A 137402-nucleotide genomic window follows, 5' to 3' on the forward strand; every position below is an offset into this window, starting at 1 on the left:
TTGACAGGCGATGTGGATGGCAGATTTTCTCATCTATGCTGTCCAATAACTGGAGCCTTTTTACTTCTGGGGAACCAGTTGGTTCTCCTTGTTTCTGTAGACTATCCCAGTCTTTCTTCCAGCGATGAAAACTTCTTTTACAACCAGAAAATTTAGGCAATTAGTCGGCCTTAATTTAATGGTTGGCGTCGTTTGCACATTCACCAAACTTGCTGCAGCAGCTACTGCTTGAGATGCACGGTTCTCTTCTGCAGCGATTTGTGCTGTGATGAACTCAGACTTTCTTGCTTCAAGACCATTGATCATAGTTTTTAACCTTTTTACTCTGGCTTCAAAATCCCCTTTTTCTGCTATTGGTATCCACAGCTCCCAAGATTTTAAACTCTGAATTGAACCTTGGACAAGTTTCTGCACAATTGTAAACTGTGCTTTATGTCCAGCTTTGTTCACAGAAGTAACAGGGATGGCAGCAACATCATCACATGCTTTTTCAGCTTCTTGAACAGCAACACTCATTTCCTCAAAATCATATCTTGACCAGAGGTTCAGTTGAACTACACTTTTCACACTGTCAAACCTTGAATCACATTCATTTATTGTTTTTTCTAAATCAGAGTTTACCAGAACTACTAATGATCCAATCTTTTCTTTAGATGTCTTCATGAAAAACATCAGGTACCACATTTCGGGCATCTCCTGTCATTTTTCATCTGGTCTCTTTTTTTTCCTCCTGATCTGATTGGCTGATCCAAGCAGGGCACTGATTGGGTGACAGTGAAAGGCTGCTGTCTAATTTCCATTTCTTTCTGACAGCCATGCAGCGCGCAAAGAGCACACACTTATCACTTGAACAGTGCTAGCGGGTCTTTCCTACGACAGCACCATAGCGTGTTGAGAGTAACTGACATTATCCTAACAAACTCTCCACGACACACGACTGTGGGACGCTCCATTTTCATCACGTCCCTTAAGGCGGACGGATGAGACTCAAGGGACCTGCAAGACCCACCTGAGCTTCCTTTAAGATGCAGCCGCTCCAGGTCTACAACCCTACACCCCCCGGACAATCCAAGGACAGCACCCCCCGTACGTGTGCACGGGACTTAACAGCTGAAATCAAAAGAAAGATGAGCAAATCCAGGCGTTTTGTTTCTGCACCGTGGCATGCTGACGGCTCCAGAGAGCTTAGACCGAGTCCTTCTGAACATTTACAGTTAAAGTCCCATCAACTGTCACACAGTGGCGGTTCTAGTGACATTTGTTTTCTGCTTTTGACCCCTCCCCTGGGGCACCGGAGAGCTGCAGACACAGCCGTGCTCGGGAACCGTTTGGTGGTTTAACCCCCCAATCCAAAACCCTTAATGCTGAGTGTCCAGCAAGGAGTCTTGGGTATGGATTTGAACTCCTTCCAGTCACAGGGCGGACACTCTACCACAAGGCCTGAGCTTGTCACTAGTGCTCCGTGTTCTCACATCATGGTCAAGGTGTCCTGCAGATGAAAGTCTACAGCCTGACACACGTTTATGGCTGACATAAAGCGGCGTCATCTCACTTCTGTTGGGTCAGCAGACGTTCAGGTGTTTCCTCTCAGACTGTGAGGCAGCAAAGAGAACCCGGCTGAACTGGATCATGGGCACGTTCACGCTCCATGTGCCTTTGATAGGTTGATTGGAGATCTATACCAGACTCACCAATCAGCATGTGGGCCCCGGTGCCCCACCCTGAGGGACAGCGGTGGGTCAGAACACCAGAGGTGCAGGGAGAGACGGCAGGTTTTCAGTCTGCAAACACAACACAGACAGTAAACGTGTCCCAGGTCTGCGTGAGCGTCTGTCCATCAGGACAGCGGCCGGACTGTGAGGACGGTTACACCGCACTATGACCTTTGGAGCATGTCTGACTCCACATGACCAGGACTTTGAAACACTAAGACCATTAATAGACTGATAGTGTTATCTCCCAGGTAACTCGAACACACCAGATTAAAGGCTGTGAGCTAAGCAGTCAAATATCTAGATAGTTTATTTTATGCGTTTATTGAACATGAAGCGTTTCCATTCTCAGAGCTTTAGTGTCCCACGTCAGCTGCCTGCTATGCCAGTATTCCTGACAGACAACCACGTTTTCTGACGCTCTGAACGCCTCACGGCGTGTGCTACACAACCCAAATACCTGTATACATACATTTAGACTCCTTTCAAATGTCATGTACAGGTGTTACAGGTGTTACATGATGCCCAATTGTGGATTGGTAAACAACATTGGTGCATATTAAAAAAAGAAAGAGCAGAATGACACCAAGCTTTTAGAGGAACAGTCTGTTTCAAAACCATTTACAGCAGGAAAGATCACATCTGGACAGTGTCTTCAGGTTCACAAAACAGCTGCAAGCACACACACACACACACACACACACACCAACAGACACAAAAAAAGACACAAACTTGAGTGACACTCTTGAACCTCTGGAATGATTCTGCCTAAACTGATCCACTCCTTTCTCCTGTCAGATTACAGAAGTCATCCTAATCAATTTAAACAGTTTCTAGTGGCGGCTGTGGTGCAGTGGTAGGGCGGTCAACCTCTGATTGAATGATTGCAGGTTTGATTACCGTTTTTCACGCCTATGTGTTTCTTCTTTACCTGAGTTCTTAAATGATTTTTTCTCAGACGCGGTTTGTTTTGTGTTTCGGTGGAATACCTTCCGCCTTCATCAGGTGGTGGTGATGGGATGTCTTTAAAAACAGATGATTGACTGAGGCGGACCTGTCAGACTTTGACAAGTGACTCCGCCCCTTGATGTCCGTTTTTGCTGGAGGATGTTGCTGCAGGACCTGTTTGAAGTGACGGTGGAACCATTCTGACAGCGTCTCGCGGTGAAGCAGATCAAACTATGAGGATGAAACATTCTGATGACGGTTTTCACCTGTTATTGTGATGGGGGGGGGGGGGGGGGGTTACTGATCTGCTCCTCCACAGTCATACAGACATCACAGCAGTGACCGACTGGTTCCACATGACCCAAGTCCACTAACCGGACACTTTGGTGAACTTCAGACTGATTTATGATCTGGATGAAAGGAAACTTTGTGTTGTGCCACAGAGAGGAGAGAAAAACCAAAACACAACATCTTTAACAGTGACACACACACTATTGTTTCTTACCAACACTCTGAACTTGTAATGCGCGTCACAAAAGTCCGTCCAACCCAGTCCACACATGTCAACAACACATAGACCTGTTTCTCATAGAGCGTGCACCTGTGTTCTCCATGGATGGACCTTTGACCCCTCCTCAGACACACCTCTGCATGTCTATTTGAGCTGCAGCTGCTTCACGCTGCAGCCAGCGCTCCATCGGCGGGGGCTCAGGTAAGTCAGTTCACCTGGATGCAGGTTTCTGCGGCCGCCGTCTGGAGGCTGTTCTGTAACCCTGGTCTATCCTAGGCACTTTAACATTGGGAGGTGGGTCATCTAGACCCACTAGACAGAGCTCTGAACCTTTTTTCTTCAATGATTTGTGATCTTCACTGGTGTCCATGGATGACATGAAATCTTTCCACCTTTATCCACCTTTGTCATGGTAGGGAGAACACGTCAATGCAAGGGGGGGGGGGGGGGGTGTCACTGGGTTAGAACATCACATGTTCCAGAAGAAAAGTGTCCCTTTCTGTCATCATGGACCGGAACGGTCTGAAGTCCCAGACCGGTTCGGACCGGCTCTACACCAGAACGAACCTGCTCTCCGAGTCACGCGCGCGTCACCGCGCTGGATCGTGGGTCCCTCAGAGAATTTTTTATTTGATTATAATTTATTTTTACATTTTTTCAAATGAAATGTTTTCGGTTCATTTATTTGTTCTGTTTGTCCCGCCGCAGCCCCCCCATGCGCGCGCATCGCGTGAAGGCTGCCGGCGGGACGGAAGCAGCCCCGCCTTTCCTGTTCCGTATCTCTCACGAACAGCCGTGCGTGTTCACGAGGTGCGGGGAGTCGCGTTCCCGCGCACAAATACCGGCTTGAGCCGGAAAAGAGCTGCCAAAGCCGGCAGCAGACGCAGAGCGGACAAAAGATGCTCCCGGTCCCCCCCCGCCTCAGACCGGTACCGAGCGGCTGCTGACGGACCCCCCCGGAGCCGCAGCATCCCTCCCCCCCAACACATTTGCCGCCGTTTCCAGGACAGGGAAATGACGGCGAGATAAAAGAGGAAGCCACGTTGCTGCGAGGCCGGTGAGTGCAGACCGGAGACCGAGCCTCACCGGCTCCCGCCGCCGGGATGCAGGTCCCCATCCCGTCTCCTCTGCGGGACCGTCCGCGTGCGCGTATCGTAGTGCTGAAAAACCGTTCAGAGTTGTAAAGTCCGGTGTCGGTTTCCGCAGTTATCATCTTTTATTCAGGTGAACCCCGCAGCCTCTGACGTCACCACTCAGAGAAAATGCGGGGGAAACCGCTGAAACTAAACCGGTGAGTTTCGCCGCACGAGGCGCCGCTGCTGCCTCTGCAACGCTCATAAGCGGCTCACCGTCGGTTTCTATTGAAGCTAACGCACTGCAGCGCGCGTGCGCACATGATGCTTCAGACAGTTTCTATCCCTGTCTGTTGCTATAGACATGTATGTTATTCTGCAGACGTAAATGACCTGCAGAATAACAGCTGGAGTTTCCAGACTGTGCGTGTGTGGGGGTTGCGCACGCGCGCAGACTCAGTTCTGCATTCTTATTGTTCGACCGAACATAAAATTCAGCGAAGCTGCTTTCTAACATGAGCGCAGCAACACTGCCCTCTGGTGGTCACCGTGAGAACTGCAGAGACGTCCACAGATGGAGGATCTTGGATCAGACGTGCAGCTCTGCCGTCATGCTGCAGCTCACCAACATAACGGCCTTCTCCTCCAACCTCTCTTCCAGGTTGCAGCCATGAAGGTGCTGAAGATGAGAGGCTGCCTGGGCCCCAACGTTTACCCGGCGGTGCCCGATGGGGGCTGGGGCTGGGTGGTGGCGGCGGCCTTTTTCCTGGTGGAGGCCAGTACCTACGGGGTCGTGAAGACGCTGGGCATCTTCCTCCAGGACCTCATGGAGGAGTTCGGAGAGAGCAACAGCCGTGTCTCCTGGGTCATCTCCATCTGTGCCTTCATCATGACCTTCACCGGTTAGTCCCTCTCGCCGCGTGACAGACTCCGCCCCCCACCCACATGGACCACAGCTGTGTGTGATGGCGTGTAGGGATCCTGTCGGTAGAGGCCACGCCCCTGACCTGTCCTCCGTTTCTCCTACAGCTCCTTTGGCCACAATGCTGAGCAACCGCTTTGGCTTCCGCCCCGTGGTCATGATGGGGGGCTTCCTCACCTGCTTGGGGACCATCTCATCCGCATTCACCAGCTCCATCAAGGACATGTACATCACCATAGGCGTGATCTCAGGTAGAGACGCTTCCGTTCCTCCACGCTGACAAACCGGGCTTGGTTCTTACCGGGTGAAACAGCCGTTCAGTGAACTGAAGGGACTTCTAGCAGTGTTGAGCAAAAGCCACTTCTAAAAACACGGAGAGGCGCCGCCTGGCGGACATCCTGACCGACAGACGGCGTTGAAACGCTCATTCCTGTCAGAAGGGGAATGGCTGAGGTTGAAAGCCAACGCTCACTGCTAGCTCTCCCGCCGTAACAGCATGTCTGCCCGTGAATCAGAGCGGCGCTAACCCCCCCCCCCCCTCCTCTCTCCCCGTCTCTTTTGTCTTTACATGCCTTTTGTCTCCCAGCAGCCGCTGTAGCAAAGCCGTGTCCCCCGGATCAGCCCGCCGCCGCCTTTGGCAAAGGAGTGACCTGACTCTTTGACCCCTAGCCATGCAGTGTTCCTACCATGCGGGCCAGTGGCTGTCACGTCCTCCTGTCTTTGTCGTTTTCAGGGTTTGGGTACTGCCTCTCCTTCCTCCCCACCGTCACCATCCTGGCGCAGTACTTCTGCAGACGCCGCTCCCTCGTCACCGCTGTGGCGTCGTCGGGAGAGTCGTTTGCCGTTTTTGCATTCGCTCCAGGTACGTGTGGGCGTGGTGGGGGTTGGGGGGGGGGGGGTCGAGGCCGTCTCTGCTGTACGCGCCCCAAACACCAGTTCTGGAAGGTTCGCATGCCCTTTCTGTCCAACGAGCAGATTGGTCTTTAAATCGTCTCACGATAAGCGCGCAGGACGGAGTGGGAGGGGCTTCCTGGCGTGCAGATCTGTCACTGACCGTGCTGCTGCGTCTCTGCAGTCTTCTCCAGGCTGAAGGAGGACATAGGCTGGCGCTACTGCCTGGTCATCATGGGCGTCATCCAGGCATCCATCATCAGCTGCGGGCTCCTCCTTCGTCCCATCGTCATAGAAACCGTGAAGGATGCAGCGTCCGAGGCAGACGCTGTCGCCCAGAGCGACTACGAGCTGGAAAACGAGCAAACGTGCACCTCTGTGGACTCCGCCCTGTCTAGGGGCTCCGAGGACTCCGGGGTCCCTTCCTCTGCCTCTGATGAAGACTGGGGGTCGGAGGAAGCGAAAACCAAGGCCCTGATGGCACAGCAAGAGCAGGAAAGGCCCCGTTCCCCCCCTCCAAGCCCCTCCTCAGAAAAAGAGGGGAGTTTCCTCCCAGACTCAGAGGCCGGTCCTCTAAAGCCCCGCAGCCCCAAACTCCTGGACTTCTCCGTGCTCAGAGACGGCGCCTTCATCTGGTACTCGCTGTTCGGCCTGTTCGCCACCCTGGGCTTCTTTGCCCCCCAGCTCTACATCACCGAGCTGAGCAAGAGCCGAGGCGTGCCTGTGACGGCGTCCTCCTGCATGCTGTCCGTCATGGCGGTGGCTGAGATCGTGGGCCGCCTGTCCATCGGGGTGGTGCTGGACAGAGCGCGCTGCAGGAAGACCCTGGTGGTCCTGGGCTGTGTGGTCCTGCTGTGCCTGGTGCTGGTGGCCTTCGCCGTGGTCTGGGAGTTCTGGGGCCTGGCGGTCTGCTGCGCCCTCTACGGCTTCTTCCTGGGCACGGTGGCCTCCACCCACATCCCCTTGCTGGCCGAGGAGGACGTGGTGGGCATCCAGAAGATGCCGTCCTGCGTGGGGGTCTACGTGTTCATCCAGAGCTTTGCTGGGCTGGCCGGCCCCCCCCTGGGAGGTACGTCCACTTTGTGGCTGCCCTGACTGACGCCCCCTGGCACTGCTCACTCCCATTCCTCCATTCTGTTTTGCAGGTGTCCTGGTGGATGTGACCAAAAACTACGGCGCCGCTTTTTACTCCTGTGCGGCCGGCATGGGACTCAGCGCCGTCTGCCTGGCTCTGGTGGGCGTGGCCAAGTCCAGAATGTGCCAGAGGCGGCTCCGACGGGAGCAGAAAGATGAAGAGCAGGAGGAGAAACTGTCTCGGTGCAGCGACGATTCAGACTTTCTGGAGTTGGACTTTGGCCCGCGGGGTGGTCCGGCACCGGGTCTGCGAGACCCGTCTGTGATCTGAGCCCAGAATACCAAAACAGAATGGCTGCTGCTCTGAAGCAAAGAGACCAAAATCCTTTCCAGCCCTGAAGACGGCAGGTTGTGGAGGCCAGTGTCCCACCAGAAGTTTACCTCTGTGTTAGTTCAACCATGACGGACAGCTGCCCCCCCCCCCTCCCCCATCACATTTTCCTCTGGTTCCTTCAAATACCAGCAGATTCGGTTTGTTGGCTTTGGGCTCTGCTTTCACCCGCAGTGACCCCCAGAGGACCGTCAGTCCTGCTGCAGGGGAACACGCACTGCTGCTAAACGTGCACGCTGCACCGTGCACGTGTCCTGGTGTGTAACCCTGTCATACTGCAGCAGATCGGCCCGCTTGGACCACCTGATCCCACCACAGACGCCCGTCTGGCTTCAGCATGTCGCTCCTGAGTCTTTATGCAACAAGGTGGAAAAAGCCCCCCCCCCATGCCGCTCCTGCAACCTCTGCAGCACAACCAGACCTGAGATCAGTCCACAAACCGCTTTATGGTGGAAGGCAGGCGCCTGTGTTTGGCAGCGGAGCCGCCATCAGTGTGTGAATGTGTGAGTGAATGGGTCTGTGACTGTAAAGCGCTTTGTCCTTGTAGGAAGAAAGGCGCTATACAAGTATACGCCATTTACCATTTATATCTTGTCTCCTGATGATTTTTTTAAATAGCAGGTTCTTCCATGTCTGTTTCACTGTCATCACTTCATTTTGAAATAAATGCTTTCAAATGTCAACAGCCTTCGTTTATTTATTAAGTTATTCCACCATTGTTAGGAAAATAGTTAAAAAGAGTAAAAAAAAAACAATCTGAAGCTCATCAAACCCGTTTCACTTCATTTCTTTCTAGCACGTTTCAAATTATTCTGCATAGTTTGAAACTGCTGACATCACATTATCTACAACTGCATCAGTGAGATGATCCTACATGAAGCCAGACTTGGTGGCTCCTACCGGGTTGCTGTCCGTGAGAAACGGCTCTGTGTGAAGGTTGCAGACCTGATGATCGGATCAGATGAGGAACCACAGCAGCTTCAGCCACTCGGCAGCTTCAGCCACTCGGCAGCTTCAGCCACTCGGCAGCTTCAGCCACTCGGCAGCTTCAGCCACTCGGCTGCTTCAGCCACTCGGCTGCTTCAGCCACTCGGCTGCTTCAGCCACTCGGCTGCTGGTAGGAGTTGGCCAAAGCAAACAGGTGGGATTCCAGGTTGGATGCAGCTGTACAGACAGCAGGGAGAAACCTCCAGAAGAAGCGGACTCTAAAAGTGACCGTCTCCTGTCAGAACACGTCACCGCTGTCTTCCAGCTCTCGTCCAGAACTCCAGAGTTCTTCTCTGTCACTCAGACCTCCTCATACAAAAGCTGGTAAGACGTCTGAGTGACAGATGGAAGCACAGTTCCGTTAGGAAGGGTAGAAATGAGAGACGAGAGCAGACTGCTCCAAGTGTTGGACAGGTGCTTCTTTGGGGTCTGAACCCCCCAGTTCAGACGGAGGGGGCTTCGACACACAAGACTCAAAGAGAGTTCAGGAAACCAGAGACCCAGCTAACAGCCTCAACGCTTCCCCAGGTCTTTTCCCTGTGAGGGGGGTGGAGCCAAGACGGCGGCGGCACACCTGGATCAGAAGTCCGTATGCAGAGTGAGACATGAAGGCGTTAAAAAAGGTTTATTTACATCAGGTTTATTGGAGTAGATGGTCAGACAGCATAAGTTAACGTGAATACTGAAGCTCCTTCAACTGAACACTGAAACGTTGTGAAGAAAGTGTTTTGTTCGTTTCAAATCATTTTACAAACAGGAGGCGCCGTCATCAGGAACATTTGGCAGATCCTTTGGTGGAGACCGTTGGAATACCGTGGCGTTACCGTGGCGTTCACAGAGTCCTCCGTGGAAGGACACTTTTGGAAAACAAAGTTAAAAAAGAAATCTATAGAAAAGAGGCAAACTGGAATACGGACGCACGCCGTGGCGCCACGTCTGCACGTCCTTCAGAGTGAAAACGCTCTGAGCTCCTGGTCTGGAAGGACCCGGGAACAGAAAAGTCCGGCCCGTCTCCTCCCCCAGTCCCCCCCCAGCACCGTTTTCTGCAGACTGCAGCTTGTTCAGCATCAGCTGAGACATCTGACATCATGGTGGGGGGGTCACGTGGGGTTAAGGCAGCCCTTCAGGTCTGAGGACACACAACACTAGAGTGAGCCTGATGCAGAGCTGAGGAGACTCTGCCCCCCAGCTCAGCTGCACCCTACGGTATGGGGGCTGGCAGCTCCGCCCTCACAGTAAACGTGGACATATTCATGCACGAGCGGTGAAATCTGTGCGCTTTTAAAGTGCGGGAACATGGAGCAGCGTGCGCTGCAGCTGCGGGCGTACGTGCACGGCTGCGTACGTGCACGGCTTCAGCTTCCATAACAGAGCAAGGAACACGCGTGTGTGAAAGTACAGGATGGAAGCATGAAGGGTGCACGAAGCCCTGACTGACAGCTGACACCCTAAAGGGGGGGCAGAGCCTTTCTGTTTGCCATGGGGGCAGCAGAGCAGGACCCTCTGTCCCCCCCTGGACCGCCGTCTGTCCCTCCAAACCCCAACATGTGAGCAGCCGGAGCCACGGGGGCAGCGGGGGTCTGCATCCTGAAGGCACCAAGAACAGCAGACTGTCATCATCCGTCAGGTCAAACACTTATTCTGTTACGGGATCATGGAATGGATGGAACAGATGCAGATCTGCTGCTGCAGGCGGGGGTTTGTCCGCTACAGAGTCACTGAGCTGCTGAAGGGCGGAGTGGCCCCACCCAGGAAGGACCAGCACGCATCTCCAGCCGCCCCCCAACAGCTTTTATGGGCTGTCATAAACCGCTATAAAATATAAGTTAAGGGAAATGATTAGAAAGGTGAGAGAAGAATTCCTATGGTGTCCATCCCCCCCCCCCCCCCCCTCTACGTCACCAGAGGCACTGAAGCAGAGTTAAAGCAGAAAAAGTTCCTCCATGAGATACTGGACCCAGCACTGAAGGTGGGGGGGGCCCCTGTGGCTACAGTCACGTGGTAACAGGAAGTCTGAGCTCTTGCCCACTGAGGGGCAAAGTCAGCCTGAAAGAAGGCGAGGGGGGGGCACTGCGGCGGTAGTGGCTTTAATACAGAGTTTCAGCTCAGAGGCCCTCTGGGGGGGGGCACCTCACTGGAGCATCAGCTGCTTCAGGTTGTCGTGCAGGATGGTGTCCTTGACGTCCCGGAACACCAGCCGGATGTTCTCCGTGTTGATGGCCGTGGTGAAGTGGTGGTAGAGCGGCTTCTGCTGCTGCTCGCGGCGCTTTTTATGAAAACACTCCACCAGGAAGTGCTGGACGTCCAGCAGGCTGGAGGGCTCGCCCAGGAAGTCGGGGAAGTAGTCCTTGATGGAGACCTGCTTGACCTTCTCCTCCAGCAGGTCTGTCTTGTTGAGGAAGAGGATGATGGAGACGTTGTTGAAGACGCGGTTGTTCACGATGGTCTCAAAGATGTTGAGGGACTCGCTTAGCCGGTTGGTCTGCCGGTCCTCCATTAGCACCTGGGGGGAGGGCAGTGGGTTAACTCCCGGTGGAAACCATCGGCCTCATTTCTAGCCTCTGTCCTGCAGGTCCAGATCTCCGTCTGGATCCACAGCCTCTGAACTTTGGCTGCTTTCCTGCTCACCTTCGGCTACACCTGATTACCACAGCAGTGTGTCTGGAGGTCAGGAACCTCCGTCTGATGTTTGATGGCCTCAAGTGTTTTCCTCACCTGGTCATATTCAGAGGATGAGACGAGGAAGAGGATGGAAGTGACAGAGTCAAAGCACTCGAACCAGCGCCGCCTCTCTGAGCGCTGGCCGCCGACGTCCACCATCTTGAAGGGCACGTTCTTGATCTCAAAGTCGTACTCGTGGATCCCCTTGGTGGGCTTCCTGGCCAGGAGGATGTCCTGCTGGCTGGGAAGGTAGTCCTGCACAGCCAATAGATTAGCTTAGATAGCTTCAATAGATACACATCTAAAACCGTCTGCAAACCAAAAGAGGATGAAGACAGAGGGAGAGACATGTGGAATTCATTTAAGAGTCCAGGTTAGACCTGAGTGTGGATTCTGTGTGTGAATAGAAAATGGACCATTCTAGACAGACCGTACCACTCAGTGGAAAGGAGGCTATTCTCAACGACATATGAACTCGCTACGTTTATAAAAGAACTGAAACACAATCGGTAGGAGGTAAATAAAAGAGTCGAGAGTGGACGCCTCATCAGACGCTCCTCGCCACACATCACTGCCTTCTGGACCAAATGTCCTCCGTTTGGTTTATCCTGATTCTTTTGACCTTCATGAAGGTCATTTACCTAACACTTTTTTTGGGGTCTAGATGACCCAACTCCCAATGTTAACGTTTCTTCAAGGCACTTTACCATTGGGAGTGGGGTCATCTAGACCCACTAGACAGTGCTCTGAACCTTTTTTCTTCAGTGATTTGTGATCTTCACTGGTGTCCATGGATTACATGAAATCTTTCCACCTTTATCCACCTTTGTCATGGTAGGGAGAACACCTCAATGGAAGGGGGGGTCATCTGGACCCCATAGGATAGCATATGGTGTAAGCGATGGACGTCAGGATGCACAGATTTCCCCCAAAGAGACGCTGCTGTCCTCGTCCTCTCACCTCCTCACACTCAGCCTTTTCTGAAGTGCATTGGTTTAAAAGAGATGAACCGTCACGTTTTCACTTTGAACAACTTCAAGCTGACTTTCAGTAAAAAAGAACCGCGCCCAGAGCTGCAGCTCAGGCGTGTAGACGGCTGTCACAGGAAGCCGATTGGCGTCTGCTGCGGTTCACCAGCAACATGGAAGTATTCACGACACGCTTCTGTTTCACATCATCACGCTTCCTCATTAGGGAACATGCTAAAAAAAGACAGCAGAGCAGATGTGAGGGTTCAGGAGTCCTGCCAGGACGGAGGCAGGGAGAAGGTTTCCGTCCCAGCGGTGGGTCAGACGACCGAAGACGAGGAGCAGAGCATCAGAAAGCTTTCCTGCTTTGGGCTGTCCGCCCTCCGTTTCCTACTCTGCGTTAGAAGACATCAGTTTTACAGCTTCTTTCAAAGAGCTTTTTAACTTCTGTAACTATTCTGTAAATCAGGATATGCATGTATGTCAATGGAAAGGGTGTCCTTGTGATGCAGAGATCCCGTCTTCTCTGCTCCTTCGTGGTGCTGGGATTCATCTGTGGGTTCATGCTGCTCTTTTCTGCTCCAAGCTGCTAAGAAGTCATCCGTCCTGATCTCTAAGGGAGCTCTTTAGCGGAGCTTTGCCACACACCACTCTGCAGTTATTGCTGCTTTAAGCTTTCTGCTCGGAGTCGGCATAAACTGTTTTCTGAAAACACACAGACTAGTGCAAACATGGGGGGGGTAAGGCCTCCCCGCTCGTCCGCGGCCGTCCGTCAACTCCAAAAAAGTTATGAGGAAAGACAGGAAGACCGCAATTTCACTTCTCCATTAAAGACTGCAGCGTTATCACGCCAGGCCTTCAGCTGGGGGCGGGACTTACCGACTGTCCGAGCCTGTCCAGATTATCCAGGAAATACTTCACCGACTCCCCCTGAGAAAAAACAAGAAGTTCTGTGAACCAATCACAACTCAAGTCCTTCTGAAGCACATGCCAGTCTCATGGGGAGGAGCTGGTCAATGACCTGAAAAGAGCTGCGTTTCCATGGTTACGGTGGATAATCCACCAAGACGACATGGTTTGAAATCATGTGTGGCACAGAGGGTTCCCCTGCTTCAACCAGCACATGACCAGGCCCGTCCAAAGTCTGGCAAAGACCATTTGGACGATGATCCAGAGGATCATGGGAGAAAGTCATGTGGTCGGATGAGACCACAGTAGAACTTTCTGGTCTGGATTCCCCTTAATGTGTTTGGAGGAAGAAGATTGATGAGTACAAACCCAAGAACAGCATCCCTACTGTGATGCAAGGGGGTGGGAGCATCATGCTATGGGGTGTATTTCTGCACACGGGACAGGACAGCTGCACTCTAGTAAGGAGAGGGAGACCGGCTCCGTGCATGGGGAGCTTTTGGGGACCGACCTCTTTACCTAAGTCCGACCATTGAAGGTGTGTCTAACACAACAATGACCTGAAGCCCACAGCCAGGAGAACCAGGTCCTGGAGTGGTCGAGCCAGTCTCCAGACCATGAGCCAATAGAAAACCTGTAGAGCCCAAACTCTGAGTTTCTCAGCGACAACCTGACTGATCTAGAGGAGATCTGTGAGGAGTAGTGGGCCAAAATCCTTCCTGCAGTGTTAGCAAACCTGGTGAGAAACTACCGTGGAAGGGAGAACACAGACGTCTGTACCAAACAGTAACACTGATTTCCTCAGGTGTTCAAACACCTATTTGCAGCAGTAGCATATAAATAAATCATTAAAAAAAAATCGTACAACGTGATTTTTTCCAGATGATTTAAGATGTCATTCACAGTAGACCTGTGTCTAAGATGAAAATGTCAGACCCCTCCATGATTTCTGAGTGGGAGAACTAGCAAAAATCACAGGGGGGGGGGGGGTCACATACATATATGCCTCACTTATTCCATTTCTGCGTGTTTATTCAAATCATGGTGAATCAGAAGCTTATTAAAAGTGCCGTTTGGAAAAGCTCTCAGTGGTGATGTAGAAACTGCCATGGGCGGGGCCAAAATCTCCTTGCTCCGCCCCTTTCTGATCCTCCACCTGCAGACCAACAGATCCATGAACGTCTTTGTTTTCCTGGTCTGAGCTGGGATCTGGATCAGAACTGGACGGATGGAGGATTCTGACATTTTTGTTGAACTGCTAATGTTAGCTTGGGGTTTGTGAAGGGCGGTAAGCTAGCAGGAGAGTGCAAACAAAGAGATGATGGGAAATAATAAAACTGATGGTACTTTTTTATCCACTGAGGAAGCAACCCAAGAGCTGGAGTCTGAGAAACCATGACTCAGCACTTCACATCACGCAGGAACGCACAGGCCAACAGGGCTTACCAGCTGGAACTCCCGGCGTCGGTCGTAGGCGTTCTGGATGCCCTCGTCTGCCCACAGAGCGGCGATGGATGGAAGGTAGTGCTGAAAGATTTTGGACTCCACCGTGCCGTGAGCCCTGGCTGAGCGGGTGTCAAAGGCCATCATGGTTTCTCCGTGATGGTGGTTGGATGGGTTACCCCACGGGATGTGAAGCTTTTCTCTAGCATCCACCAACACTCTGATACCTGGACGGGAGGAAAGCAGCAGAGATTAGGAGGTTTGGTCCACACAAAAACATGTGACAGTGAGTCCAGAAGCCTGGGAAGTTTGGCCTCTTTTTTCTTTCTAACAGACAACCTGGAAACAGATTTTGGTGCTCCATTTTGATTTGTTCCATTCATTTTAGTTATTTCATCACCAGACTTCCCAGAGTCTTCACTCCAGTCTGGACACGTTTTGAGTGAGTCTGAGCAAATCACTGCACAGCGGTTTGTCCTTTGGGTCAATAGAAAGGTCAGTTCTGGGGGGGGGGGGGTCATTTTGACTGGCCTACAAAATAGATTAGGGCCCACCATTGATTTCAAATATGTGTTTATTTTTGCATGCGTTGGGATTTCAGCTCATAAAACCTACAAAAACAGGGTTTCAAAAAGTTCACAAGATCTGGAGAAACCTGACATCATTTTTCAGGACATGAATGATTTATTCACAAAGGAATCATCTACTGAACTCAAAGCACTGCTTCCCCACACGTCACTAAACCCGTTCAGTTCGGTTCAACATGGACACGTCTTCAGACCTAACGGATTGCCAGCAGACCGTCATCTGGGCGGGGCCTCAAATATATCCAGCACCTGCGCCTCCGGGGGTGGGGCCCCGGGGCTGGGTGGGCCTGGCCCCCTTGCTGGGGGGGGGGGGGGGGGACAGCTGTTTGACCACCGGGGGACAGTCTATCATCTGTCCCCAACTTACCCCCTTCCTTATATAACCTCATAATAGGGTGAGGGGGTGGGGGGCTTAGCCTGCGATGAGCCTTGGGGGGGGGGTTTACTAGGCAGCGGCCCCCCTCCTGTGGTTGCCGTATGGAGTGGGCCCCCCCTCTTTCGGTTTTATTTGCACCTTAGACATGTAGGGCCCTTGGTAGGGGGGGTGCTTGGACATCACTGCCAGCAAGCAGCGGATGTCCTCCTAGCACCCTACCCGCCAATTTTAACCGCACCTTAGACATTTAGGGCCCCTTGGTGGGGAGGGTGAGGGGACGTCACTGTGAGTAATCAGGAGATGTCCCCTTAGTGCCCTACCCGCCAATTTTAACCGCACCCCCCTTAGTACACACACCCCTCCCCCCTCAATATATACATCCCAACATAAACACACACACATGCACACACACACCCTTTCAAACACACATACACGCACACACATTTTGCAAGGAAGGTGGGACCTGGGTCCGTCTGTCCCCTGCCTCTTCCCTGGTGGGGGGTGCGGGCCCCCCTTTGCAGCGGCGGCCGTGTCCCCGGGGTGCCGGCTTCCTGGGCCCGGCGGTGCTCTCTCCGCGCGGTGGGGGGGTTCACATTACATCTGAGCCGGGGGTGTTCGTGTCCCTGGGGGGTGGGTTCTGGTCCTTGCTCCTGAGTGCTGGGCCCCGCCAAATTTCCAACTGTGGCCGAGCCTGGTCGGGCCATATTTACAACACCCCTTGTGGGCCCTCTTTTTTCCCCGGGGTTCCCCCCTCCTGGGCGGGGGCGGCGGGCCCCTGCCTCGCTCCTCCCTGGACCAACCGTGGGCCGGGCGGGTGGCTGCCTGGAGTACGGAGCGGGTCTCCCTTGGGGGGTCCTGGCTCGTACCTGGGGTTGGGGCGGGGGGATGCCCGGAACTCCTGGGTGGTGGTGGGGTGCTCGTTTGGGGCTGTGGGCGTCCTTCTCCGGTGGGGCCCTGCGTTGGGTTCTCCCGGCGCGGCGGGGGGGCTGCTCTCCTGGTTGGGCTGGGGCGGCGCTCTCTTTCCCTCCGTGCGTCCCTGGCCTCTGGCTCTGGGGGCCTTGCGGCGGCCCTGCTGGCCCTGGCCTGGGTGGCGGGCTTGGTCACCCGGGCGGCGGTTGTTCCCTGCCGGTTCCCGTGTGGCGTTGGGGGGATTCCGGCTGCCGCTGCTGCTGCGGTGGGGGTCTTGGGGTGGGGATGGCTGGGCACTCTCCCTCCTTCTTTTCACGTTCCACCATCCATTTTAGAAGAACATAAACACTCACCTGAGCACAGGTGTTAGCTCACCTTTGCACTAACAGTTCGCATGACTGAATGACTGGAATATTTCACACTAGTTGGTTTTAAGGCATAAGTATGCGTGTGAACACTATCTGTTTTGTGTACATGTCGACAGGTGGACATTTTTGCAGCTAGCAGGTGTGTTTATAACATTTGAGTGTGTGTGTGGACAGGCCCCGCCCCCTTTTTTTTCTTTTTTTTTTCTACATTTGAACCTTACAATAATGATTAACACCAGTAAACTTGTTGCTTTATGCTGCTTCATGGTCTTATCCCCCTTCCCCTCCTATTATCACCCTCCTACCCCCCCCTCTCTCTAACATCCCTCTCTCTTCTTCCCCTCTTTCCTTTTCCGTCCGGTCCAACACAAAAGATTTCCAAACATGATTGAAATTAATAAAGTTTGGCCTCAATTACAAAAGGGGTTTATTCAGACATACCTTTGGTTTGTCTGAAGATTAATAACCCCTCTTGTTAAAGTAAAATATGTCCAACACAAGAGGCCCTCAGCTCTCATCTGTCTGCCCAGCTGTTTGACAGGACAAGTTAAAAAAAAAAAATATATATATCCAGCACCTGGCCAAACTTCGCCACCTGTGAGTCGGGTCGTCGCCGCCGACTTTATGACGACAAACGAAGGTTTAATTTAGAACCTGGCAGCAAAGGATTATTAGATAACCTTTGATGCGACGGCCAATCAAAAGAACAAATGTCACAGAAGTAAAATAATGACATGATGCACTAATAAAGGATCCCACTCATATCATTGTTCAGCCAGACTAAAGCGGTTTTTGCAGAGACGGGGGGGGGGGGGGGGGTTGGAGCTCGGTGATGCTGCTCTCACATGACCACACTTGATGACTCAGTCGGTCTTTTCCACCCAGTTCGTCTGTAGTCGACACGCACAGGAAGTTCTTCACACTCAAACTGAAGTGGCTGTAAGCTGGTGGACTGACACCCTCAGTGTGGGCTGGACAGAGGAGCCATGTGCGTCTGGGCCGTCGGAGGACAACACTGTCTGCAGATCACACGGGGAATGACTGTGATGACCGGAAACGCCGTTTGTAGGAGCTGTGCAACGTTTACTCTGCTTCTCATTCCAGGCTCTCAGATTCACATAACCTGCTCAACACTGCAGAAGACTTTAGTCATCAGACACAACCAATGAAAGCAGACCATGACAGCCTGAATGTCCTGTGAACCTGGATGAATCTGATCCCATTCCACTGTTTATCCCCACATCAAAGGAGGCGTGTCCGTCAGTGCTAACCTCCTCAAAGCTGCAGACCCCCCCACAGCGACATGGCTGCTGCTCTTTAGGACCCTCATTCCCCCAGAGGTGGGGCAGATGCCACGGCTCTCTGTTTAAAAGCCAACCATAAGACTCTTCTGGGGGGGGGGGTTCTAAAAACCACACGTGTTTCTTCATGTGTCTGTGTCGGCAGCCTGATGAACTCTGACCTTCACCCCGAGCCAACAGGCGCTCTGGTGTTGTGACCTTAAATAAAACAGAAGTTTAAAGATCCACTGTCCTCATGCAAAGCAGCCGTTCAGGGGCATTCAGGGGTTTGTTGTTGAATCAAACGAGGAAGAAGAAAAAAACGCCAAAAGGACTAAGATGTCTGCATCCATCGTTTGACTCGTGCGCCGCAGGAAGCCCTTCCAACAGCAGCAGCACGGCTGCAGAAAGCAGGACAGCTCAGAATCTGGGAGGATAGTTTTTAGACATTTAGAGCAGGCGAGCAGAAACCCACCCAGGAGGAGGGAGTCTATATCCTTAAGAGTTCACAGCCATCCTTTGTGGTTGAAGACTGATCCACGTCACACAGCGCCGCGCATATTTCACCAACACACCGTGTCTTCCAGTGTAATAATGTGTTACAAAGCCTGACTGGAACACTTTTGTCAAAAGAACTACAACAGCAGTGACTACATGGAAGCTGGAACAGCCTGATAGGATCATTCCACTATTGTTAACACGGTTCACGATGGGGCCGGGCACCAAACAGGTGCAGCCGGTGCGGCAGAAAGACAAAACCCTCACGGAAAGACGGCCCAGCTACAGATGTTCAAGAAGATAATATGTTGCTAATGTTTGGCATACAGGTGACGGGGAAAGGTTGCTTGAAGATCTGGTCGAGATTGAATGTGTTACTAGTAGAAACGGGCTCAGATGTCCAATCCATGGGCAGAGAAAGTCAGGTTAGACGGAGAAGATGTTGATTTTCTATTTGACACAGGGGTCAGATGTTAGGTTACAGAGAGGATATGCAAACCTAACAGAGATGGTGCTGTAGAAACCACAAAACACACCACTTAAGGTGAAAGTCTGCTTTAAAACAGAGATGGAAGCAAAAAGATGCAGCGACTCGTACAACCAGCAGGCAGCATGTGAGGCTTTAAGCTTAGTGGATGTGGATTCAAAGGCAGGTACTGAAACTGATTTGAGACAAATGTATTCCGTGTTTTGGTCAACTAAAGGAACCTTATCACATCCTGCTAGAATAAAGAGTCACACCTCTGTCAGTTCCTAGATGCCTCCCCCTCCCCTCGAGATGCAATAGGAACCATTGACTGTATAAGAGAACTGGACGGAGCTCCTCAGCCAGCAAGGTTGAGTCGTGTTCCTTCCATTGCCTGGCATCGGTCTAGTGGGTACGACGGAAACACACTGGTCCCAGATTAGGCGTGTAGCAATTCATCCATTTTTATTCCTACAATCCAACCAGATCAATCTGTCTAATGTCAATCAAATCGACCAATACAATTATGAAATGTCAAAATGAACCGATATCGACTCTCAGATCAGCGACCACAAATCGTGATATGAATCAAATCGTTGTTAAACCCCAGTTAGAGATGGGATTAATGGCTCTTGGAGGGAGCCGGATATCTTCGTTTGAAAGAGCCGTTCAAAAGAAAAACTCATTAGCGCGGCTCTGTAATGTTACACAGAGGTTGCTAATAAAGTGGCTACATAAAGGATTCTACGGTGGCCCAGGAGGGTCACAACACAACACAATAACTCACAACACTTAACTCAAAACCAAAGTATATTTGCAACTGAAGTTGCTGTGCTTTTATTCTGAAATTTCCACTGGGCCTAAACATGGGTTATCCCGTCTCCATTCAGGGTTCATAAGACCCTTCAAAGATTCTCCCGCAGCTTCTCTCCCGCTCTGTCTGAGGTTTGTCTGGGTGTCCGCCGCTTCCTTACGCGGGTCTCTGTGACCCACTTTGAAGGCTCACTGTCCTTCTGCCTGCGCCCGACAATAACTGGGACAGACTCACTCCAGCAACCCTGCAGCCCCAGCGAGTTAAGAAAGGAGGGAGGTTCAGCACCAAAATCCTCACATCCAGCAGCCATACTGGATTTATTTTTCTACCCTTTGATCGAGTCACAGAAAACGTCCCGTGCCCAAAGCTAAGTCCCTGATCACGCCACAGGACCTCAGGTCGCATCAGTACATCAACTCAACATTGAAACTCGATGCCTCTGACGCGTGAATGCGTTTGGTGTGAATGCAACATTAAAGTCGGGTCTGTCTGACATTGGTCCATGGTTGCAGACTGGCGGCACAGGGAACAGCTCATTAGCATAGCATCAGGACACAGCTATCTCCAAATCACGACTTTTTGTTGAACGTTCTGGTTGCTCGTCCAGCAGGTTTATCCAGCAGGGTGGCTTCGTATCGCGTCGCACATGGACAGTAGAGGAGAAGCACTGAAGAAAAAGACATTCACTAAAAGGAGAGCGGATGAACATGACTACTTAAACCCTAAATTAAACTTTTGTTCGTCATTAAAATGTAGCCGACGGCGTCTGCTTCACTTACAGGTGGCGAACGTTTTCCGGCTACTTTGTGGCCCCTGACCATATTCCTCTGAGTTTACAATGACCTCTACCCTTTGTAGTACAGAAGTGACACAGCTGTGTTGCTCGGACCTCCAGGTTTCTGCTGCAGGGACACCTTGGGCCCAAACTCTACAGCAGACCGTAGGGGTGTAACGATTAATCGATCCAACCAGATCAATCAGTCTGAGGAAAGTAGTTAATCCAATCAAATCAAATTGACCAAAAACCTTTTTAAAATATTTTAAAATGAGATAAATTGATAATCAATTTTGGGAAGTAGCATCTGGATTGAGCTACAGTAGGTTTATGTGACTAGGAGGTAAAAACAACCAATCACAGCGGACAAAACTCATGATGACATCAGCAAACACGGATCCTCCATCAGTCCAGTAAATGTGTGGACAGACAGAACATGGAAGTTTGGGATAAAGATGTCCTGCATTCATTTTAGGACAGCGAATCGGATCATCGTTATTGATCCTTAAGTGCATTCGTTCCAGAAAGTAGGAATTCTGTGAACTTGTTTTATGCATTTGTGCTGATTTTCTGGCGATGACATCACCATGTTTTCATAAAACAGATGTCCGTGTGATTTAATAAAGATCCCTGGCTGCTGACTTATTAAGAAAATAGTTGTTTTTTAAGGAAGTTTTATTTTTATTCTAAAAAATCCTATTAAACAGCAGCAGTGACCCAAGTCTGGGCTTGATCCGGAACAGGGATGTGGACCAGTTGCATCCCCAGAAACAGAAGCCATGGCGGCTTTAATGCAAAAGAGTCCAGTTTCTGCATGGCGGGGGTGGGAACAGCCGGACTGTTCACACTGACCCTGCAGGAATCGAACCCTGAACTGAAAGCGCTGCACGCCGTTGGTTGGCCCGGCTTCCAGCTGACGCATCACCTGCAGCTCAGCCCGTTAGTCTGCGTTGTGCGCATGCGGGACTCCGGTGATGATCGCAGTGTTTACGTTTCAAGCGGCTGGCTGCCGCCGCCGCCGCCGCCGCGATGGGGCTCCGTCACCCCCGACCCCCCAGTCCGGAGCTCCGAATGAGCCCGAACCGGTGAACCCCCGCCAGCGCCCCGCGGTCACCGCATGGGCGTCTCTGCGGCAGCGACCCAGACGGGCTGTCGAGACTGAGAGCAGCATGGCTCCCAACTTCCCATATTGTCCCCCAGGCCTCAGAAAGGGGGTGTCCGGCCTTCAGACTGGCCAGTTTGAAGCAAACCAAAGCCGCAGCCTCACCTTTGATGACGTTACTGAATATGGTGGCCCTGAACTCCTCCTTGGCTCTCTGGTCGAAGTCCTGCCCGTGGATAATGCGCATCTGCTTGAGGAAGGTGGACTTGCCGCTCTCGCCCGCTCCGAGCAGCAGGATCTTCACCAGCCGCTTGACGTACGTCTTGTCCTTGCTCAGACATTTGTCTATCTCCTTGGACTTCCGCAGCTGCTCCACTTCTCCGCTCGTGAGGAGACAGTTTGGGAAACAGAGCGATAAAATAGAGCGGGACGGCAGGAAATCCGCCATCTTTGAAACTACTAGATAGCGACAGTCAGAGGAGGGCGGAGCTCAGCGCGCGCCCTGATAGCTTCACGGCGCGTAGGAAACTAGAAGCAGCTGTGAAGCGATACCCCCCAAAACAACCGCGGAGGAGCTGAGGTCGCCTTCAGAAATGCTCGGTTGGCTTTTTCTTTCTGTCTGTTTGTGTTTTACTTAAACGTTGACTCTTCCACTGAATTCTACCTGTTGATGAAGAAAATTTAAACATGACATGTCAGTCATTTCAAATACATCTGTGCAAATAGAGCTAACTTTTAAAAACAACACATTTATGTCACACGTATATATTTACAAATAAAAAATGAATAACTCTATTAACGTTTAATTATCTCTTGTCGGCCAATCGTGTGTCCTGCAACAAGACCTGAGTCAGTGAACGCAGCACAGCGGATTGTGGGGTGAGGCACGGAAGCGCGCACCACTGTCTGTTTGGGTGGCTCGCGCGCGTACACCACGCGGCCGTGACACCGTTGGCAGTTCCACAGTGATAAATGAAATAGGCATTGTCTGGTAATATTATATTGAGTTTTTTATTTTTTATATTTTTAATTAATTTAAATATATTTTTTTTACCTGTACCTATTCCTACATGAATCAATGTCTATTTGAACCGTTCTTTGTCAGGAGTCTGGATGGATGGATGGATGGATGATGGATGATGGATGGATGATACAGTAAAGGCAAAAAGCGTGCAGCATTTGCACACAGTCAGTAAAGTCAATAATTGGGTATAAACTACATAAAATACACCTGAACTGTGTAATCAACCAAAAGTTTTGAACAGCTCAAATCAGAATTCACGTGAAGACCCGTCGGCTGAAACCCTTGATGGACATCTGAGCACATCGAAGAACACAAGAAACATGTATAAATAACATAAATCACGCATGTATCATGAAAAATGGACATTTGTGGCCAATGTTCAAAATGTGTGACGCGGCCTTATGGAGCCAGCACCTGCATGGGTCAACCCCTGCACGAGTTCATGTGACCAAGGCATAAGATCTGAGCTGGACCTCTGATTGGAGGATAAGTCCGGCCCTCCCCTCTGTGCAAACGGTCCTCTCTCAGGATGAGGGCATTGGCATCACTGGTGGACACTGTTGTCTCAGTTCCTCCGTAGAACTTAAATTAAAAAGAACAAAAACGTGTAGTTTTTTTTAATCTGATTTGGTTTTTCTTAGTGTGCAAAAATGACCATCAGAACAGTCCGTCCAGACCGGGGACAGCACTTCCATCCACGGATGCACTGCCTCAAAAAGGTGGGTGCTGCTGTGAACAGCTGTTTCATTCCTACAATTAAACATAGTATCATTACTAATATGGTTATTTTAGTACACAACTTGGTTATTTCTTTCTGTTGAAAGTTGAAAACAATGAAATTATTTGTAAGAGTATTTTTTACAAGGTGTTTCATGAGGATTTATACTTTGGGCGTACACTGTGGCCCATATGCTCCTCTTTTTTGTTCATCATTTTTTATAGAAGAATTAGTTTTATTTCTTACTTTTGATTCATTTGTTTTGGAAAGCCTATGAAAAAACCAAAGTTATCCAGGAAACATAGAAACATTTCCACACTGAGCTACTCTTCAGTTTAAAAATACGTCTCTTTGTGCAGTTTCGTCCGTCCACACAGCCTTAGCAGAGACTTGTCAGAGATAATCTCTAATTCCACCTTAAAGCCAATTAGTTTAGCTGCTCTGCGGTCAGACTACAGTGTTGTGCAGGTGAGCCGGCCTCAGCCGTGATGAGCTGTGATGCAGACATGGACGTCCTCAGAAGAAGGACTGTCTCTGTAGCCTATAAATGATCTGACAGCTCTGTCTTTGTTCTTTTACACTTGAAAGCCTTTTCAATCAATCCAAATCACTTTTCACAGATGAAGTCTATTTGCATATTTATAGTAGACATAACCTTACGGATCAGTTAAAATGAAAATTAAAGCAGTATTTATGGTTCGATTGGTGGGATAGTCTTTAGCAGGTGTGACTTCTCACCTGAACCTGTATGTGGACCACTGACTATATTTGTGATGGTGAGGACCAAACGCCACTCTAGGTGAGGAAATGTGTCTCAGCTCCTGTGCAAATGTTGAAGCTCACTTCAGTGACCAACCGAAGACAGAGAGAGACCCAGAGAAGGTGAACAGTGTCAGCTCTAGGCTGGGATGACCACATTGTTGGTAAATTTACTAACAACTATTTTCAAAAATCAGTACAAGAACTGAATTTCCCAAAGTCCAGCCTCCGCAGACCCCACCCGGCCTGTGGTGATTCTGCTTTTAGATTAGTCCATAACAGTCCGACCTGTATCTGTATGCATGGTTATTGATCGGCATGGTTGTTTATGTGAAGGCTTGTGAATAGAAATAAGCTAAAATATGTTCTGTTGTAATCTCTCTCCTCTCTGCTGCTGTTAATCTGTCGGTTTATTAAAACTGTTCATCCCTTTTTGTGAATTCCAATCGTTTTTAATTGTTTTGTTCTTACTTTCCCAAGAACTGCAGGTGCTAATTTTCACATTTCACAAGATCAATGTGATTTTGTGCCTTGTCCCTTGTTTTAAATAAACTCCTAAACTGATTCACACTTGTAGGTTTTTTTCCAGGAAAGCATTAATACTCCTGTATACATTTTATCAACCGAATTTGAGTAAAGATTCGTCAGTGAATTCAAAGACAGATGTGCATGAAATAAGTCCCTAGTCTTTGGCGGTCAGGCTCTGAGCCGGCGGCGTCTTGGACGCTGGCGGGATGAGCTGAGACCATAGAGACGCTGACGGTGGTCAGAGCCAGGCGAGGCGATGCCCACTTCCTGGTGGAGGAGGGCTGGCGGACCGCCCAGCATGCAGAGACAAATGTCCATGAATTGGAAAGCAAACATTTGGTTGTGATTGGATGAGAAGAAAAGGAAGGCTATTGAGAGTCAAAGCCTGATTGATGAGCCATGCAACAGCATACCCAGAAGAGAAGTAGAGCTTCCTGAGTGAAAGTGCGCCAAAGCGTCACGTCGACCTTTATCTGATATATTTGTTGGTTCTAGTTGTCGTTGTACGTTGTTGTATAAAGACGACAAAGGTGATGAAGACACATGTGACAGCTGAGTGGTGTTGGGAAACCAAGGCAAGCGCTGCATTTTCTGCTTTGGAGCCCAAATCAGCAGCAGCAGCTGTTTCTTTTCTGTTAGTTCCCACTTTAGCAAAGCTAATGCTGCCACAGTCAGTCCTGTGGCCGCCACCAACAGCAGGGGCTTGGAAGGAGTAACAGGAAGTTCTAAAGTTACGTCACGGTGTATTTATGTTATTCCCTAAAAAAGGACCCGGCTGCAGACATCAATGGTCAGAACTGGAAGTCCTCGACTGGGACAGGATGTGTCATGATCACAGGACAACAGAGCATGTGGTGGTGACAATACAGTCTAGCTTACTGAAGCTTGAGGTGCCAGCTGGGAGATGATGTTCCAGGGTGCAGGGTTGGAGCAGACAGGTGGTTTTCAGGTGGTTGTTTCAGGGTTTGGGTCAGACTGTAGAGCAGAAAAAACGAGGAATCAGAATCAGGCTTGACAAAGCTCAGAGGTCAGCTCAATACCGCTAGAGATCAGCTGACAGCCCAGCAGGGAGTCTGTGTCGGAGCTGGTTGCAGGTGTGTGATGCACTGCCATCCCACCTTTGAAGACAAAACCGGTAAACAGCAGCAGTGGCCAGGAGGGGGAGACAAAGGGACAGGAAACCACCAAACCATGACAGGTAGTCCCCCCTTATTGCTAAAAAACAAACGTATTTTAACTGGCAACCCTAAAAGTTACGTGTTTTTCTCATTTAAAGCTTCAATCATTTCTTTTTTCTTTTTTTTTACAATTCTGAACACTTTGGGGTTAGTTGTTTTATTTCTGCTACCAGTCGATGATGTCTGGTCTGCAGCCAGGACCCTCAGGATTTTCTGGAAACTGTTTTTTAATTAGTAATTATCTGATTACTCCTCTGGCCACCTTCCCTCTGAAGGAGACCGGCTCCAGAAACCCCCATGACCAGGACAAAGCAGGAACAGAGGCTGGATTGATGGATGGATGGTTGGGTTAGGAAGATAAGATAAGATGAGACGAGATGAGATGAGATGAGATATGCCTTTATTGTCGCTGTCCGCTTGGACAATGACACTCCCAGTTAGTCAACGTTTGTGCCCCCTCAGCTGGGGCAGATGAACAGTTGGAGTGAAACGACTGCAGTTTTCCTTCAGTTCCAATGAGACGACTCCACATCAAGACTTTCCTCTCTAACACTTTGCCTTCTTAGCGTTGTTGTCGAGCACATTTGTGTTCTTGTTGAGCCCTTATTGGATGTTCAGAAGGAAGAGACTTTTTGTCCAAGCAAACTCTGCTACAGTCACTGCAGTGGAAGAGCTGAGCTATAAAGCAGATGAAGCCAGATGACAGCGACTGAAGAGAGTCTGTAAATGAACCAAAGCCTTAACTTTGTTTCATCTGTCACACATGCAAAGAACAAACTTCCTGATATCTCATTTCTGCACCTCATATCCCAAGTGCATCCCTCAGAAGCCCACCTGCTAGCAGCTGGAGGCTGCACTGTGGTCCGGCAGGACTAGACAGGAAAAGGTGGTGTAGGTGGTGGAATCCTGGTGTCGTCAGAGGCCGGCATGAATGTCGGAGATGTGAACTCAAGCTGCTCAGAGGCCGCTCACTGCAGCCTGTCCAGGTACGGCTTTCCTGCCCTAGGCTTCACAGAGGAGTACCTTTCTTTGAAAAACCTCTTTTACCCCCACATGTGGCACTGTGAGGAGTTTATTTGCACTTCATAGACTTTTTCAGGGACCTGGGTTATTTTTATTCTATGCTTTGCCTTTTTGCTTGAGAAGCTGTGTTGCTGTGTCGTATCCCAGCTTTTAATTTCTAAAAGCAGAGGTGGAGGCAGACGCAGGATGAGTACTTCAGCAGCTGGACTTGCTGCATTGACGAGCATTTGTAGTATTTTCACTGCAGTTAGAAAGTTTCCGGCAGAGAACACGTGAATGTTGACGGATGTTTCTGTCAGAATGAACAGCGCTTGTCTGTAAATAAATCAGACGAAGACGTTTCGTAAAGCAGAACGTCGGGTGTTTTGGACCGACCATCTCTGTTTTTTCAAGCTACAAAGGTAAAAATACCTGGGGGAGGGCGTGGACCCCCTGACTGGTTGATAAAGAGAGGCCTTGAAGCACAAGGCTGCACTGTGTCACATGATCAGAAAATCAGAAGAGGTCAAAACTTTCTGCTTTGATATCTAGTGTTTGTCTCTGGATTGGCTGAACCAATCCGGTCTAGACTGGATCGGTTCAGCATGGATGCTCTTGTCGTCCTGAAGGCTACAGCCATGCAGGATTGGAGCAGTCAGGGTAAACGGCCCAGTATTCTGTTCAGGATGTTCCCTGCATGTCTGTCCAGCCCTGACCCTGAGGAGGATGAAGAGTGCTGAAGATGAAGGGAGCAGTTACATCTCAATAGGAGCACAGCGACACAGTTGTGCCCCCCAAAGGTGCTCTTGCACCCTGAAAACATGGGCTGCATCTCGTTTTGAATCCTGACTTGGTAGATTTGTACTAAGGTTGGAGCCCCCCCCCCCACACACACACACACAAAGACAGGTGTTGGTTCAGAACAGCTTCAGAGCAGCAGTTGGATGCCGTTTTTCTTGAATTCGGAGGCAGGGACCCCGTTTTTCTGTGTCACATAGAAGCTATTTTCTCAAGCTTTCCCTCCACTTCCAGCTGGAGGCCACAGTGGTGGAGATGCAGGACCCAAAAACTGGAGTTAAAGGCTCAGAGCAGAAGCTCAACGTGACGACCATCCCACATGTCATTGCAGGTGAGGCCCACACACACCCTAAGGAACATCAGGGGTTAGGGGTCCTGACATACAGGACAGGACCTGAAGAGGTTAACAGGTCAATTTCACAAGTTCAAGTCCAGCCTTTTCTGTTTGCAATGAAAACAAATCATAAAAGCCTGAAATGACATGTTTCATTTTTTTACAAATGGACAGAAAAAGCTTCTGGATTTAGTTTTTTGTCCGTCCGTGTTAGTGCCTTGAAAGGATTTACTGCTGTTCAGTGCACGCATTATTTAACACAGTCATTAAAAACAAACCGAAATGAAATCAGAAAATGTTCTGATTGAATTTCCGACTCCCCTTTGTGCAGAAAAGAAGAATAAACTAAGACTAACAGCAGGCGGTTCTTGAGAAGGGAGTGTTTCTGTGCGTTGACTGTCAGAGCTGACAGCCGGCCGGTGGCTTAAGCTGCTAACAGCAGCTAAAAAAGGCATTTCACCAATTGGATGAGATTTGAAGATTACTGTAGGAGCCAAAGTGGTTTCTTAATCAGGACTAAGGAGATCACACGAAAAGCCAGGCTCTCTGCTGCCACTTTCCTCATCAAGACTCTACGAAGGAAAGCCCTGACAACGATGCAAAATTCAAAGTAAAGGCCGTTTTCCACAGCCACAGACCTGTTTATGAATATTGCACTGATAAAAACTGGTCATATGTGAATATATGAGGAAAAACTGGGAAATGTTGTGGTTGTGAAATTTTCACAGATTCATCACGAATGAACAGCGTTAAAACCACAGAAGAAGTACGGATAAAACGCGCAAAGAACACCTAAATCTACGTAGAACATGAACCCTGTGATTATTTTGCTGTTTATATGCAATTCAGTAATGATTCTTGCGTCATTTACACATTTGGGCGGCAGTGGCTCAGGCGGTTGAGCCTACACGGGGAGAACACGCTAACTCCACACAGAAAGGTCCCCCATTGGTGTTCTGGTTCAGGTCCCCCAGCCGGGACTTGGACCAGGGGCCTTCTTGCTGCGAGGCAAGAGCGCTAACCACTGCGCCACCAAAATATGCATAAAGTTTGTCATTTTCAATCGACCAAAAATGTAGAACAGGTCAAAACCGAATTCATGTAAAGACCCGTCGGCCAAAACCCTGCATGGACGTCTGAGCACATCGAGGAACGTTAGACACACTTAAGAATGAGGTTTATCACGCGTGGCTCATGAAAGACGGACATTTCATGCGTGGAAAATGCACAAAATGCAGTTGCTGTTTCACATGACCATAAGACAGAGAAGCCTTCCTGTACACCTGGAGTCAGACATTTTAATGAAATGTGTCTAAAGGTTCCACTTCTTCTTCCTTCATTATAGGTAACGACATCATTGCATGGATTACCAACAAGATGAAGGTCACTCAGGAAGGTAACATGGAAGTTTGACTTTAAAATCTGTGGTGAATCCTGACAAAAGCAGGATTCACCACAGAAATTCATTCTATTGAAATCTAAGACTAGAAAAAGTCCAAATGTAGACGGAGAACATGCGCCAGTAAAAAACAAAGAAGAAGAAGCCCCTCCCTGCTTGTCCAGTGTGAACACCATGGGCTAAACTTGCATTTGTGCGTTCACATCTAATGCCCGCTGTGTCAAGAGTCATTAAGAGAAAATGACTCTTTTCTTTATAACAATATCTAAGAACGTGGAAGAAATGCCATGCTTTCACCAGATATGATTCACAAAGTTCAAAGTTGCTAATAAGAAAACTCTGATGACCCAGCATTCTAGCAGTATTTAAATGCATCATCTACACACAAATCTGGAGACATGGAAAGAGTCTCACATCCCCTCTCTCACTTGTAACTGTGATGTGTGCATCAATGTTGTTTTGTGTTTATCGGGTGTTTGGTGTGTACTATTTAAAGGAGCGGCTCTGAGTTCATAGTTTTCAGCTGCTGTCATTTCAAGTTGTGCATAACCGGTGGAGGCCTTGGGCCCCCAATCACAGGAAAGACGAGGGATTAGTTGTGGTGAGCACAGCATGAGTTTGGCGATTAACGCAGAGAAAGACACGAGGAACAGTCAAACAGCAGACTTGTCATCGAGTCAGTGGGTCTTTAACCCTTGTGCTGTCCTATGACCCCCCCCTGCATTGACGTGTTCTCCCTACCATGACAAAGGTGGATAAAGGTGGAAAGATTTCATGTCATCCATGGACACCAGTGAAGATCACAAATCATTGAAGAAAAAAGGTTCAGAGCACTGTCTAGTGGGTCTAGATGACCCACCTCCCAACGTTAAAGTGCCTAGGATAGACCAAGGGTTTCGGGTCTGTTTTTTGGTATACTTTGGGTATTTAGGTTTACGTTCATAGACAGCAGGGACAGACACGCCCACCTCCACTTGTCCCATGGATCATTGTATCCATCCACAAAGGGATTGTCTGGACAGGGAGGGGCCACGTTCCCTTTCCTTAGTGAGGAAAAAAAATAGTCATAGACCAGCTTATCAAATCTATTTTCAGAGTGAGAAAGGTGCAGGAGAACGAAAAACCTGGGCTGGGAGGGGAAGACAGAGCACAGGCCTTTTGGAGAGGAAAAGTGTGTCTGATTGAAGCCAGGGACCAAAACCTTGGAGGGGGTTGAACCTTCTACAGGATGACCATAGATGTACCTCCGTGAAGTTGTTTGATGATGACTAACTTTATGGATACACCATAAACAAATGTTTGCGTCATCTCTGTCGTGTGCTTCGTGTGTCCACAGAGGCTGGAGTGTTTGGTACCATGTTGGTGGCTTATGGCTACGTGTATCCACTGCAGAACCACAAGAAGCTGGTGATGTGCAACGACGGCAGTCTCTACCGCTTTCAGGTACGTCGGTGCTGTTCTGCATTGCCTGTAGAAGGCACGAGGGTTGTTCTGTGGTTCAACACACACACTGCTCTTAGTGTGAGACCCGGCTGCTCTTTGACTGAATTCAACTCAACTTGGTTTAAGAAAGATACAATGTTAGTGTTTACTGTGATAGACTTTGGTTGTACAGTTAAAATGTGTTATTGTGGTATTATACACACATCACAAAGCTTTAATGCTTGGATTCCTGCCTTTGTCAGGCTGGATTCATGCTGCCAGAAACAGTCAAAAGATTTAGAACCATGTCATGTTTTTTCCAAGTGCTTCTTGTGTATTTCACAATTGACAGAATTCAACAGTTTATGGACCCTTTTTATTTTTCCCCCACAGCATTACTTTATTATATAAAAAAAAGAAAAAAAAAAAGAAAAATACAAAAAAAAAATACAAAAAGAGTAAAACAATGATTAATCACCTTTGAAAATTGTTAAATTGATTGACTTTTGATGATAGTACTTCACTAGCTCCTAAAATTGATAAATTGATTCAAAAATCTTTCCTAATGTAACATAATTTTGCACACGTTTTTAACTTTTGATACTTGATGAAATTTTGCTATGAAAATTCCTGAAACAGTGTTTGTCTATTTTACTGATATAGTATTATGTTTTAACATAATTTGCATATATTTCAGATGCTGCATTTGCCATGTGGATATCTAAAATAGTTATTTTTGACGTAGTACTTAAGTAATTCATCTTTGGCATGTGCTTTATTGATACCTTATGATTATTAATTCTGTCTGATAAAACCTAGGTACCGGATATTGATAAATCATGTAATAAAATGGTTATAGTATAACGGGGTGGGATTATATAAGTTCGCTTCCTTCCACTCCCTTTCAAGCAATATTTATTAATTATGTCTAATTATCCTAAGTTTGATTAGTTACTGTATGAATGTATAACTGATGATTATATTGTTTTTGTGTATTATTTCTATTTGATTGCTTGAAATAAACCATTTCAAATCAAATCAAATCAAACAATACAAACTTAATCCGTGCTCCTGCCCCTTCCTACCCAGATAAACATTTGAGTAGGATCCCACCCAGCCGAGCGTCAGGTTCTGCTGACCATCACAGACGTACTGCTAGACACAAAGCAGATCTGAAGCTTCAGACTGAAGATGTTCTGTTACTGTTGTGCAGTCATGATGCTTTCACCCCCCCATCCATCAACTTTAGAGGCTCCGGAGCCAAAGCCAGGGCAGACTGAGCCTTTTCCCTCAGTTAGTTTGGATTCTTAGAAGGAAAACTCTGTGGAAGAATGTTTGTGTTGTTCTTTAGTTGGACGTATCTGCAGAGATCACTGTAGTTATAAAAAAATGTTGAAATGACTCGTTTTTTCAGACTCCATACTTCTGGCCAAAACAGAACTGGTTCGCTGAAGACTCTGACTATGGTGGGTATGAAATGTGTGAGTTTTCCAAACCCTATCCTGAATGTTTCCTGGGTTTTCTGAGCTCAGGGAGACTCCTCAAAGTCTGAAGAGCTCTGATCTCAGGCTTTTTTCAGAACTCACCTCCTGTCTTTGACTCTTCCAACTTGTGGAGTCACTGTTTCATTTAGTTCATTTTCTACATTCTCTGATTTTGAACTTACTGACTGTGACTTTAGTTCCTTTTTTTGTCTAATAATATATCTAAGCACCTTGGTCTGCACTTGTCTATGTCTTTGTCACAGGTTGACCTTTTAATCATTATTATTCTCAATCAATTCATCTCTGAATCAATATTTCGCGACATTAAGAGTCCTCTCTTTTCAGAGACATGCACATGCAATGTGTGCGCACGCATGAATTCGGAACAGTACAAGCACAATTGGATAAGCAGATTTTTTTTTTTACCACTGGGGCTCTATCTGCATGTTTCTCTGTTGTTTTCCGTCCATCCATTTTCCAAACCCACTTACTCCCTTTGGGGGTCACAGGTTGCTGGAGCCTGACTCTCTACTGTTGGGTGAAGGCAGGTTGCAGTCTATGATTCTGAACTGTGAAGCTTAGCAGGCAGGAAAAACTCATGCATGCATGAGGACAACATGCAAACTCCATACAGAAGGGAACTGCTCAGGATTTGAACCAGGACCTTCCAGCGTGCTAACCACTGCACCAACATGCAGGCCTCCATTTAAAGTGATTCTTAAAAATGGTTGTCTCCCATAAGTTTAATTTGATAAAAGCTGCAGGTTTATGGCATGAAAACACGTCAGAGTTTATGCTCCAAAGCCCTCAGACACAGTGGTGGATAAAATAGTTGGTACCCCTCAGTTAAAGAAAGAAAGTCCACAATGCTCACTGAAATGACTTGACACGTTTAAAAGTAACAATAAAAGAAAATTAATTGAAAATTAAATAATCAAAGTCAGCCATTACTTTAGAGTTGTTGATTAACAGAATTATTTAAAAACAAACTATTGAAATAGGGCTGGACAAAAATGATGGTTCTTCCATAAAAGACTGAGAGCTAATTGTCCAGGGGGTCATGATGAACTCAGGTTTGTCCTTTAATTGACATCACAGCTGTTTTCAAACCCAGAATCAGTCAGTTTGTCTATTTAAAGGGAGACAAATAGTGACGTTGCTGTTTGGTGAAAAGGTGTGAACCACACTGAACATGGACAACAGAAAGCCAAGGAGAGAATTGTCCCAGGACATCAGAAACACAGTTATAGACAAACATGGTAAAGGTAAAGGCTATAAAACCATCTCTAAGCAGCTTGGAGTTCCTGTGACCACAGTGGCACATATTATTCAGAAGTTTAAGACCCACGGGACAGTAGCCAACCTCCCTGGACGATGGAAGAGGAACATTGATGACAAATGGAGGAGACGGATAGTTGGAACTGTATCCAAGGAGCCCAGAACAACCTCCAAAGACATTAAAGGTGAACTCCTAGATCAAGGTACATCAGTGTCACCATTCATGGTTGTTTGAGCCAGAGTGGACTTCATGGGAGACGACTAAAGAGGACACCACTGTTGAAAAATCATAAAAAAGCCAGACTGGAATAGGCAAAAATGCATGTTGACAAGCCACAAAGCTTCTGGGAAAATGATGAGACCAAACTGGAGCTTTTTGGTGAGGCACATCAGCTCTATGTTGGTAGACTCAAAAATGAAGCACCCAACCAAAAGAACACTGTCCCTACTGTGAAACATGGAGGAGGCTCAGTTCTGGTTTGGGGCTGCTTTGCTGCATCTGCCACAGGAGGTCTGGAAGTTGTGAAGGTAAAATGAAATCTCCAGATTATCAAGGCATTCTGGGTAGAAATGTGCTGCCTAGTGTCAGAAAGCTTGGTCTCAGTCTCAGGTCATGGGTCTTCCAACAGGACAACCATCCAAAACACACAGCCAGAAACCCCAAGAGTGGCTGAGAGAAAAGCGTTGGACTATTCTGAAGTGGATTCTATGAGCCCAGATCTGAATCCCATTGAACATCTGTGGAAGGAGCTGAAACATTTGGAGAAGACACCCGTCACACCTGAGACAACTGGAGCAGTTTGCTCATGAGGAGGGGGCCAGAATACCTGTGGACAGGTGCAGAAGGCTCATTGACAGAAACCGTTTCATTGCAGTGATTGGCTCAAAATGTTGAGCAACAAAATATGAAGTTATGGGTGCCATCATTTTTGTCCAGCCCTATTTTATTAGTTTGTTTTTTTAAATAATTCTGTTTATCAACAACTCAAAAGTAATGGCTGATTTTGATTACTTAATTTTCAAGAAATTTTAATGAATTGTTACTTTTGAACATTTCAAGTCATTTCAGTGAACATTGTGGACTTTCTTTCTTTAACTGAGGGGTACCAACTATTTTGTCCACCACTGTATGTCTATTTGCTTTTTGTTTACCTGCTCCACATGGAAATTCAAACTCAGCTCCACCAATGAAGTGCTGTGTTTGACAAACCTGACCACCCTTCGTCTGCAGAAACTCAAGTCTCCTGGCTTAGATGTTTAGTTCAGACTTTGGTATTGGATGATGGTGAGACACCACATGCAGGATGGAGTCCTCTAGACATAGTTTAGAAAGTCTACCGTTTTCTTGAAACTCTGATTTTTAAATCTTAGCAGTGACATCCGTCTTTGATGATCTCTCATAAAATAATTTCTAATTCTTTTGGTTTTTCATTTTTAGCCATTTACCTGACAAAGAGAAACATTCGCAAGAAAGGAATGTTGGAAGCCTATGAGCAGGTATGTACACCCCAGCAGACGCAACTGTTTCCAGGAGGTTCTAGTGAGTCTCCAAAGACTGTTTATGGAGCTCCTGAACACACAGCCATCACCACATGGTGGAAGGAAAAACTGAACACAAACCCAAAATGTCACATTTACTGCTGTCATTGTGGTTCCAAAGCAGAGGAGCCGGTTGGTTCGTCCTCCTTTTTGGTTGATCGTTGTCTGGTCAGCTAGGTCTGTTTTTAAAACGGACGAGTCGTTCTTGGCTTAATGATGCTGTTTCTGTTTTGAACAGGCCCACTACAACCACTTAAATGAATGGCTGAACCACCAGTGGGACTTTATTGTTATGCAAGCAACTGAACAGTACAAGTAAGTGCTAAAACCTCCAGGTATTCATGATCTGCAGACACCTTTTGAGGAAGTGACTCACAGGTTTCTTACATTTGGAGGCGTCCCAACTTTGAGCTTTTTACCAAGAGTACTCACCATCACGACCATTGAGTTGATTAAAGGGGTTCAGATTGGATCATTGACCCGCTGATGATGGTGAAGAGTTCCCATTGACCTGGCATCATTGTTTTGAGTCAAATGAGGCAGGACTTACCCCCCTTTTAGAGCAGTCCTGCTGGAGAAACATCTTTTCCTCTCTGGAGCGTCCCCTGATGAAGAACACTCTGTCATATCATGACGTTATAAGGAATTTAACATGGCGACACATTAAAGTTACCTTTTTGTCACCACTGTTGTTGCATTGCCGTGTTTTTGTGTGTCTGTTTCCCTTGTCTCGGGTTTGTGTGCCTGGTCAGGGCGGGTAAGGACAGACAGAAACCCGATCGCGTGGTGTTGGACTGCCAGGAGCGGGCGTACTGGATCGTGAACAGACCTCCGGTGAGTCTGCTCTCTCCTGCTTTGACAGACAGCGTCTACTTTTCACTGTGAAACTTACTGTTTGTCTTTTCAGCGGCGAACTCACAGTGCGTTGGACAGCAGTCCAGAGAGACTCATTAACCCCAAAGCAGAACAGGTAACAGGTGAGTCCCAACAGTTGCCCTCTTGTGCTCTTGTGCTGAAACTGGAAAAGTTGTGTTGCAGTGAACTTGAATGTTGGCTGTCTTGCAGATTTGGTGAAGATTGTGTTTTTTGTGTTTCTGCTTTCAGACAGACCTCTGCTCTGGTCAGACAGAATAACCTGTGGGCTCACAAAGCGCGCTGCAGAGACACCATTGACCTTCTCATGTTAAATAAGGATTGTAGAATCAGATTAACATAAAGCTGAATCAAATGAAGCACAGGTTAGCAGGCTCACCTTATTGTGGGCGTGGCTTCAGCTACTAACCACCATTCCAGCAACAATAGGACAGCCTTGGTTGTGGGGTCGTACTAAACACAGACCCACAAATTCCTTATTTCAGTTATTCATGGACGACCCTTCTTTTGTGGCCTCTATGACCCGGCGGACCTTTGCAGCTGCTCTGCTGTTGTACACTTATGTGATATTATATATTATATATTTGTGATATACTTTCTTATATTTCCATTCTGAAATATTTAAAATCCTTTTGTTTCACAGAAAATCACATTTGACCAGTACAGACGCATGGTAAGTCATTTTTGTGTATCTTTGCACTTTAGTCTGATTGTATTGTTCATTGTGATCAGCCTGGAGAGCAACAGTGAAATATAAACTCCTACACTACAATGCCTTTGAGAAACGCATACTAAGCAGTAAAGTAAAACCACGGGGCAAAATTACATATTTATTGAAAAGTTTACTGCGACTGATATGTAATGTTGATATTACAAAGACATGAGAAATTCTATTTGAAATAAAAGACACATCAGTGGTATTCTTTTCTTATTTAAATAACGTATTTCTCTCTCCGTATCCTTTCAAGTTCCTCTGTAACCCTTGTTCTATCCTCGGCACTTTAACATTGGGAGTGGGGTCATCTAGACCCACTAGACAGTGCTCTGAACCTTTTTTCTTCAATGATTTGTGATCTTCACTGGTGTCCATGGATTACATGAAATCTTTCCACCTTTATCCACCTTTGTCATGGTAGGGGGAACACGTCGAAGGAGGGGGGGGGTCATAGGATAGCACAAGGGTTAAAGCTCCTGTTGTCCATCTTCCCTTTGGCCATTTTTGTGGCGGCTGAAGTTCATTTATCCCATGTGACTGGAGCATGGCTGTCACTGACTGCAAACAGGAAAAAGGAGCCAACTGTGCGCCAACGTACTAGCAAAGTATTGTGGGAGTTGTAGTATTAGCAGTACCGTATACACCGCGGGCCAGCTCTAATGCACATTTGATATGATTTGGATTATAATTACACTGCAGGCCAAATTTGGCCCCCGGGCCTGAGTTTGACACCTGTGTATTAGGGTTTTCAGAGGGAAATCACTTGTTTTCTTTGTTTGGTTCCAGAACATTTTCTATCAACAAGCTATCATGAGGTCCAAAGTCAAGTCCAGCGTGTCTCTCGGAGCGTAAGTTTTTTCTTCAGCTTCTTGATCTCAATAAGATCCAAGGAATAAAGTAAAAAAATTTTGACACTCGTCGATAAAACAACGCTACAGTCGAGTCTCTTTGACGCCCCTTTCTTTGGTAGATCAGTGCAGGAAGACTTTGTCCAGTCTTTACGGAGCTCTGCCTTTAGTTTGTGGGGGAATAAACTTTTGAAATGATTTGGCCAGAATCCTCACAGCAGGACTGGAGATCAGGTGAAAGTCCTCCATGTCATTCTGTTCTCCTCTGGTGCTCAGGTCCAACAACCGCTAACTCTGTTCTATCGGATTTTAGAAATGAAATCCAACGTCATTCAATATGGTTTAAAACATGCATGACATCTCATAATCAGAGAGAAATCTCCTGGTTTAATAAATAAATATAATGTAACAACCTGGCTGGTGCGTCACCGTAGCGGGGAAACGAGAGCCGAGCTGCTAATTAACTGGCTACTGATTTCATTGGAGAGCTGTCCGTGCCCCATGCGCTGCACGACCCCGGACAGTCTCAGACAGGTAGAAGTAGGCAGAGAAGCAAAGACTCCTTTCTGGCATCAACACCCATTTACTTGAACACCATCAGACAAACAGCATGGAGGTCACTTCTGCTCACAGCCCCCTCACTCATGGTGAGGAACTTTACACCCAAGATTCCCCACTTCCCATGAGCCTTAGAAGCTGAAGGCAGGGCTAACCCCCAGGTCGCCACAATATCTTAATATATCACTGTCCGGGTGAATTCTCCATTCTGATTGGCTGCTGGGTGTGCGTTAAAAAGTGATAATGCACGCCTAAAAAATAGTTCCAGTCACATAGCTTAAATGTTCTGTATCACTGTGCCGGCTTCTTTAAAACAAACTTTATCTTCATCATCTGGACAAAAACAAGCGGTTAGAGGTGAACTTTCTCTCTGATCTGATGCTTTAACACATCGTGATCATTAGCATGGATATATATCGCTTTCCTTTGCTGCTGCAGTTGCAATCGGATGGCGCAGACTTCCACGGCGTGCGTTAATTTCTGACAATGCACACTTTGTTGGCCATTAACAGTTACGTGTAATCTGGATGGATGGACAAACGGATGGATGGTTGGATGGATGTTCTGGTCCAGGTTTGCCCTCCGGCTGTGTCCGTTTTAAACAAGCTGTCGTGTCTATAGGTTGGTCAAGTTCATCACAACGTATAAAAACCACGACCCGTTCCTGGCTCCTTGTCTACCAAGCAACCCGTGGCAAACGGACCACGATGCGTACTGGACTCTGAACATGCGAAGGTGAGCAACATTATGTTTGCTGTTTTTGGTTTTTACTACGACCCACAAAGTTTTACTTTTATGTTCAGTAGTTCTATTCATTTCATTCTTTATTCTTCTTAACCGCTGCTTACCTTGTTCTGACCTAATTCCTTCTAAATGACGGCTAACCCACTTCACCAAGTCCAACCCTGTTTTCCCAGGCACAAACTGTAGCGTGTGAACACATGAAGAGAGCAGCACAGACATGTTTCAGTGCCTCACATTCAGCTGACAAATCTGAAATCAATTTCTACATTTTCCTCAATGAAGTCTAAGCTAGTATGAAAGCAAACATGACATCCTGAGTCCACTGGATCTTTGGGGTCTCCATACACGCCTGTCCATCTGCTGTTAGGGGGTCAGGTCTGAGCCAACACAGCAGCTGACAGCAACCACAACCATCCATAGGGCTGTCGTTTCTCAGATTTTCTCTGGGGGAAACGTGTTCCTCCTTCAGTGTTCTGCATCATCAAACTGCAGCTGCCAGGTTGTCTGCTGAGCTCAGCGATGGTCAACGGGACAAACGTTCAGAGCGACGTTCAGCGTTAACTGGAGTAAAGGAGTCTGGGTTGTTCCATCATCGCTCCTTTCCTCTGATAGGTTAAGAGACGTGTCCATCAGTTCCTGTTGTCTGTGGCAGGACCATGCAGAGAAACAGTCACATTCACACCTAGGGGGACTTTAGAATCAACAGGAGCGTGTTTCTGGACTGTGAGGAAGGTAGCTCATGCAAACAGCACACAGGAAGGTTCCAGCTGGGACTTGAACCAGGACATCCGCACTGTGAGGGTAGAGTGCTGACCACTTTTCCACCTTGCAGCCTTACATTCATCCCAAAACTGCTTATGGTATTGTATGTCTGCACAGAAAATAGTGGAGATGAGGCCACGAAACCAGAGAGCTGGATGTCAGAAAGAGGTTTCTGGATCAGAGTTACAGGACGTCTGCAGGAGGACAGACTGAGGGTTTGAGACCACAGTCTGAGCTGATTCCTCTCTTTGATCCATTTTCATCGTGTTTTGTAAAAGTCCAGAGTTTCAAACAACGTGATATCAGAAGTTTGTGTACTTTCTAGTTTAGGTGAGCTGAGGTTTTAGTGGGGGGGGGGGGGGGGGAGCTCTGCTGAAGTCAAATCTAAAACCGGACCAGAAGGCGCCTTGTTTTTTCCAGATAAGATTTAGCAGGAGGGTCCAGGGGGTCTTAGTGATGAAGTGACAGGAGTCACTTTCAGCCTCTTTTCCACTGTGCTGAACGTCTTGTATTTTGTTGAAATGGCACTTTGCACGTTTTCCACAGGACTTTGACCAGGTTCAAACTTGGCTAACAGCCTTTTCCTGGTGACTCTCCATCCTCCACCTGCGGGTTTTCCCCTGCTGAATTAGTCATAGCAGCTGTTCTCTGTGAACTACGGCACACAGAAGGATTCAGAACAGGTTGATCGTTGACACAGAATCTGGGATTTTCCCTCAAACGGACTGTTGGCACAGTCATAAACATTACATGCAGCTTCTGGATGGTCAGAGACCCTATGGACTGAGAGGGTCAGACAGGGCTTTGTGGATGTGTGTGTGGGGGGGCCCTTACACCTCCCTACCCTCTGGGACACTGCTGGATGTTTGTCTGTTCTGGACTCCCCCAGCTTCACCCATCTGCTGTTTGTGTCTGCAGAGTGGAGGTTCCCACAAAGATGCGCGTGGAGCGTTGGTCCTTCAGCCTGTTCGAGCTCCTCACAGACCTGCGGGGTCGAGATGACTTCAAAATCTTCCTGAAGAAGGAATTCAGCGGTAGGATGCTCCTTCTGTCTGCCAGTCAAACTTCCACTGCAGAACTCACTTCCCTCCGTTTTGTTTCCGGCTCTCAGGAAGACTTTTATGGAGCGCAGCTGACAAATCTCAAACGAGCAACAAAGTTGAACGTTTAGCGTTCAAAATGCATGAAGAAACGTGTTTTCAGCCATGACTGATCCAACGGATCTCCACAGATGAAGTCATGAGGAAAATGTTCACTTCCAGTTAGTGCTGAGCTTCAGAGCCGCTGCCGGACGCTCTGTCTCTGTGCGTCAGTCTATGAAGAGAAGTAACATGACCTGAGCTTCTTCTATGTGAGCTGGTTCCATTTCGTTTGCTCAAAGGGGCGGAGCCTTAACACGCACCCTCTCAACATCTTTGGCTCTCTGGCACGACAAGCGGTCGTCATCTGGAGGCCTTAAACCAGCGCCACCGACGCTTTGCTGTTTCTGGAGTGGTGTACGTTTCCACAGTTCAGACAGTGGCGTGTTTGTGTCACCAGGTGAGAACTTGGCCTTCTGGGAAGCAGCTGAGGAGCTGAAGTGGGGGGCGTCTTCTTCAATGTCTGCAAAAGCAGAAACCATCTTCAAGTGAGTCTGAGAAAACAGAAAAAGTGTCTTCTGGTGTGAATGTTGTGTCCCTCTGCCGTCAGACCCAACCATCGCCTTCCTGACTGACTTTGGTCTCATCAGCTGCTCAGAGCTTCTGTGATTTCTGTACCCAGGACCTTCCTGGCCCCCGGCGCCCCCCGCTGGATCAACATTGACGGCAGAACGATGGGTCTGACGGTGAAGGGCCTGGATCATCCTCACCGCTACGTCCTGGAAGCCGCTCAGACTCACGTCTTTATGCTGATGAAGAAGGTTTGTGACTGCACCTCATCCTCAGGAATACGTTTAGTGATGCAGCTGACGGCGCTCTGCAGAGGGGGGCGTGCTGAAGGGCTTTCTGCTCTCTCATTGGGTCAGGACACATTCTTTCGTTACCTCAAGTCCCCCACCTACAAAGACATCCAGAAGAAGGCGCTGAACCCCGAAGCCCATAACTTCAGGTGAGAACCGAGACGGTAGAGAAGATCTGAGCGGCAGACTTCTCAGAAAAATCAGGCGGAATCGTCCAACCCCAGCAACAGGATGAAACAGGAAGCTGCTGGAAGACAAACGCAGCCTCCTTCTGGGCTATTGGCTGAAGAATAAGTCCAAAAGTTGGTCATGCATTAAGTGATGAAAACATTTAAAAAATCTACAATTGATTTAGATCTGAACCTTGCATGATTTCATAGACGGCGTGAATTATTTCTACTGGACTGGTGGCTAAAGCATCAGGTGAGACGATATGATGCTTCACCAAAGAGGATTTCTCTAAACCACTGCTGAGTTTGAACAAAAGAGTTTTCCTAAAGCTGCAGTGCGTCACCTGATCAAATATCCAAATCTGGAAACATGGAGCTCCACTCAAGCATTCAAAAAGGGAAAAAGAGGCTAAAATGCTAACAGTGAAAAAGAATCCCTTAAAATTCAAATGTTATACGGCCCAATAGGAAGTATTTTTTTCTAGTTTTAAGCAAATGTTTTGTGTTTTTATGAACCTAATTGACGTTCATTTTAATCACAGTGACAATAAAGAAGTGTAATAAGTGGAAAAGACTCATTTTAGAACAAAATGGAAAAACAAAATGAGAATCTTTGTACAAGTTGGTCCATGTTAATAAATCCTCATTAAATCTAAAACTAGCATTGATTCTTGAATTTTTGCTTATAAAATAGTGACATGAATGACTAAATTTATGAACATTTATTGAAGCTAAAAATACAAAAAAACCCAAAGATTACAGAGAAATGTTATTTTGTTGAAGTCTTAAATTAACGTTTTCAGTTGTCTAGAGTTTAGATTAAAAGGATTTAGATTCATTTTAATAATATTCTCCTTCTGTCTCTGAATGAGACAAACATGTTCCACTGGTTTACAGAAAAGCTTATGAATGTGTAGAACTAAGAAGTTCAAACAACTTCAGACCTGGAAAAATGTCTTAAATGTCTAAAATACGGTTTGAGATCTTTGCAAGGATCAAATGGTTTGCCGGGAAGTTCAGGGAGGCCGACCTGTTTGCTGATCCTAGAAACGGGGCACTCAGATGCGTGATCTTGCTTTTGTCTCCTCTCCAGTCCAGCACAGCTGGAGCAGAACGCCCAGAACCGGAACCCGGGCATTGATCCCATCATCCTGTGGCAGCAGGACGAAGAGGAGAAGGCCAAGGCTGCTGCTGCCTCTGCCCCAGTGGACGTGAAGGCCATGATGAGCAAAATAGACAGGAAGAAGTAGAGCGTCTGAGGAGAAAATAGTAGAAGAAGAGGAGCTGAGGAAGAATCTAAATAGATGATGAAGAAGAGAAGATGTTGTGTCCTTTCGCTAGACAGGAAAAACCAAGTGGATCTGTCAGACTGGACAGCAATACTGTCGTGGTTTTCTAGTCTTAGGATGAAAGGCAGATGCTGCTGCGTCAATAGTTTGATCAATAAAAAACGTTTTCTTTATTCTACTGTGTGAAAACTTTCTAAGGAACCTTCAGCTGCTTGTTCTGCACATCTGTGCGGAACAGGAAGTCCTCTGGGAGTTTCATCAGTCACATGAACGAACCCCGTCACAAATGCAATCAACCAAAACCAGTGATGGTGTTTGTCCTCCACGGCTGCCTGCAGTCTTTGCACATATGATGATTTCCTGCTCTACCTGCTGCAGCAGAGACGGAGGTTGTGAGGTCACTGACCCTTAGCCTTAAAGTCAGGATGGTGGAAACCGTTCCAGAGGTTCTTACAGTTGGGGTGAAATGATGCCATCTCATGTACAGCTTAGGGGGACAGCGGGCAGCCCTGTCCGGTTCTCAGACGTCCTCTCACCCCCCGAGATCCTCTCTGATGGTCCACCTCTCCTAAACTCTTCCTCACATCTGCAGGTATGTTATCAGAACCCACTGTCTTTCTGTTCTTCATCTTCTTCATTGTCATCCTCTCTGACGTTGCTACTTCCTGCTTCATCCTCTTTCCAACTCCTCCTCCTCGCCGAGCTCACATCCTACCAGCCAAACCACCGATCACATTCTGCTTACTATTGACCTTTGTTTTGTTTATTCTCATTCTTCTGGAATCGTTCTCTTGCCTGTTCAGCAGACTCCTCCTTCAGGACTTTTACCTCCTCCGTTCTTCTTTATGTCCACATCAGGATCAAACCTCCTGAAGCTCTGCTCTCGTTTCCATCTGGGGTTTTGATCACAGCAGATCCTCCTTTCTTCTCTCCATCGTGTTCTCCAGCTCTCTGGTTTTCCTGTCAGAGTTCCTCCTCTAAGTCCTTCACTCTCATCTGTCCATTACATGGAAGCGGAACCAGGACACAGACACTAGATTACGCCCCCTTGTGGTCGCATTTTGTTGCAGTCATCCAGTTTCCATAAAGGTTTCTAAATTTGAAAGCTGGAATCAGTAACTTCCTGTTGTGAAAAAAATCTGGATGCCACACTTTGGACCATCCCCTAAACTTCTTCTATTTAAATCTTACTTGACTTTAAATGGTGAATGGCGTCTGCTGGGCCCACAGCGGCGTACAGTCACAGCCCCATCCACACACTGACGCCGGCTCCACTGAACACTGGCGCCAACCCCCCCACCAGAGGCAGCGTAAACGTCTGTCTTCCACATACGGGAAGCCAAGGCAGGAATCGACCCTGCAATGTTCTGATCGGAGGTCGACCGCCCTACCACAGCACCACAGGAGCAATAAAGTGACTTTCCTGAAGTATGATCTGTATTTTAAACAGATGTTTGCTATAATAACCATCAGCAGAAACTGTGCGGAACAAACCATTTCTAGGTTCTGTGGGGGTCGGTTCATCAGCAGCTCAGAACCATTGACAGGACAGATGGGGGGGTGAATGAACAGTTCCAGACGATGAAAACAAAGGAAGCAGACAGATTTCTCTGATAGAAGAATTTACTGTACAACATTTTTACAAAGGGTGTCAAACGTGAACCCGGCGGGGTGACGGCTCATTTGGGGCGGGGTGACGGCTCATTTGGGGCGGGGTGACGGCTCATTTGGCCATTCCAGACAGCCAGCCCAGTCTGAACAGGGAGGAAGAGGAGGAGTCCTCGTCCTTCTCGGCGAGCTGCCTGAAGAGGTTGCCGGGCCGGAAAGCGTCGTCCATGGTGGCCGAAGAGGACTGGCGAGCCTGAGGAGACGAGAAGGAAGGCGGTCAACCGGGGTGAGGCGCTGCAGCGTCCACCGTCCTGCAAACACGCACTGGACAAGGATCGACTGATTACCGCCGTTATTCACCTTCAGGGGTCGCCACAGCGACTCAGACTTTCTTCCTGACACAACCCAGCCTTTTATCTGGGCTGGGGGGCACAAGGGGACCCAGACCCGGGCCTCCTGGAGGCTACATAGTCAGGCTGACGTTTGTTCTCACCGTAAATAGGGATTCGCCTTTTTCAATGATTAACTCCAGCCCCTCCCTCCTCTGCTCAGCGCCATCATGAACGGCGAGTTCTCTGCAGTTTAGGAGCCTAAGAGAAGCTGTTTGGTTGGAGACCAACGTTGCTTTTTGCAGCTGAACAATGAAACAGCTCAACCAAACAGTAGAGCAAAGGTAGAAAATTCTGTTTTACTGCCCAGAGGCAGAAAAACGTCATTTATTGACATTTTTATGTGACCTTATGAGACACGGAACAGCGCCGAGGAAACTGCACTTTTAGTTTTTGTTTGAACTTTTCAAAGATCGTCGTTTTATTTCTGTTGAAGTTTGAGTTTTTATCCTATGGAAACGTTAAAGAAATGAAGTAAATGAAAGATGCTGCTGAAGCTGTTCCTCTGCACGTCTGTGACAGATTAGCTTTGGTCACTTCCTCGTTTTTAAATGAAACAGAAGTCATTGTTGGAGTTTGATTCTAATATTTTCCCCTCTAAACGTAAATGAATGTCTGTTTTCAGCCGTATAGATTAATTATCAGGATCGGCCCTGGAAAGAAAAAAACAAACCCTATTGGTGGATCTCACAATCGCTTGCTCGCACACACACACACACACACACACACACACACCCACCCACACACACACACACACACACACACACACACACACACACACACACACACACACACACACACACACACACACACACACACACACACACACACACACACACACACACACACACGCACACACACACACACACACACACACACACACACACACACACACACACACACACACACACACACACACACACACACACACACACACACACACACACACACACACACACACAACTTGGGGTTTAGAGTCCAGACCCTACAACCCTGTGATCAGAGGTTGGCCGCTCCACCTCAGCACCGGGTCCCCCCAACATTTAGGCAGCTGGGTCACTCACCGCCTTCTGTGGAGCAGCGGACGCCGCTTTGGGTTTGCGCTCGTTCGACATGCTGAGAGGCAACAACCCGAACCTGCGGAGGACAGAACAGCAGCACCTTAGTGCCCCTGAGCCAAGACCAGAGCACTGCTTCCTGAGCCAGGCACGGCGTTGACCTCTGACCTCAGCTGACTGCTGGCTAGCGGCAGGATGTTGTACGGCTCCGAGGAATTCACAGGACTGCTCCGTGCAGAAAACTGCTTCTCTGGGCCCATCAGCAGCCCCAACAGCACCTGAAACGACCCCACATCAGCCCCTGCACAGGAAACGGGAGCCCCGCCCCCATCAACACCCCCATCAACAGCTAGCGGAACAGACATCATGTCAGGAGCGTGTGGCAGATTACCGAAGTCCTCTGAGTGAGGCGTGTCAGGTTGGCGTTGAGGGAGGGTGTGAAGACGTCCAGGTCGAACGGGTCGATGAAGCTCTCCAACCAATCACAGATCTGGATCAACCTGGAAGACAGTCACACCAGCTTCATCCCACCTGAGGCCTGTCGGACTCTTCCAGCCCCAGACACGGTCAGGCAGGAGGAGCCCGCTCAGGTCAGAAGGTTTAGCTCCTCCTCTTTCCTCCCTCCTCCAGCGTGGAGGAGGGAGGAGCTCCTGGAGCTGATCATCACATTTCCCCTAAACTTCCAATCCCACTCATCTGTATTTATAAAGCATTTGAACCATTAAAGGGTCTGTATCATAAAAAGACAACCTTTTGAGCTTTTAAGTGTTTTATAAAGTTCATTCCTCACTAAAAACAACCCCAAAGCTGGAATTTGATCCTCTAAAAAGCTAATCTCTGAGCACAAACCCCTCCCAACCCACAATAACGAGCAGTTCCTCCCATTGTGATGTCACAAAGTGAGGAACCGCCCCTTCCAGGAAGAGTCTGCACTGCCAGCTCCGCCCCCAGGCTAGCATAAAACACGCCCACTTTCTCTGCTGGGCTAGCGGTGATAGGCTAAACGTTTTCCTTTTCTATGAACAATGTGAACATCCATCTTTGGACACGCTGCTGAGGCTATAGGATGATGTCATTAAATGGGCGGCACCCACAAGGAGAGAAAGGCGGAGCCTCAGAGATCGAGTTGTCTTACTTTTGGCTAGAAAAATGAGCTGAAAATATTTCATTTAAAATGTTTCTTTAGTGGGTCAAAGGTAAAATATTAACATATATATATGGATACAGTTTACTCTGAAAGGGTTAAGAAAAGAAGGATATAGAAACTTTAAAAGTGGAATATGGAAGTTTAAAACACAACGGAAAATGTAAAGTTAAGTCAATGCTAAGAGGAAGAAAAGTGGGAAAAACCTGCAGACAATTCAAAAAATAGACGTCAGGTCATTTTGTGTGAGAAAGTTCCAGAGTGGCTCACATTTGGGCTGAGGAGCCGCTGCTGACGTTAACGGAGGGATTTGAAGGAAGAGATGAAGAAGAGATGAAGAAGATGAAGAAGAGAAGAAGAGCAGATGAAGAACAGACAAAGAAGAGATGAAGAACAGATGAAGCCACTAGAGCATTTCCATCAGGGAAGAGCCTGGAATGAGGCTCCGATGAGCCGTAGTACTCGGGGTCCTGAGTGGACTCGTACCTGCGGTCCTGGGGTGGGCGGGAGCTCCTGCCCTCCTCCAGCCTGCTGCTCAGCGTGCTGTGCAGGAAGCGCAGGTCAAAGAGCATCTGCAGGGCCCGGTTCTGGGTCATGGGGAACACGTCCTGTTCATAGAAACACAGAGGAACGTTCTGTACTTAACAGTCTTTGTCTGCCCCCCCCCAACAAAGACCAGCTGATCAGCGTGCGTCAGTCACCCCGTGGCGCTGGCGCTCCGTCAGCTCGTTGTACTGCTCCAGGGCCCGACCCAGACAGGCCTGCAGCAGCTCCTGCAGGGTGGGCTGCAGAAGGGCGTGCCCCCCCACTTTGTTGACCTCCACACACAGCTGGAACAGCAGAGACTGCAGGAACCAGGACGGCTGCAGAGACGACAACCCCGGTCAGGCTGCAGAACAGCAGCAGGCGGCCTGGAGGGGGGGTCAGGGCTCCCGCTCTCACCTGGACTGGAAGCCGGATTTTGGACGTGACGCTGGTCCCAGACTCCGACTCTTCCTGGATCTCCACATCCTCCCAGTTCGTTGCCGTGGCGAGGACAGAGCCCGCCGATTCAGCATGAAGGACTCTGGCAAACTCCTTCATCAGCACCTGTGATGATGAGGAGGAGGAGGAGGAGGAGGAGGAGGAGGAGGAGGAGGAGGAGGTCAGGCTCTGCCAAATGCGGGGGTCAACTGTTTAGTGTTTCATTCAAAGTTTTCATTTACCTGAGCCAGGGCGGAGCTCCAGATGCGATAGGCCTCCATGCTGCATCCCAGTAGCTCCTCCTTCAGCCCCGCCCACTCAGCCTGAGCGGGGCTGACCTCCACGGCGGTCTTGAGTTTGCCCAGCTTCTTAGCCTGCCGGGGGATCCCCCTGGCACTGAGCTCGGACTCGCCGTGTTTGCCCAAAATGCAGAGCTTCAGGTTGGGGCAGAGTTCGCAGACCGACTGGCACAGCCGGGCCATGAACAGAACCGAGCTGAGGCGAGCGCCAGCGGAGTCCGGCGAGACCGCCGCCAGCTCAGAGCGGATGGAGGCCAGCAGCCGCTGCACGCAGGCTGCGCAGCCGTCCCGTAGAGCCGCTTCTACGGCCGGTGTGTCCGTGAGGCGGCTAAACGAGGAGGACTCGGGGACGCCAGGGGGGAGCGTGGACCCAGGGGGGAGCGTGGACCCAGAGGGGGGCGTGGACCCAGAGGGGGGCGTGGACCCAGGGGGGAGCGTGGACCCTGCAGAACACAGCAGAGGATCAACGGTACCGCACAGAACTGAGCCAGAACGTTGCAGATCTTCCAGGGACGCCTGTCTGCTGCAGAAAACTACTGAGAGCCGTGAAGCCCACTTCCATGTGGCGGTGACGTTTACACATTCAGAGCTGGCCGTTCCTCGCCGCTGGAAACACTGAAGCCGCCAAAGAAGCAGCTGAGGGAACGCCAGCAGTCACGCCATCAGACGTAAACCTTCCTCCACAGCAGGAACAGCAGATCTCAGGACTGGACGGACGGATCCGGTAAAGGTTTGGTTCATGGGGTTTATGGGAAAACATTCACTACAGTGCGTTTCCTTTAGGGTACACCATGTTTGCTTTGATCCACAGGGACGTTTTGGGACTGTGTGACCTGTAACTCTGACCCTCTGAGCCTCAGCTGCTGCCCCGCCCCACAGGCCTGTGGGCAGAAACCTGGGGATCATGGGAGTCTGCTGGGCGGGACGGAGACGTCTGCATTGAAGCTGCAGAGCTTTTTATCCTGGAGCTCCACAAACAGAGGCAGAAATCCAGTCAGAAGACGAGAGGCGAGCACAGCAGAGACGCCGCCGTCCCGCCGCCTTTAGGCCGTCACAGGGTTCCATCTTTGAACGTTTGATTCAGTTCACTAAAGAGAAAAAGAGCCATCAAGATGTGGCTTTCTGATGAAGAGCAATGTCCTCCAGGATCTCGACATGCTCCGTGGTGGATTCACTCTTGGTCACTTCATATATGTTGACTCCTGCCCCCCTTTTACCGTCCATCCAACCAGTTTCTCCCCAGAAACCACCATCAGACAATCACTAAAGGACAAAGAGTTGGAGTTCCTCAAATGTCCACAGGGGTCCGGTGTCAGAGGAAAGAAAGTCCAACTTTTAAACGTTTCCCTTCACAGTTTAAACTAACAGTGGGTCACAGTTTGAGTCAGCCACAAATCCTGCTAGTTGTTCCACTGTCTGTCATCTTAAGAGAAACACGTCAGCAGTGAGAGACAGAAATTTAAAAAAGAATCCAGACATTCACATCACTTGATTCTTAAAGAATGTATTTATAGAATGGAGCAGATAATCAGTGTTCTGTCCCTCACAGACTGTTCATTCATATCTGCCACAGCACAGCTGCCTTGTGGGGTTCCTCAGGGCTCAATTTTAGCACCTCTTCTTTTTTCAGATCTGTAATAATGAATGAGGCCATGTAGGAGGAGATTTGGAACCAAAACCCTCTCCATCAATGACAGCATTGAAGAAGAAACACATCTGGATCCTCCAGGACGACAAAGATCCCAAACGCAGAGGAGTGGCTACAGAAAAAGACTATCAAGGTTCTGGAGGGTTCCAGCCAGTCTCTAAATCCAGTAGAGTCTGAGGAGGGAGTTAAAGTCCGCCCCAAAATATCGAAGCTCTAGAGGAGATCTGCATGGAGGGATGGACCAAAACATCACTGCTCTAGAGGAGATCTGCATGGAGGAATGGACCAAAACATCCCTGCTTTAGAGGAGATCTGCATGGAGGAATGGACCAAAACATCCCTGCTTTAGAGGAGATCTGCATTGAGGGATGGACCAAAAAAAGCAGCTGCAGAGTTCAAACCTAGTCAACCTTTGACCTCATTAACACTCAGGGTTACATAACAATAATTGAGATAAACGTTTGTTTTTGACCAAATGCTTCTTTTCTGCTCCATAATACAAATAAACAGTTTAAATCAAACGATATGTCTTCCTGAGTCTGCTGACCTCCAGCTGTCTGAGTGGCCCTACCTGAGTCCTGGGGGGGCAGGTAGCACTGAAGGTCATCCAGCCTGGTCTTCAGCTTGGCCTCCAGTGAGGAGCAGAAGTTCTGAACGCATGGCGTGAGGGCCTGCGTCTTCATGGCCAGGCCGCTCCTCTGGTGCTGCGGGCCTCTCTGGGCCACCGTGACCCAGCCCCCGTCGCTCAGCAGGTCTCCAGCAGACTCTGACCACAGGAAGGACGCCACATCCACTTCAAATTGCGCCTGGCGCTCGGCGCTGGGACTGGGGTGCGAGGAGGACTGGGTGGTCTGGCTCTGCAGGTCTTGCAGGGCTGAGGAGAGCAGCTGGACGGAGCTGGCTGCAATAGCTTCTGTTTCCTCTTTGGTGATGGCCTGCAGGAGTGTTTCCTGTTAGACCACCAGCACGCTGTCGACCCCCCTGAAGACTGAGGCCGGCGGACCACTGACCTGCAGGCGCTGAAGGAAGAGCTGCTGCAGGAAGTCCTCCCACACAGCCAGGGGGCGCTCCAGCAGCCTCTGACACACAGCGCTCCAGTGCTGACTGATGGAGTCTGTGCTCAGAAGGTCCCACACGGCGTCTCTGATGGCCGCCAGCCCCTTCAGGCTCTTGACGTAGACCAACAGGCTGCTGACGCCTCGGCAGATGTCCTCCTTGACCCTGAGGACAGTTGGAAGAGGCTGTTAGCAGCTGCAGCCGTCCGTTCCACACGTGTGACAGGGATGCAGACCTCTGAAACGCACGTTTGGTCTGATGAGTCGGAGCTTCTAGAGGATTCAGACCACAGAAGGGCTGAATCCAAACCCAGAACCTCATTTAAGGAGGATCTGCTCCAACTCAGCAGCTAAAGGTCACGCCGAGACGACGTCTTTAAAGCTATTTCCAGTCGTGATTCTCAATCAGCTGATGGATTGCATTGAGGCGTATGTGGGACGCTGGTTACTGAGCGTGCTCAGACCGCAGACAGGAGCGGAGCTTTCTCCAGGAAAACAAAAAAAACTCCCAATAAATACAGCAGAAGACTCCGATCCTGCAACACGGGCCCAAGCAAAGCCCTCTGTGACGGTTCCGAACCCCTCCCTCTGTCAGGGTTCACATCCAGAATCCTTACGTGTCGATCCACTGCTGTAGCGTGTCCTGCAGCTGCTCTCTTTGGATGGGCTGGGCCAGGGTGCGAAGGGTGGGCTGGAACTCTGTGACGGACGGGGGCAGAAACCGGAACCAGGTGCCCGTACTTCCCTCCTCCTGCAGCACCTTGCTGCCTTTGGCTGCAGAGACACAAACGCGTCATCGGTCAGAGCTTCCAGGAAAACCAGTCTGCTGCATCTGCATCATCTGCATCTGCTGCTGCATCCACTGCTGCAGCATCATCTGCATCCACTGCTGCATCTGCTGCAGCATCATCTGCATCTGCTGCTGCATCTGCTGCAGCATCATCTGCATCTGCTGCTGCATCATCTGCAGCATCATCTGCATCTGCTGCTGCATCATCTGCATCTGCTGCTGCATCTGCTGCAGCATCATCTGCATCTGCTGCTGCATCATCTGCATCCGCTGCTGCATCTGCTGCTGCATCTGCATCATCTGCATCTGCTGCTGCATCATCTGCATCCGCTGCTGCATCTGCTGCTGCATCTGCTGCTGCATCTGCTGCAGCATCTGCTGCAGCATCATCTGCATCCACTGCTGCATCTGCTGCAGCATCATCTGCATCCGCTGCTGCATCTGCTGCAGCATCATCTGCATCTGCTGCTGCATCTGCTGCTGCATCTGCTGCAGCATCATCTGCATCCACTGCTGCAGCATCATCTGCATCTGCTGCTGCATCTGCTGCTGCATCTGCTGCAGCATCATCTGCATCCACTGCTGCAGCATCATCTGCATCCACTGCTGCATCTGCTGCAGCATCATCTGCATCTGCTGCTGCATCTGCTGCAGCATCATCTGCATCCACTGCTGCATCTGCTGCTGCATCTGCATCATCTGCATCTGCATCCACTGCTGCATCTGCTGCAGCATCATTTGCATCTGCTGCTGCATCTGCTGCAGCATCATCTGCATCCACTGCTGCATCTGCTGCTGCATCTGCTGCAGCATCATCTGCATCTGCTGCAGCATCATCTGCATCCACTGCTGCATCTGCTGCAGCATCATCTGCATCCACTGCTGCAGCATCATCTGCATCTGCTGCTGCATCTGCTGCTGCATCTGCTGCAGCATCATCTGCATCCACTGCTGCATCTGCTGCAGCATCATCTGCATCCACTGCTGCATCTGCTGCAGCATCATCTGCATCCACTGCTGCAGCATCATCTGCATCCACTGCTGCATCTGCTGCTGCATCTGCTGCAGCATCATCTGCATCCACTGCTGCATCTGCTGCAGCATCATCTGCATCTGCTGCTGCATCTGCTGCAGCATCATCTGCATCATCTGCATCCACTGCTGCATCTGCTGCTGCATCATCTGCATCTGCTGCAGCATCATCTGCATCCACTGCTGCATCTGCTGCAGCATCATCTGCATCTGCTGCTGCATCTGCTGCAGCATCATCTGCATCATCTGCATCCACTGCTGCATCTGCTGCTGCATCATCTGCATCTGCTGCAGCATCATCTGCATCCACTGCAGCATCCACTGCTGCATCTGCTGCTGCATCATCTGCATCTGCATCTGCTGCAGCATCATCTGCATCCACTGCTGCATCTGCTGGAGCATCATCTGCATCCACTGCTGCAGCATCATCTGCATCTGCTGCTGCATCTGCTGCAGCATCATCTGCATCCACTGCTGCATCTGCTGCTGCATCTGCTGCAGCATCATCTGCATCCACTGCTGCATCTGCTGCAGCATCATCTGCATCTGCTGCTGCATCTGCTGCAGCATCATCTGCATCCACTGCTGCATCTGCTGCTGCATCATCTGCATCTGCTGCAGCATCATCTGCATCCACTGCTGCATCTGCTGCAGCATCATCTGCATCTGCTGCTGCATCTGCTGCAGCATCATCTGCATCCACTGCTGCATCTGCTGCTGCATCATCTGCATCTGCTGCAGCATCATCTGCATCCACTGCAGCATCCACTGCTGCATCTGCTGCTGCATCATCTGCATCTGCTGCAGCATCATCTGCATCCACTGCAGCATCCACTGCTGCATCTGCTGCTGCATCATCTGCATCTGCTGCAGCATCATCTGCATCCACTGCAGCATCCACTGCTGCATCTGCTGCAGCATCATCTGCATCCGCTGCTGCATCTGCATCTGCTGGACAGCTGGACACTCTCCCTCCTTCCTCTACATCCCATCATCCACCTCAGAAGAACAGAGTGAACAGGTGTGTCTCACCTTTACACAAACAGCTTGCGTGACTGAATGAAAGGTCACGTGTGATGGTCTGAAGGCATAAGTATGCGTGTGTGAATGTTAGTTGTTTTGTGTACATGTTGACATGTTTGTATGGGAACATTTTTGGAGCCACATGGCGTGTTTGTAACATGTGGGTGTGTGTGTGTAGACAGGCCCCGCCCCTTTTAGATTTGTTTTACATCCGAGTAGGAGTAGGCAGACGTCTGGGAAACGTGTCAGGTATGTTTAATCCACACTGTGACTGATCCCAGAAGACGTCAGTATCCACAGACGATGAACTTCACTGCATGAACTAATGAGGAAGCTCCAGCCTCCTCCACACGTCTCTGTCTCCATGAACGCCATCAACACGGCGCCTGGCGTCAGACATGCTGATGACCCGGATCAATCTCCACCCCTCTAAGGCGGACAGTTCCTCAGGACTCACCGGCGGAGCTGCAGGAGGTGACCCTCTCCAGGATGGTGAAGAGCATGCCACAGCCCAGGGCCCCTTCCCCTGGCCGGGGGGCTCCCTCTGGGGGCAGGTAGAAGACGGCGTAGGCCTGGAACAGCGTGGTCACGAACAGCTCCACCAGGCTGCACACCTGGGCCTTGATCCCTGCACCTGCACAACAACCCCTCGTGAGTTTTGGGGGTTCAGCCGGGGCGGGGCGACCGTCAGGGGGGCAGAGTACCGTGCTGCGGCTGGTTCAGCAGCTGGTGGATGGAGGACTTCCGGGCCAACAGGAAGTCGGCCAGGGCCCGGCGAGGAGAGCTGTCCTCCAGTAGCATGGTGGACACCAGGGCCTCAGCGATGGCCTGGTCCGACACGGCTCGGCCCCGCAGCAGGGACTTGCTGTCCATCAGGATGGTGGACCTGTGACAGACGCAGCCATTTACCCCCGGTCTGCCCTTCTGCCCCATCTACCCCTCTGCCTCCAGCCGGCCTCCGCACCTGAAGTGTCCCGTCGTGGAAACCTGCCGCACCAGGATGGGGAAGCGGGCCAGAACCGGGCTGAAGTGGCCCGCGGAGGCGGAGTCGAGCCGCAGCAGGCCGTGCAGGTGGCAGCACAGCAGGTAGAGGCGCGTGGCCTGCAGGTACTGCGCAGCCTCCATGGCGCTCCAGATGCGCTCCGGGATGTCCAGCAGGAGCGCGACCTGCGCCGCCATGCAGTAGAACCCGTCCTGGACCTGCCTCTGGTTCTACAACAACACACAGTGGGTACGTGACGTCAGGGTTCGGACGGGTCGCAATCGGACTGAAGTGAGTTCGGAGGCGGTAGCTCACCTGTTCGGCAGCGGCCGCCCCCGCGCCGGGTCTGCTCTGTTTCAGCAGCTGGCAGAACCGCTGCATGTCCTGGACGGACCGGACCACCCGCTCCGAGCACTGCCTCATCTCCCCGATGGTGTCGGCGGCGTCGATCAGGTCCCGGTACCGCTCCCCCACCATCTGCCGCAGCTCCTCCTTCTTCTGCTCGATGTCCCCGCGGACCCGCCGCTCGATCCGGCGGATCTCCTCGGTGTTGTAGCGCTCGAACAGAACCAGCGGGTCCTTCATCTCCGAGAGCCGGAGAACCGGCGCGGGGTCCTGGGCCATGTCCCAAACGTCTAACCCGGAAGTGTCCTTCCTCCACGTCAGCAGACGTCTGACGACACCGCGGAGCTGTGCGCTCATTGGTCAGCCGGTCTGTTTAGGAAACACTTCCGGTTCATCTTTGTCCCAAACATCTGTTGTCTCACCAAATTGAATTATTCTTGGTTACCTTAATGACAAAGTAGACAAAGACTTTATCTTTATTACACAAATGTTCTTATTATTAGCCAAATTCCATATTCATTAAGGCAAATGGTCGAACTCCAAACCTAAATTCCAGCATTTTTAAATGAAATTAATCAGAACTGTAATATTATCAAACTACTGCAAAACCAAAAAGAAATTCCAATTAATTAGATTTTTTAAAAATATAAAATGCATTAAACCACAAACGTTATTGGATTGATATTTCCTCTCCTCATATTGTAAATGTTTGTGTATATATATCTATATATGATTATGTTTTATCTTTGTTTTTGTGCAATCTGTAGACATTTCAGTTCCCCCTGAAACCTTTACTAAGTTGTTGTATTATGTTGTCTGTTGTTACTCGAGGATTTTGTTGGTTCAGTCATGTTCTGGAAGGTCAGGACAGTAGAACAGAATAGAATAGAATAGAATGCCTTTATTGTCACTACACACATGTAGAATTTGCATCACATGCGCATACAGTGAAATGAGATAAATTAATGATAATTATTAAGTAATTAATTAATTAATTTATATTAATTTATTTATTAATATTAATTTAAGAAAGCAATAAAAATGGGAAAAACTAAAACAAAAAAGACACACACACACAAACACACAAATATCCACAAATGTTTCTAACATATCCAGACTGTATTACTAGTTCGTACCACAGTGATCCATCTGGGTTAGCTCTTTTTATTGCTAAGGTCCACTTTTTCCTGAAGTCTGAATCCATTGGAAACCTGCAAGAAAAGTTCAGTCACTGAGTCAGAAATGTATAAATCTATATTATCATAATAGCTTAGTCTTAGTATACTGTATACAGGTTTAACACAATAAAGTTTACATTTATGTCGACAGAGAATTATACATACATCATGCAGTCCTGCAGCATCATGAATGTCAACATGTGTTCTATTAATGAAGCCCCTGCAGCATTAAAAGAAAAAAAAAATTACAGTACTTACCTGTGAAATGTTATGGCTTCCTCCGTCATGGACTCATTTCTCCAATTTTGTCAGTTGAAACCCAAACAATGAACAGGTATTATGCAAAAATGTGTTCACATGCACTGCAGCAGTGACTGGACCTCACCAAGATGGCGGCGCTCTCCTCCCATGAGGAACCACGTGATGTCTCCTCTAGCCATAGAACTCATTGGGCAAGACACTCCACCCTCCTTGCCTCCAGTGTGGCTCCACTGGTGGATGAATGTGCATGAGTGTCCCGTGATGGTCAGAGGGGCCGTAGGCGTGAACTGGCAGACTCGCCTCTACCATCACCAAGTCTGAATGAATAACAGACACATTGGAAGAACTTTGAGTGTCTGGAAAAGCAGATAAATCTAATCCAAGGATGCTCATGAACCACTGCAGTCTCCTTAAGCCACATTCCCAGGATTCCTCTGTTCTGTTCTACCCTTTCTTTCCTTTACGCTTGAGCTTGAGACCCCCCAGCCCTGGCTCGTGCCGTCCCCCCTCGACAGGACAGCAGTGCAGCTGAGCTGTGGACGGCGTCTCTAACATGTGGCAGTGAGTGAAGTTTAAACTGTTGCTAACCTCCAATACCTCTCTAAAACTGCTGTCAGGGTTTCCAGCTGCTCAGAGATCATTTAGTTAACAAATAAGAATGCAAATAAAAAAGTATTCAAATGAAGCGGCCAAACGTCCAGCTTCAAATACTCCTGCTGACATCTCACAGCTGTCGGTTTGGGTGAGAGCAGCTGTCTGGCTAGCAGCTAAAGGTCAGAGGTCAGCGTACACTGGAGCAGAACAAGCATTCTGGAACAGAAGAAGTGAATGTTCTGCTCCCAGCTGCTGAGGCCCGTGTGGGAGGTGTGGTTGGAGCATGAAGCCATGAGCCAAAGGCTGCTGCAGGGCGGAGTCGGCCTGTCAGCTGTTCTCTCCTCCGTGTGGAGCCGACAGGCTGGATGCTCACATGGATTTGCTCCCTGCATGTGTGTGTTGTAGCTGCATGATCACAGCTCCAGTTAATGTGGTGAAGAGCTTCATACAGAGCCGTCACATGAAAGCCTTTATTTGATTTAAAATGATTGTATTGTCTGCTTTATAATTGTTTCACTTTTGTTTAATATCAGCCCATTTTCTCTGAATGCTGTTGATTATTAAAACGTGATGATGATAACAAAAAAGAGTTAATAAAGGACATTTCTAATTGAGTGTAGCAAATGTTTAAGAGGCTGTTGATCCTCTTAGGCTTAGAAGAAAAATGCTGACTGGAGGATCTTATTTAACACAGGGTGTATTTTATTTTGAAAGGAACTTTATAAGGTCCACCTTGCTGGTACCGGTTTGGACCCCCTTTTCCCTCCAGAACCGCCTTAATCCTTGGTGTCATGGATTCAACACGGTTCTGGAGCCATTCCTTAGAGGTCCATGTTGACATGACAGCATCAGTGGCTGCAGGTTTGTCTGCTGAACATCCATCATGCTGGTCTCCCGTTCCACCACATCCCAAAGGTTCTCTACTGGGTTCTGGTGACTGTGGAGTCCGTTTGAGTCCAGAGAACTCATTGTCATGTTCTAGGAATCAGCCTGAGATGATTCCAGCTTGATGACATGGAGCCTTATCCTGCTGGAAGATGGTCCGCTCACAGAGGATCCGATAAGTTTATGTGCTGCTGTTAAAAGTAAACTGAGTCAAAGTTAGCTATGAAAAACAATTTAATGCAAATATCGTAAATATTTTAAAGCAACATCTTATAAATAAATATCTTGATGGTCACAAAAACTTAAATAAAGTGTGTTTTTCTAAACAGTGAGGTTGGACTTTAGCTCAGTGAGAATCTGGAGCTCTTTCAGGGTTGAAGGTTCAGATTCCTGGTTTGGGTTCCCTCAGAGGTTCTGCTAACGCTGTGGTGGGAGGGACGTTTGTGTGGCTGTTTTTATTTTTATGGAACCCTTCAAACCATATACACATAAACAGCTGGAATACAACACAGATTATTCTTAAAGACAAATAAAACTATTTAAAATAATAAGAATTTCATGGAACTGATTGTTCTTGACAGTAGCGGTTTTAGGCACGGGCCATACGGGCGATCGCCCGGGGCGGAAAAATGACGGAGGGGCGGCGCCAGCGGCTCAGCTCTTGTAAAATACTTTATGCATCACTATTGGTTTACTTATATCACAGAGTTTGTAACAGCCTGAAACCTGGCGGCGCCCCCGCCCCGCAGCTGCGCTCCCTGCTGTCTTTGAGAAGTAGACGCAAATGTGTGTGAGAAGGAGAAGGAAGGGGGCGCGGGGTGAAGAAGGAGAAGGGAGGGGGCGCGGGGTGAAGGATGCAGGCTGAGAGGTGAGCACGGAGCACAAAACGCATGCGCAAACCTGGCTGGATCTTCTTCCAGGGGGGCAACGGTCGCGGGCCGCGGCTCAGTGCTTGATGAAAAAATAAAAATAAAAATTGCGCCGCCATGTAGCGAATTGGCGCCCCTGGGTGCAGCTGCACGCGCTCCTTCTGGCAATGTATGACGAACGGGGGGGGGGGGGGGGGGGGGGGGGGCTGCGGGTATAAAAAAGGTATAAAAAAATCATGTTTTTTTGGTTATTTTTGTGTGAAATGCCCAAATAAAAAATGGGAAAACAAAAAAAATTCTTCACTTAGATGACAGTTGGTTTAGTCGACAGACTTGATACCTATGTCAGGACATTTATGCTAAATGCAAAAAACATCTGAAATATGGAGAAAAAAGGTCAAAGCTGGTGCCCAATTTAGAAAGAAAAGAGAAGAAGAGGAGAAAAGAGACAAAGAAAAGGGTATTATCGCATAGCTAGATGCACGTTTTCTAAATTCGAATGCTACCTGCCCTACAACAACAACAACGTTGCAGAGGAAAAATCTCTTGTTTGGTCTATCATGACCAAAACTGAAGTAGGCCCAAATATTGCAAATAACGTCATTTTTAAGATATTTATTCTTAAATGTTTGCTCTGCCTTAACTTGTTACATTAGTTATGATTCGTGTGTCTGTCTGCTCTGCTGTAACAAAAAGTTTTTGTTGTGTTTTATTGTTGTATATTAGTTCATAATGTTAAATAAGCTGTGATGGTAGCATGCTGCTGCTGCTGCTGCTGCTGCTGCTGCTGCTGCTGCTGCTGCTGCTGCTGCTGCTGCTGCTGCTGCTGCTGCTGCTGCTGCTGCTGCTGCTGCTGCTGCTGCTGCTGCTGCTGCTGCTGTTAGCTTTTCAAAACTCCAGTTGATCAAGTCATACCTGAGATCACCAATGTCTCAGGAGCAACTCACTAACCTGCTGTTGTTAGTATCAATCATTCAGGGGGGGGAGCAGATTTCATATGATGACGTTATTGACAAGCTTGCATCAGGAAGGCCACAAAGGTTAGGTTTTAGTTAGTGTTTTCTGTTCTTAGTGCTGCAGTTACATTTATTCTAGTGTATTATTTGTGTGATTTGTAGTTTATAATATTTATTTCAGATTATTTGTGTTTATTAAATATTTCCTAACTGTATTTTCAGTTACAATAAATGGACAAAGTGACTCTATGGGGGGGGGGGGGGGTGCTAGAGGAGGGCCTCGCCCGGGGAGTAATTCAGGGTAGAACCGCCACTGGTTCTTGACGAAGACGTTTTCTTACTTTTTTGTAAAAAAAGAAAACAAAAAACTGACCGATAGAAAATTCGCATAAGAAAAGGGGCGTGTGCCCCCCCCCCCCGTTTCTGTCCGTCAGGTGAAGTGACGTCATCGTCAACAGGTGCGTCAAGGGAAATTTCGCTCCCGGAAAGTCTCCATCAAATCAAGGGACAGAACGAAGCTCCAGCTCCAGGTATGTTCGCCTTCATGTGTGGTTCTCTTGAGGCGGCTCGGAGATCCAGCCAGGCCCAGTTCCGAAGGGCCGAACGAACCCAGAACCGCAGACCAATCCGAACCAGAAGCGGCGGCTTTAGGACCTGGGACTGGAGGGGAAGCTGCCTGCGGCTCCTGTCTGATCCAGACCTTTAGGGACCTTTAAGGACCTTTGAGGACCTTTAGGTCTCAAAAACCTTCTTTGGTCAAAAGTAATCGTTCAGAATGACGGATATTGGTCACGTTTCTTTTTAAAAACAGAGTTAGAAAGCGAAACGCGACTTTTGTGGTTTTAAATCAAAGCTTTTAAGCGCGCGCGTCAGATTCTGCGCTTCCGGTGTGACAGTCAGCAGAAGAAACCCGGATCGCGTTGAAATGGGTCTTGAGTTGTTCTGTTATGGAGTCCTGCGGACCGGGACAGGCAGGACAGGAGGTCCGGAAAAGCTGGAAGTGTCGTTTGTTTTTAGGGAGGGATCTCCCGCTGCTGAATGTTGCGGGCGACTTCTAATCTATGGAGTTCTGTTGGTGCCATTATTCACGCGATGCTTCGAGCGTAAAACATTAAACACTTGTGTGCTCAAAAAATTATTTTACACTTGAAATCAAAAAAAATGGACGACCCATGTGAAGCAGAGCGGTTCGACACAATGTTTCGGTGTGTGTGTTAACTAACGCAGATCACGTGGTTGTTGACGTGTGAACTAACGCCACATGCATCGTTTGGTGGAACCAGGCTTCAGACGCCACTCGTGTTGGAACAGTTATTCTCTAGAAACACGTGAATTTCCCCACCTGTTCTGTCACTTTACCGTGGCTCCTCTGCCATCATCTCTACTTAGCTTCTCCTAATAAGGAAATACAGTATTAACGCTATATATAAAGAAGATGGTTTTATAAATCTATGAAGGTGGAGAATTATTGTCACATTAAAGATAGCTCAGTAAGAAGTTAGTAGCATTTTCATCCAGAGGTCATGAGTTTGAGAACAGCATTTTACAATTTTGCCTTGCGTTTATTTTCGTCATGTGATGCATGTTTGGAAGTATCAAGAAAGCACTTCTCACAGAAATCGTCACACATTGTGTTGTTTTACGTTTTCATCATTATTTCCATATTGAAGTTTCACAAGGAGCTTGGTTGAGGCAGATGATATACGTCCAGTCTGCCACCAGATGCCGCTGTTCTGCCTGGTTGCAAAGCCCCAGGTGGTTGGTTCATTTTTCCGGCACACTTGCATGAACCCGTGAAAGCTTCATGGGGCTTCTACTCCCATCCTTATACTAAAATATGTTCCATTAAAACAATCTTCCCTCCAGAGAAATTCTCTCTTCTGCACGTAAAACACAGCAAGGAAACGTGTTTACAGTGGAACTCCTCATTTCTTCTTCTATGGTAGTACTGTAATTTATCCAGACCAATCACTATCTGACATGTCATTGAACCAACGTACAGCCAATCAAATACTGTGATGTCATCATTAGTCACAGGCTCCCCAACACTTATTGCAGGCCGAACAGTTTTGGTTCCTGCACCGGCTCCTCTGGATGTGTCCACTCTTTTCTCCAGTTAGCCAGCAGGGTGGGGTGGGGTGGGGGGGTCCCGGCCACAGAAATGATGTAATCCTAATCCTCTGCCTCTTGATAGCAGCCTGGGAAATGGACCCCAGGAACACCCAGCAGGACGTCCAGGACCAGCTCAACGATGTGGTCAGCAGGCTCCAGTCCAAGAATTTCTTCCAGTCTGATCTGGACATAGCGTTTTTCGCGGTCTTCTTCATCTTCATCGGTGAGTGAAAGTCATTGTACTTGCTGCACAGAACTGCAGCCGGTTTCCAGCAGGTGTGCAGGCAGAGAGAAGCATGCATGGATTTGTGGTTAACGTTCAGGTGTTTCCACCTGTGTCCTGATAGACGGGTGGAGCTGGAGCAGCTTTGACCTGAACGTGTTGAGCGCTGCCTCTTTGCTGGTTGCAGGGTTGGTTATCATGGGGAGCATTAGAAAAGCCGTTTTAAGGTGCAGATGTAAGCCGTTCTCCTCTGTTCTGGTCGTGCAGGCATGATCCTCCTGCTGTTCATCCTGGTTCTGATTCGCTGCTGCTGTTGCTGCTGCTGCCAGGACGACGACCAGGTAACGCCAGCCGGACATGCAGACCCTTCACTCACGTCTCAGACACACGAGCATTCTGCAGATTTGGGTTTGAGGAAAAAGCAGATCCCGGACCTGACCTCTGACCTGCCAACAAACCTGTTTGTTTGTGTCCTCTACAGCCTCGCAGACAGAAGAGGGGGGTGGTGAACATGGCTCTGGAGCCCTGATGTTGACTGGACCACCTGCTGGAACTGAACACAGAACCCCCCCACTCCCATCATCTGATAGATTTTATTTCTCGGCACATTTGCAGACATTTCTGCTATTGTCTTTATCATTTGATCGTATTTTTTTAAGGCCAAAAAATGTTGAGATGAGTCAAATCAGCCCATGGTGACCTTTTCTTTTCTTCAGATTTAAGACTTTCTATTCCTGCAGGACATTTCTGTCCTTAGACTGTGTGAAGAGAAAATTGCTCTGTTGTTGTGTTGCTGTGAAATGTTGCTGTCCGTTGCTGAATTGTTGACTGTAGAAGATAAAGATGCTCAATAAAATTCCTGAAAGATGTCAAGTTGTAAATATTATTCCCCTGAGAATATACTCAGGGGAAAATAGCTATTTTTAGCAGTAAGGGGATTTAAAAGTGACCCTCCGACACCAGATTTTAACCGCATTTTGCAATTAAGCCAAATGTTGAATTTATCCAAAGAAATCTGGACATTTAAAGAATACCAGTTGGGTTGTAATAGAGGGGGGGCTGGCGACAGTGTTCAGCCGCAGAGCCACCATCAGTGTGTGAATGAGTTTATGGGTGAAGGGGGCTGTGACTGGAAAGCACTCTGGACCTTCAAGGCAGTCTGTAGAAGTACATACCATTGACCCTTCACTAAAGGGTTCTCTGCTGCTCCCTCCATAGGGTTTCTGTGGGATTTGGGTAAGGTGATGGACTAGACCATTCAGGAAACTTCATTTTCTTTCTTTGAAGTGACTGTTGTTTCCTCAGCGTTGTCTTTCGGACCACCGCCTTGACGTGCACATGACCGCCACTACAATCTGACGCAGCTTTCAAGTTAAAAGCAGTGTGAAAAAAAATCCACCGTCTCCAACGGCTTTGGAAAAGCTGCTCTACTAGGTGACTGAGAAAACAGCGCAAGCTCAGGAGAGAATTTACCTCTGACTGACACTGACGACAACGAAGGAGAGACTGAGAGAGAGTGTGGCCAAGAATATCTGACGCTATTCCAATCCCACACTGAGGAGGAAGACTTCCATGGTTTCAGTGCACAGGAGGAAGAGGAAGATGAAGAAAGCTCTGTGACTTTTACGCCCCTAATTCCACAGTTAGAAACCTTGGGGTTTTATTTGACCAGGATTTATCATTTAAGGCTCACATTTCTCAGGCGTGTAGAACTGCCTTTTTTCACCTGCGGAATATTGCTAAGATCAGAAATATACTTTCTAAGAGTGATGCTGAAAAACTCATCCATGCATTTGTTACGTGGAGGCTGGATTACTGTAACTCCTTGTTAGCAGCGTGTCCTAAGAGTTCCTTAAGAAGTCTCCAGCTTGTTCAGAACGCAGCTGCTAGATTGTTAGCTGGAACTACCAGAAGAGATCACATCACTCCTGTGTTAGTTTCGCTCCATTGGCTCCCAGTTGATTCCAGAATCAAGTTCAAGATCCTCCTGTTAACCTATAAGGCCTTACATGGACTGGCCCCGTCCTATATTAAGGACCTCATAGTCCCTTACCATCCAATCAGAACACTTCACTCACTAAATGCAGGACTGCTTGTGGTTCCTAGAATTAGTAAAAGTACGGTTGGAGGTAGAGCGTTTAGCCACCAAGCCCCTGTTTTATGGAATAAACTCCCAGCTCATGGAAGAGAGGCCGACTCAGTTTCTACATTCAAAGTTAGACTGAAAACATTCCTCTTTGGACAGGATTATTGTCAGACTAGCTAGTATTTAGAGATTATTTAACTTAATGTTAACGTGTTTAAATTAAACTTAATAACTATTTCTTTTAAAAGGCTGCTAGAAGTTGAAGCTGGGGTAACTATGGTGCTCTGGGGTTCTGTCCTCTTTTCTCATCTACTTCTACCCTTCCTCTCCTCTATTCTTGATCATAATTTATCATTTAGTTCTCCATGCCTCTGTTTGGTGCAGTGATTCATGTATTGTCCCTCTTTCCCCTCCTGGGGAGTGGGAGTGCTTCCAGACTCCAGTTGTTTCATCCGTGCTCCAGTTCCTGACCGTCTACCTTGCCTTTGCTCCTGCTCCCACACCTGGCTGTGGTTCCTGTCTCAGGCTCGACTCGCGCCCCCGACTGTCCCCCCAACCACGGATGGATGAAGCTCGTCTGCTGGACTTTTATATATGTAGTTGTAGATTTAGATAAGTTAATTCTTCTCTAAGAGTTATGGTAAATCGCCTGTCCGTCCTGGGGGAGGATCCCTCCTTCATGTGGACACCCCTGAGGTTTCTTCGTTTTTCCGGAATCCGGTTTTTTGGGAGTTTTTCCTTACAGCGAAGGGGGGTCTAAGGGCAGGGATGCCAGTATAGCTTAGTCAGTTTGTTAGTTCATTTTAGTATTTTCCTATTGAACTATTTGTATTCGTGATCCTTTTAAGTTCATGTTTTACTTCGAAGCCCATCAAGACGACTGTTGTTGTGATTTTGGGCTACAAATAAATTTGAATTGAATTGAATTCATGTTTTATTAACCAGCCCTGTTAGTGCTGTGTTACGGTGTGTCACTGTTGTGGAATGAAACTTCTGGCGCATGCGCTGCGCAGAGGCAGGCGCTTTTAAGTCACTGCTGCTCTCTTTTACGTTTATGTTTTTTAACCAGCCCTGTTACTGCCATATTGCTGCCGTGTCACAGGCAGAAGGACGGGCGAGCTGCTCTCACGCTCTCCCCTCCTTCCGCTCCTCCTTCTCAAACATGCACGCGGTTTCAGCACATATACCTCAATCTACAACACAGTGTAGCGAACTGGGGGTTAGCCCCGCCTTAAACCCCTAAGACTCATGGGAAGTGGGGACTCGTGGGTGTAAAGTTCCTCACCATGACTGAGGGAGTTGTGAGCAGAAGTGACGTCCATGCTGTTTGGCAGATGTGGGTGTGTTCAAAAAAATAGTCTAAAATACTGTGAACCCCTCCCTCTCTGAGACTGATCGTGGCTGCATAGTGTTCAGGTCGGTGTAATCAGTGATGCACTAATAGAAATGTTATGACATGCAGCTTGTATACAGGTGCGGTTTGTATATGTTAAACGTGACTTATCCTCCTTAAACTGGGTGGCTGCGGCTTGTAATCAGGTGTGTTTAATAACCTGGAAATTACAGTAACTACATTCAGTGTTGCTTTCCTTCAGCGTGCCGTGGTCAGTGTTGTGCGTCAGTCACGCAAACTGTACGTGTAAAGGTGAGACACACCTGTGCACTCTGTTCTTCTGAGGTGGATGATGGGATGTAGATGAAGGAAGGAGGGAGGGAGGGAGGGTCCTCCGGTGTTTTAGAGTCGGTGGTTGGAGCTCGGTAGGACCAAAGGTCAGTCTTCCTCCACCGATGCTGGTTACTTTAACGAGGCTTTTCTACAAATGATTCACTTCCTTTACCGGAGCCTCGCCGCTCACAGACTCGGGTTCCTGGACTTCGTGTAAATGTTTAAACAAGCGGAGGATTTTACTGGATCGTCTTGGTTAAAGTTTAGCAGAAAAACCAATTACAGACTCAGCTCTTCTCTCCTCCATGCCATCTTCCTGGATGAATCTCTGACTGATGTAACACGTGAACACGCCGTCTTCCACAGCACGTCATACGTGTGCAGAGAGGAGGCAGAGCACTGGAGTGGGGAGCGACACCTGCGTCAGCAGCTTTATTGCACATTTAATCATTTCCACTTTTGACATCACTAACAGTTTTTGGAAACAACACTCACTGGATGGAATAAATACGAGCACAGACATATGCAGCTTATCATGGCTTCCTCCTCTCCATTCCAGCCACGGCAGCACACGTCTGAGGAAGGTCAGGCAGGAGAGGAAGAGGAGCAGAGAGGGCGCTGCTCTTCCTCCATCATTTTATTCTTGACAACCCACGAACACGTGAGGATGGAGAACGCAGCAGGAAGCCTCTCCTCACACAAAGCTTAGTGTCAAGTTGGATGAAGATGAGGAAGAGGTCTTCATCTTGGCAGGTGGAATGATTAGGCCGTACCCCCCCCAAAATGTGTGCAGGTCTGAGCAGAGAACAGGTCTGAGGACGAACGTCCGGGTCTCCTAGGAGGACAAACTGTCTGAACTGGTCCAGCACACGTCCACCTCAGCGGGAGACGAGCATCAAACCGACGCTCTGAATCTTAGCAACTTGAGTCAGCATGGGGGGGGGGGGGGGGGGGGGGGGGGTCGGTCAGTGTCCTCGTCCTGGGGGGGGGGTCGGTCAGTGTCCACGTCCTGACCCGTAGGGGGGCAGAGACGGTGACAGACGTTTCTGAGCATCTGCTGGGCAAACAGCAGAATGAAAGTAACGGTTTCTGGATGCTGGAATGTCATGAGGAGCTGTCAGCGGAGCAGAGACGAACACACATGAAGTGGTCCTACCGAGACGCCACATGTGACGCTGGGGGGGGGTCACACCCCCTGACAGACACTGACAGACTCCTTTTTCATGGCGGCATCTTTTTGAAGTCTGGAGTTTGGATCCTGATCAACACTTCGGGTTAAAGACTGAAGGATTCAGGCGTCAGTGGAAGTGTTGCTCTGGAACCTCAGTGTTGGGGGGCCCAGAGGTTCTGTAGGTCACTTCCTGACCCCACACTGTGGAGGATGATGATCAGAGCCGTGACGGGGCTGAGGTGATGAACACGCACACACACACACAGTGCTGGCATGACCCCCCCCCCCCCTCTGATCAGACGGAGTCGGGGTTAGAAAGGTCTGTAGTTCCAGAAACTGGAGAAGACGGATATCTGCGGGGAAGAGAGGAGACGATTCATTAGAACCACCCGAGCTTGCAGAGGTCAGAGGTGAAGACTCGGATGTGTCCGTGTGACGTTTGGCAGGATCTCGCCATGCTGGTTATCAGGTTAGCCGGGGGGGTGTGGGATGGGGGGGGAGACCTGCGGCTCTGGAGTGTCTCTTTCATCCCTGCGCTGGCTCTCTAACTATTCAGCTCTAAGATTGTCGCGGCGTCTTCAACACCGACGGGATGTGCGAGCGGGCAGGAGGAGGAGAGCGGCGTGAACAGCGGCGTGAACAGCGGCGTGAACAGCGGCGGGTTCGTGTCTGTTATGGGACTGCCCCCCATATTTCCCCCCGTAGTTTTCTAGACTAGAACGGCCCATTCCTGCGTGACATTAATGACATTTGTGGTACTGCCCTGCTGCAATGATGACCGGATGCAACGCTCTCAGGGGGGGGGGGGGGGGGGGGGGGGGGGGGGACTCGCAGCTGCAGAAGACGTGAACAGGTAGAGAGGGAGGGGGCGGGGCTTAGACTCTCCACTTATTGTAGACCGCAACAAACTACCAGCTGCTTCCTAATAATAAATAGTTGTCATCCATAAAATTTTTATACTTTATGGGCTTTACTGGATTTTATGAAAGTTAAAGAGAAAAAACTGGACAAAAGATCAAAGGAAACATCGGCATCCAGTTTAGAAAAAAGAAAAACCCTCCAAGGATGAAGGAATGCAGGCGGGGGCCAGAATTCACACGTGTGCTGATGGTTGATGAAGGTTCGCTTCACCTAATTAGACTAGGTCATGCATGAAGCCGATGGAAAAGACCGGAAGAATTCAGATCAAAATAAACAGAATAATGTGGAGATTTTTACCTTCAGAGAGAAAACAGACAGATGTGTGTTCAGTGTGAACCAACTACACACTATGTCTTATTGTGATTCAATTATACACGTATGTTTTACTTGTGTTTAATAATAAAGTCAAATAAATGATATTTTGGGGGCGTCAAACAGGACCGCCTCTGAAGATGATGAATGAGAAGTGAAGGACTGTAGAAACGGTGACAGGATGGCGTTCACTGGAACTCCGCCTCCCCTCTTTGAGGGCTAAAGGACGCGGACCGCTGGGTCAGCGGCGTGCGAGCCTCACGCCTCAGCCTGATGCAGGACTTTGCTGTCTTTAAATTCCGTCTAAAGCTGTTAAATGCCTGCCCCCCGCCCCCGTCAGAACCCACCTTGTCCTTGAGCTGCTGGCAGAGCTGCAGGGAGATGGTGAAGAACACCAGCGTGTCGTTGAGCCAGGGAACCACACACTCCACCTTGTGCACGTGGCTGACCTCGAAGCGGTTGCTGTTGAGCTCACTGCAGACAGAAAGGAGGTTTTTCTGGATGATCTGGGGCTCTGGATCAGCGTTTGCCCCCTCACTGACGTGTGACCGGTCCTCCCAACACATGGGGGTGTTCCTGCCAGTTTAGTTTACATTTTAGCAATCAGCTCTTGACTTCTATGACTTTATGTCGTCACGACAGGGTTTGACCATCTTCAGAACATTGCCAGAGTCCACCGGTCCTCTGATGCTTTTCTTTTCAGTGGTTTAGATTATTGTAATGCCCTGCTCTCTGGTTTACCCAAAAAGTCCATCTCAGATCTACAACTATTGCAGACGGAGGACCAGAGGGGGGGAACACAGGACACCGGTTTAAAAAAGGCTGCATTGGCTCCCTGAGCATTTCAGGGTTGATTCTTTTAACAGTTTCTAAATGTTTTTATTCTTATTTAACTGATCTTCTTTCAAAGTCTGAGGTCCTCTGGCCTCGTAGTTGTTCCTAAGGTGAGGACCAAAGCTTCAGGTGAGGCTTAGTACTGCCATTACGGTCCTCACCTGTGGAACAGTCTGCCAGAGAGCCTCAGAGACTGTAGAGGTTTTTAAGAAGAACCACCTTTTTCATTTCAATTTTAGAGCATTTTCACTGCTCATTTATTCTATTAGTTTTAATTCAATTCAATTCAATTTAATTTATTTGTATAGCCCAAAATCAACAGTCGTCTCGATGGGCTTCGAAGTAAAACATGAAATCAAAAGGATCACGAATCCAAAGAGTTCAATAGGAAAATACTAAAATGAACTAACAAACTGACTAAGCTATACTGGCATCCCTGCCCTTAGACCCCCCTATTTTAATATAGACTATGTTATGTATTTAATTTTATGCATCATATTCCCAATTGTATGTTTTTATATATTTGATTTGATTCATGTTCTTTGAGATTCATGTTTATTACAGAATCACCAGCATGAAGGCCCCTTGTTGTCTCTCTGCCTTTTCCCAGGTTTTTTAACCACATCTGGCTTCACAGCCGCACACTCCTGATCACCACTCAGACGTTCGTCACAGAAAAGCCGAGCGGATCCTCTCCCTTCTCTCTAGAGCTGCTGCCTTTCACTCTCTGAAGCGTCTGCCGGCTGTGAAAGGCCTGAGCGACGGACCAGCGAGGAAACTTACAACATGGCTCCGGGGTTGTGCAGCACAGAGCTTCCTGCTGGCCTGAAGTTCTGGAGGACAGGACAAAGTGTCAGGTGAGCAGCGATGCAGCCTCAGGCCGCGGGGGCCCGGATCCGCTCACCTTGGTGGTGTTGGGGGGCAGCACGTGCAGCTGGTACACGGTCAGGCACAGCTTGCTCAGATTGATGTAGAAGTTGATCATCACGTCCCCCGGCATTGGAGGGCTGAACATTTTCTGCAGGAAACGGAAGAATCACACTGAGGAGGGGGCAGCTTTAACACACGGAGGCCTGGAAAAGGCTTTGCCCTTTTGGTTGTTTTTCTATTTGTTCATGAACTGTTAGTCATATCCTCATCATAATATTGATCACTAGGTTGGCTGGTTCTCCTCCTGTCCTGCAGCCCTAAACCAGGTGTTTCCTGGATTCTGTTTCCATTCCGTCTGTCGGGGTTCAAGTCTCTCTGTGGTGAAGATTACAGAGCAAACGCGTCTTTTAGGTGGAACAACTAGCAGAGTCTGTGACCGACATCCTTTTGGCTTTTCTGAATGTCTCTCCGTCTGTCACTCTCACGGGGAACACGTCGGAGGCCGTACCATGAGTCCGCTTGTGGCGAGCTCCGGCAGCGTCATGGAGGCCGGGGTGGTGAGGCGGTTCCGTGCTCGGGTCAGTTGTAGCATCACGGCGTCCATGAGCTGCAGCGGTGACAAAAACAGGAGTTGGACAAGGTGGGGTTGTGACCCCCCCCTACAGAAAGCGCCGCCGCACTGATCTGAGCATGCTCAAACCCGTCATCCCGTACCACAACATAGAAATGAGCGCAAAACCCCCCAACCCGGGTCGTTCTGCCAATTCTAGAGCCAGCAGTCATGTTGAGGTGACCTCTGGTCTGAACAGCTTCAGCCTGAAGCCATGATGTGCAAAGAATATGAAACCAAGAGTCTCAAAGATCTGAAGAATTCTTGCCGATCTCCAAACGATACATTTCTAAATCCCCAAACAAAGAAACCAAAGGTGAAGCGTTTGGAGCCTCAGCCCCGCCTGCTGAAAGCAGACAGAGTTTTCTACAACCCCCGTGTGGTCGACACTGATCTGTGTGAAAACTGGACAGAAGACTACTGAGGGGGGGGCGTCCGTATGACATCACGGCCCGTTTGGTTTCCGTGGAAACAGTCAGGAAAGGATGCAGGAAACTGAAGCACAGGACTTTCAAATGAGGAGATCCGCCAAAAATGAAAACCAAAAGGATTCGAGAAAAGGTTTTCAATTAACTTCTGACTTTTGCTCTATTTCACATTAGTCACCACATTAAATGAAAGAAGTCTCCGTGCCGGCCCACAACAGCACTGACCTTGTTGACCTCAGCCCCGGTCTTGAAGCGGTAGGACTCGTCTCGGCTGCTGAGCAGCTGCAGAGCTTGGTTCACGTGGTTCCTGGCATCCTGGATCTGAGAACGGAGCAGAGGGATGTTCTGAGGTCTACGGAGTACATGTCCTGGTTTTACGGCGTTGCCGGTCTCGTTTCCAGATGGTTGTTCAGCAATGATTTAGCAAACGCTCAGACAACAGTTGCAGCAGAAACTTCAGCCCACAATCCATTCCCACGCGGAGGCGGGCGCAGCGTCCATGTCTGAGTGCAGCGCCGCCCGTCATTCATCGCTCCTTCCAACAAAGACGCTTTTCCTCCAATCTTAGTGCCGAGACTTGTCTGGAGCGCTCAAATCAGACGCATTGTACTCGTCACTCATGACTTAGTAACGGAACAAACTAATACTCGGGTACAGCTCTGAAATGCTGCGTCAATCTTTACCTCCAAACGCATCGTTTCCTAGGAGCTGGACTTCATGGCCAACGCGGGACAAACTGGGAAAACTGCAGATAATGACTTGGATTTGAAGAGCACACGATGCACAGGCCGGAGAATAGACTCCATGCCGTATTCCAGACAGTCCAGAGCTGTGACCGCATGACGGATGCCCAGAGGAACCCACTGTACCTGCTGGAATCACCGTCTGAGACCCACCCGTCTCCCTGAAAAGGCCAACCGCGCGCTCATCCACGCATTCATGGTGAGAAATCGTCCAACTGTCAATCAAGCCAGGCCCCCCAAAGTCGCACTAGAACATTTTAAGGTTTTTGGAATATTTTGGAAGTCAGTGCTCACCAAAGGTGCACCTGATCACCAGGCGCACGGCGGGAAATACAGTAAACCCAGGAGCGACGTGGAGGGGACAGCTTGTACTGTAGGACAGAATTCATTTGAGCCAACGTCCTGAGCAGTCCTCTTCCCGTTGAAGGGTTTGTAATCCGGTTCCTGGCTTTCCATTTCCAGGTGAAGGTGGTTAAAGTGCTTCAGCTGCTCCCCCATCTTTGTGTGAATTCAGAGCTTTGGTAGAAATACTCCAGAGTACAGAGACCTACCGGCATCGTCTGTAACTCACTTCATAGCAGGTTACAGCTGTACTCGTCAGTTACAGGCCCTAGAATGTTCTCCGCCTTTATCCTGACTGTCGCACCACCTTTACCGTTCTTGCTACACCACTTGTGCCGACTGTTCCCCCCCCGCTCTGAGTTTTCTCTGCGACCAAACCGTCTTTTCTCTGCACTGAGAACCGTTGGTGTTGCATCAGAGAAGAAGCGGCGGGCCCCCGTACACCTGTCGCTTACCTGCTGCAGCTTCCACTGCTTGTCTTCTCTGAACTGGAAGTGCAGAACCTGGCTGCTCTTTGCAACCTTCAGGTTTATGTCCTGGGGGGGAAAGTCCAACGTTAGGAGACAACAGCTCAGCGTCTGGCTGTAGGGAGACAAGAGTCAAACTCACAGCCTGAGTCAGCGCCTCCCCCTGCAGAGTCAGCACCCCCTTCACCTGGTCCATGCTGCAAAACAACCCAAACCAGAACGTGAGAAGCTGCGCGGCGCCACGGCGTGACCTGCATTCTTTGGAAGGTGGACGCCATGTCAGTGTGTTACAGTGGCAGAGCGGACGCCAGCAGGGCTGAGAGCAACGCTCATGACACAAAGAAAGACGGAGGATTACGTGGAGCTGCCCAGGATGAAGTTCTCCGGCTTCAGCGGACTCTCCAGGCCCGGGTTCGGCATGCAGAACCGCCGGGAGGCTTCCTGCCAACAACAACAGAGCAGGACTTTAGCAGAAAGTGTAGCAGCGTCAAACAGAAAGAAGCTCTTTGTCTGCTTCTCTGTGACCTGGTTGGGACTGAATCACATAAATGTTCTTCTTTGGGGGGGGTCACTGATGAACTCGTGTCCATCACAGCTCACTGTGTTGATGAATGCATCAGTCTGACCCAATTAGCATGATTGATTAATGAAGCGTGAGTGGATGTTTTCTGGAGCTCCTGAGTGGGGGGGGGGGGGGGGGGGGCAGGCAGAGTGGACCTGTGTTTATGGGCTCAAGCTAAAGCCCTGACAGTGAGCCCCCCCCTCACTACCAACAGGGGTGGTCTTCATGGACAGACGGGGACACCGTCTCACCTTCAGGACGTCCTGCAGCTGCTTCAGGACGGCGTGGACCTCGTCTTTCAGCAGCCAGTTGAACTCCTCCTCCTGTCAATCACATGAAGACAGAACAGCTGAGACCCCCCCAGACTACTCCCCCTCCCTGCTCACAGACATCTGAAGCTGTTGGTGCTACACTGGGGGGGGGTCAGGTGATGCACTCAGGTGTGCGAGGAGGAGGCTGCCATGACCGAGGGGGGAGGGGGGGAGTCGTTCAGGTAGAAAAAAATCATGTCAACGTGACGTCATTCGTCTCCGTTTGGCCTAAGCGTTAGTACGGATGCCGTTGTTGTCCAAAAGCTGTTTTTTATAAAGATAAACACGATTGTGTTTGTTGGGCCTGAGCTGGGAACCAGCAGCATGACGGTTCTGCTCATGCGCCGCGCGCGCGCGCGCTGTGCTGTCAGTCATCACATCAACAACATGACGGTGCGAACGCGCGAGCCGCCGCGACGCACTGCAGCCCCCGGTCTGCTCGGTAAACAGCAATGCGGTCACGTGACCGTGCTGCTGTCAGTAGAGACACACACAGCAGCCCCCCCGGAGGAGCGGAGTCTCCCCCCGGAGCAGCGGCTTACCAGCACGGCCCTCTCCACCTGGCTGGCGGCGGACATCTTGGGCAGCTCGCTCACGGACCTCTGCGGGTTCAGCATGGCTGCTCGTTCAGCGGCTGGAAGCCCGGGAGCGACTGCTGGCATGGAGCGGATCCCCCTCTAACGAGCTCAGCGGTGATGCCTTCAGGACCATCGGACGTCCCAGCTTCAGGTTGACGCAGCGGTGAATGTGCGTGAGTCGTTACAGCCAGCGGCAGAGTTCCGCTTCCTCAACGCAACAAATTTGTGATGCGCATGCTCACAGACCAGCGGCTTTGAGGTTAACCTCCGTGCAGGTCCATCACGAAAAGAAGAGGTTATAATCCCGAGCTGTATTTGAACGCATCATCATGCTGGTCACGCTCTTTCTATCAAAGCGGGCCCGCCCACTTGGCCCAATTTAGGTCTTCCGGTGTCGCAGCACCGCTAACAAGCAGTCTTCGGAAGTAGGGGTGGGTCACGTGACTCGTTTAGGGAAGTGCCGTTAGAATGATTTAAAAATGTGTCTTTCTTTGAAGTTCAACTTAAAAAAGAAAAAATAAACACTTGGAAGAAGGAAGTGGAGAGTTTAATAGGAAATTCTGATTCCAGAAGCAGGAAAAGATGGACATCCAGAATGTTCCCTGTGCTCTGACGGACGGAGGAGACGACAAAGATGGAGGCGACGATGGAGCAGCAGTGGATTCAGGAAACACTTCAGACCAACTGTCTGAACAGGAAACCAGGAAGCCTCAGCCGGACGCTCAGACTGTGGCGGCGTGTTTTTGGAGGGACTGATGATGAAATCAGAAAAATTAGGGATCCACAGGCTTTTACTGTACAAGCTAGAAATACTCAGGTGAATTACTTCAAAAGGTCATGACCCCACCTGCCCTGAGGGAGGGGGGGTATGTGCGGGGCACACAGGTCTTTACAAAAGCTCATGCACATTTTTTTTTACAGGCCTGCTGCAGGTGAAGTGAACACCTGTACAACATGACAGGGCAGGTAAGGGGGAAGTAGGTGAGATGGGCGTGTCCTACAGGTTTCTGACCCACCCGAAAACCAGCACACTGCAGAGGGAGCCCGATGCCGTTCACGTGATATGTGCGCGCTCCTACCTGCTGCCTGAAATGAGGAATTTACATAGAGGGTAGTTTGTGTGGACGTCCCACAAATCCAGGCCTGGGGGGCCGGTGTCCTGCTGGTTTCCCAGAATCGCTGCCTGATCTGCTGTGGATTACCTGGATCAGGTGTGTTTAGCCAATAAGGAGCTGCGATGGCGATGGTTGGAATACAAGGACCCCGGCCCCCCAGGTCTGGATTTGGGGGCCCTGTTCTACGGGCAGCTAGGTATAACCTTAACACGCCGTTTGTGCAGCATTTGTGCACCGTCGGTCATTTTTTTCATCTGCTCCTGATTCACAGTGATTTAAACAAAGAAATGTTCAGAAACACAATTTTAATCTGATTTTTTATTTTATTTTTGTCCCATCATGAGAAAAAAGCCACAAGAACATGTTAAAAACACTATTTTCATTGGAGGGGGGCTTTAAGGTGGCTGTACGAGCGGGACGACACACCTGCTCCCCCCTAAGGGTGCAGCCGCTCCTCTACGGGTCAGGACGACCCAGAATAATAAGATGAACACTGACCAGGTTAACGTGTGTAAAGTGAGAGAAACTAAAGTTCTTGGAGTTGAAGAAAAAGTTGAAATGGGAGTAAAAATGATGGAGAAAGAAAAACTCCACATTATTTTCCTGTTACTGCTGCGAATGTTCTATGGTTCCTTTATTCCTCCTCATCTTAGTTGTGACTCTGAAGGTCTCCACCCACACCAAGCCCTCCTTTCCATTACACAACAGAGCATCAGAACAATGAAGACCCACACAGAGGACGACCATCTGTCTGCAGGGTCACCCTGCCAACCTTTGGGGATTCAGCTGATGGGAAAATCCTGATGTTTAGGTTAAAAAGCAAATGGAACATTTTCTTCTAACAAGAAAATACAATTTAAAGTTCCATATGCTCACACAAGCTGAAGAAAGACGCACACATCAGGTTATGGAGTGAAGTTGTGGACAAATACAACCATGGAGATCAATCAGGACAAAGAAGCAGGAGACCAGAGTGGGTCAGGAGGGGGTGGGAGAGTCCACCTCAAACTGTTGTGTTGATGGAACAGATTGAATGAGAATCAGAACTTTCCTTTAGAAACGGTAAATGGCGTAAACTTCTACAGCGCTTTTCTACCTTCTTCAAAGGTCCAAAGTGCTTTACAGTCACACACACGTCCACACACTGGTGGCGGCTCCGCTGGCGCCAACCGTCCACCAGAGGGAAGGTGGGGTTCAATGTCTCGGCCAAGGACACTTCCACGCATGGGCTGGCCAGGCGGGAATCGAACCTGCAATCTTTTTTAGCATCCAAACTCTTACAGGAAGAGCTTTGGTGGGCCCAGAGTACCACCAGAACAAGACAGGTTTGAAGCGGGCTTACGGGACAACAGGTGGTTCTGCCACCCGGTCTCAGTTTGAGCCGTGAGGAAAAGACCTGGAGCCGACAGAACCGACAGAACCAGCAGCTCAGGGTCAAAGAGGCGTCAGGCAGCAGCGACGGCGTTCAGCTGGTTTACTTTGATGAATTTGACGCCTGGAGCACGTTTGGTTCACTTGGTCACTCATGTGTTCCAGGCGTTTTGTCTTCTTCAAGATTGACCATAATCACATGATTGATAGATGTTTCTTCTGCAAAACAGTCCAGACCGGCTATATGTTGGGGAATCTCCTCTAGGTCAGGAATCTCCTCTGGAGGTCGGGAATCTTCTCTGGAGGTCGGGAATCTCGTTTGGAGGTCGGGGATCTCGTCTGGAGGCCAGGAATCTTCTCTGGAGGTCGGGAATCTTCTCTGGAGGTCGGGAATCTCTTCGGAGGTCAGGAATCTCCTCTGGAGGTCGGGAATCTCCTCTGGAGGTCGGGAATCTCGTTTGGAGGTCGGGGATCTTGTTTGGAGGTCGGGGATCTCGTCTGGAGGCCAGGAATCTTCTCTGGAGGTCAGGGATCTCGTCTGGAGGCCAGGAATCTTCTCTGGAGGTCGGGGATCTCGTCTGGAGGCCAGGAATCTTCTCTGGAGGTCGGGGATCTCGTCTGGAGGCCAGGAATCTTCTCTGGAGGTCGGGAATCTTCTCTGGAGGTCGGGAATCTCTTCGGAGGTTGGGAATCTTCTCTGGAGGTCAGGAATCTTCTCTGGAGGTCAGGAATCTTCTCTGGAGGTCGGGAATCTTCTCTGGAGGTCAGGAATCTCCTCTGGAGGTCGGGAATCTCGTTTGGAGGTCGGGGATCTTGTTTGGAGGTCGGGGATCTCGTCTGGAGGCCAGGAATCTTCTCTGGAGGTCAGGAATCTTCTCTGGAGGTCGGGAATCTTCTCTGGAGGTCGGGAATCTCTTCGGAGGTTGGGAATCTTCTCTGGAGGTTGGGAATCTTCTCTGGAGGTCAGGAATCTCCTCTGGAGGTCGGGAATCTCGTTTGGAGGTCGGGGATCTTGTTTGGAGGTCGGGGATCTCGTCTGGAGGCCAGGAATCTTCTCTGGAGGTCGGGGATCTCGTCTGGAGGCCAGGAATCTTCTCTGGAGGTCAGGAATCTTCTCTGGAGGTCGGGAATCTTCTCTGGAGGTCGGGAATCTCTTCGGAGGTTGGGAATCTCCTCTGGAGGTCGGGTCCGTGACACCATAAGGAAACCTGAAGTTTTATTGTCCCATGGATCTTCTTGCTCCTCGTGTAACGTCCATAACTCAACACTGGATGAATTAGACACGCTGACTGAAGGAAAGTCCACCATGCAGTTCTCCTGAGAACCGCGAGGCCGTCCTGGCAGCACGGGCTGGACGCTGTACCACAGCAGCACAAGGAAACCACAGGACTCCATAATCAGGGGAGGATTTATTAAACAGCACAAAAGTCTTTGCATTTCTATACGTACACAAAATCATAAATATCCCCCTAAAGCAAAGTTGCCCCCCCTCTGACCGCTGGGGTCCAAAAGATCATTTCAATGCGATGAGCAGGATTATAAGAGACGCTTCTGTGTCAAGTCTGAGAAATCTACAGACCTGAAGTCTGAAGCTGCAGTCCAAACCAAAGGAAGAAGGAATCATTTGGGGTTTTGGACACAAAAGGAACAGCTGGACGTGATATTTACAGGTTTCCTCTGAAAACAGTGAAAAGTCCAACCTGAACACTGAAGTCCCACCAAGAACAGTTCTGATCAGTTCAGATGACAGTCATTCACCCATCATGCCGTGCTCCTTTCACGTCTCGCACAGCTGGAGCTGCACGCCGCGTTCTGCATGGCGTTCATACGTCACAGCGCAACACGCTGGGCTTACAGATGTGGAGTCAGTCCAGAATGGTTCTGGAATGGTTCTGTCCGAAGGGGTTGGATTTAAATGAAGAAAAAACAAAGGAAGAGGGTTTCTTTTTCTCAGCCGTAACTCAGGCGGTCAAACGTTTTTGTAGAGAGGAACTTCTGATTTACTGCCACACCTGCGGACCAGCAGGCGCTGCAGACGGGAGGCAGCAGCCAAACCCGGACTCTGCTGCCGTGTAACAGTCTGTGGCTCTGACGACCCGGGTCCAAACCTTCTGAGCTCCACACGGGCCTGTAAAGGCTCTGACGGGTGGCGGTCTCCGCCAGGACAGAGCTTTAAGGCCTCAGCACGCCGCCAACAAAAAAGCAGGATCACCTGGAAACCAAAGCAGCCATGGCTCCGCCCACAAACCCAAATCAAACTTGACTGAACGACTTGAGGCCGTCTGACATTAAGGCAATGCAGTGACACGCAGGGGGGGGGGGGCATAAAAAATGACACTTTAAAAATCAAACTCTCTCCGTTTCCTGGCGTCTTCAGGCAGCAGCCTCCTCACAGCCAATCAGTGCAAAGCTCAGGGACTCCAACGGGAAGCAACGGCGGGGAGGTGGCTGGGATGGGAGGGGCTTCAAACAAACCACTAAAACTGAAATAAAAAGCACTACTGATAAAGAAATGAGGATCCAGAGGACACGCCCCCCCCCTTCAGTGGATGTAGGCTCTGTAGACGGCAGAGATGTCGTTGTCCGACTGATCCAGTGCTTTAGCCCTCTTGTAGACCTGCACACAGACAGACATCATGTGACTCACAGCGTTCTGGGGGGCGTGGCAGCATGATGGGGCGTCTGAAAACGGGCGTGCCCTGACATCACTGCTCTGTGGGGGGGTCCCACGGCAGCACCGATGCTGCTTTACCCGTCAGGTCTGCGACTGAAGGTCCAGTCCACCTTCTGCACATTACCCAGACTCCACGTGGCTTCCTGAACGGGGAAGAAGCCCGGCCCGGCCCGGTCCCACTGACGCTCTAACATGACGGCAGCCCAGCTTTCGGCGGCAGAACGTACCTCGTTGGCGGCTGCAGCCATGGGGGTTGGGTGGTTGGCCATGTCGCCCATGGAGATGGCCAACCTCAGGTCCTTCTGAATGTGCTTCAGGTAGTAGTCTGGCTTGAAGTTGCCCTGCAGGATATCTGGCAGAGGACAGAACCGTGAGCCTAAAGCTTTCAGTTTGAACTTCCTGAAATCGGTTGCTATGGTTACAGAAGGACCTGTCAATACTCAACATGAACACATTTAATCAAAGCCTCAAACCGTGGAGCTACTGACTTTGGCACTTCTGGTCCACAAAGGTGCTGGCCATCTGGCCCTGGCACAGGATGTCCAGGAAGGTCTGCTGTGATTGGCCCGTTGCTTGGGCTAGAGTTAAGCCCTCTGCAATGGTGGCCATGAAACTGCCCTGCACCATGTTGAGGATCAGCATCATTCTCGCTGCGTTTCCTGCTTCACCTGACGACAGAGACTACGTGAGAACAGGACCTGCATGAAGATCGCCCCAAACCACCTGGATATACCCTCACAGGGGGCAGAAACACCAGTCTGTGTGACAACTATTCTCTATTCTTAGTTACCAAGAAAGAAGGAGGTTTTGCCCATGGCCTGAAAACAGCTGCTGCAGTCCTCGTACACGGTCCGGTCGCCTGCAGCCAGGATGACCAGCATGCCGTCGTTTGAGAGCTGCTGGCTTCCTGCCACCGGAGCTTCCAGAAAGCGTCCGCCTCGCGACGTGATCACCTGCCGTTCAAAGACAGAGTTCAGCGGCTGCGGAGGCGCCCACCCGAGCAGCTTCAGCGTGCAGAAGGCACACCTGGGACAGCTCTGTGATGGTCTCCGGGTCCACGGTGGACATCTCGATGTAGCATTTGCCCGGCCTGATTCCCTGCAGGACTCCGCTGGGTCCTAGCACCAGCTGACAACAAACAGGAGCTTTGGTCAGACCTGACGCTGCCGCAGTGACAGCCGTCTGTTTCTACAGAGAAGATGCTCACGTCTCTAGCAGCCTTTGGGTCAGAGACACAAGAGAAGGTGATGTCACACATGGAAGCCACTTCTGCCGGGGTTCTGCCTAACCTGGCCCCCTCCTGGATGAACAGGTCACACTGGGAAAAAAAAAACAAGTGGAGTTTGGTCAGACGGTACTTTTCTGGTAGCGTCACAGAAAGGCCTGACTTTTAGCCGCTCCTCTAAACTGGCGGGACATGAAGGCACCTGGTAAGCGGAGTCTACAGGAAGAATGACAGGGACCTGAATGACGGTAGAGAGCTAAAGACCCGCCGTTTATTCACCTGCAGAGCGGAGCCGTGCTACTACTGAACTAGAAAACAAGCTTCATTCAAGATCACCTGCAGGCACCAACAGGTGAAGGAAAGCCACTCAAAGGGCCGGAGAAATGTTTGCACCAGATCAGGAGTCCTGAAGCAGAGCTAGTGAGTGGAAACGTTCCACATCTACCCGGAACAGATCAGATCTAGTGCTACGGTGGAACAGAAAAACGGCTGTTCTATAGACGTTTCTGTGACGTTAGCTGCAGTTTTCATCAAACACACACAAAACAGGGCGTCTGAAGAAGACGGTACCTTTTCGGCGGTGCGGTTCCACACGGTCACAACGTGACCCATTTTTAACAGGTTGGAAACGATGCCACTGCCCATGAGCCCCAGACCCAAGAAACCTATCCTACGAGACACAATTCACAGAGAGCAACCATTACAACACACTCAGACGGTGGTGCCAGAGCGCAGCGGGCTGTCCTCACCTCTTATCGGTGGGGGTGATGCTCCCGTTAATGGCTGTGCTGTCTGCTGCTTGAATGGATGTGGAGCCTGTGACCTGCGTCACAAACACTCTGCATCAGCTGCAGTGACACCCCAACACAGTCCTGATCCAGAACATCAGAGTCCTCAGAACGCTTCTCGCTGCCTTTTGGTTCCTCTGAGAATCAGGGGACTGGGACATAGTTTCTGCAGAGCGGCAGCAGTTCCTAAGAAACTCACCATCAAGCAGTGGGCAGGGCTGTTGGCGTGGACGTAAGCCTCCGGTTTATTTCCATCATCCCCTTGTTCCCACTGCCCCCCCCCCCCTGCCCCTCCCCATCCTAACATTAGCGTAGCAACAGAATCAGCAGCAACATCAGATCCGTCCATCCGTCCAGTTCTGATCCAGACTCCAGTTCAGACCAGGAAAACACAGACGCTCATGGATCTGTTGGTCTGCAGGTGGATGGTCAGAAAGGGGCGGAGCTTGGAGACTGACCTGCAGACTGTAGTTTGTACAAAACAACCACAATCTTTCACAATTGTAGTCCTGATTCCCCACGATTTGAATAAAGAAACACTCAGTTGTAGTTTTAGTTCATTTGTTTGGGTGTCTGAGGCCTTTTCAGAGGTATTTTTATTAAAAACATTTAATAAAAAAAGCCCCATGGGAGAAAAACGGCTCCCCCAAGGAAGAAGTTGACTGACCTCTTCAATGATCTTCAGGCGTTTGCTTATGGGCTCCATGGAAGAGGCTGGCTGTGGACACAAAGCACAGGTGGTGAGCAGGTGAGCCTCTCAGGTCTGACTAACCAGCTGGTAACCAATCAGTGACAGATCCACCATGGGATCCACAACTTCACTGTTCAGGTCATAAGCACAAGCAAAAGGTCACCTCTGAATATCTGCACCGACACGCGTGACCTACTGCACACGCTAGAGAGTGCAGGAGTCCAACGGATGACAGCAGATAACGCCGCCACTAAAACAACCAATCGGGGAGAAATCCCACAGATAAACAGTTTTTAACAGACTGACCTGAACATTTTTTGTCACATTTGTCTGGATTGTTCATAAAAACAACCCAAAATTCTGCTCCATAACCCCCACATTGTGGAGGACAATTCGTTTTAGCGTCACGCATGACAGCCTTAGCGTGCACTGATGAGATCCATTCATGTCAGAGAAACCCGTCAATGTTGGGGAAGAAAATAACTCGTTTGTGCTTCAAGCAGACGAAACCAGAAGCTGGACTGGAGAGTCCAACGAGTAACCATGACGACGAAGGTCAGCGGTCCCCACGCGGCGCTGACGAGCCAGAAGAAGTGATCTCACCATCCATGTATGAAGACGTTTTCTAACCCTCAGTCCCACCATGTAAGCAGTTCCTAAACCCCCTCCCCTCTCTGGAAGGCAGGAAAAAAGCCACACCCCCATCCCGCTCCTCTTAATGGGATTCTTACCTTCTCTGACTGGCTGAGCAGGAAATGATGAAAATGTGGGTCATCTTTGACTGGCTGCAACACAACAAGAGGAGTGTTAATGGCTGGTGTTGGAGCAGGGCTAGTTCCCATCCAAACACCTGCTTTGACAGAAGGCTGCAGTCTGGGGTAGGAGGGCCCCAACAAACCCATTTCAACGTTTCCACCTGCAGGTGTGTTGGGGGGTGTCAGCCTGCTGTCCACCGACTGTCAGGGCCTTTGGGGGGCCCTAAAACATCTACAGCTCTGCCTTCTTTTTTGGGACAAAATAGACATTTTGTACATTAGTAAAGGTCCATATCGGGGGTTTTGTAAAGTGAACTGAAATAAAAACAACCTAAATCTAAATGAACAAAAGCATAAGAACGCATTCTAAGGGAAAAATCAATGGCATGGCCTGCTGCCCATGAGCAAGGCAGCACGACCCCCACACACTGACAGTCTGAAATGCAGACCAGATTCAAGCCTCTTCCACCCCCCTCCACACACACACAGCTACTGACCCCCCAACAGAAGGCATGACAGGCAGCTTCAGCAGTCTGCAGTGAGCACCACACAAGCCAGAAGGGAAAGGTTTGCAGCAGTTGGTGGTTTGAAGCCAGAGTTAGTTAAGATCAGGTGGAAGAACAGCAAGGCAAGGGAGGCTTTGGGGGCAGGGGGGGTAGGGGTCCACCTACGCTGGTTTCCCATTTGAATCCAGAGCCGGGTCCAGCCCCCAGCCTCTCCATAGCAGATGGCTCGGGGTCAGAGTCAGTTAAGTCCTTAAGAAGGAAAGAGACACACATTCATCTTGAAGTCCAGAGATGAAGTCGAGTCTGCAGCTGTGCACCAGAGGGCCACATGCACAGCTGCATCCATGCGAGCACGTGACTGCAGACGTGTCCGTCAGCCTCAGCTTCTGCTGACGCACGCCTGGAGACCAGCACCTGTGGGCAGCCCAGTGCTGCCGCCAGGATGAAAACTTTCCTTTCCTTCTTTTGTTGGGAAAACATTACATTTCAGTGAGAGACTACACAGCTGCTGCATTTGCCCCCAGCTTTCCAAACCGCAGAGTTCATGTTGAACATGGGAATGTGGAGCATCTAAAGATCAATCAATTCACATCAGAAATACTCCATTTTATCACGCTGCTTCTCCCTGACAATCCTCGAATCCATCAGACGCCCCTGACACACCTGGAATCCACCAGGAATCCACCAGACGCCCCTGACACACCTGGAATCCACCAGACGCCCCTGACACACCTGGAATCCACCAGACGCCCCTGACACACCTGGAATCCACCAGACGCCCCTGACACACCTGGAATCCACCAGACGCCCCTGAAACACCTGGAATCCACCAGACGCCCCTGACACACCTGGAATCCACCAGACGCCCCTGACACACCTGGAATCCACCAGACGCCCCTGACACACCTGGAATCCACCAGACGCCCCTGACACACCTGGAATCCACCAGACGCCCCTGACACACCTGGAATCCACCAGACGCCCCTGACACACCTGGAATCCACCAGACGCCCCTGACACACCTGGAATCCACCAGACGCCCCTGACACACCTGGAATCCACCAGACGCCCCTGACACACCTGGAATCAACCAGACGCCCCTGACACACCTGGAATCCACCAGACGCCCCTGACACACCTGGAATCCACCAGACATATGTGAAACCGGCTTCATCTGGATCTTACAGTTTTTGAAGCCTTGCTGGTTTCAGGGATTTGTAAACTGCTGGTTTTCACATGAGTGCAGCTTCCAGTCTCACTTTCACGGTTTCATCTGCCTGCTATTAATCCATTTTAGCTGCAACCACATTGTCTTACAAGGTTTTTATTGACGCTTACTTAATCTGAGGAATCATACCACAACCACACCATCCAAGCAGCTTCAGTTCTAGCAGAGATAACCTCAGCAGAATCACATCTTAGAGGCAGAACAAAAGTTCTGAAACTATAGGAAGTAGGAACAAAAATCGAACAGCTGACCTGACCGTACAAATGTACCATTAGAGAGCCTGCAGGCATCAGGCATCACTGATCAGAGAACGTCCCACTGATCCACTGAAATGGGATCAACAGTTTTTGCACACATCCCATCTTCCACACGAGGAAAACCTTTTCCAGAACCCACAAGCTTGATCCCAAATGAGACCACAAAGACTTGTTGAAAGGACCTTTTTGTGATCCTGATTCCTGAAGAAGACCCCCGCCATTCCGCTCAATCACCAACAGTTCAGCATCAAACCTGGTGGTTCGTTCTCCATGCAGGTTCCACTCCCCCCTCATTTGTTTTACTCAATTAAAAAATTACAACTGACATCAGACTAAACAAACAGAAGTTCAGGAAAAAAATCAGGTGTGGTCAAACTTCATTTTTCAATCTTTGGTCGAGTCGCATTTATCCAAAAAAGAGAAGATTAAATTGAGCTGGAACTGTTCCACTTTCCACAGTGGCTAGCAAAAGTATTTATACCCTTTTGATGCCCTATTTTCTCACATTATGACCATAAGCATAAAAATGTTTTATTGGAATTTGATGTGAAAGACCAACACAAAGTGGCACGCACTTGTGAAGTAGAAAGAAATTTATGCAAGAGTTCAATTTCTCTTTTTACATATAAAACTGAGAAGTGCAGTGTGCAAAAGTATTCAGCCCTTTATTCTCTGAGTGCATCCAATTGACTGCAGTAGTTGCTTGATGATTGGTGACCAACAGCTTTAGTCGTTTAGTGTTCACATTCAGGAGAGCTGTATGTGAATCTCAGAGGTTTTATTCCCACATTCCATTTTAATCCCTTTTCTCTACCTGCTTTTACGTTCTTTAACGGAAATATTTAACAAAAACTATTTTATTTTAACATCTACTTTGGAAATTGACTCAAACACAAAGTTTAACTGAATAGAAGCTGTAAAAATGTTTAGCGCACAAAGCAGCAGATGTTTTTAGCTACCGCTAGCTTGATCGTCTCAAAGAGAAACACTAGAATGACTCAGCAGAGAATTTCTGCTAACAACATCCTTGAAACAGATTTTGATGTTTGTGGTTTGATGCTCCAAGTTTGAAGTGACAACCAGAGAACAAAATCTCACTTTTGACACGTTAGCTGGTAGATAAGGAAACTACCAACCTGATGATTCCAACACTTTACAAAGAAAACTATTGGTGTTCCTTTAAAAAAATGATATTAGGTTCAATGCAAACAGGGAGGAAGTCACAGCATCAGGAAAACAGATAAAAACAGTTTTTGGTTTCTAATCCATCTCTGTTCTCTGCTTTTGCCGTTTTCACAGCGTCTATGAATGTTTGTGTTTTCCTACTGAAAACTGGCCGTGAGAACAGGAGGTTCAGTCCGTCACCTGGATTCTGACATGTTCCAAAGGCACTTCTAATAAAGTTCCATACAAAGTGGCTCTTCTCTAAAATGCAGTTTTCATTTTGTGTCATTTATCCACCACGTCTTAAAATCCGCTCTGTGGTCACATGTAGGCGACACCGTAGGTGTGACGCCCCCCAGAGGAAATGTCCTACCTCCGGCTCTTGTCAAATGATGCTAACCCCCCCATTGCTTCCCGATACGCCATGTCAAAAACCAGACGACAGTGATTGGTCCGAGTCATCGTATCCATGACAATAGCGACAGTAGTTGCCATAGATACGATGACTCCGAGCGACTCGGACCAATCACTGTCATCTGGCTTTAACGTGGCGGCGCCCACATCAGAGGCACTTCCTGTTAGTAAAGACGAGAAGGGAGGGGTTGAGCTGTCCGTTGTTTTTACAGTCAATGGTTGACACATGGAACAGCCTGTTAGCATGGTAGCATCAGTGTGCAACTGTCTCCAAATAAACCTTGTGTTGCTGCTGTGAGTCCAGCAGGTTTCTCCTCCACTTCTGTCTGGATCCTGGTAAAAATCCTCACATGTTCTGCTGCTTCAGCAGCTTCAACTCAAACTGACGTTGCGGGGGTGGGGGGCACGGCGTGTGCTCGTGTTTTTATTCTCCGCCTCGCTGGCGTGGCTCCTCTTTGCTCGCTGCTGTTTTCACATCTGAGCTTTTTGAGAGACCGGCGGACGGACTTTCCTCCCAACAACGGCAGAGAGCAGAGATCAAATAAAATGAATAAAACCTTGATTTCCCCAAAACTAAATCATCTCAAACAACAAATGTACATGAATCACCCAGCCCTACATACAGCAGATCAGATCTACAGTAGAATCTGAGCAGCTGTTTCATGCTGGTGTTCACCCGTCACGTCCCCGTCTGCTTCGGTCAAAGCCGGACGCCGGCGTCAGCTCTCACCTTCTCAGAGGGATCCCTCAGGGCGCTGAGGTCCTCATCGTCCTCCTCCAGGATTTTCAGAGGCTTGCTGGGTGCCTTCTTTCCTTTAGAGTCTCCTTTACAGTCCTGAGAAAACAGGATTTTTCAGTCCAAGCTTCCACCCGAACGCATCACGGCGCCATGACAGCCATCATGGTTGAACTAAACAGAATTTATGCTTTAAATCATTTTTAAACACTTGTTTTTTTAGATCCACTAAAGTATGTAAATATAAATTACCTTCCATGAAGCTAAAGCTAGTAACAAGTGTAAATGACTGCAGAGGACTTGTGTTAACCCGTCCCATGTGAGGTTGATCTCCACCGTCAGATATCAAACAGGAAGTGAGCGATGCGGGGGGGGGGCATTAGGACTCCTTCCAGCAGCTATGCTACGATAAAGCATCAGGGTTTTTATTCTGACGCCCAGCAAATGAGACGTAGGAACTGGCTTTCAGTGCTGAGAGCACAAACACGTCAACACGAACGAGCTGCTCGCCATGGCGGGGAGCCAACGGCGATGACGACCATGTTTGACTTTGCAGAGAGGATTTGGATTTTGTGGCTCCCCAACTGAAAATAATAAATACATGTTGATATTTTAACTGTTTCTCTTCCTACTCAGTGGATCACAGAGTGTGTTATGGAATAAAAGGATTTCAGAAAATAAACTAAGGTTGTGTCTGAATTCCTAAATTCACCGTTTTGTAGTTCTGTCCCAATATAAAACTCCCAAAATCCAGTGTGCATCGATGCTCACTAGATCGGCGAATATAGACCACAATGCATTGCGTCGGAACAATTTTTGCAAAAAAAAGAAAAGAAAAAGATTTTAATGAATTTTTTTGACAAGCCATCAAAGTTTTTATCTTCAGGAGACATAAATTATCGTCACAAAACGCTCATATCAATTAGATTTTAACTGTGTGAAATCGATGATGTCATATCGACCGTTAGAAACATTTTTTTAAATAATAATAATAATAATGTGCACGGTGTCCGAATTGTTTTTAAAATCCATGGCACTGCATAGTTTTTAGTAGTTAGGGTGGGGATTTGGACACAGCCTACGTCAGTGTTTATTACTGCTCCATGTTTTATGTTTATTTTCTGCTGCTGTGCAACAACATGCATTTAATGACCCCCCCCCATTCTAGCTCCTTTTTTTGATTGGATGCTGCATTCAGGAGCTGCTTTTCTCCACACGCTGCTGCTCTACAAACAGACGACCTTCGACCTCGCTCACCTGCTCCTTCCCCTTGGCCTTCTTCAGGAAGTCCTCCACGGCGTCCACCGCCTGCTGGAAGCGCTTGCCTTTATTGATCTTGATCATCTCTTCCTTGTGGGGGTGGTACGGCTTCAGCTGCTCCACCTTGATCCAGGCGCTGGTGGCAAACACAGAGGGGCTCACGGTTCAGGGGGGGGGGGGCACGCTCCGGTGGAGACGGGATCTCAGGTACTTACTGGTCTTCAGTCCCAAAGAACTTCACAAAGTGGCACTTTTTCCCCCTGGGCTTCTTTAGGTCTTTGGGGGGGCTTACAATCTGAGAATGAGGAGAAACCGTCGCATAGTTACAACAAAGTAAATACAGTTCGGCTTATTTTAGGGTCAGTTTGGGTCACTTACCTTTCCAGGCCATGGTGGGTAGCGGCCCAGTTTCCCCCTAGACAACAAGTCAGATATTTAAGGTCAGCTGCTCTGCTGGAGCCTGGGGGCCCCTCCTCGGCACCAGCTGGGGCCAGGTGCTGAGGGGCCCCAGCCTGTTCCGGACGACCGTACCGGGACGCAAGAGCACGGGCAAAGTTACCAGCCTGCCAGCTCGGCTCACCACAGGCGCAACAAGCGAACTGTGCTAACACGTCGGTGCCGTTTGCGGGGTCTGCGGGGCAGACGTTCAGGTGACGCGGGTGGAAGTGCGCAGAGGAAAACACGGAAGCAGAGCGGACGCGGCGCTAACAGGTTCTGCTCGATCTACGACGCTAAACGGCGCGTCACGGTTACTTCACAGCCAGACGACAACATGATGATGATCTGTGCGGCGGAAACCAAAAAAAATTACCCGCTGCGAAGGGCCCCAGAGAACCGCAGGTGCCCCCGAAGTTGCTCAAACGGCAGCCTGGCGGCTAACGGCTGAGTCAGCTTAGCTAGCTTTCTGTTTGGGTTGAGAAACGGACGGTGTTCCGGATCACGAAGGAGGAACAAACGCGCTGAACGCCACGTTAGAACTTCCCACGAACGACGGGCGGTTTTTAGGGCATCCGAGATCAAACGTTGGTGTTTAAAGGCCAACTTACCACACCAAGTCCCCGATCCGCAGATGCACAGCCGCCATCTTTTCACCTAAATACAACCGTCGCTGCCCCGAAGCAGAGAAGAAGAAACACACCCCCGCTAAACTCCAGAGACGGGACGAGCTAGCTTACAGCAAAGATGTCTGCCGCCGCCGCCATGTTGCTGAGGTCAACTGTGACGTCACGGACGGAAGTTTTGGAACTGCAACAATTAAAACTAATTTCTGCTTCAAGAAATACAAAGGCTCAAAAAACGATTAACATCTGGAAATCTTTGGGGTTAGTAACAGGTTAACTCGTGCATTTATATTTTTTAATCTATTTTTTTAATTCTTTTATTTAATCTTCTATTTTATTTTTTAATAACTTATTTAGTTCCTTCTGTGGTTGCTTTATTTGGTTATTATTGAACACTAGTTTGTTTAAAAAATGTACATTACTTCTAATTTTGTTCTTAATTGTTAAGATTTTCAAAAGGTCTAAACAATGTTGTTTTATTCTTATAGTTTATTTTTATAAAGGTTGTATTTTTTGTATTGTATTCTGCAAATGTTCATTAAAAAAAGCAGAAAACACAGGAATGTTTGGCGTTGATGTCACGCCTTCACTGGACTTAGTGTTTTCTGTTACCTATTGTCCAAAATAAAATTTGGTTTAAAAAAAAGGTAAATCCTTTGAACTTCTGGAGTTGACTGTTGAAGACCCGACAGTTTATAGATATATGGAAAAGAAAAAAGATATACATTCAAATATATTTATTTACCTAACGAAAATAAACTTTGTACCATTAGTTAGGGTAGTTTTGGGGGTTCAAATACTTTTTTCTGAAACAAACTTTACTAACATGCCTTAATATTCACCCACATCACCAGAAGAAGTCAGAATAAACAGGGACAAAAAAGGTACAGTGGATGAGAAATAAAAATATGATTACAGAGCACATTTGAGTAAATCACAACATTATGAAAATGGGTGACACTTCAGTGTTTCACCAGATATTTAGATTATATTAAAATAAATAATTTCCCATTTTTATAACTTTCTTTTAAACATTTTTTTAGAGGTTCACTGTATTTTTTCAATTTTAAAAATGAAAAGAGGTAAATAAGGTTTCATGTGGGTATATTTATATTTATGTACATGGAACATATAAAATATATGCAAGTTGTGCAAATATTTGTTTTCATTTTTCAATAGAGTGAGAACTTGAACACAAGGACGCCAGTGGATCCTTTGATGATGTGTCCTTCATTTTGGATTAAATTGTCTAAGTTTTCGTGGCGTCTGTGTCGACTTTTGCTGTGAAGTGATTCATAGTTCAGTTTTTTAGTTTCTGTTTTCTCATCAGATTATAGATGCTGCTTCACTGTGATCCATCACTGATCCATCACTGATCCATCACTGTGATCCATCACTGATCCATCACTGATCCATCACTGATCCATCACTGTGATCCATCACTGATCCATCACTGATCCATCACCGTGATCCATCACTGATCAATCACTGTGATCCATCACTGTGGTCCGTCACTGTGATCCATCAATGTGATCCATCACTGTGATCCATCACTGTGGTCCATCACTGATCCATCACTGATCCATCACCGTGATCCATCACTGATCAATCACTGTGATCCATCACTGTGGTCCGTCACTGTGATCCATCAATGTGATCCATCACTGTGATCCATCACTGTGGTCCATCACTGATCCATCACTGATCAATCACTGTGATCCATCACTGTGGTCCGTCACTGTGATCCATCAATGTGATCCATCACTGTGATCCATCACTGTGGTCCATCACTGATCCATCACTGATCAATCACTGTGATCCATGACTGATCCATCACTGTGATCCATCACTGTGGTCCGTCACTGTGATCCATCAATGTGATCCATCACTGTGATCCATCACTGATCCATCACTGTGATCCATCATTGTAATCTGTCACTGTGATCCATCACTGTGATTTATCACTGTGGTCCGTCACTGTGATCCATCAATGTGATCCATCACTGTGATCCATCACTGATCCATCACTGTGGTCCATCACTGATCCATCACTGATCAATCACTGTGATCCATCACTGTGGTCCGTCACTGTGATCCATCAATGTGATCCATCACTGTGATCCATCACTGTGGTCCATCACTGATCCATCACTGATCAATCACTGTGATCCATCACTGATCCATCACTGTGATCCATCACTGTGGTCCGTCACTGTGATCCATCAATGTGATCCATCACTGTGATCCATCACTGATCCATCACTGTGATCCATCACTGTGGTCCGTCACTGTGATCCATCAATGTGATCCATCACTGTGATCCATCACTGATCAATCACTGTGATCCATCACTGTGGTCCGTCACTGTGATCCATCAATGTGATCCATCACTGTGATCCATCACTGTGGTCCATCACTGATCCATCACTGATCAATCACTGTGATCCATCACTGTGGTCCGTCACTGTGATCCATCAATGTGATCCATCACTGTGATCCATCACTGTGGTCCATCACTGATCCATCACTGATCAATCACTGTGATCCATCACTGATCCATCACTGTGATCCATCACTGTGGTCCGTCACTGTGATCCATCAATGTGATCCATCACTGTGATCCATCACTGATCCATCACTGTGATCCATCACTGATCCATCACTGATCCATCACCGTGATCCATCACTGATCAATCACTGTGATCCATCACTGTGGTCCGTCACTGTGATCCATCAATGTGATCCATCACTGTGATCCATCACTGTGGTCCATCACTGATCCATCACTGATCAATCACTGTGATCCATCACTGTGGTCCGTCACTGTGATCCATCAATGTGATCCATCACTGTGATCCATCACTGTGGTCCATCACTGATCCATCACTGATCAATCACTGTGATCCATGACTGATCCATCACTGTGATCCATCACTGTGGTCCGTCACTGTGATCCATCAATGTGATCCATCACTGTGATCCATCACTGATCCATCACTGTGATCCATCATTGTAATCTGTCACTGTGATCCATCACTGTGATTTATCACTGTGATGTTCGTGCCCGTGCCCTTGTTTGTACCAGTGTCTGTGTTCGTGTTGGTGTTTGTAACCGTGTTCGTGCACGTGTTTGTGTTCGTGCCCGTGTTTGTGTTCGTGCCCGTGTTTGTGCACGTGTTTGTGTTCGTACACGTGTTCATGTCCGTGCTCGTGTTCGTGCCTGTGTTCATACCCGTGTTCGTGCTCATGTCCGTACCCGTGCCCGTGTTTGTGCTCGTGTTCGAGCACATATTCGTGTCTGTGCCCGTGTTCGTAACTGTGTTCATGTCCGTGCCCATGTTTGTTCTTGTGTTTGTAAACGTGTTCGTACCCGTGTTCATGTCCGTGCCCGTGTTCGTACCAGTGTCTGTGTTCGTGCCCGTGTTTGTGCTTGCGTTTGTGCACGTGTTTGTGTTCGTGCACGTGTTTGTGTTCGTGCCCGTGTTTGTGTTCGTGCACGTGTTCTAGCCCATGTTTGTGTTTGTACCTGTGTTCATGTACGTAACCGTGTTCGTGCCTGTGTTAATACCCGTGTTCGTGCCCATGCCTGTGCCCGTGTTTGTGTTCGTGCTCGTGCAGGTGTTCTTGCCCATGTCTGTGTTCGTACACGTGTTCATGTCCGTGCCCGTGTTCGTGCCTGTGTTCATACCCGTGTTCGTGCTCATGTCCGTACCCGTGCCCGTGTTGGTGCTCGTGTTCGAGCACGTGTTCGTAACCGTGTTCGTACCCGTGTTCGTGTCCATGTTCATGTCCGTACCTGTGTTCCTGTCATCTGAGGCATTTTGAAACGGCGCAGGATGTTGAGAACCCCCCCCTCTGAAAACACTGACATGCCCCCCATTCGTGTTAAAACGTGTGACAGCGTTAAGCAATGCCCGACGCCTTTATTGGTCCCTTTTTGAGTCATTTCATTCCTCTGCAGTGATCTGTACCGCTGCTGAAATTAAAAAGAAAAACTCAGCTTCATGGTTTAATCTGACAGTTTTATTATTTCCCCTCGCTTGTTACCGTTAGCAACAGTAAAACTCCAGCCTGAAAAAGGAGCTAGCGCTCAAACAAACCCGTGGCTTGTTCTTCCAGCGTCTTGCTCTGACCTCAGGAAACCTTCATGCTGATAATAAACTATGTACAGCTTTCATGTGTTGGCATGTGTTGAATGTGAAGAAGCAGGAGAGACTGGGGCTAGCCTCATCATTGAGTTGGGGGGGTCAGAGAGTGGGAGGCCATTTCCGATGGGTGGTGGTGGTGGGGGGGGGGTAGATGGATGGGGAAATCACCACATGAAGGAGTTATACCTGTTAAACACAGAAACAGAGAGTAATGCTTTAAAAGAAGATTATAAACTACTAGTGAGGCAAGAACACTGACGTGGAATGTGCTTTCAAGCTTTGATGGTGCATGTTTTCTGTTTATAGGGCGTTTATAGATGTATTACTAGTGACTTCATATGCTGCAGTTTATAAATGATCATGAATGTCTGAAGAGAGCCCAACTAAAGCTTTCAAACACATCCCTAATGCTGGCTTATGTCTTGTAATGATTATGATACAGGGCTATGTAACAGACTTTATGCCTACGGTCTTCACCTGGATCTCTGACTTCTGCCGGCGTCATCATCAAAAAGCAGCTGTGGAACGTCGTCCTCCTGAGCCGAGCGTCTTCCATATCTGTCAGGTGAGGGGAGGGGTTATTCAAGCAGACCTTCACTCACGTTATGGTTTTCTGTCTAATGAACAGCATAACCTGTGAGCGGGATCCTCAAAGCTCTTGACCTTCAGTCTGATAGGCTTCAGAGGAGCCTAGAGAACAATCGTCGTTCCTGCCTGGATGGTTGTTCTGTGTTTGCAGTTTCCTTTGTCAGAACCAAACCTGCCAACCCAATGCCCCTAAAGGCCGTGTCTCACAGCCACTACCTACTTTTCCACGTATGAAATGTCCGTCTTTTATGATACGTGCGTGATCTACGTCATTCATGAGTGTTCCTTGCGTTCGTCATTCATTGATGTGCTCAGATGTCCGTGGAGGGTTTCAAACGACGGGTCTTCACATGAATTCTGTTTGGGCTGTTCAGGAGTTTTAGTCGGATGAGAATTACACAGTTTATGTTTATGTCCCCCCAACCCCCGACGGGCTGTCTCAACAGGCGCCAAGAAAAACTCCACAGTTGATCATTTTTACTGTCCTCTGACTTATCGTTGTCCCAGTTCCTCATTTCTTTCCGGCCTTTTGCCGCTCAGAGCCATCGATAATGTCTGGAGTCAGTACATTTGCCTTCATTTGCATCCAAAACCACTGACGTCCTGTTTTGCATGTGAAGAATTGGCATAAGTGGACCAGCGGCACACTGTACAGGCTTCCTTCAGCCTGGAATTCAAATATCAATGAGCTCTTTGACTTTCATGACTGAAAGCAGATTGGCTACAACACACTCTGCTGCCAATAGAGGGGGCCAGGAGAGAGCAGTAACTTAATCTAGGATCCTTCATTGTTCCCAGACCATCGAGCTGCAGGCCGGAGTTTTCCACAGTAAACAGTAATCTGATCTGCAGGTTCTGCCAGACGACTCATTTGGAAAAGTCCCACAACCCAGAGCTGTGGGGTGAAGATTAAAACTGTGTTTCTGAGTATTTCTGCATTCAAATCGCTGTAAATCAGGAGTTTAAAAAATGCAGTTTAGTAAAGAGTTTATTGTTACGTACAAACTAAAATCAGAGGACCAAAGTCTTCAAGCTCCGCCCCCTTCTGATCCTCCACCTGCAGACCAACAGATCCATGAATGTCTTTGTTTTCCTGGTCTGAGCTGGAATCTGGATCAGAACTGTACAGATGGACGGATTTGACGTTGCTGCTGTTTTTGATGCACGTTAGGTTGGGGGTGTGAGGGGCTGTAAGCTAACGGGAGAGCGTGTAAACAGATGGATGATGGGAAATCAGTGCAGGCTTACTCTGCACCAACAATGAATTTCCAATGAACTTTTGCCGCTCTGCAGAACCACTGTACTAGAACATGTTTTTTGGTTTTAGCTAAAAACGACATCATCAGAATGAAAAGACCTCCAGAACACAGAAGATGATCGGAGCGGGACTTTTATTTCATGTGAGTTGCATGTAGATCTTCTATGTGGATTTGGGTTAGGGTTGGATTTCAGTCTATTTCATAACTTGAGACCTTTATTGGTGATCTCAGAGAGAGAGGTGTGGTCAGAATAGACAGCTGTTTAGTTTTCTCAGAGAGCGTCTTCATGTTTCCTGTCATTCACAGCAGTGGACAGCAGGAAAACCCTGTGTGTTGCTGCCTGTAGCTGCAGGAGTGTGTGGTTGTGGTGGACAAACCTCTGTCGGGTGATCAGGTTGATGTAGTGTCTCAGAGCAGTGTAGTACTTGGCCAGCTCTTCGGGGGGCGCATCGTCACCGGGGTTTTCTGGCTTGGGGGGATAGGCGTCTGCCAGCACTCCCAGACACACGAGCACACACAGGAAGATGGCGATCATCACCGTCCACGGCTTCAGCATCAGGGCCATCTGGAACAGAACGGCGAGGCGCAGAAGGACGTTTGGTGAGTGGACACGCTTTGGACATGAGCACAGAAAAAAAAAGAGCTTAAATGATTATTAAATATTGTTAGTAGACATGTCACCCATCCTTCTTTAGTGAAAAACACCAGAAAAGCTCTGACTTGGGTCAGTTTAGGGCAGGGGTCTCGAGGCCTCGAGGGCCGACTTCCCAGAAATCCTGCCTCACCTGCTGCTGATTACCTGGATCAGGTGGGATTAGCCAATAAGGAGCTTCAATGGCAAGTTGGTTAGAAAACATGTTGGACACCGGTCCTCCAGGCTTGGATTCTGACCCCCTCTTAACCAAAAAAGGTGAAGCACCTCTGCTGAAGGCGGCAGCCGGTTGTTTTCCAGGGTTCAGTCGGGAGTCAAACGGTAAACAACAAGCTAAACATCCTTTAGCTTCAGCTCTGAGCTCTTCATCAGCACTTTTCAGACGTTCCCAAAACAAGGGGAGGTGCTGCAAGCGTCTCCTGCCCCTGCTCTCTAGCAGCCTTTATTATTGAAAACCCCCTTAGAGGCTCAGCAACCCAAATCCTTTTTGAGTTCTGTGGTCTTGGATCCAATGGGTCAGTGGTTCCACGTCACTCAGAACCTCATTCCAGGCTACAGAGTCTACAGACTCAAGCAGCCAGTCTTCCATCAACATCCATTTCATGAATTTAGTCTGGGTGAATGCTGGATTGTGATTGGCTGCGTGATAATGAGCACGGACACCTGAAAAAGTAGTTCCGGTCACATAACTTAAATGTTCGGTATCACTGCGGTATCACTTCATTATCACTCGGTATCACTTCTTTAAAACAAACTTTGTCTTCATCATCTGGACAAAAACAAGCAGTTAGAGGAGAACTTTCTCTCTGATATGATGCTTTATTTAACACATCGTGATCATCAGCATAGATGTCGCTTTCCTTTGCCGCTGCAGTTGAGGTCGGTGCCAGCCAGCCGTTACCATGACAACGGGCCACACCACGCCACTAATAGTCCGCTTGTTGTGAAAAAAAAAGGGATTTAAACTGGAAAGAATAATGAGAATATAATATTTTTAATATTCAAAGTTTATTTCTTTGGTAACTGACCATGGTATAAATACCATGATCACTTACCATGAGTGGGATAATGCCGGACCAGGCGTCCATGATCAGAAATTAATGCACTTAGCGGGAGCAACCGTCTGAGGCGGGGGCCTCCGTTTCAATTGTTAATTTCTGACACTTTACCGGGCATAATCCCTTACTAAAAAAGGGGATTACCTGAGAATAATGGTTTTAACACATTTACTTTATCTAAAACATTTATTGATTGATTATTTGATTCACAGAACACAACTTAAGTGACTTTTTCTAGCGATAAATGATCTAAAATGGCTATTATTTCTTTAACTTCCATTGTGAGGAGCTGCAGCTGCGCGCCTCACAAAGCCCAACATGCGCTCTGAGGATTTTCAGGTGAGATCCGGCTCCTTCACACACGCTTAAAGCTGCAAACTCATCACACATACCATGACAGCAGACGTGCAGGTATGACAGAAGCAGAGCAACGTGATGAAGGACGCCTCTTAAAATATGACAAAGAAAGTTTCAAACACGACTTACTTTAGTCAGAGACACAGGTGGTTTCCAGCAGCTGGCAGTGAGTCGGTTTCTTCACTTCGGCTCGTAACTCGGTGATTTATAGCCGGCAGAGGAGGGAGGAGTCGCACACGGGTGTTGTGGGGGTGCGTCAGATGGTGCTGAGGAGGGAGACGGGAGGATGCGTCATGAGCCACTGAGGCGGGTTTCTTCTGATGAAGGCAAAGATGACATTTTCAACAAACTGAAAACAAAGTATTTCAAAAATGTGGCTAGATCTCTCATACTGAAACTTTGACAGATGGACAGATGGACGGACGGACAGACAGACAGTGCTTTATTAGTTATGAGGTGATGCAAAACGTTACTTTGACGTGAAAATCTGCAGATTCAGCTCAACATTTCTTTGATTTCTTCTCCATCTCTCTTGCTGGTCAGCTTTGACTGACTTGGGTTTTTGTCTAGCATTCTTGTCTCACAGCAGAAGGTCCTGGTTCAAATCCTGCAGGGACCTTTGTGGAGTTTCCATGTTCCCCTCCATCGTCCCCTTCCTTCCACAGTCCAAAAACAGGCTTGGTAGGTAAACTGGTGATTTCAAATGGTCCCCTAGATATGATTGTGTGTTGTTGTGTGTGTGTGTGAGACCCTGTGATGGACTGTCCAACTGTCCAGCTGGGTGAACCCCACCTTTACTCTTCAGGAGCTGGGAATAGAGGATAAAATGTGACGGAAACAAACCAAACTATTGATTGATGACTTTATTTATCTGTTGTGAGTGTGTGTCTGTAATGTGACTGTAACCTTAATCCTTTACGTTAGAGGCAGGTCACTGCTATTATTGTTATGAATATTTGGTTTTCTTCACGTTCTGTCTTTTCTTGGGTTTGTGTGCAGGCTGCTTTGACTCCTCCCCTTCACCTGTGTCACAGCTGCCTGCACTTTGCTGATTAGTCACACTGAATTAATGGAACTCTCTGCATGTTTAGTATTGTTTTGTGTCCTTCAGTTCTGTACCTTATTGGAGAATTCTAGAAAACCTTCAACCAATCCCTGTTTTCCTGTTTCTATTTCTTCTTTATCCATCCAACTATTCAAATGTTCAAATGCTCTTCCAGCTTTTTCCAGCTGTGACTTTTGGTTCTTCAAATCCTTGAACTTTTCCAAGATTTCCAGGATTTCTGCCTCCATTGAAATAAATGGGGGATCCTTGGTGCAGAAGCTCGCTGAGTTCTTGTCTGTGAAAAATATTTCAGTTGACTTAATTTGGACTTTTGTTCTAAATGTTTTCAAAAGATGCAAGTAATTTGTAATCCTGACGTTGACGTTCTGGAACATCTCGACACAACTTTAAGAAATTAAGATTGAAAAAAAAATTAATTGAAAAAACACTTAAAACTAGAAGAAGCTTCATTTGCAGAGAAACATGCAGGATTGAATGCTATATGAAAATGAAACCTTGGGGTAATAATTAGCAAAGAATAAAGCAATGAATAAAATGATCAAAGTTGACCATAAAGTGAAAACAGCAAAATAACAAAGATATATGTTTGTGAAAAATGCCAGAGCTGGGTATCGAACCAGCGAGCTTCTGCTCCAAGGATTCCCCATGTGTTTAATGGAGGCAGAAATCCTGGAATATCTGGAAAAGTTCAAGGATTTGAAGGAGCAAAAGTCAGAGCTGGAAAAAACTGAAAGAGGTGAACATTTGAATAATTGGATGGATAAAATAGTTGAAACATTGTAGAAGTTAAGTGGCAAAAAATGGAGGAAGAAACTAGAATAAAGAAAGAAAAACAGGAAAACAATGATTGGTTGAATACTTTATAGCATTTAACCAATAATCTTGGCCTTCCACCTGATTCTGTAAAACTACTCAGTCATCATCCATCACCTTAAAGCAATGACAACACGGCTTGTCAAGATGTTTATATTTTTCTTTTCACTCTTTTAGTTAATGTGTGATAAAACCACCTTGAACGCACGGACGTTGCATGAAAAGAAGGCGGGGCCGATTCCAGAGACTCTTCTGTTTCTGCAGAAAACGTCTGGCCTCACAGTCGAGAGCTGCACAGTATTGTTGCGGTTGGCCTTCCTCCTCCACTGGGCCAGTTTGAGTCACGGTTTCTCATCAGTGCATCTGTTTGGTGTCAGCTGACTGCTCTGCACAGCAGAAGCAATGTGATTGCTCAAAAGCACTTCTTGGGGGGATTCTCCTTTGCCCTGTACAAAATGTGGATTCCTGTGAAGGCTGCAGGCTACAGATATAAAGGGATACAGATTTGTATCAAAAAATGGATGTAGTCATGAGAGTCCCAGCAGTACTGGTTTAAACCACAGATACCAGCAAGTTGTAGTTGGTAAAACTGTATAAAATCGAATCCATTTCTGTCAAACATCAGTTTCTATTCCTGTTGTGTCTCTACTGTCTTTGGCTTTTGATGGACATGTGATGCAAACAAAGACGTCCAATCAGAAGCAATTCCTATGGACTGAAGCTGAAGCAGGGATGTGTGTTCGTTCACTAAAGACATCAAATCATTCAACTTTATAAAAAGTGCTTGTCATACTTTGTGCAACTCAAAGCGCATTACAATTAAAAACAAAAACACAGACACCAAATCTAACCCCCCCCTCCCCACCACCACCACCGCTACCGTTAACTAACACATCCCTTAACCCCACACACAATAAATCCTTCTCATGAAAGTAACGTTAAAGAAACTTGAGGCTTGGTTCTGGTGGGGAAACAGGATTTGGAGCAGCTCAGCTGTAGGAACATCACCACAGTGCCCCCCCCCCCAACCGGTACAGCAACAGAGTCCACTCCACAGCTTTGACATGTTGGACCCCAGCCACCCAGACCAAGCCGGCAAACCCTACCCCCACCTTGGGGCTAAATCATAATAAGACAGATGTCAAACAGAGCATAAACATGAAGAAATGCCCTCAGGATAAATCCTAATCCGATCATCCATGGATCTGTTTTCAAAGCGTCCTCGGTGGTCTTTTAATGATGATGATGATGTTTTTAGCCTAAATCTGAAACCTCTGTTGTTTTCTAGGACCTAGTTTCTGCAGACCGGCAGGAGTTTATTAGAAATTCACCTCTGAGATGTGGGCGGGACTGTTGGCACGGAGGTAAGCCTCAGGTTTATTTCCCATTATTTACCCGCTCTCCATCACTACTCACTCTTTGGGGTTCACCATTTTCTAGTGCTGTCCAAATCTACAATCCTAAATCCAGTGTCTTAGAAATTTCCCAGAAGTCTCTGTGAAAAACCAGTGTGCATTGACGTTCACTATATCAGCTAATATAGTCCACAATGCATTGGGTGCAACAATTTTTGTCAAAAAAATGTATTTAAGTGTATTTTTTAATAAACCATCAACGTTTTTATTTTCAGAAGACCGTGGACTCAAATAATCGTCGCAAAACCCTCATATTATTTAGATTTCAACTTCATGAAATCGATGACGTCATAAAAAAAAGTAGTGAGCGTGGTATCCAGGGCACTACATAGGGCTGCACTGCTAGGGTGGGAATTCAGACACAGCCTCTATGTATTTTTTCCTTTGACTTTTAACAGATCATTGGTTTGTACCTGTGTTTACACAATCTATGCAATTTATACTCTTTAAATAAAACTTTATTTACAAAGCTGTTGAATATCCTAAACAACATGAAGTTCTTCACAGAGTAAAACCATCTTTCAAAAGCATAACAAAGAGCTTTTGGTGTAATTGCAATATTATGTTGACTTGGAGTTTGTTTAAATTGTCTTAAACTCTCCAGTGGATCGGTAAAGTTCTGCAAACTAAAGACTGAGACCGTCACATCAAATGAGACGTAGCAACAAATCTGAGGTGATAATCAGAGTCCAGTTCAGAACAAACAGGTTTGCATCAGAAAAACCTGCATGTTCACGTCTGATCGTATCTACAGCCGCATTTCAAAGGTTAGAATCTGGGAAAGCGGGAAGGAAGAGTGGCAGGACGCATTTACACAGCACCGATAAAACCCAACAGCCCCTCAGCCTGTCACTGCACAATTTAGCATCGCCCCAACAGACAGACACACAAACACACACACACGGACACACACACACACAAACACACACACACACACACAAGCACACAGACACATAAGCACGCACACAAACAGACACACAAGTAGGTGTGCAGTTGTGCGATCTTTACTCTGACAGGATTACAACACAGTCTGGCAGCTAAACTGATCAGCAGTCATCAGCATCAAAGATGAACGACAATATCAGCCATGAACTGAGAAAGTGAGGCAAAGCTTTGTCAATGTTTTGTCAATGCCTGTGTGCACACATACACAACTCCTGCATTGAATTTCCCTCCCTTAAATTTATAGCCTTCTGAATTTTATTTTCTTTATTGAAATTCTTGTTTGCATTGAAGACTTGGCAAGAAGGCCCCGCCAAAGTAAAGCCAGCAAAACAAAAATACACATATAGAACAACACATATTAACCCATGGAAAACACACTAATTCAAGCAATACTGACAGTGACATTAAAATGGCCCATACAGACAACAAGCGAGGGGAAAGGATAAACAAGCACAGCAGTCAAATAGAGGCTCTAGCAGCTTAAACAAATGGTGAGATGGGAAAACGGCACGTCTGAGGGAGTTTTGGAGAGAGTTCCAGTCATTTGCTGCTGCAAAATGTAAGGAATTCTAACCTGTGCAGACCCTGGAAATAGAAATGATAATGCAATTCAGATGGTAGTTGGTACGATGCAGGAGGCTGGAGAGGTATGGTGGCGTCTTCCCCAAAAGAGATTTGTGAATGACAGAGAAGCCGGTGATGATGTCATCTGGTGTGGAAGTAAGGACCAACCCTTCAGTTTGTACAGTTCATAGAGAAAAATGTGCACCAATGGCAACACGGATATCTGAGTGATAAAGAATGTCAAACTGTTGAGAGCCCATTTCATAGATCAAATCATAATCACACAGAGGGAGTATGGTCATCAGAGTATTTGGCAGAGTTTGTGAATGAAGCCTTGTTATAATAGAAGAACCCCGGGCAGGCTTTGACTTTAGCCTTCAGGGTGCTGATGTAAGAAATGAAAGAAAGTGAAGAGTCCAGCTAGAGACAAAGGTGTTTGTAGGAGCGGACAAACTCCACACTGAGCCGTCCACACTGGTGATCTCTAGTAACAGGCGACACTATTCTTCCGGTTGAATAGCATGCATGTAGTCTTGTCGGAGTTGAGGGCATGGAAAAGACTTCTTGACAAAGATAAGGCTGAGTTGGAGGGTGGATGCTGCAGAGTGAAGTGAAGGGCCAGATGAGTAAATGATGGTATCATCAGCGTAGAGATGTATCAGAGAAGCCCCGATAGCTTTGGTCGCATCATTTCTGTAAATGGAGAACAAGGTCAGGCCCAACATGGACCCTTGTGGCACACCCTGCGAGATGACAAGAGGGTCTGATGTGAAGTTTTCAGACTTTACTCGTTGTGCACAGTTATTGAGATGGCTGGCAAACCATTTGATGCAACGTCCGGACAGGCCAATGCTGGAGAGCCTCTGCAAGAGGACTGACTGATTTACTGAGTCAAACACCTTGGGCGCAACTATGAATGTAGCTCTGCAGACGTGTTTATTGTCCATGAAGGTAATGAGGTCATTAAGGACTGAAGAGGAATCAGGATCAGCTGTCCCATTATCCTCATTAATTATTTATGGGGGGGGGGTCATTCTGACTGTGTTATGGATTAGTTGAATTGTAGATAGTAGATGAATTGTTCAGAAAAATAAACTTAGAGCATAAATTTAAGTCCTGATGGGGTCTGCTTGAATTTTCCAGATGTGTGAGCCTAGACTCCGGCTTTGTCAACACATCCCCATTATTATTATTTTCTACGATGATTACCTGATGAAGAGCAGACATGTTGGAATGACGAGGTTTGACATTCCCCCTCCCCGTGGTCAATGTGTGTGTCCTCCGCCATTAGTCATTCCACAAGCAGCCTCTTCACACTGACATTTTTTTAAGCAAATTCCACCGCCATCTGTCCGTCCGTATTCCCGTCCTTAACAACATCTCCATTACTTCCTTTCTCACCCCGGTTTCTCACCCACATGACAACTAAAGTCTACTCCAAACACTGCTTTCTGCCCTCCAGAATTAAGTAATTGCCCCAGGAAGTCTCTTCGGGGACAAACCAGGTTTAGTGATTCATCATCATCATGACTGTCACCACGGAAAATGTGCAGTCATTTCTCAGTAATGTGTTTGCAGGGCAATGTCGAGGGATCCGAGCCTGTCTACACTTTGCACCTGCTACCTCCCTGCCTCCCTACCTGCCCCCCCACCACACACCCGCACACATCCACACCCTCACGTGCACACACACACAAACACACACACACACATTTAGATTAGTTTTACTCAATTGACAGTGAGTCTAATTGGTCGTGTTCTATCAGCCAGAGCCTAGATGTTGACGTCAGCTCTAGAACCCAGCAGACTGTGAGAGAGGATTGAGAATGATTTAGAAACTAGGGGAAAAATGTCAACATTTCCAATGATGAGACAAGTGTCACACAGTGGTAGTAGTCCACGCTGTGTAAAACCCTTAAGGTAAAACACCATTGATTCATTAAACACTAAAAAAACTCATTAAAACTGACCTGAGGGCTTTTCTAAAGTATATAAGCAAGTCCATCTAAATGTCCTTCATATAAGAGTCCATCCGATGGGGGCACATCCAGGTCCTGTCACACAAGAGAGGGCGTGCAGATGAAAAAACACAAACAAGGTAGTTCCCTCTGCAGGTGCTCTCCTTGTAACCCCCGAGCACACCAGGAGGAATGAGGGTCCTTCCCTGGTTTCTCTGTGTGGCTCACGGGTCACTCAGGCGCTCCTCCGTGCAGTTGGCGCCTTCTGTCTCACCTGCCTCTGGCTTTGTGGTGGCAGTTCGCTGCATGACTCTTGCAGCCACATGCTGTCCTGTTTTCTGTTGGAGCCGCTCCTTAAATATTGGTGTGAGGAACGCTGTGCAATGATCTCCAGTCAGTCAGTGGCAAACATGCAAAACACAGAAACAAAGGAAAAACACTGAAAACAAACTGATAGAATCTGAGTTCAATTAACTTGTGACTCTAGGTTAATTGCCCCCTGTCACAGGTCATCTTGAGCATTTTTCTGGTTCATTCCTTATAGGAGGTCCACCTAAGTTGGACCTCCCATACCAACGCAGGGGTTCACAGCTTCCATCAACAGCCACAAGTGCTCCAGGAGGGTCAGGTGATGCACCCAGTGCCGGCTCTGAGAGCCTGTTACAAGTGGCTCAAGTGACCCATTAATAGTCAAGCAGCCTTCCAAACACCACAGTGTGGGGTGAACCCACTGGTACCATGTACAGCATTGCTGTTGGCCTGTACCAGAGCTGTTAAGTGCTCAGCCCACTGTCTGTGCTCAGCTTACATGGAGGCAGTAGGCAGCTGTTCGACTCTCCCTGCATTCATAAAAGAGCCACAGTTCTTTTAAATAATGAGGAATCAAATGCTGCTCCTCAATCAGTCAGGATTCTTTCTGGGAAACCAAGTTCCTCTATCCAGTAATCATACACCATTCACGCTGTTGCTGCAGACTGGTCTTTCAATGGAACTGCTTGGACATATTTGGAAAAACGCAGTCAAGTCTAGGATGTAGAGTCATCTGTCATCAGGCTGGCACCGAGACAAATAGTCCAACCCCACTATCTTGAAGGGGTACGAGGTCTTGATGGAAACCAACGATGCACTCATCTCAGGCCCGTGCTTTGCATTAATGCACTGAGGGCAGGTGCTGGTCTGATCTTTCATGTCTTTCATCGTCTGTGGCCAAAAGCACCGGTGCTGCAGGACGGATAGAGCCCAGTCACTACTGGAGTGACCCATTTCCTGGTGGCAGGTGGCCCACATTTCTCTAGCGCCACTTCAGGGAATGACAGACTAGAACTTCCCTCCCCGAGGTTCTCCCCATATAATACACAGCTCCCCAGCACTTCATTGCACAACTCAGTCCTGTTCCACAATTTGAGCAGCAGTTTCAAGTCTTCAGGGTTGTTCCAACAACCTCAGGTCAAGTTTGGCGTTGGAGCTTCCACAGGCACAGCCGTTGGAGGTCAGGATCTCTGGATTGCCCTCTTTCCCAGTCTTCCTCAGGAGCCTCCACACAGGTCGTGTCACAGCAGGTGGAGCTCTCCTGCGTTACAGCGAGGGATCACTGTAGACGTTGTTTTGAGAAGCTTTTTAATAAACGGTGATCATCAACCAATCAGAAAAGACACAAATATTTATTTTCCTTAAAGAACAAACAGAGAAAGAAAGGAAGAAAGAAAAACCCTGCTGGAAATAAAAATGATTCTCATTTTGTAAAATTGTGGGTGATATTTTCAAATCAACAAGATTGACACATTGCTGCCCTTCATTGAATTATAATTCTGCAAAGCATGAACACAACAGAGACGATTGAGTTTTGAAACCTTCCAGAACACCAGCTCTTGCCAGCATTCTTGCGTTGGCAGATGTCCGTCAAGGGTTTTCGGCTGATGGGTCTTTACGTGAATTCGGTTCGGAGCTGTTCACAATTTTTGGTCGGCTGAGAATTTTGCAGTTTACGTGTATTTTACGTAGTTCATATGTGTGATCCTTGTGAGATACAAACCCAAATTTGAGGCTTTCCACGACCGTTCCAGGTATGTCTAATATACTTTTAATGCACGTACCACCGATGAATAACTATATTCATATGAATATAATTAAAATTGGATTTACTTACTGGTGTATGTGGACAGATGCATAAATTGTCCAAGAAAACTTTGACAACTCATCTTATATTAGACATCTTTGTATACATTAGAGTCTTGTTTTTGCATTTTTGCTTTGGTTCTATTAAATAAACCTTTTTAAATTAATTGTTCACGTTTCCCAGTGGCAGCATGTTATGCTTTTGTACTACTAAAGTACTTCTGAACAAAAATCAAAGTGTCATTTTGTTGGTTATCTCATATTTGCTTATTTTATGCATCACCTAGCTATATATATATAGGTGCTTTAATCATGTTTGCAAAAGTATATGTGTGTCCGAATTTGTTTCAAAGGAAGGTGAAGGTGACACCCTTGGGAGAAAATGTTTCTCTTTGCATCTTTTTAGCATTCTCCTGAGAAGCTGTGTTAGCTGTGTCTAATGAAGCGAAGGACGCTCTGTGTTAGTTTATCTGTGAAAAAAAGCTTTGCAGGTCCGGAGATGATGTGAGAAGACTGTGGAAGTATGGACATGTTGCAATTAATGTTTCTGATAGCGCTGCAGCTGTGTTTTTATCTGTTTCCCTCCTTAGAGCTCAGCGCATGTGTAACTTAGGGACAACCCAAAACAATTTATTAAGAGAGGAGGCAGCAGAATCTGCACCAGAGTGGAGAGAGATTGTTTAGTGGGTAGATCTCTGTCTGCTCTCCTCGTAAAGGTACCTTGTTCTGTTTGTCTTTCTTTCCTTTTTGATTTGTTATGATGTTGTAGGTTGTTTTAACCCAACACATTTCCAATTATTGCTCCTTATCAGCATCTACTGGAGCTGGAGGAGTGTGGAGGGACTGTGGTTGTGGAGGTCTGTCAGCAGTCGGGGTGAGGCTGTGGAGGAAGGACGTGAATTTGGCCCTGACCAACTGGTACTGATAGCCAGGGAGAGTCCTCAGGGCATCCTGGACATAGGTGATGAAGGGCTCCTGCCCTGAGACTGGTGGCCAGTGTTAGCATTGATGCTGTCCAGCAGCGCCCTCATGAGATCATCCTCACCTGCTTCTGTGTCTCTCTCCTTCAGCCCATGGACCTCTGTGAGTGGTCCTGCTTCTCCTGCTACACAGGCAAGGCGGGCAGCGATGGACTCGAGGCACTCCAGTGACTGCTCTTCCTCTGCAGCGGGCTACTGTGAAGACTGTGTCAGAATCCAGCGGACGGGGCTCAGGTTGTGGCTGGGTGAGTGGCCTGTGCCGCTGAAGGTGGTACATGGGCTGGCTCTGTCCCTCGGTGGGTATCTGTCGTGGTCCACAATCCAAAGCTCACGGTCTGTTAGCTCCTTCCTTCATCAGCCTCACACACCAGTCTTTCACTGTTTTCCACCAGAACTCGATGGTTACACCAAACTGCTCAGCCATGAGAGCCCACAGAGTTCTCCTGGTCTTATACAACCTGTGTCACCTCCTTCAGACTCCCTCGTTCTCCCTCATCCACAAGATCTTCGTCCTGCTCCTGTGTGAGGCTGTGGTCCTGACGCGCTTTTGGTTCTCCAGCTGCTGCCCAGGTCGGCTTGGCCTTGCCCTAACCTTGGGTTGGTTGTAGGGGAGGGGGCTGGACATGCTCTGTTTGTTGTATGCTGGTCACGTTCACTATCACCAATAGCTTCAACATGAGGGCCAGGGTGTGAGGAAGATGTTGATTTAGGCTCTGGAGTGGACTGCTGCTTCTCTGGATCAGGCGCAGGTAGATTTGACCTTCTTCTTCCTCCCCAGCTTGGATCTTGTGGGTTGGGATTTCCTATTCACCTGCATTATCTGGTCAGAGTTGAGGCTCCTTTGGAATGCAGGGGTCGAAGTGGTTATGGTAATCCTCTGCTGCGACACCTTTGATATGTACGTTGTGCCAAGCTACCGCCAAGCATGTGGGTACCATCGTGGATACGTGTACACAAGTCATTTCAGTGTTTCATCTGTGGGAACGTCACAGTCGATTTTTGGGCCAGCTTTGTCTGGCATTTGCATCTTGCAAGAATAACGTACGATTGAGTATGATGCACGTAAACAATGCATGGACTGCATAACTCTGAACCACCCAAACACTTTGAACAGCTCAAAACCGAATTCACATAAAGACCTGTAAGCCGAAACCCTCGACAGACATCGTTGCACATCGATGAATGACGAACGCCAGAAACACTCATGATTTACATACCATGTATGGATCACGGATGGCTGAAATTCCATCCGTGGAAAATGAGCAAATCATATGTAGCTGCTGTGTGACACGGCCTTTAGAGATAAGGTGAGAAGCTCCGGAGAGAGCTCGGAGTAGAGCCGCTGCTCTTCACATTCAGAGGAGCCGGTGGATGTGCCTCAGGTATCTGGTCCAGATGCCTCCTGGACATCTTCTTAGGAAGGTGTTCCGGGATCTCCCGCTAGGCGGAGGTCCCAGAGAAGACCCAGGACAAGCAGGATGGGCTAGTCTCTCAGCTGGCCTGGGAACGTCTCAGGGTCCCCCCAAAGGAGCTGGAGGAAGTGGCCGGGCGAGGGAAGTCTGGGCATCTTTACTCAGACTGCTGCGACCAGGTCCTGGGGTTGCGGTGGCAGGAAAAAGATGGGTGGATGGATGGATGCATGGATTAATGGGTGGGTGGATTATAATACACATTTTATCTTTGTCTATTAAATTTGATTCTTCTCCCTTGCATGCATTGAACTGGCTCTTTCACAGGAAGTGCATGTATTCATGCTCCTATAGGACCAGGACTGGCCTTAACTGCAGCTCATCACATTGGTCTATTGATCAGGTGTGTAACTTTTTCATCTCCTTCCAATTGATTCAGGTCCCCAAAGGGGGAAACTGTCAGTCCTTAGACGTACACAAAATGAAAGAAGCAAAATTAAAACAGCTGCAAGACCTCACAGCATCACACGAGGACCAGCCGTGATCTTTAGTACTTTTTTTAATTAATGCAGAGCCCAACATGTTAAACACATCTTCATGTCTTGACAGTTAGATTGAGCCTTAAACCTGTTTTAGGCCCTCTGGGGTTACAAGGATGTTAGAGCCAATTCAAACCAATTATAGCCAATTATATATATATATATATATATATATAAAACATCATATATTTTATATATATGTATATATATATATATGCTGCTAGATTGCATATTGAGCAGTTCAGCCCTTGATTCCATCCAATCATACTTATTGATGTTTTGGTTAAGGAAAGGCACAAACAGGTGAAGTTAGTTTTCTTTGGTTGAGTCGTCACTGGCTGGTTGGAGACTTTCCGCTCTCAGACAAAGAGAAGACGCCAACATATTTACACATGAGAGGCACACGGAGAGCTTTTTGTACCACCGTACACATTCTTTAGATATTAAAGCTTAGATCGGAACTTCTTGAAATACATATCTCTAGCTGGAAGCTGCCACAGCTATCAAACATTTTTATGAGAAAGTTGTGAATGAAACAAAGCAAAGTCAAACACAAGAACAACCTTCAGCTGCTTTCCTCTACGATGTGCAGACAGACGGAGCATCAAGAGGATGCACTCTACAGTCTGGGCTTCGTCTTCGTCACATTGCTCTCCTTCAGAAGTTTTATGGGGTTTCCAGAGATTTGTTAAAGTTTCACGACACGCCTGTTTGAAGACCAGTTTAGGAAACGTATTCCCCACTCAGAGAGGATATCCAATGAACACAGTTTAAAACGTTTAGTAATGAAACTACTGCTGTTGTCAACATTCACTGTATTGTAATGATCACTTCCATGTGTGGCAAACACACTGAGGTGAAATGACAGTAAACATGGCGCCGTGCGTGTACCGTCTGAGTGACCTTTGACACCATCCCCCACTCCGTCCTCTCCTCTGGGTCTCACTGCCACTGCCCTCCGTTGGTGTAAATCCGGCTGCTCAGGTCACTCTCAGTTCATCCATCTTTGTTACGGCCCCAACAGTAGAGGAAGCGCCACCAAAACGCGCGACGACATGGACACCAGAGAACAAGGAACCTAGTTTGGTGAAAACAAGACATCCTGAGTCCTGGAAGGCAAAATGAAGTTCTTTCTGGGCTGGTTCACAGGAATGAGATAAAGGGATTGGAACTGAACATGACGTAAGTCAGCCTCACCGACGGTCAGAGTCAGCAGCTGAGGCTGCCCGACCAAATCTAAACTATTCAAAAGGAAAGAAAGCTCAAAAGCCAGGCAGATGAGACCGCCAAGAGGGCACGGCGCGGCACGGGACGGCACAGCATGCCCTGTTGATCCTCGGCCTCTCTCTCCTCTCTCTCTGCCAGCTGGTGATGGACTTGAACACCTGGCAGGTGCTGACCAAGACTGACAGGGCGGGGCAAAGGATGCAGCACAGCAGCAGCGGCGAGACGAAACAAGACATCATTTGTTCTGTGATTTATTGCCTTTTTTATTTCTGCCATTTTTTTAAACTTGAATTAATTTGGAAATTGTTACTATAATTATCCTTAACAACCCATAACAGGACAAATAACCAGTTTTATCCTGGTTGGTGTCATTTTTTCCTCAAATGCGGCTCGTTGTTCTAGCTTTGCCAAATGAAAAGGACACCAAGCCGTCTGAAAACCCTAAATTCTTGTGATTCTTTAGTAAACCCAACAAAGGACGACCATGGACATGTTCAAAATATATCCTTCCATCAGGGAGCAACAGGAATGTGGCTTCATTTAATGAGTTTGGCTAAATTAATCTTTTAAAGAGTTCAGGTTGTTCTCCACCAGCTGCTCTTCTCTCGCCTCCTTCATCATTTTTCTCTCTGGTGTCTGATCCTCTTGGGGAAAAACTCCTTTCATGTGAGTCTGCTGTTTGTTTGTCAGCTGCTCTGACATGCCAGAAGATCTTTCTCCTTGAAAAATGTCATTGGAAGCTTTTAAAGGCACTAACTGGCGCCCCCAGGGGGGCCTAAAGGGAACACAAGCAATTAAGACCCTGATCTGCTTTCATCAAGCACCTCGGCCCCCACAGCTCCTGCTCTTCAATTGAACATCTTCACTGCTTGTTGGCGCCATCTGGTGGTCACAAAAACTGCTGTCGCAGTTCATTTTTAGATTATATTGAACTTCATTTTAATATTTTATTAATAAGTCTAGTAGATCATGTTCAGATTTTATTTAAATATTACAAAGTTTAGTGGAACACATTTCTAAAAGTGTGAAAACAATATGTGTGTGTGTGCGTGTGTGTGTGTGTGTGTTCAGGATGAGTTCAGGAGTTGAGGATGTAGCCAGAAGTGTGTGGATGTGGTTTTCCGGACAGTTGTTTGTGGTGACAGACAGACATGATGGTCTCACTGTCTTCAGGTTGTTGATTGGAGCCAAAAGCTTCCAGGAGAAAAAGCGTCTCAGTGTTTCATCAAGTCAGCATTGTGTGGGTCTAAACAGCTGATTTAGTCACCAAGTCCTTCCAAGCTCCTCCTCCTAACAGCCATGAACACGCCGCTGAACGGCGAGCAGCTCCACCCGACCACAGCGCCTTCAGGTTGGGGGGGGGGGGGGGGGGGGGCAGGCAGGTGCTGCAGGGGGACTTGGTGAGTCTCCAAGTGTCATCAGCAGACTTGGATCAAGACTCTGAACTACTGTCAGAGTTTGGGACAAACCCAGGAGAGGAGCCCCCCCCCCGTGACAGACCACCACCATGACCAGAACCTCTGACCTCTGACCTGGTTCAGCAAACGCCACACAGCTGCAGGCCCGTTTACCAGATGGGAGGGGTACTGGGGGCTCCAGAGGAACCATTCAGAACCGACTCCACCGCTTTGACTGGACTGACAGACGACCGCTGCAGGTGACTCCACCCACACCAAGACACCGCCGTCTGCAGTACAGACCATGTGACCTGGACCATGCAGCAACGGTCTACCGTCCTGTTCACGGATGATGAGGGTCACCTCACACACAGATGGTCGGCGTAGCTGGAGAAGGCGAGGTGAGCGACACGCCAAGGTCAACATGGTCTCCAGGGTTCTTTGGTGGAGGAGGAGCAACAGTCTGGTTCTTGTAGACGGTCCAGTCAATGCAGGTTCTGACCTCAGACATCATAGAATTCCTCCAGAACACCCCAACTTCCTGTTCATGGATGATGATGCTCCACTACATGCTGCCAGAAGTATCACAGATGGACTTCAGGAAGTGGGCGTGGCCTCATGGTTGACCCAGCAATGACCCCTGACCTGAACCCCATAGGGCAGGTCTGGGACCAGCTGAAGCAGAGACTGGAAGACCGGACCCCCAAGTGACCTGCAGAACCGCATGTAGAACTTGTGGAAGAGTGGACCGCCTCAGAACATCATGAGGTTAGTGAGGAGCAGGAGACGCTGAGGTCCAGCTGTCACTGCAGCCAATGGAGGACAACATTTGTTCATTTTCTTTATAAATGTCTGGCTCTGCAACAGGCTGGCGACCAGTCCAGGTTGTGCCCCGCCTTAGCCCACCAGCAGCCAGGTTAGGCTCTGGCTGCCCCATGACCCCGAAAAGGATCAAGAAGGTCATGAAGCGGATGGATATGTGTCCTCCATCATGGGAAAAAGGTCAGCAGAACATGATAAATCACCCAAAACACCATCTTCATTGCAGTGACTCTTCAACAATAATCCCTCTTTCATTGTAAACATCAAATGCAGGAACCAGAAAAAGCATTTTGTAACATTTCTAAACAAAAAACCTGAATTTTTGCTCATCCCTTGTGATGAGTTGAAGCAGCTCAGGCAGTCAGAGGCGGTCTGAGTTTTCTACCACAAAGTCAGAAAGGAAAGAGGACAAAGTGTGCTGAGTTCCAGAAAACTCGCAAACCAGAAGACACGCAGGACGGGTGATGATGCGAACCCACAGGCATGTGAGGAATGCACTGAACCCAAGTTGTCTTTTTACGGCTCTTCTTGATGACGTCAGACATGAAAACATCGACTCAGCTTACTGAAAGTTGAGTAACTGAAGGAAAGGTGACTCTTTTCCTGTTTCTAACTGTGTGAGTCTGGATGATGGTACAGTTACTGCAGTTGTGTTTTTAAAAAACTACAGAAAAAAAAAACTTTTGTTTAGTTTGACTTTTAGTAGAGAGCACACCCTTTCTGATGGCTGAGCAGTTCTCACCTGCATGCTGAGGTTTGTGTGATGCTGACACAGACTGGACCTCACATGAACCGCTGTGCTGTGCTGAAGCCACACTGATGACAGGAGGCTCTTCTGCAGCTCTGACTCCTGACTGTGGAGCTTCGGGCACCTGAGGGACCCGAATGAAGGTGATCAGGTGGGAACGCGTGATTCCCTTGGATGAGCCTCACTCTGAACATCTGAATTATTTCTTCCTTATTTCATCCTTATTTCATCCCTATTTCATCCTTTTTGTTGTGGTTTTTGTTTTGCTGGTGACACCCGGTAACTGAAAGCAGGTTTTCTTTTTTTATTGGGAACGGCGTGACGCATCGTTTCATCCTGCAGATGACAAAGCCGGCCGGCCTGTTTGGTGAGGTGGAGTCTGAGGAGCCTGGCCCCGCCCAGTTACCTGCTGGTTTTGATAGGCAGCAGAGCAGCTCATCAGTCAGGTGTGGCTGCTTTCTGCTGAGAAGGGAAGGGAAGGGAAGGGAAGGCAGCACACGGGAGCTGATCTCCTGCCAAAGCTGGGAAAGTCTCGGTCTGATTTGTTTGATAGAAAGAGGCTCTTTGGTGTCAACAGCTGAGAGACTCAGCGTTTGTCAGGCTCCAGGACCACACAGGTGCGTTTCGTTTGGGTTCAGCTCCGTGGCTTTCTGTCAGACTTTAATGAAGTGGGTCAGAGAGCAGAGGAGGCTCTTTATGAAATCAGAGTTTTTACGTCTTCTGTTTGATTTTAGGCTCAAACTGATTTTTTTGTTATCAGGTGAAGAATTTAAACCGCGACGCTTCCTCCTCCTTCCTGTTTCTTCCTGTTGTGTAAGTCAAGGGAATGTTGGGGGGGGGGGGTGTACATCTTCTTGAATATACTTTTTAACAATTAACGACTTTGGTTAAAATAATTACCAATAGATCAAAATGATGTTTTTTTTTTACTCGTAATCATTTGCTTCAAAAGCAGAACAAACCAGTTCAGCGGCCTTGTGGTAGAGTGTCTGCCCTGAGACTGGAAGGTTCTGAGTTCAAATCCATGGTGGAGTCATGCCAGTTCAGCCTCCCTGCTTGACACCCAGCATTGAGGGGTTGGGTTGGGGGTTAATCCTGTCTGCAGCCTCAGGGGGGGCTCAAATGTCTGATGGGGTCTACTGGGACTGAAAACCAGGCCACAGCTTCTGTGGATCCTTAGACGAGGCCACAAATGAACCCTCGTCTTAGCTTGTCTGTCTGACATTGATCTCATGTTTCCCGTCAACTTGGAACAGATCAATTGGATTGAAAATGTCTGAATGTGTTTGTTTGGAACTAAACGTTCATCTCTAACCTCTGCAGTGATTGCCATGAGCTTCTGCCTGTCCTAAAGAAGTTCTCCACCATGCAAGACTTTCCACATCACGTTTTACCAATGGACCCCCAGGTGTGTCCCCCACCTGCTGCCAGCAGCCAATCACTTCACAGCTACATGGACAAGTCTGTGGCCAGCACGTTTAAGCCCAGCCACTCGCGGAACAGCAGCACTTGTTCATCCAAACAGTCAAAAGTGGTGAGAAACATTTAAAACTGATGCTTCACTTTTATTACTGCTGCAATGTTTGAAACCCAAGAAAAGTGTTTCTGAACCGAAGCGGTTGGTGGTGGAAATTAAAAGGAAGACCCAAATGAAGGCCACGAATGTGCAAAACTGTACCACTACTCATAATAAAGTTTATATTTTTACATTTTCCTTTTTTGCAAAGATCCTAACTGACTCTAAACTCTTCCAAAAGTCTCGTGACTGGGAAGTGATGGACAGCTTGCAGCATTCAGACGTTCTCAAGCCCGGATCCTCTCAGGACCTCAGCATCCCCGGGATCTGCGAGGGTTACCTGATGAAGAGGAGGAAGTATCCTCTGAAAGGCTGGCATAGGGTGAGTGCAGAGAGTTCCCACGCTGTGTAAATGATACAGATGCATGAGAATGTGCTTTTCTGTTTTAATGAATGAGGGACGGTTGCGGTTTTTATGCGGATGGTATGGACGTGACCAGGACGTCCTGCGTTCTCTCTGGCCAGCATGCCGCGTGGGCCCCGTGTTCTGGGCAGGGGCCCCTGTGGGCACCGACATGATAGCTGTGTGGAGCCATTCTGGTAGTTTTCGCTGAAAAAGGCCTCTGTGAAAATGAACACAGGCAGGATTTGTGTGGAGATAGCAATAACTGGTTCCACAACAACCAGTTTGGCAGACGCTGTGCAGAGAAGCAGCAGTTAAGCAGCGAGGAGGGAGGGAGAAACGGCGCACGGATCTGGATCAGAAGTCGGTCATGTGGAGAGCAGAGCTTCAGTCGGACTGCGTGTCCTCTAGTGTTTGATCATGTGACCGTCAGGCAGAGCTTCCGTGGATCTCCGTCCATCAGGACGTCGGTCTGTCCCGACTTCATATTTCTAAATGTCCACGACTCAACCGAGTGGAAGATCTGAAGCTTGCAATATAAAATCTAGTTCTAGTTTGTATCTTAGAACCTTGTCAAAATGATATCCAGTGATAGACTTGGACCAGTTCATATCTGCACCCTCTAGAACAGGGGTCCAGGCCTGGGGGGCCGGCCTCCTGCTGGTTTTCCAGAAATTCTGCCTCATCTGCTGCTGATTACCTGGATCAGGTGTGTTTGACCAATAATGAGCTTCAATGGCAGGTTGGTTGGAAAACAGGAAGGACACCGGCCCCCCAGGCCTGGATTTGGGCACTCCTGCTCTAAAAGCAGAGAGCCTGTTGGTAAAGGCCAACCCAAAGGGTCTTGTAGGATGTGATGATCCAAACCTGAGTCTCAGCGTTCACTTCTCTTCAGAGATACTTCCTACTGGAGAGGGGAATTCTCAAGTATTCCAAGACACAGCAGGATGTGAGTATTTTAGAGAAAAACTGTACCCACACTCCTTTTGGTGGTATGAAGGTCAAAGGTCATGTTCACCTGCATTGTTTCAGGTTCAAAAAGGAAAGCTCCACGGCTCTCTTGATATTAGCCTGGCTGTCATGTCCGTCAACAAGAAGACCAAACGCATCGACTTGGATGCTGGAAACAACCTCTACCACCTGAAGGTAACTGACGTCCGGAGGGGGGGGCTGTGGAAAACACAGAGACAAGTCCAGGGGATTTTAAAACTCAGACTTCAACCTTTGTTTTGCTTGGTTTGCAGAACTTTATGAACGTTTTCGGAATTAAATTGCAGCAGAAATCCCAAGTAAACAATGAATGTAAGGGATTGAATCAATAATTAAACAGTATAAATGTAAAAAAGGATTTCTAATGGCAAAATAGTTCTGTTCTTGTTGGACTTGGTTCAGAGGAAACCGTTTTCTGAACGATGAGCACAAATATGTGAAATATGAACTGGTTATTTTTAGTCAATCTCAGTTTCTACTGGATATCTGGAGCAAATGCCACAAGTTCTGCCAACATCCTGCTTTGGGGCCACAGCCTAAAACTTAAAGTAAATGTGAGAAGCCTCTTTAAAATCAGGACGTCCACCTGTGACCCTGTGGCTGTGGATCCAAGTCGTTAATTTAAGGCCATCACCACCAAAAGGCCATTTTTGAACCACAGCAGGAGTCCTTGGATTTTGAATTCCATCTCTTTTCTCTTGTCCTCCTTTTGGACGTCTGGGTTTTGTGGCTGCATCGTTTTGAATGTTTTCTTCTCTTCTCAGGCAAAGACCATAGAGATGTATTACATCTGGGTGACCAAGCTGTGTGCCCACCGTGTCTTCAAGAAAAATGAAGCGATGAGTGTCCATCACGGCGTCCTTCACGCTCTGTCCATGGGCCAGAACTCCCTGCCAGCCATTGCCACTCTTGCCCACCAGAACAGGGCAAATGTTAGTATATTTACACCCAAAAGCAGTTTTTATGGTTCAACAGCAGGCAGATGTTTGCTCCAACACACAAGTTTGAATTGGTAAAAACTTGACCGGGCTGCACAATGGCTCAGTGGTTAGAGCTCTTGACTCACAGCCCCCCCTTGTTCAAGTCCCGGCTGGGGGACCTGAACCAGAACGCCAATGGGGGGCCTTTCTGTGTGGAGTTTGCCTGTTCTCTGTGCATGCGTGGGTGTCCATAAACATGCTTCATAGGTTCATTGGTTACTCTGAATTGTCCATAGGTGTGCACGTGAGTGTGCATGGGTGTGTGATTGTGGCCCTGTGACAGACTGGCGACCTGTCCAGGATGACCCTGCCTTCAACCACAAGTTGCTGGGATAGGCTCCAGCAGCCCCGTGACCCCGGAAGGGAGAAAACAGCAGAAGATGAATGAATGAATGAATGAATGAATGAATGAATGAATGAATTGACCACTTAAAGGGTCCAGCACTAAACGGTGACATGTTAATCTCTAATCACGACTGAGATTGGATTTCTAAAGGCCAAGACATCCAAACATAAAGGGTGGACACCCCCACCCCCCGACCCCCAGGAGGGCAGAACTCTCCACTCTTTACAAGAAAGGTGATTCTAAAGCCGGAAAGTGAATAAAAAGCAGCTTGATGGTAACGTTCAAACTGACTGTTGGAGAAAAGGACCATTCCTGTTGGGCTGCACTCTTGACATCGTCATGCATCATGTTTACTTGAAGGGACGCAGTCTCCGCCCTCTTTCAGTCACGTGCTCAGACTGCAGGTTTTCAGTGGAGGCAGCCGTCTGCTCCAGTCCGTTTAGACGACGACACTCTAATGCAGAAGACATCTGACCAGGCTGCAGACGTGGTCATGGGTCCGAAATCTAAGTTGGCTTCACTGCAACATAGCTAAGGTGCTAACCGCTCGAGTGCGGTGTAAGATGGCGTTTGTACAGGAGGGGTCGTGTACAACCAAGCATTCAGCACTGAAAACAGAACAGGATGTTCTACAAAGTGTCCCAATTCAGCCTGCCCCAGAAAAGCCTTCAGCGATGAAAAGGGGGCATTTGGAAATGTCCTGAAAGCTGGACTCTCCAGTTCTTTCCAAACAATTGTTTTAGACCATTTCTAAAAATGAAAACATTCAGGAAATCGCATCTTATGGAAAAATGCATATTTTTGTGACCTAATAAGAAACGGTGGCGTGCGCTGAAGTGTGCCTTGATGTTTGGTACAGCCACCCTACTATGCCGGCTTCGGGTCGATGTACCAAGGGGAGCCGCCCAGAGCCGCGCCTGTGGTTTCAGACCCAGCGGTGAACAACAAAGTCTCCGCCTGGCTCCAGCAGACCCACGATGTTGACGCGACGTCCAACGGTGAGAACCCTGTTCACTGAAGACTTCCAGGTGTGGAAGCGTTTCTGTCTGACCTGCGACTCTTCCTGCCGCAGAGCTGGGCCGGTGCCAGACTGAGCTCGTAGAACTGGCTCAGCTCATCCAGAGGCTGCAGTGGCTGGAAGGAGGCTTTCCCATCACCAACACGGACCTGGAGATGCGCATCAGCATGCAGGTGAATGCAGGAGGCGATGGAACCACGTCAACAGGAACTCTCTAGCTGATCTGCTGGTTTTCATTCACAGAATCTCTCGCTTGAGAAACCCAAGAAGAAGAGGGGTTCTGGACACTCCAGGACTTTGTCCCGCGTCGAAGCCATGGGGGGAGTGGTAAGATTTTTCAGTATTTCTGTGCTGAACAACTTGGGGTGCAGAGGCTCCGCCTTTCGCTCCTTGTGGGTGCCGCCTATTTCATGACATCATCCTAGATCCGGCCTCAGCAGCGTGTCTGAGTTTCTGTTTTTGTCTTTTCGACTGGCGCCTGTCAGTCACTGGGACACTGGCTCAGCTCATCCCTCATTTACATCATCAGTAACATCAGTAACGTCCCTTCTTCTCGTAGTTCACATCAAGTCACCTCAGCACCAGCTGCAGCAATCTTACCACATCCGTGAAGTCCATCCCAGACTACGTCTACTCCCAGCTGTCCAACCCACAGGTCACGTCACCAGAGGCTAAAAAGCTCCACCAGGACATCTGCGCCTCGTCCCAGAGAGGTGCCCATCTGAAAACATGAAACGGGCCGTGTCTTCACACTGGAACCGTGAGTCCAAGTCCTCATCGGATGAATGTTGTGTTGCAGTCCATGCCTCTCTGAAGGCCATCCATGAAGTCTTGACCATGGAGAGGGAGAGACTGAGGCAGGCTTGGACTGGGCCGGACCTCCGGCAGAACACCTCGCAGCAGCTTGCAACGCTGTGCAGCACGATGTCTGAGGTACTGCACTCGCGGTGGCCCACATCTGGTTCCAGGGGGGAGGAGGGGTAACTTTGGGAGCTTGGCGTTCTGCAAGCACGAGCCAAATCCTGACAAACCATGAAGGCCCAGCCCCACCCTCTGGGTTCTGGGTGAATGTGAGGAGCAGGTTTGGGCTGTTGGGGCAGAACAGGCCCTTCAGGTGTGTCTCAGCAGCACGTTTGCCTCTCCTTCATCAATAGAGACGGCCGTGGTGCAGTCATGTTGGTTCTTGCTCAGAAACTCCTCAGGTTAGCGGTTGCTGTTGTTTTCTGTTTTCTCTGCCTGTTGATGCATGTTCCTGTGGCTTTTATTTGCTTTTGGCTGTGGGGTCATGATCATAATTTTGCTTAGAAAAATGTCAGACTTGCAGTACTTTAGGGTCAAAGATCCTACTGGTTTAACCCATGGATGCCTATTGATGCAGATATGCACCAAACCTTCTCTTTTGAAACCAAAAACACAAGTGGTGTTCTCACAGCTGGAAATGAATTCAGGCATCGAGGGGGTCAAACATCTGCATTGACATCTTTAATCTGTTTACCTCTGTCAGCACAAACCTCTTTTTAACACATTGCTCAGTGACTGTTTGTGGGAATGGCCGGCTCTGTGACGCCGCGCTGGAGCCAATGGCTCGCCATGCTTGGGCGTGGAGGCCTTGCACTGTGCATGTGTGGCGGAAGCAGTGTGGCGATCAGTCACTCATGGCTTGTTTTTCTGCATTTGTCCTGCATGGCTTGCGTAGCTTGAAGTTCAGTCCCGTCTGACCAAAGTCCACTCATTCTCCCTGTCCTCTGACTCTTCTGAAGAATCCTTCTGCACTGTCCGTCTGGACCAGGTGTGTACGGCCTTTTGTCTCTTCCACTCTTGCTGTTAGTTGCATTTTATTTATTAACCTTAAACTTGTCTAAATGTTTTTGCTACAATTCTTGGGAAGTCTTTTTCTCAGATGCTGCTGCAATTTTGATTCTGCTAATGGTTACTAATGCTGATTGGACCGTCTTGTCATAGGAATGAACACTTTAACCAATAGGAGAATAGAAGTACTTTGTCAGTCCACCTTTGCTGTCAGACAGAGCGGTGCAGAAGTGTTCTTTACAGGAATGTCAATGTTTTCTGCCTCCATTTCCTCCTACAGGCACCCATGGCCCGTCCGCCCTCTGTGGCAGAGTCCTTGGCCGAATACTTTGATGCCAGCGAGGTGATTGTGTGCGAGACTTCCTCCGAGGCCGAGGCGTCAGACGAGTCGGGCCTTAGCGACATCACCACCACCAGCACCTCGGAGCCTGAGGAGGGCCACTGTAAGAGTTTCTTTCTGGAAGAACCAGCCAAACGAACCTGACGGCATTCTCCAAATGCTGCCATTCATGCTGCAGTCCAAAGATGGAAATAACCCCCCGTTTGTGCTTTCTAGCTGCTGCCACCATCAGCTACAGAGCCAGCGTGAAGAGTGCAACACACAAACCCATCCTGGCCCAAACCAGCAGTGGTAACGCCACCGTTCTTATGCTTTGTTGTACAGCAAAATGATCAATCAGCAGCTTAATGAAGTCCTGTTTGAGCTTTTTTCCTTGACTGCTTCAGCTCGCCGCCCCCCCCCACGTTCACAGCAGTCCTCTCATGAATGCAGAGTTGCTGTTTTTTTATCATTTTTTCTTCAGATTCATCTTCTTGTCATACTGACATTAGTTTCGTGTCTAAAGCTAGCGTGAGATGTTGGTGGAGCTTTTGGACCTGAAAAGCTTTCTACTTGCAGTCCCATCATTGACCACCTAAACAAAACCCACCTCAACTTTCATGTTTTCATGGACAGACTTTTTAAAGTTGTTTGACGTTGATTCCACATTAGATTCCACCGTGGATCATTTCTGTTTTTGTCCTTGTCTGGTGTCAACAGTGTTTCCTGTGCATGTTGTTGCTCTCCTCCAGGGCGTAGGACCACCATCCCTGCCCCCTCAGCAGACAACAGCCACATCGGGATCATGACCATTCTCTACAACAACATTGGGAAGGACCTGTCTAGAGTGTCCATGCCCGTTCTCCTCAACGAGCCGCTGTGTTTGCTGCAGAGGCTTAGTGAAGAACTGGAGTACTCTGAGCTGCTGGACATGGCCAACCACATTGACGATCCTTATGAGAGAATGGTAACTTGGTCCACCTTCTACAAATCTGAAGCTGGGATGAACTGAGAGACAAAGCTGATGAATAACTGGGGCTGCTGCATGTTCCTAGGTTTATGTTGCAGTGTTCTCCATCTCTGGTTACGCCTGGGCATCCTGGAGGAATCGCTACAAACCCTTCAACCCTGTCCTTGGAGAGACCTATGAGAATGTGAGAGAGGACAGAGGGTTCCACTTCATCAGCGAGCAGGTAACGTCCGCGGTCTACCCAGACAAATCCACGTGTTCAGGAAGTCTGCAATGCGGTCTCTGTCCTGTTTCCAGGTCTCCCATCACCCCCCCATCTCAGCGTGTCATGCAGAGTCTGAGAATTTTACTTTCTGGCAAGGTGGGAGCAGCACCTGCAGCGAGTGCAGAATCCACTTCACAAACGGAGACTAAACCTCTTTACTTCTGCTCTGTCTGCAGATCAAAGATGGAAGAACAAGTTTTGGGGGAAGTCTGTAGAGATCATCTCCTCCAGTCCAGTCAATGTTGTCCTCCCCAGGTGATCTGAAAGATTCCAGTTTTAGGCGTTTTCTTTCTTGCTAGAAGAGAAAAAAAAGATAAAAGAAAAAGTATCATTGTGTGAAATGTGACATAAGTAGAGTTCTTCTGTCACTGGAGGTGTAGCATTTGATGTTTCCATTTACAGATTTCCATAATGTTACTAGTGCAGCGTGTTTAATGTTAAGGGTTCATTTGTGCTTCTTCAAAACCTCAGGACACATTTGGTTGAAGTGAAGCAGAGTTCGTTTCCCCCGATAATCCGAAACAAACTTTCAGTCTGAACACACCCCAGTGGATTCTGGTCTGGGACCAGGAACCGGTCTTAAGCCCATCTTTGGAGGTGGTCTCGGTTTGACTGAGACTCGGTTGACTCTGAGATTTTCTCAGTGCTCTGAGCAGAACTGGACCAAAACGGCCCCTGTAGCCGAGCATTATGGGATGTGAACAGAGTAACGGAGCAACAATGAGTCACAGCAACTCATTGAAATGTGGTTGGATGACCACAGCTGACTGTTTTTCTGACCATCTATACATCATAAACGCTCATCAGCGTACCGTCTCCTCGGTAACCGTCCTGCAGCTCGCCTCCACCGGACCAAAATAGTGTTGTACTGACGTTGATAGACGATCAGAATTGGTCGATAAAATATAAAGTTTAAATCTGTGAACTATCCCGACACGGACGGCAGAGACCAGGTCTTCAATATTCTTTCTCTCGTTACTTTGCCCCGCCCTTGTAATTCCTGACCAATGACTGTAGAGATCTTTAGTCATGTGGTTTTGATTACAAGCTTTGGTTCGTAACACAAACGATGCAGACCAAAGGCTCCGGACTCGATCTGGACAGAATTAAGCGGACTTGGTCTGGACCAACAGATGTAGCTGGTCTGAATACCCCCTGGGTGGCAGAAGAGGGCAGAGTTGAGCTGCAGGGTAAAAACTGAGGAAGAGGAGCTTTGCTGAAATGGTTTTTCAACGTTTGACGCTCCCACAATTTTTAACGCTTCTGTATGAATCCTATTCAGCGTGTTTGTGTGTGCGCCTTTCATGGTGCGGCTAAGAGTTTAAACCACACAGCACCGTCCTGGGACACCTGCAGCGCTTTGGCCAGCATGCACACGGCTTTGTGGATAATAATATTAATAATGCATGCGTGTTTCTTTAGATATGGGGATCACTATGAATGGAACAAGGTTGTCACCTGCATTCATAACGTGCTGAGTCAGCAGCGCTGGTTGGAGCATTACGGCGAGGTGATCATCAAAAACACAAAGAGTGACGTGTGCACCTGCAAGATTACATTCGTCAAGGTTAGAAACCATCATCATCACACATTCAGGAGTGTCTCTGTTGACCAACACGAGGATCACATTTCAAGTTTTCCAATGCCGTTTGTCTCCGGCTCTTTAGTCTCGTTACTGGGGCTCAGACGGCGGTAAAAACGAGGTGCAGGGCGTGGTTCTGGACAAGGCTGGGGAGGTGGTCCATCGCTTTGGAGGCCTCTGGCATGAAGGCATTTTTTGTGACACTTTGTCTACACCCAAGTGCCTCTGGAAACCTAGTGAGTACCCCTTAAACGGTCATGGAAATGCTGCTGAAAATGCATGACCCCACTTTGGCCTGCAGCCAGTAAACGGTGACACTTTGAGCAGTCTTCGTGGTTTCTGTTCAGACGTGCAGCCGGACGACCACTTCCAGTTCTACGGCTTCTCGCGGTACGCCCGGGAGCTGAATGAGCTCACTCCAGACCTGAAGGAGGTTCTGCCCCCGACTGACACGCGGTTCCGGCCAGACCAGAGGTGACGATCGCAGCTCACGCTTTACTCTGAATCCAAGTGCCTCAGATTACTGATTTGTGCACGTTTCTGACACTGACCAGGCTCCTGGAAGAGGGGAAAGTGGCGGAAGCTGACAAAAAGAAGGATGAGGTGGAGGAAAAGCAACGAACCAGGAGGAAGGAGATGGCCAAGAGGGGGGAGGAGCATATCCCGCGGTTCTTCAAGTAAGAATATTGAACACGTATTAAGAGTCAACAGTTCAGGCTGTGACAGGGTTAGTCCAACTGTCTGTTCCTGGAAATGCCTCCACCCTAGAAACACCTAGAACTAGAGTCTGAACGAGGCTGCTGGAGAGGAAGTGAACCGCATGATCTGCCCCTTTGTTCCCAGTGAAGGTTGACTCCAACTGCTCTGTTCTCAGGCCAGAGTTTGAACAGAACGGTACTTGGTGAGGTGTGAGCAGTAAGACTTTTGTGTGTCTCTCAGGAAAGCCATCGACGCCGCCGGCACAGAGACGTGGCTGTTTAACGGCACCTACTGGAAGCTCCGTAAAGAGCCAGGCTTCTCCAAGACTGAAAACCTGGACCTGTGGTAGAACCGCACGGCTGCATTCATGTCTGGTTGCATCGAATGCCGTTGAGACATGAGAGCAAGCCTGGTAGACGGGTAACTGACGTCACTGTTTTCAGATGCATGAATGATCCTCTTTGTGTGCTGGAGGACTTGTACCAGGTATAGAGGTGAGATGCTACAAAGATGAGCAAATGTTCACCAACATCCTCCTCCCCTTCTGGCTGTTGCTGCCTGTGATGTCAAACCATATTTTAACGCTTCCTCTGTCCAGCTCTTTATTTGCCATCTCAGAAACCTGCATGTAAATCCGGTTCTGCCGGCTGGAGCCTCTGTCTGTCTGTATGTGTCTGTTTCTGTGGGATGAATGACAGAATTCATGTTTAGCTGATTTTGGTTTTTAACGTGGATGCATTTATCACGAATGCCTGTCTGGGTGCAGCTGTGATGGATTTCAGAATAGTCTATTCTAAAAAAAGACGGGTTGGGTGACGGTGGAGACCAGGCGAACTGGTTCTGCATATTTTCCCTCCGTGCGCATCACTGTAGGAACTTGGTAAAGTTAGTGTGCTTTAAATTAGTTCTCAAAGTGATGATCAGAATGTTGGAACCAGCTTTTTGAGACCAGCAGCCTCTGACCTGAAAAACCTGAAAGACCGGGAGTGCACCACTTTTTTTTTCCCTCCATGACGGCGGTTTTTATTGTCACCAATAGATTTATACAGAAGAAAAGACTTTAGTGTTATTTTTTTCTCCCAAATAAAATGTTTCGTAAGCACTATTTTTTTGTCTAACTAAATGAATGCTGCTTTTTAAAAAAAACTGCATTAGTCAAGTTCCAGTCTGCTCTTAATGCCATCAAAGCCATAAACCTGATCTGCTCAGTGGATGCTGTTGTCAAAGGTATAACCTATTTAAGTAAATAAAATATTGCCCAAAAATCCACATGTGCCTTGTTTTGCATTTCTTCATTGATTAATTTCAAAAAAGCTTCTGTATTTTATTCCAACTATGTTTTCTAACTGGTAAACCTGTCGTGGTGTTCCGGTTCACTCCTACAGAGTAAACGTCTCCAACTCTCCTCTCTGGACGGCATGTTCTTCCAAACATGTTGAGGATTTAGATCACGGCGAATGCAACAACCGAGACTTTAGGCACCGCAGCAAAAGACACGAGAACGGAGACATTAAGGGATGAAGGGCAGAAAGGGAGAAACGTCCATGTTGCTCCACACTAACAGGAAAAACCTGACCGTCTGTGCACTACCGCCACTCACCAGCAGGTGGGGCTAGTGAGCCGCTGCCCGTCCGGTCTCCTCCATCAAAGCTCCGCCAGAACAAGACGCCGTTGAAAGGAGGACCAGCGACCCCGATGTCTGCTCGGCCCGTCACCTGCGAAGATGCAGACGAGCGACGCGGCGGAGCTGCACGTCAGCCTGAAGGTGAACGTTAAGGGGAACTGCAAACACCTCCTCCTGACGGGACCCGAGGCCCGGAGCTGGGAGCTGATGGAGGCCACGGTAAGACGCTGCTGCGCGCGCCCGACGCCTCTCATCCGTCTGAAGCCGTGCACGTCTGCAGATCCGAGCCCGTCATTGGACGGAACCAGATGAAAGTCACGACTCATGCTCCCATTATCGGACACTGCGATGGCTCCAGTTTAGTGGATCCGCTGGATCCGGAGCAGCAAAGGCCTGTTTGGAACATCCAGAATTATGAATACAGTTATATTTATGTACAATTATATTTACAATTAGGAATATATAATTCACAATTATCATGTTAAACGTGGCACTACTGTACCGATGGAAAAACCAACAATAATAATGTGTCATGTAATCAATGATAAAAAACTTTACATTCAGACGTTTAAGCAACATTTATTAACCACCAAAAGCTGTGGTTATTATGGAAAAACACCAGAAAGAAATGTAAATATGAAGATCAGTGACCAGAACGGCAGATTTACTGAAGAAAAGATAAAGAACGTCAATAGTTTTTAGGACATCAATGTGTAAAAAGACAAACAGGCCAAATGTTAGGGACGGATGTTTAGGAGAAATCCAGTTTTTCATTTGGTTCTGGTTTTCATGGAACAAAGTTCTGCGTCTTTGGATTTGGAAATGGTTTAATCAGACAAAAACAACAGCAGACATTTACTAAGATAATTATAAATATGCACACTCTAGTAAATAATTCAGTCATAAATAAGCTCTCAGCTCTTTTGCAAACAGTTCAGGACTTAATGAAACTATGGCATAATCAGAAGCTCCAAAGCCTTTTATTTTGGCGGGAACGGACGGCTGCAGCCCTGAATGTGGGTCTGAAACCTCATGAATCAACACTTTCAAAGCAAACCTTTGATTCGACGTCTTCTGCTTTCAATAATCCGTCTTCAGCATCCTTTACTTTTCTTTGTAAAGTGAGTTTCTGACTCCTTGTGGGCGGAGTCACTGGTTACTGATCAGCTGATCAGAGCCCGACCTGCTCAGCTACAGACAGATTGTTTGTATGACACTCATAATCTAAAGTATTGTTATAGTAATGTCATTTTAACATGACATTGACTTTCCTGCATTGAATCTCAAAATATTTGCAGCAATTTTTCAGCCTCCATGACATCGTTTCACTGAGATATCTGAACGTTTTCAGCTCCAAAGGTTGGACTACAGCAAGAATTCTGCATCTTTACATGAAACCCAGCAGATGATCACAGACATGTGACCTGAACCCACAGCAGTCAGTTCAGTCAGATTCACACAAATGAATCTTTTCTTTCACATCAATATTAGTCTGATTGACGACTGCAGCCTTTAACAGCAAAAGGGCCCTTTGCTCCACCTTCTTACTGACCAAAACTCACCCCACCCTTAAGAAAAATATGTATTTATTTAGTTTTTAATTATAGACGAGACGAGTTCCTTTCAAAATAAAATCCACCCTGTGCTAAATAAGATTTTGACAGTGAGCCTTCATCCTTTTTATCCTAATATCCAATATAAACAAATAAAAACAATCTATACATGCAAATGCAATAAACTTAAGAAATCTGCCTCTGAACAGCAACTGTTGTGCAGCAAAGACTAAGAACAAACGTTTCCAATAATAAACTTCTCTCTTCAGTTCAGTCTTTAGTCCAACATTACAACACAGTTGTCTCAACGGGCTTCACTAGTTATAGAAGTAAATGCTAAACTGAACTGGACCTTCCTGTCCTCAGACGTTCTCTGTGAGGGAAAAGTCCTAAACAAAAAAGATTCCAGGAAAAAGAAGCAGACAGATTGTGACGCTAGATTCAATCTTCATCGTCATTTTACTATTATGAGAGTTAAAAATCCAACCAGAAATGACCAAACGTTGCTGCCAAAGCCCTTATCTGATCACACATCATCATTGGTGCTTAAAGCCAAAGATGGAGGGTAAGAGGGCCCCATGTGGCTCCTGGGGGCCTCAGGCTGGACGTGGATCCAGGGGGGGCATGTATCTGCCTCTGCTGTGTCTGAAGCTCTGCTGTTGTCTGCAGGTGAAGCGCTCCTCTGGTCTGAACAACCTGCAGGTGACATATTTTGATGAGGACAACGAGGAGGTAAGACAACGTCTCCGTCTTTCTGTCTTTTTGGGCATTGATGTCTTTAAATGTGCTCATTTCTGCTCACTCTGAATGTCATGGCCATGTTTCCAGAAACTACAATGAGGCCAAAGTAGCTCAGAGAAGCAAAGAAAGGCTAAAAGGAGCTTGATGACCTGTTTTCATGCTAATGTTAGCAAAGCAAACGAGCTAAATGTTAGGAAGGTTTCCACTTAGGTCAGCGTTTCATTTCGTTTCTGTACACACGTAGAAAATCGAAGATTTTACAAAACAGAAACCAAATATGTGAGGAGGAGATGCTGTCCTGGATCGGTCTGAGCCCCCCAGGGACAGCAGCCGTTCTGATGCCGTCCTGCCTAAGAGGCGGGGTCAGAAAACGCCGTCCAGGCCGATGAAAGCCAACAAAAGTACAGAGGCGACGCCTCAAACTCCTCACATGCCAAGAAGACAGAGAAAGAATAAACGTCTGATCGCTTCACAACAGAAGTCCACTTTTCCTTTTGACTCAAACGGGAACCTTTGACCAAATCCTGACAGCGACACTCTTTGGATCCAGAACTGGTTCCAGAAGCCAGAAACATGTCAGTGAAGTGATCTGATGGACCTTTGTTTTGTTCTTGGTTTCCAGGTTTCCATCAGCTGTCAAGGTCAGTAAACGCACCGATGTCTGTTGCTAAGCAGTTGAGTGATTCCCGCCTGACGCTGGTCTTTGGTTGCAGGGGAGTACGAAGAGGCGCTGAAGGTGGGTGTCTCACACGTGAAGCCCACCATGAATAAGGCTGGGCTGCAAAGCCACAACCTGAGGAAGGCAGTTTTCTGTTCTGAGGCCAGACTTCCTTCAGGTTTCTGCTGAGATCAGTATCACAGATTTCTGTCATTGAAACCCACAAACGTCTCAAAAAAAGAGAACAGAAGAATTCCTAACGGTTGGTGCTTCATCTTTCCACTGTGTTCTTAAATACTTGGATCTACTGTGGATTCAGAATAAATAATGTTTATTGTTTCCCAAGCAGGGGCACCAAAAGGGGAGGGGGTAAAGGTGGCTGATTCTAGGGACCCAGACTGGGGGGGCCCAACGGTGATGAAATGATACATCATTCCAGCTGGTCATTAACCTGTAGTATTTTATTTTCACACACTGGTACCAACCTCCCACCAGAGACAAGCTGGGGTTCAGTGTCTTGCCCGAGGACACTTTGACACATGGGTGGGCAAGGCGGGAATCGAACTGGCAACCTTCTGATCAGAGGTCGACCGCCCTGCCACTACACCACGGCCGGCCAATTCCTTTTGAAATGGTTCAGTCCGACTATACTCCATACTAAACGTTTGGACTGAACCTGTGACAGACGGGGTGTGAGGAAGCCTGAAAAAGGAGGGAAAAGGAACGAAGGGATGAAAAAAAACACCCAGTGTTTCTGTAAAAAAGGGGGTTTGTGGTAATAAATGACAGAATATGGACTTTGCACTTTTACATTTCACTGTTAAAGTAGTCAAATAATGAATCCATTCAAACGTTTATCAAGCTGTTCTCACTCAATAATAGTTCAGATTATTTCTGTGAAAAACAGTCCATACATCAGCAGATTATTTAAATGATGATAAACCAAAGATGGCCTTTTTTTAGTTTAATGTTTCTTGTTAACTTTCACTGATTTCTCATTTCTTATTGAAGAATCAGCTTTGCTCTGCAGACATTAAAGGACATAGTTTCTGTTGCTCAGTTCTTCTCATGCTGCTCATGTCAGCTGCAGGTTATTTAGTTACAAAGATGAGGGTGAAAAATACCATCACTATGCATAAATGTAAATGGAGAGCATAGAAAATGTTGCTGCTGTGTCAGGAGACGGTTAGAAGGTCCGTCTGTCTTTTCTCTTTTCAGGAGGAATTCCTGAAATCTGGGATGAGCTTCAACCGAGGTCACATGACCCCTTTCTTTGTGTTTGTGTCCATCGTCACTTTTGTTACGTACTTTATTACACATTAATTTAGGGATGCATTATGGTTTTAATCATTAACAAATGTTTAAACTAAATGAATCATCTATAAATACTAATGGAATTGAACATCGACTCTGTTTTCTGACGGCTTTTCTCTGGAAACGGTGGTCATCCCAGCAGCCGTCCTTCATGATCCGCATGCTGCTGCCGTCTCTTCCTCACTTCAGTCTGCCGGTACTGGATGGCGGGTTTGGGTCTGCAGAACACGGATGCTATTTGTTCCTGTAGCTGGAACGTCTGCCGATCTGTTTTTCACGTTGGCAGTGGCGGTTTTCTAAGCACACGGCTGCTGCATACGTGACCAGTGTGAAGCGTCTGTTTCCTGCCGTTTGTCAAAGTGAGCCTGAACAGAAGCTGGTGGAAGGATGAACCTGCTCTCACTTTCCGCTTTTATCCAGATTCAGAGCTGCTTCCGTTGAGAGCGACTGCAGATCAGCACAACTGAATGTGTTGTGATCGTCTAGTTCCAGAAATGATGCGAGGATTTCTGTAGGCGTCTCTCCTGGTTCCATTCAGACGGTAACTGCCCTCCATTCTTGTCACTAGAGCGCCTCCAGGCAGGGCAGCCGGCTGCACATGAACGTCTGTGAGACTCGGGGTCATTCCACGCGGGCCCTCACCGGCAAAACCAGCGGAGCGGAGCCCAAAAGGGGGTTCAGGCCCCCGCAGCACTTCCCTACCTTAGCGCAGGTGGTGAGCCGTAAGGTCCAGGCCGCCGTACCGGACCAGACCATGGTAAGACCCCCCCTCACTCCGGAGAACATCAGCCAGAACTTTTTTCCCAGCAGCCCCTTTGGTGGTAGCTGCTTTAGATTCAGAGCTGCTGTCCTCTTCACCGATGACACGACGTCCATCTGTGGATCTCTGTGAATGAGCTTTCAGGAAGTTCTTCAAACGTTTGTGCTACCGCTGCTGAGGGGGGGTCGCTGGGCAACACAGACTTTCAGCTCCCTCCAGAGATTTTCTATGGGGTTGAGATCTGGAGACCGGCTAGGCCACTCCAGGGCCTTCGTTACCCGGGCAACGTGTGTTTGGGATGGTTGTTATGCTGAAAGACAAAGTCATGGTTCATCTTCAATGCTGATGGAAGGTCTTCACTCACAATCTGACCATACATGACCTTAAATATTCTGTCATCCAATCATCTTCTCATCTGTTTTAAAAGTGTTCCCAGTCGTCTTTTAATGATGACGACGCAGTTTTTAGACTACATCTAAAAATCTGTCTCATTTTCAAGGACATAGTTTCTGCAGAGTGGTAGCAGTTCATTAGGGAGTGTTGGTGCGGGGTAAGCCTGCCCTCATTTCCCATCATTTCTTTGTTTACGCTCTCTCCCACTAGCTTACATCCCCATCATTAGCGTAGCAACAGAAGCAGCAGCAACAGCAGATTCATCCATCCGTCCAGTTCTGATCCAGATTCCAGCTCAGACCAGGAAAACAAAGACCTTCATGGATCTGTTGGTCTGCAGGTGGATGACCAGAAAGGGGCGGAGCTTGGAGACTGTAGCCCACCCACTGTAGTTTATACATAACAACCACAAGCTTTTTCAAACAGCATTTTTTTTATCTGCTGCTGATTCCCAACAAATTGAAGAAAAAATACTCAGAAACCCAATTTTAGACATAATGTCCTCCATCATGAGAAACATGCTACAAGAACATGTTACACACATTCCCATGTAACCTGTTCTCCAGCTCTGGAGAAGACCCTGTCCTCACATGTGGTTCCATGTACAGGTACTGTTGGGCCAGGTTGTGGAGGTTCAGGTAACCTCCGGTCTGTGTTGCCCAGAGTTTAGGCGGATCCTGTCCTCCGGACATGCAGAGCTCAGCAAGACGTCGGACCCCCACTGTGGCATCTGTTGCTTCTATGTGCTGAACCGGCATGAAAAGCAAATGCTGGGGGGGATTTGGCTGTCTAAAGTCCCCGTACGTTGTCCTGGTCGCCTGTTGACGGTTCATTTTCTGGCTCCCAGCACAGTCAGCGGCGTCTCGCTCCTTTGTCGGGTGTCCAAATTCCATCATTGTAAAAAGATACCGGCTGGTGCCGGGAATGTTCTCCAACTGGAATCTTGTCTGAAATAAGTGTTGCCCGTTTAGTGGCTGTAGGATTGCTGGGATTTGTAGTTTGAAAGTAAAAATCGTTGAAAATTCTAGCGACACGTAGACCTGAGGTCAGGAGGCCTCGTCTCTGGGGTCACGTGACGTTGACATGCTTCAAACAGGACTTCTGGTTCACCGTCTGGAGGCAGAGGGGTCCAGCACAACACCCCCACGTTCAGGCGTTCCTATGATGAGTTACCGGCCCCCACATCTTTTTACGTGGGACAACTTCCACAGTTAAAAGCCGACTAAACCCTCAGTTTACGTTCTGAAGCAGCAGATGAAGCCATGAATGAGACCAGAACCCTAATGTCACACACTAATGGGAACACAATGAGGTTCTGGATCTGTGTGTTTTACTGACTGGATCTTTCCTTCCTTTTTTTCAGGTCATAATGAAAGAAATTAAAGGAACAAAAGAAGAAAATCCGCCGGCATGGTTCACTTCATACATGGAAAAGGTGAAATGAATGTTGTTTCATCTTCATAACAGAATTTCCTGAATTTCTGTTGATTTCAGTCAAAAAGTGTTAAACTCTTCCCAACTTCTGTAGACATGTACACTAAATCCCCAAAAGTATTGGCTCCCCCATCCAGATGATCAGAATCAGGTGTCCTGATCATCTGTGTTCAAATCAAACACCGTTTTCACAAACATTTGTGACAGAATGGCCGTTCTCAGGTGATCCGTGAATTCCAGCGTGGAACTGTCAGAGGACGCCACTGTGCATCAAATCCAGTTTCCTCTCTCCTAAATCTTCCACAGTCAGCTCTGTCAGAGCAAAGGAAGAGTTTGGGAGCAACAGCAGCTCAGCCTCCAAGTGGTCGACCACTAACCTGATGGGGAGGGGTCAGAGGATGCTGAAGGTCAAAGAGGTCACCCACTTTCTGCACTCAGTTGCTGCAGAGCTCCAGACGTCATGTGACCTTCAGATTACAAGTCCATCTTCATGGAACTGGTTTCCATGGCGAGCAGCTGCATCCATCCACACATCACCAGGTGAACGCAAAGCGTGGATGCAGCGGTGGAAAGCACGCCGCCACTGGACGCCAGAGCAGCGAGACGCCTTCTCTGGAGACATGGATCACACTTTTCCATCTGGAAATCTGATGGACCAGTCTGGGTTTGGAGGTTGCCAGGACAACGGTACATTTGGGACGCCATTGTGCCGAGTGTAAGGTTTGGTGGAGGAGGTATTATGGTGTGGGCTTGTTTTTTTGGGGTTGACCCCTTAGTTCCAGTGAAAGGAACTCTGAATGCTTCAGGACTCCAAAACATTCTGGACAATTCCATGATCCCAACCTGGAAGGAACAGTTTGGAGCGGCCCCTTCCTCTTCCACCATGACTGAGCAGCAGTGACCAAAGGTCAAAGGTCCATGAAGACATGGAGGACAGAGTCTGATGATGAACTGGACAGAGTCCTGACCTGAACCCCATAGAAGACCTTTGGGAGGAATTAGAGCAGAGACTGATCCAGGCCTTCTCCACCAACATCAGTGTGTGACCTCACCAATGACCTTCTGGAGGAACGGTCCAGAATTCCTAGAAACACTCCTGAACCTTGAGGACAGCCTTTCTAGAAGAGTTGGAGCTGGACTCCCTGCTAAAGGTGGAGCCACATCAGACTGAACTCTGTGGGTTAGGAATGGGACGACACTTCAATGAGCCAATACTTTTGGTATTCTGATCGTTCTGCCTTACAAAGAACAACCTTCATGGAGATCTTTTTTTAATTGCTTCATGTTGAAAGTCCAAAACATCCAAACAATCCCGATGTTCTGCTACCAGAACTAAAGACCTTTCTTCTGTCTCTTTAGTTTAAGGATCAAGTTGTTCGTGAAGCAGTGGAGAAGATCTGCCGGGAGTTTTCAGGGCAATGCTGCATTCACAAGCCCCTGGGAGGAGGAGGAGCAGAAGCGGGGAGAGAAGGGGGGGGTAGAGGGGAAACCCTAAGAGGGCCGGAGACCCAGCAGGTTCCTGAGGTTTCCTCCTTCACTCTGCCCGGGGCTTCAGTTTCTTCCACCCCTCCCTGTTCGTCCTGCAGGGGGCAGACCAGTGGGGGAGGCTTCCAGTGCAGGTATGGTTACATTTAAAGTGCATGAGATGCTTTGTTAGATGCTGTTAGTGGGGGGCTTCTGAAGCAGGGGTCAGGAAGCTGTTCAAGGTCAGGATTATGGCGTGCAAAGAAGCCACAACAAGGAATCGGTTGAAAGTGAACCCCTGAGTCTGGATCAATGGACAGACTTTATGGAGGAAAACTGTTCCATGGAAAAAATGACATTTCATCTGCAGCTGAAAGATGAAAAATGTCAACTTCAATGGAGGAAATGGAAGCAATGTACCAGTGGTGGGCCGTCAGGGCCTTAAGGGCCTCTGTGAAGGTTTAAAAATCTGAATCATGTGTTCATTATTATTATTTTGTCCATGCTTACTCATGAAATCATTCTGAATGGTCTGTCCATTCCATTTGATTGTGTTTATGATGGTTCTGCTGCTTCCAGACGTTTTTTCACATTATAGTATTTAACCCATCACAGCCAGTTTAGCTCGTGCTGGTTTGCAGTGCTTCTGTCCGTGAAACCAGTGTTCAAATCCGGGCTGCTCCCTATTCTCTTCTCTGCTTCTGTGCCGGTCCCAAGCCCGGATACATTGAGAGGGTTGCATCAGGAAGGGCATCCGGCGTAAAACATTGCCAAGTTTACCATGCGACTCATCCTCGAAGGAGAGGTTGTTTCGCTGTGGCGACCCCTGATGGGAAAAGCCGAAAGAGAAGAGAAAGTCATTAACCAATCACGTTTCAGCTGTCCTCTGTTGCCAGGCAGGATAAGGGCCTTCAGCTAGAGTTCTGAAGGTCCTGTGATGGGAGATCAATGTGGGTCATTCATTTCTTTCAACCAATCAGATTGTAAGTTGGTGTCAGCAGGGCCTTCTAGCAGGCTAAGGCAGCGTCACAGTATTCAGAGCTTCTGATTGGACAGAAGATTCAGGAAGTCACATGCAGCCTTGTCCAGTGTGACTCAGAGGAGCACTTTGTGATGTGTCAGTTAAAAACAGACTGACTGTGATGCATCCATGGAGGATCCAGCAGGAAACTCTCCTGAATGAATCATGAAGCAGACGGACAGATCTGTGTTTGGCGCCGCCAAAGCAATATACAGAAGTTAAAGCTCAAAACCAAATCTTTGTTGTACCCCACTTGTTCTACTTTGTTTGTTTAATTACTATTTTTATACATTTTTTAATTGATTGTAGTTTTTAATTTTTTATTTATTTAGATTTATTTTAATGCAGCTATTTTGTTCCTAATAAATAGTTTTTTATAAGTGCAAAACGTTAAATAATATGTTCATTTCTTTTCTTTTTTTTAAGAAAAATATTTTCTTTTAATAAGAAAGAAAAGTGTAAAGTGCATGCGTGGGTTTTCTCCGGGGTCTCCGGCTTCCTCCCACTGTCCAAAAACATGCTTCATAGGTTAATTGGCAACTCTAAATTGTCCATAGGTGTGAGAGTGAGAGTGAATGGGTGTGTGTTTGTGGACATTCTACCCTGCGACAGACTGGCGACCTGTCCAGGTTGTCCCCTGCCTTCGCCCACAAGTGGCCGGGATAGGCTCCGGCAGCCCCGTGACCCCGAAAGGGAAAAACGGTCAAGAAAAGGAATGAATGAATGATTGAAAAAAGTGTAAAGAAAAAACCAAAACCAATGCGGATTAATCTACATGGGATGAGAGGAGAGTTTGAAAGAACGGCTGTTTGAATTTGGGGTCTGAGTTCAGGACAGGAGAAGACGGTTCTGATCCTCCTAAACCACTTTAACTGTGACAAAAACACAAAACAGCTGAAATTCTTTTAAAGTAACCTGTGAGCTGATTGGCTGTTAGGCTCCCCTATGGAGGCGTGTCTGTGGCATAAGTAAAAATAAAAGTCAAGAAATGCTTTTTCCTTTCCAAAATGCAAAAGCCTTTCTGGTATTGACTTTTATTTCTAATGATGCTACAGAAATGCCTCCACCCCCCCCTCCTCATCTGTAATAGAGCTGAAACCGGCTCCTCTGTGAGTCCCTGCAGGGAAACAGCTGATGGGTGACTCTAAGGTGGACGGGGTCTCCAATAGGAAGGAAAACGGATTGGGTGGGGTCAGGGCGTCTGCTCCGCTGCGGTCTAACCAACGGCTTCCCTTGTGTGTGCGTTTCTGTTTTGTCAGCGTGTGCACGTCCTGCACGCTGTGTGAGCCGTGCAGCTTCGCTCACGATCCCAGTCACAACCTGGTGCGAGCGAGGACGCCGCTGTCCATTCCAGAGCGAGGGTCCCCCGCGCCGGACCACAGCAGGTTCAGTACCAGAGCCGCTCACAGTTCTCCTGTTGTTCTGACACACCTGTCCTGCCCCTGAGGGGGAGGGGGGCTGCTGCTACACCCACTTTAAAGCTGAACATATGACACGGCCTCACTGGGACGTCTTCACGTATGTTCACACCCGGAGGTTTGGCCTCAGGCGGCACTTTGCATAAAGTCTGAAGGATCTTTGGTTATAAGATGCTTTTCTCCAGGATTTCTGGGTTTAAAGTTTCTATATCTGCTTTTCTTAAGCCTTTCAGAGTAAATTACATACATCTATATCATCACACATGACTTTCAGCACACTAAAGAACCATATTTTATGAAATATGACTTATTTTCAGCTCATGTTTCTACCCAGAAGTAAGACGACTTTCTCTCCTTGTGGGTGCCGCCCATTTCATGACATCATCCTAGATCCGGACTCACCAGCGGGTCTGAGTTTCTCCCAGAAGAACAAACCTCTGAACTTTTCCAAAGATGGATGTTCAGATTGTTCATAGAAA

At 48.0% G+C, this 137402-nt stretch overlaps 10 protein-coding genes and 2 long non-coding RNA genes across 27 annotated transcripts in view; 7 read left to right on the plus strand and 5 right to left on the minus strand.

Moving 5' to 3' along the window:
• The first annotated feature begins 3964 nt into the window (after nucleotides 1-3964).
• Nucleotides 3965-8205, plus strand: slc16a6 (solute carrier family 16 member 6). Its single transcript, XM_023957882.1, has 6 exons — nucleotides 3965-4228; nucleotides 4906-5146; nucleotides 5274-5417; nucleotides 5900-6028; nucleotides 6242-7126; nucleotides 7203-8205. Exons 2-6 carry the CDS (start codon nucleotides 4915-4917, stop codon nucleotides 7460-7462), a joined length of 1650 nt encoding a protein of 549 aa, XP_023813650.1. The 5' UTR covers nucleotides 3965-4228; nucleotides 4906-4914; the 3' UTR covers nucleotides 7463-8205.
• A 913-nt stretch (nucleotides 8206-9118) lies between these two features.
• On the minus strand, nucleotides 9119-22126 carry LOC101159749 (guanine nucleotide-binding protein subunit alpha-13). Its single transcript, XM_004071900.4, has 5 exons — nucleotides 21831-22126; nucleotides 14494-14717; nucleotides 13018-13068; nucleotides 11225-11425; nucleotides 9119-11012 (listed from the first exon to the last, which is right to left on the minus strand). Exons 1-5 carry the CDS (start codon nucleotides 22111-22113, stop codon nucleotides 10641-10643), a joined length of 1131 nt encoding a protein of 376 aa, XP_004071948.1. The 5' UTR covers nucleotides 22114-22126; the 3' UTR covers nucleotides 9119-10640.
• A 628-nt stretch (nucleotides 22127-22754) lies between these two features.
• LOC101159509 (regulator of G-protein signaling 9) lies at nucleotides 22755-43200 on the plus strand. 3 transcript variants are annotated; one of them, XM_020705570.2, is made up of 17 exons: nucleotides 22797-23408; nucleotides 27907-28003; nucleotides 29352-29402; nucleotides 30742-30848; nucleotides 32242-32293; nucleotides 35028-35086; nucleotides 35367-35443; nucleotides 35881-35962; nucleotides 36036-36098; nucleotides 36645-36674; nucleotides 37503-37564; nucleotides 38744-38857; nucleotides 40547-40662; nucleotides 41168-41255; nucleotides 41390-41528; nucleotides 41634-41716; nucleotides 42831-43007. In XM_020705570.2, exons 1-17 carry the CDS (start codon nucleotides 23340-23342, stop codon nucleotides 42985-42987), a joined length of 1446 nt encoding a protein of 481 aa, XP_020561229.1. In that variant the 5' UTR covers nucleotides 22797-23339; the 3' UTR covers nucleotides 42988-43007. The 3 variants fall into 3 exon arrangements, with proteins under 3 accessions (XP_020561227.1, XP_020561229.1, XP_020561228.1); XM_020705568.2 differs by having other exon boundaries at nucleotides 22755-23408; nucleotides 41390-41716; nucleotides 42831-43200; XM_020705569.2 differs by lacking the exon at nucleotides 22797-23408 and adding an exon at nucleotides 26262-26858 and having other exon boundaries at nucleotides 41390-41716; nucleotides 42831-43200.
• A 1431-nt stretch (nucleotides 43201-44631) lies between these two features.
• On the minus strand, nucleotides 44632-55699 carry cog1 (component of oligomeric golgi complex 1). 4 transcript variants are annotated; one of them, XM_011478678.3, is made up of 16 exons: nucleotides 55333-55697; nucleotides 55000-55247; nucleotides 54740-54921; nucleotides 54493-54669; nucleotides 51808-51964; nucleotides 51146-51356; nucleotides 50707-51070; nucleotides 48431-48930; nucleotides 48168-48314; nucleotides 47927-48088; nucleotides 47712-47833; nucleotides 46473-46581; nucleotides 46250-46359; nucleotides 46088-46160; nucleotides 44754-44887; nucleotides 44632-44709 (listed from the first exon to the last, which is right to left on the minus strand). In XM_011478678.3, the coding sequence occupies exons 1-16, from the start codon at nucleotides 55639-55641 to the stop codon at nucleotides 44706-44708; spliced, it is 3009 nt and encodes a 1002-aa protein (XP_011476980.2). In that variant the 5' UTR covers nucleotides 55642-55697; the 3' UTR covers nucleotides 44632-44705. The 4 variants fall into 4 exon arrangements, 3 of the variants coding, with proteins under 3 accessions (XP_011476980.2, XP_020561226.1, XP_004072085.3); XM_020705567.2 differs by having other exon boundaries at nucleotides 44632-44887; nucleotides 48431-48912; XM_004072037.4 differs by having other exon boundaries at nucleotides 44632-44887.
• A 4814-nt stretch (nucleotides 55700-60513) lies between these two features.
• smim22 (small integral membrane protein 22) lies at nucleotides 60514-63309 on the plus strand. 2 transcript variants are annotated; one of them, XM_023957883.1, is made up of 4 exons: nucleotides 60514-60635; nucleotides 62303-62440; nucleotides 62708-62781; nucleotides 62922-63309. In XM_023957883.1, exons 2-4 carry the CDS (start codon nucleotides 62311-62313, stop codon nucleotides 62967-62969), a joined length of 252 nt encoding a protein of 83 aa, XP_023813651.1. In that variant the 5' UTR covers nucleotides 60514-60635; nucleotides 62303-62310; the 3' UTR covers nucleotides 62970-63309. The 2 variants fall into 2 exon arrangements, with proteins under 2 accessions (XP_023813651.1, XP_023813652.1); XM_023957884.1 differs by having other exon boundaries at nucleotides 60531-60635; nucleotides 62300-62440.
• Nucleotides 63310-66597: 3288 nt separating this feature from the next.
• On the minus strand, nucleotides 66598-74635 carry rogdi (rogdi homolog). The gene is made up of 11 exons (XM_023957885.1): nucleotides 74306-74635; nucleotides 73704-73775; nucleotides 73249-73331; nucleotides 73033-73087; nucleotides 72879-72959; nucleotides 71564-71659; nucleotides 70809-70907; nucleotides 70335-70448; nucleotides 70214-70263; nucleotides 68944-69070; nucleotides 66598-67716 (listed from the first exon to the last, which is right to left on the minus strand). Exons 1-11 carry the CDS (start codon nucleotides 74423-74425, stop codon nucleotides 67675-67677), a joined length of 939 nt encoding a protein of 312 aa, XP_023813653.1. The 5' UTR covers nucleotides 74426-74635; the 3' UTR covers nucleotides 66598-67674.
• Nucleotides 74403-86382, plus strand: LOC110015540. 2 transcript variants are annotated; one of them, XR_002290769.1, is made up of 4 exons: nucleotides 74403-74510; nucleotides 74912-75158; nucleotides 75263-75307; nucleotides 86251-86382. It is a non-coding gene; the product is annotated as an uncharacterized LOC110015540 (long non-coding RNA). The 2 variants fall into 2 exon arrangements; XR_002290768.1 differs by lacking the exon at nucleotides 86251-86382 and having other exon boundaries at nucleotides 74912-76301.
• On the minus strand, nucleotides 78218-89718 carry glyr1 (glyoxylate reductase 1 homolog). 2 transcript variants are annotated; one of them, XM_011478680.3, is made up of 16 exons: nucleotides 89572-89718; nucleotides 88904-88940; nucleotides 88741-88820; nucleotides 88523-88661; nucleotides 87260-87364; nucleotides 83632-83715; nucleotides 82937-82990; nucleotides 82182-82232; nucleotides 81476-81549; nucleotides 81297-81396; nucleotides 80709-80819; nucleotides 80528-80629; nucleotides 80292-80454; nucleotides 79990-80169; nucleotides 79729-79853; nucleotides 78218-79444 (listed from the first exon to the last, which is right to left on the minus strand). In XM_011478680.3, exons 1-16 carry the CDS (start codon nucleotides 89607-89609, stop codon nucleotides 79370-79372), a joined length of 1518 nt encoding a protein of 505 aa, XP_011476982.1. In that variant the 5' UTR covers nucleotides 89610-89718; the 3' UTR covers nucleotides 78218-79369. The 2 variants fall into 2 exon arrangements, with proteins under 2 accessions (XP_011476982.1, XP_011476984.1); XM_011478682.3 differs by lacking the exon at nucleotides 83632-83715.
• A 3869-nt stretch (nucleotides 89719-93587) lies between these two features.
• On the minus strand, nucleotides 93588-105220 carry LOC101155694 (peptide YY-A). Its single transcript, XM_023957886.1, has 6 exons — nucleotides 104684-105220; nucleotides 104422-104505; nucleotides 97778-97914; nucleotides 95959-96146; nucleotides 94212-94292; nucleotides 93588-93920 (listed from the first exon to the last, which is right to left on the minus strand). The coding sequence occupies exons 4-6, from the start codon at nucleotides 96144-96146 to the stop codon at nucleotides 93899-93901; spliced, it is 291 nt and encodes a 96-aa protein (XP_023813654.1). The 5' UTR covers nucleotides 97778-97914; nucleotides 104422-104505; nucleotides 104684-105220; the 3' UTR covers nucleotides 93588-93898.
• On the plus strand, nucleotides 100848-109582 carry LOC110015430. 2 transcript variants are annotated; one of them, XR_002873740.1, is made up of 4 exons: nucleotides 100848-100891; nucleotides 107115-107240; nucleotides 107337-107485; nucleotides 107595-109582. It is a non-coding gene; the product is annotated as an uncharacterized LOC110015430 (long non-coding RNA). The 2 variants fall into 2 exon arrangements; XR_002290621.2 differs by lacking the exon at nucleotides 100848-100891 and having other exon boundaries at nucleotides 105961-107240.
• A 4391-nt stretch (nucleotides 109583-113973) lies between these two features.
• LOC101160562 (oxysterol-binding protein-related protein 7) lies at nucleotides 113974-125812 on the plus strand. 4 transcript variants are annotated; one of them, XM_011478688.2, is made up of 24 exons: nucleotides 114099-114263; nucleotides 114407-114459; nucleotides 114970-115180; nucleotides 115404-115544; nucleotides 116461-116514; nucleotides 116598-116711; nucleotides 117320-117487; nucleotides 118741-118879; nucleotides 118954-119072; nucleotides 119143-119226; nucleotides 119459-119612; nucleotides 119699-119832; nucleotides 120596-120688; nucleotides 120989-121151; nucleotides 121265-121339; nucleotides 121780-121994; nucleotides 122083-122220; nucleotides 122295-122358; nucleotides 122439-122517; nucleotides 123685-123829; nucleotides 123930-124080; nucleotides 124192-124318; nucleotides 124399-124521; nucleotides 124784-125812. In XM_011478688.2, exons 3-24 carry the CDS (start codon nucleotides 115013-115015, stop codon nucleotides 124890-124892), a joined length of 2757 nt encoding a protein of 918 aa, XP_011476990.1. In that variant the 5' UTR covers nucleotides 114099-114263; nucleotides 114407-114459; nucleotides 114970-115012; the 3' UTR covers nucleotides 124893-125812. The 4 variants fall into 4 exon arrangements, with proteins under 4 accessions (XP_020561232.1, XP_020561233.1, XP_011476990.1 ...); XM_020705573.1 differs by lacking the exons at nucleotides 114099-114263; nucleotides 114407-114459 and adding an exon at nucleotides 113974-114092; XM_011478687.2 differs by lacking the exon at nucleotides 114407-114459.
• Nucleotides 125813-126173: 361 nt separating this feature from the next.
• Nucleotides 126174-137402, plus strand: part of LOC101155936 (next to BRCA1 gene 1 protein) — a 20752-nt gene continuing 9523 nt past the window's right edge. For 3 of the 4 annotated variants that reach the window (XM_020705575.2, XM_020705577.2, XM_020705578.2), the window contains exons 1-8: nucleotides 126175-126386; nucleotides 128390-128452; nucleotides 129084-129102; nucleotides 129175-129197; nucleotides 131002-131190; nucleotides 132950-133021; nucleotides 134380-134639; nucleotides 136765-136890. In XM_020705575.2, the coding sequence (XP_020561234.1) occupies nucleotides 126267-126386; nucleotides 128390-128452; nucleotides 129084-129102; nucleotides 129175-129197; nucleotides 131002-131190; nucleotides 132950-133021; nucleotides 134380-134639; nucleotides 136765-136890 (872 nt within the window). In that variant the 5' untranslated portion in view covers nucleotides 126175-126266. Of the gene's footprint in view, nucleotides 126387-128389; nucleotides 128453-129083; nucleotides 129103-129174; nucleotides 129198-131001; nucleotides 131191-132949; nucleotides 133022-134379; nucleotides 134640-136764; nucleotides 136891-137402 lie in introns of all 4 variants that reach the window. The other variant, XM_020705576.2, reaches the window with a different exon arrangement.

Source organism: Oryzias latipes, chromosome 8 (assembly GCF_002234675.1).
Source record: "Oryzias latipes chromosome 8, ASM223467v1".
Taxonomy (NCBI): Eukaryota; Metazoa; Chordata; class Actinopteri; order Beloniformes; family Adrianichthyidae; genus Oryzias; species Oryzias latipes.

Bases quoted from the DNA above. Each gene is read 5' to 3' on its own strand.
- slc16a6 (XM_023957882.1), top strand. From the start codon at position 4,915: ATGAAGGTGCTGAAGATGAGAGGCTGCCTGGGCCCCAACGTTTACCCG. The intron at 5,418-5,899 runs GTAGAGACGCTT...TGTCGTTTTCAG, and splicing joins CACCATAGGCGTGATCTCAG to GGTTTGGGTACTGCCTCTCC. The intron at 6,029-6,241 runs GTACGTGTGGGC...GCGTCTCTGCAG, and splicing joins CGTTTTTGCATTCGCTCCAG to TCTTCTCCAGGCTGAAGGAG.
- LOC101159749 (XM_004071900.4), bottom strand. From the start codon at position 22,113: ATGGCGGATTTCCTGCCGTCCCGCTCTATTTTATCGCTCTGTTTCCCA. The intron at 13,069-14,493 runs GTAAGCCCTGTT...GTTTTTTCTCAG, and splicing joins GACGCCGGGAGTTCCAGCTG to GGGGAGTCGGTGAAGTATTT. The intron at 11,013-11,224 runs GTGAGGAAAACA...CCCTCCCCCCAG, and splicing joins CATCCTCTGAATATGACCAG to GTGCTAATGGAGGACCGGCA.
- LOC101159509 (XM_020705568.2), top strand. From the start codon at position 23,340: ATGACCATCAGAACAGTCCGTCCAGACCGGGGACAGCACTTCCATCCA. The intron at 36,675-37,502 runs GTAAGTCATTTT...GTTTGGTTCCAG, and splicing joins TTGACCAGTACAGACGCATG to AACATTTTCTATCAACAAGC. The intron at 40,663-41,167 runs GTAGGATGCTCC...TTGTGTCACCAG, and splicing joins CCTGAAGAAGGAATTCAGCG to GTGAGAACTTGGCCTTCTGG.
- cog1 (XM_011478678.3), bottom strand. From the start codon at position 55,641: ATGGCCCAGGACCCCGCGCCGGTTCTCCGGCTCTCGGAGATGAAGGAC. The intron at 54,670-54,739 runs GTACTCTGCCCC...GTTGTTGTGCAG, and splicing joins GCTGAACCAGCCGCAGCACG to GTGCAGGGATCAAGGCCCAG. The intron at 48,315-48,430 runs GTAAATGAAAAC...TCATCATCACAG, and splicing joins GGAGCTCCGCCCTGGCTCAG to GTGCTGATGAAGGAGTTTGC.
- smim22 (XM_023957883.1), top strand. From the start codon at position 62,311: ATGGACCCCAGGAACACCCAGCAGGACGTCCAGGACCAGCTCAACGAT. The intron at 62,441-62,707 runs GTGAGTGAAAGT...CTGGTCGTGCAG, and splicing joins GGTCTTCTTCATCTTCATCG to GCATGATCCTCCTGCTGTTC. The intron at 62,782-62,921 runs GTAACGCCAGCC...TGTCCTCTACAG, and splicing joins GCTGCCAGGACGACGACCAG to CCTCGCAGACAGAAGAGGGG.
- rogdi (XM_023957885.1), bottom strand. From the start codon at position 74,425: ATGCCAGCAGTCGCTCCCGGGCTTCCAGCCGCTGAACGAGCAGCCATG. The intron at 72,960-73,032 runs GTGAGTTTGACT...TTTCCCCCCCAG, and splicing joins GGGAGGCGCTGACTCAGGCT to GACATAAACCTGAAGGTTGC. The intron at 70,908-71,563 runs GTCAGTGCTGTT...TCACCGCTGCAG, and splicing joins CCGGGGCTGAGGTCAACAAG to CTCATGGACGCCGTGATGCT.
- glyr1 (XM_011478680.3), bottom strand. From the start codon at position 89,609: ATGGCGGCTGTGCATCTGCGGATCGGGGACTTGGTGTG. The intron at 82,233-82,936 runs GTAAGAATCCCA...TTGTGTCCACAG, and splicing joins TGCTCAGCCAGTCAGAGAAG to CCAGCCTCTTCCATGGAGCC. The intron at 81,550-82,181 runs GTCAGTCAACTT...TTTGTGACGCAG, and splicing joins GCCTGAAGATCATTGAAGAG to GTCACAGGCTCCACATCCAT.
- LOC101155694 (XM_023957886.1), bottom strand. From the start codon at position 96,146: ATGGCCCTGATGCTGAAGCCGTGGACGGTGATGATCGCCATCTTCCTG. The intron at 94,293-95,958 runs GTTTGTCCACCA...CTCACCTGACAG, and splicing joins AACCTGATCACCCGACAGAG to ATATGGAAGACGCTCGGCTC. The intron at 93,921-94,211 runs GTGAAGACCGTA...TGTGTTTAACAG, and splicing joins GGCAGAAGTCAGAGATCCAG to GTATAACTCCTTCATGTGGT.
- LOC101160562 (XM_020705573.1), top strand. From the start codon at position 113,989: ATGACAAAGCCGGCCGGCCTGTTTGGTGAGGTGGAGTCTGAGGAGCCT. The intron at 115,545-116,460 runs GTGAGTGCAGAG...ACTTCTCTTCAG, and splicing joins CTCTGAAAGGCTGGCATAGG to AGATACTTCCTACTGGAGAG. The intron at 124,522-124,783 runs GTAAGAATATTG...TGTGTCTCTCAG, and splicing joins CATATCCCGCGGTTCTTCAA to GAAAGCCATCGACGCCGCCG.